At 39.0% G+C, this 140,385-nt stretch overlaps 1 protein-coding gene across 2 annotated transcripts; it reads left to right on the top strand.

Annotated features, from left to right (window-relative positions):
• The first annotated feature begins 24,365 nt into the window (after positions 1–24,365).
• On the top strand, positions 24,366–60,737 carry MFSD14B (major facilitator superfamily domain containing 14B). Of its 2 annotated transcripts, none has more exons than XM_084503465.1 (12): positions 24,366–24,604; positions 41,459–41,554; positions 44,954–45,016; positions 47,417–47,544; positions 48,414–48,528; positions 50,295–50,513; positions 51,966–52,079; positions 52,639–52,710; positions 54,753–54,865; positions 56,703–56,800; positions 58,681–58,838; positions 59,130–60,737. In XM_084503465.1, exons 1-12 carry the CDS (start codon positions 24,455–24,457, stop codon positions 59,331–59,333), a joined length of 1,530 nt encoding a protein of 509 aa, XP_084359591.1. In that variant the 5' UTR covers positions 24,366–24,454; the 3' UTR covers positions 59,334–60,737. The 2 variants fall into 2 exon arrangements, with proteins under 2 accessions (XP_084359591.1, XP_084359592.1); XM_084503466.1 differs by lacking the exon at positions 24,366–24,604 and adding an exon at positions 24,737–24,821.
• Positions 60,738–140,385: the final 79,648 nt, after the last annotated feature.

Raw genomic sequence — 140,385 nt, 5'->3', positions numbered from 1 at the left:
GAGTAGAGCAGGACAATCACCTCCCTCAACCGACTAGCAATGCTGTGCTTGATGCATCCCAGGATACAGTTGGCATTCCTGGCTGCCAGGGCACACTGCTGGCTCATATTCAACTTGCTGTCAACCAAAACCCCCAGATCCCCTCTCTGCAGGGCTGCTCTCCAGCATCTCATCGCCCAGTCTGTACTTATAGCCAGGGTTGCTGCATTCCAGGTGCAGGACCCAGCACTTGCTCTGGTTAAACTTCATGTGGTTGGTGATCATCCAGCTCTCCAATCTGTCCAGATCTTTCTGCAAGGCCTTTCCACCTTCAACAGAGTCAACAACTCCTCTCAGTTTACTATCATCAGCAAATTTGCTCAAAACAGCTTCTAGTCCTACATCCAAATCATTCCTAAAAACATTGAAAAGAACTGGCCCTAAAATGGAGCCCTGGGGGACTCCTCTAGTGACCGTCCACCAGCCTGATGCAGCTGCATTTACCATAACCCTTTGAGCCCTGCTGGTCAGCCAAATATTTACCCATCCTATGATGCTTTTGTCTATCTGTATGCAGGACATTTTGTACAGCAAAATCCTATGGCAAACTATATGAAAAGCTTTACTGAAATCCAAAAAGGTTACATCAAGGTTTCCCTTGATCAAATAGATGGGTGATGTTATAATATATAAGATGTTATAATATATATCAATATGTAGACATTTACTATAACATTTATTATAGCTTTATAGCTTTGATATTTTGGGAGGTGATAAGGATATAGGTGGTTCTATTAGGGCACAAGCTGAATGCATGGGAATTCTCATTGAAAACAAAACAAAACAAAGCAGTCATTTGCATTTGTCATTGCCTTAGAAAATTTATAAATGGCATTCACTTTGAACTATTGTATTTACTAAGAGCTAAGATGTAGCTTCCTGGAAGACAATCTTCAGCATCCTGCACTGAACACCCTGCAAATAAATACAACTTTCCTTCCACTACACTGAAATGTACACCAAACATTGATTGATTGGTTCATAAACCAGTTTCCCAAGTTAATGAATAGAACATATATAAAATCCAGCATGTTTTCACATTTATCCTTCATAAAAAAACACGTATGTAAAATGTTTCTTGGATTCTGGCAAAATAAATGTCACCTAATGAAAATTTCTACCCTAACATTGGTTGCATCTAAAACTTCCATTTTGTTCTTCAGCATATTAGAAAACCCTTAAATAATTTTATATACTTCGGAAGTGTTAGACAAAAATCAATCCTTTGAGTTTTAGAATTAAAATACATACTTGCAGCTCATTGCTGAATAAATGAAAAAAAAAAAAAAAGTATTGTTTGTTCCTTACGATATATCTTTAAACAGTGTGAACACCCTAAGCAGCTTGTTCATGGCATTTTTTTAATGGGGAAACATATGAAGTGCATTTTATTGTTAAGTTAAAAAGAAAAAAAAAATAATAGAAAGGAATAGGAATTTTGAATTAAGGGAAGTAGTACTTCTTAATGCCCCCCCCCCCCCCAAAAAAAAAAAACAAACAAAAAAACAAAAAAGGAAATCTGACAATGTAATTGAAGAAAACTATTCTATAGATTTAAAACCTGGAAACCAAAAAGCACATTGATGACTTCATTACTGCTGTTGAAGTGGAACCATGTGATTCTTACTTCACTTCACCTAATACAGTGATTTGGATTCTAGTTGTATTTCCATAGATTTTTTTTTCTGTTTTGTTTCAATTTTTATAGCAATTGTTGACAGTTTTCATTTTTCTACAAATACCATTCTGGATACTTTACATCATCTTCCTGACACTAAGATTTCATATTCAGTGCTTTGGTGTGATGGATATATTTAAGTACATTTTATTTACAGAGATTTTTTCCTAACCTTTTCTTGTTGAGGAACACCATGCTGCTTTTCTGTGTACGTACTGCACATACTTAACTGCTGCATACTTTTTCCTGATTCAACATAGCTGATTTTTCTATAGGTATATTGTTTAAAATGTGCATATGCCATGTTAGCATTTCAAAAGCATACACTGCTTTTGAAAGCTATATATAATATCTGATATACTTTTCTGTCTAAAGCATATGCCTATATAATGATGCAAAATTAGACATACATAGGTAAAGTAACCATCCAGATGGTTACTTTACTTTATAAGATTATTAATATGTGACTATTAATATATTCAATTATATTAAGACTATAATATCCAATTATATTAAGACTATAAATATGTGTTTCAGAAACAGATGATTTCAAAATACAATGATGTCAGTGGTTTTCCTGTCAGTTCTTCCACATGTCTCTCATGGTTAAGGACTCCCTGGCATGTAACCATTTGGCTGTTTTTTTTTGCTTTTTTTTTTTTTTTTTTTTTTTTTTTTTTTTTTTTTTGGTTGCACCATATATAATCAATTCCAAGCAACAAAATAGGAAATTTTTGAAAGTAGAAAACAGTCCTAAGTTCTACGAACTTACTACAATTCTATTTATGAGGATACATATTACAATGACATATGCACAATTCGAGGGGGCATGCTGAGAATAAAGGCTTCAAGCTTCTGGGCCTTATCTAACTGTAAACTTGGAAATAAATAAATAAATAAATAAAAATAAACACACAAAAACACCAAAACAGTCCTGTTTCTTACTCTCTTTATCTCTAAAATGAATGATCTTTTCTGCAGGAGGAACACTTCAAAGATCTTTAGGGCTCTTCAAAATGCCAAAATGTTCTGATTCCTGAAAGTTTCTTTTTAAAGAGAAAAACTAATTTTTTCTTTAAGAATGTATTTCTCTACAGTGCCCTAATTGTCTCCGTATGGTAAAAGCCTGTGCAAGAATCAGTGTAGACAATGGCATAAATCAAGGGTAATGTTAAGGAACCTTACAAATGATTTCAAAATTGTTAACAAATGTGATCTTCTGCTGTGGGATGTTTTCTGTGGTGTGTTTCCACTTAGCAGTCAGAATGTTTACTGCACTCAACCATATGGAGTTCTGTAGATGTGTGTTTCCTGAGAAGCCTGACACTGAGAGGAGAACTTTCTCTAGATTAGAGAAACTTGTACTAGCAAATACTCTGCTTCACTTCATTGCACCATGCTGCACTACAGAAGTGCATAGGAATATATCGACATTATTATACAAGAGCAACTGTCCCTAACTGTGGTGTTTTAACACCAGTAGATAGCCAAGCATGATCATTCTACTGTCTCGCACTCCTTCAAAATGATGGGGAGAAAATGTGGAAAGAGCTTGTGGGTTGAGGTAAGGACAGGGAGATCATTTACCAGTTATGGTTGCAGGCAAAACAAATTCAGCACAGGAAAGATTAATGTTATTTCTTGCCAGTTAATAACAGCCCACAACAGCGAGAAATTAAAAGTAAACTAAAAACACCTTTTCCCCATCTACAGTATACTACCTCCACCACCCAAGCAGTGCAGAGGAATGGGGAATGGGGGCTGTGGTCAGTCTATAGCACTTCACCTCTGACACTCCCTCACGGTCCCTCCCTGCCCCTGCTCCCCGTGGGGTCCCTCCCATGGATGCCATCCTTCCCCAACTGAGCCCGCGGGGGCTGCCCACAGGCAGCAGCTCTCCAAGCACTGCTCCCACACGGCTCCGTCCCACGGGGTCCATCCATCCATCCCCCAGGAGCAAACTGCTCCAGCACAGGTCCCCCACGGGTGGGCGGCAGCTCCCCCCAGACCCCCTGCTCCTGTGTGGGCTCCTCTCCGCGGGCTGCAGCTCCAGCCCGGGGCCTGCTCCTGCGGGGGCTCTCCATGGGCCGCAGCCTCCTCCAGGCCACATCCACCTGCTCCACCGGGGGCTCCTCCACCCATGGGGGGGCTGCAGGGTATGAGAAACACTCTGTAGCCAGCAACTTAGGCTCAGGCAATGATCTTGGTGAAGTAGCAATTTTATTCATGATTGCAATGGCAGGCATCCCACAAGCAGGAGCACACGTACTAGTCACAGAGTACAATTTATATACTTTATTCCTTGACAACCTGGACCCTCTCTTGTTTCCCCATTGACTGGGTAATCCAGGTTCACAACTTATCCGATGCTTCACAGACAATACATGGCCTTCAGTTGCCAGTCTGTTAATTTTCAAATTTCTTTTGACTTTTTTATTGTTTGAAGTGGTAATGTTTCTTCACTTATCTGACTTGACTTGACATCACAATTTTTGCCTAATTGCTCTAAGGAGTCTGGTTGTCTGCATTTTACAAGTTTGTCTGGTAAGCTTTCTTTTCTCTGCAAGCATATTTCAATACCACATTCCTTACATTTAAACAATGTAACTCTGTGCAAAAACAACTTTTTTATTCCTACAAGGGGAACTGCTGCTGAGTGCTTGGAGCACCTCCAGCCCTTCTTCTGCACTGACCTGGGTGTCCAGGGGCTGTCCATCTTCCGTTTTCTCCCTCCTCTCTCCCAGCTGCTGTTGCACAGCAGTTTTTTCCCCTGTCTTAAATTCACTCAGAGGCCTAATGTGCATCACTCCCTAGCTTGTCTCTGCAGAGTGGTGGGTCTCTTTTGAAGCTCCCTGGAACTTACTCTTACTTAATGGTGCAGCTTCTGGGTGCTGCTCACAGAGGCCAACACATGCAGCTTCCTGCAAAACCTTGCCAATTAAGCCCAATGCGTTAACTTATTCAAAGCTGGGAACCTTGCACCACACTGTTTAAATTTTATTCCATTAACCAGCGTTCTTCAAGGTTTCTAGTCTATAGATCATTTAGACTTTTAAAAATGCACTCACGCAACTGCACACCTCTACTTTTAAAGCAGCTGGCAAAAGAGCTATGTAAGTAAAAAGTTACTAATATATATATAAAATCTCTATATTAGAAAACAACAACAAAGCCAACAACTACTTGTAGAGTAGCAAGAAAAAAAAAAAAGTGACATGTTATGCCAGAGGATACTCAAGGCAGTCACAAATTGACTCAGTTGACTCAGTTGTCACAAATTCCCTCAGGCACTTGATATTTCTCTGAATGCAATATCTTTATGGATTATCTTCTGCTGCCTTGTGAATAACTTGTGACTTAACGGTTGTTGGGCTAAATAACACTGCAGATGTTCTAATGAGTTCCCCAAAAGAGAATGAAAAGACAGTTAGCATCTGGTTTTAGGCTGGAGTAGGAATACATCTTTAAACCTTTAAACCTTTTAGGTCGAGGTCAAGGAAGGTAACTAACTACAAACTCCACACAGATGTTTAGAGAGGTCCATACTAGCCTTCTAATGTGATCTACGAAGTGTCCAGTTGATTGCAATTAAAGCTATGCCTCTGTAAATTTCCGGAGATGTTGGTTTATACTTCTATTGAGGACTAGTGACTTCAGGCAAAGTCTTAAGGGTGCAGGCTACAAATTATCTTGGTTTGTAGGAAACAAAGAGTTCATTTGTTTTGGATCCTCAGAGCCTTTAGAGGCAAGCCAGGTCTACTGTGACATGAAATGCACATCTATCATGCTAACAGAGATAACACAAGCCTGAAATCTCTAAAGAAAAAGGGAATCCTTCACAAACATTTTGTGTGTCAAATGAGTATGTGAATTCCTACTGTGAATATAAAAGCTGCCTTTTAACTAGAAAACAGAAATAAAAGTCATTTTTAATTGTTCCTTTATTGCTGAAGAAGGAAAGGATCCAAAGGTGTTGTCACTTTGAGAACAGAGTACTTCATTTATTTTAATTTCAATGGTTTGTTTGTTTATTTATTTATTTATTTATTTATTTATTTATTTTAATGGTAACACACACAATTGGCTGATCTTTTTAGCCCTTCTCCATCTTTTGTCATGGAGGACTGTGAAGAATACTTCTAAATGAAATAGATCCTTGAAACAAGAGTTGTAGTACTTGGAAAAACAATTATCAATACTCACATGTTTTTTGAGGAGGAAGCAACACAGAAGTGCATAGTGATCTAAAATAATTATTGCATGACTGTCTATATTTGAACTGAAAATAGAGGAGGTAAAAAAGTTTTGCAAAACTACTGCTCTTCCTTTCTGTCACCTTATATCTCTGGAAAATTACAGAGAACTCCAGGTCTCTGTAAAAGGCGAAAAGTTTCTAAATTTACTGCAAAATACACTTGCCCTAGCAGTTCAAGGACTGCTTTATATTTAAGCTTTTCTGAAACTCTGAAAGTAATGTCCAAGGCTTTAAAGATATATCAAAAATAAAAATAAAGGTACAAAGGAATTATAAAGGAGAGCCAAGTAATCACCCTAGGGGAATTCTGAATATATATATGCATAGGTGTAAATACAGCTGCAAAGGAATTAACTGATTCTGCTAAAGCTTAACATGCTCTGTCCTGGAGGCAGATGTTCTTAATGTTTAACTTTCTGAAAATAAAAAGAGACATCAATAGGTGTTACCACCAGAATTCACAATTTCTCTTTACCTGTAACTCATATAGATATACCTATACTACATACTGTGAGCATACACATTAATTTTCATTAAGTTGGTTCTTTATTAATCACTAGCTATTATTGAGAGCTTTTTTTCTGGTGTATATTTTTTAGGACCTTTTTCTTCAAACTGAAAGGGGAATTGAAAGTAACAAGCAGTTTATAGAATGGTATCAATCGTAATGTTCCATTAAAAACTTGAAGATATACCTTTGCAAGACGTTTGTATTATGCATTACAAACTGAAAACTGGAGATAGTTACTTTCACAATGGAACACCTTCTTGGGAAATCTCCATTAAGGGGCAAGCTGTGACCATCCCAGTTGCAGTAAGCCATTGAACACTGCTCTACAATGTTTGACAGTATATGAATCCAGCCTTCAAAGAAAAGTGCTGTGAGTGCTTCAGCCTCTAGGCTTCTATAAACAGCTTAAATGACTGCTAAAGTTCATATTCTTTTATTTAAGTAAGACTATATATATATAACAAAACAAAAACAAACAAACAAACAAAAACAATAACTGAATTTTTCCTTACTTGGAGACATATGTGTGTAGTGGGTTTACATGGTAAGGTTTTGGCAGCAGGGGGCCATAAGGGTGGCTTCTGTGAGAAGGATATAGAAGCTGCCCCATGTTTGGTAAGGGCCCCACTGCTGACCAGAGCCGAGCCAATAAGCGATGTTGTTTTGCACCTGTGTGAGAGCATATTTAAGACAGGGAAAAAAATGCTGTGCCACACAGCAGCTGGGAGAGTGAGAGGAATGAGGAACAGCCTTGCAGGTGCCAAGGTCAGTGTAGAAGGAGGGGGAGAAGTGCTCCAGGCACCGAAGCAGAAGTCCCCTGCAGCCTGTGGTGAGGACCATGGTGAAGCAGGATGTCCCCCTGCAGCCCATGGAGTACCACGGTGGAGCAGGGTTCCACGCTGCAGCCCGTGGAGGAGACCACGGTGGAGCAGGTGGCCCTGCACTGATGGAGGCTGCCGCCTGTGGATGACCCCTGCCGGAGCAGATTCCAGGCCGGACCTGTAGCCCGTGGAGAGGATCCCACGCAGGAGCAGGTGGCCTGGCAGGAGCTGCTGCCCGTAGGGGAGCCAGGTTGGAGCAGTTTTCTCCTGAGGGATGGACCCCGTGGTACGGACCCATATCTGGAGCAGTTCTGAAAGAGCTGCTGCCTGTGGGAAGCCCAAGCTGGATCAGTTCATCAAGGACTGCATCCCGTGGGTGGGACCCCACAGCACAGGGGACGAGAGTGACTGAGAAGGAGCGGCAGAGAAGAAGTGCTGTAGACTGACCATAACTCCCATTCCCCTGTTCTCCTGTGCTGCTTGTGGGGAGGAGGTGGAAGAGGGTGGTTGGGGGGGGGGGAAGGTGCTTTTGGTTTCTTTCCTTTGTTTCTCACTTCTCTAGCTTGTTAGTAATAAGCAATAAATCTTACTATCTCCTTATGCTGAGTCTGTTTTGCCCATTACAATAATTACTGTGTGATTTTCTCATCCTTATCTCAACCTTTGAGCCCTTTTCACATATTTTCTCCCCATTCCTCTTTGAGGAGGGGAAGTGAGAGAATGGCTGTGGTGGAGCTCGGATGCCCACTCGAGCGGAACCATGACAATGTGATACATAAGGTCAGGGAAATACACAAAAAAGATGTTGGTTTTTCTGCCTTGGAATGAATTTAGAATACATTTTAATTAATACATTTAATTAATACATTTAATACAATTTAATTCTTTATAATCAGATTTTCTGTCTGTTGAGCATTATTAGGTTTAAGTAAAAAATCTTCTTGGACTTTGTGAATATTTCTAACAGACTGTATTTTTTATGTAATCTGTTAAATTACACAAGCATCAGCAAGCTGTTGAACTGCCTTTTTCTCTGGTGATATCAAAGGAAGCTGTGGTCACCCAGCAAAGCTGAAAAATATGGCTATTCCCTTTAAGGTGATCACTTTTGGATAATCAGCCTTTAAAATTTTGGATAGCCTGCTAGTTAATACATGTTTTATTACACAATGTGTAAACAATTATTACATAAGACCATTGTCTTTCTAGGCATATCAGTATCTTGATCTCTGATGTTGTTAAATCTCCTTAATTTTCAAGTAAGAGTGTAGTGTTTGTTGTGCAATGTGTTCTTTTAATGAATCAATTAACCAGAATAACTGATACAGTACTCCCTTAAGGAAAAAAAAAAAAAAAAAGGCTTTTGATACTGTCTCCCGTGACATCCTACTAGCAAATCTGAGAAAGTGTGGGATAGATGAGTGGACAGTAAGGTGTGTTGAGAACTGGCTGATTGGCTGACGGGCTTGTCGTGGTTCCGCTCGAGTGGGCAGCCGAGCTCCACCACAGCCGCTCTCTCACTCCCCCTCCTCAAAGAGGAATGGGGAGAAAATATGTGAAAAGTGCTCAAGGGTTGAGATAAGGATGAGAAAATCACGCAATAATTATTGTAACGGGCAAAACAGACTCGGCATAAGGAGATAGTAAGATTTATTGCCTACAACTAACAAGCGAGAGAAGTGAGAAAACAAAGGAAAAAAACCAAAAGCACCTTCCCCCCCCCATCCACCCTCTTCCACCTCCTCCCCCCGAGCGGCGCAGGGGAACGGGGAATGGGGGTTATGGTCAGTCTACAGCACTTCTTCTCTGCCGCTCCTTCTCGGTCACTCTCATGCCCTGTGCTGTGGGGTCCCACCCACGGGATACAGTCCTTGATGAACTGATCCGGCGTGGGCTTCCCACAGGCAGCAGCTCTTCCAGAACTGCTCCAGATATGGGTCCGTACCACGGGGTCCATCCCTCGGGAGAAAACTGCTCCAACCTGGCTCCCCTACGGGCAGCAGCTCCTGCCAGGTCACCTGCTCCTGCGTGGGCTCCTCTCCACGGGCTACAGGTCCGGCCCAGAATCTGCTCCGGCAGGGGTCTTCCACAGGCGGCAGCCTCCGTCGGTGCAGGGCCACCTGCTCCACCGTGGTCTCCTCCACGGGCTGCAGCGTGGAACCCTGCTCCACCGTGGTACTCCATGGGCTGCAGGGGGACATCCTGCTTCACCATGGTCCTCACCACAGGCCGCAGGGGACTTCTGCTCCGGCGCCTGGAGCACCTCTCCCCCTCCTTCTACACTGACCTTGGTGCAAGGCTGTTCTCCCACTCCCTTGACTCTTCCGGCTGCTGTGTGGCGCAGCGTTTTTTCCCTGTCTTAAATATGCTCTCACAGAGGCGCAAAACAACATCGCTTATTGGCTCGGATCTGGAAAACAATGGGGCCCTTCCCAAACATGGGGCAGCTTCTAGATCTTTCTCACAGAAACCACCCCTATGGCTCCCTGCTACCAAAACCTTGCCACGTAAACCCACTACATGGCTGAGCTCAGAGGGTGGTGATTGGCAGCGCAGAGTCTGACTGGAGACCTGTGACTAGCGGTGTTCCCCAGGGGTCGGTGCTGGGTCTGGTCTTGTTCAACATCTTCATCGACGACCTTGATAAGGGTCCATCCTCAGCAAGTATGCTAATGATACAGACCTGGGAGGAGTGGTGAACATGCCAGAAGGCTGTGCTGCCATTCAGCGAGACCTGGAGATGCTGGAGAGCTGGGCAGGAAGAAACCAAATGAAGTTTAACAAGAGTAAGCACCAAATTAAATTTAACAAGAGTCCTGCACCCAGGAAGGAACAACTGCATGTATCAGTACAGGCTGGGGGATGACCTGCTGTTGAGGAGCTATGTGGAGAAGGACCTGGGGATCCTGGTTGACAACAGGTTGTGCCTGTCATGTATGCCCTGGTGGCCAAGAAGGCCAATGGGATCCTGGCATGCATTAAAATGAGAATGGCCAGCAGGTCAAGGGAGGTGATTCTCCTACTCTATTTTGCCCTGGTCAGGCCTCACCTGGAGTACTGTGTCCAGTTCTGGGCTCCCCGATACAAAAAAGGCAGGGATCTCCTGGAAAGAGTCCAGCAGAGGGCCACAAAGATGATACGGGGCCCTATGAAGAAAGGCTGAGAGACCTGGGTCTGTTCAGCCTTGAGAAGAGAAGACTGAGAGGGAATCATATCAATGTTTACAATATCTTAAGTGTGGGATACAGTGGGATTTGGCCAAGCTCTTTTCAGTGTTATGTGGGGACAGGACAAGAGGCAATGGCCACAAAATGGAGCACAAGAAGTTCCACACCCACATGAGAAAGAACTTCTTCATGGTGAAGGTGACAGAGCAATGGAACAGGCTGCCCAGGGAGGTTGTGGAATCTCCTTTTCTGGAGATCTTCAAGACCTGTCTGGATGCCTACCTGGGCAGCCTGCTCTAAGGAACCTGCTTTGGCATGGGGGTTGGACCCGATGATCTCTGGAGGTCCCTTCCAACCCCTACAATTCTGTGGCTCTGCAATTCAGTGATTCTGTGACACCTTCCCTGACCCCCCCAAACAAAACCAACAAAACCAGAATTATTTTGAAAAGGACATAAATATGGAACTATTAGTTTTAAGTGACAGATATAAAGCTTTTGAAACTCTTACAGTGTGTAGAAAAAATAATTGTCTTTATTATTCTGTCAAATTGCTGCCTAATACGAGTATTTTACAAACCTTCTAAAGTAAGTGGTGCAAGAGCCTGTCAGGTTCTGGACATGGATATGCTTAAAATAATTAAATAAATTTAAATAAATAAAAAATTAGATTATTATTGTTGTTCTTCTTATCATTATTATTAATCTTATTTGGGCACAGTTTTAATACGTCTCATTTGTCTTTTATTGTTGATTTCTCATGACCTTAGTATTCCAAATTGGAGTGCAATGTATGATTACACTAAAATGTAAGCACTTTTCATTGCCATATATAGATTTTAAGGTAAAATAAACCTAGGATAGGTAGGAAGCAGTATTTTCTATTTAAAAATGTGTCATAAATGGAGCAACTTGATCTGGCGTATAAATTTTGAACACCAATTGTGGTATTGCCAATGTATATATGTATACAAATAGATGTCTTAGATTATATATACATGTATTTATATGATATAAAATATTTATTTATGTAATAGATTATATATATGTATGTATAATATATGTGTGTAAAAATATATGTCATGGTCCTACTGTCTGTGTGTTTTGTGAAGTGTACTCATGTCTGCTTTTATTTCCTCTTTACTAAGCATTTGTGGGGGCACGTCTATATGGAAAGGATAAAATGATAAAGCATGGAATGATCACTTTTCCCACAGTTCCTGCATTTTGAGTAAATTACAGAGACTACTTTAGTAACTCTATTGAGCTGATGACCAGACAGACATGTCTCTCCAATCAACATTAACTGGAGCTATAGTACATCCTACATTTTACAATATAGTGTTATACTGAGCAACTCTTTTCTAATTGCCATAGAAATTGAAATATCAATACAGTAATGGAAAGTGATAACATTCAGTTGTTTTTTCCACAGTCCCTTCCCCTGGTATGAGGTAATTTTACATCAAGCTGCAGAGAAAAACATTCAGTCCAACTAGTTTTTATAATTACTCTGGAATCTAACTTTTGAAATGCCTGCTTGCTAATATTCCAGGTCTTCTTCTCTGATTACACTAATAATTCATGAGTAAGACCTGTTATTCATTAGCAATGACATGTTTTACAGTTTTTAAAAAGACAGTTACCTAAGCTTGTTTTAATTGGTTATCATATTTTCATATACTTAGTAGCAAAATACCTAGCAAAGAAGTACCCTCAAACAGTTTTGAGTAGAAAACCTAACTGAATGTCTACCCCTGAATGTATTCCTATAAAATACAAAGATAATATGCATAACACCTTCTTCAGTTCACAGGCAACAGTGTTGTTGATTATTAACTATATTTGCATACAATCCACTTCATGGCTATTAATAGAAATGTCTGAAACAAAGTCTTTATCATTGTACAGATAGCTCTGAAGCTAATCCATGAAAAAAACATTTTTGAGTATTCATGCATATCACTCTTATGGCTGTACACAGCTTAAAGTCAAATCAAACTGCAATTGGCTTCCACAGTGGCTGGTCAAAAGTGGGAAGTTATCCATATCCTGCAGCTGCAGATCACAGAATTACACAAACTTTCCTTTAAGCATCATGGCCTGAACAGTTGCAATTTACCTCTCATAGGCATTGATACAACACAGGCAGCTGTAGGTCTTATGAACAAATGTTTTGATTCTTATAACTATTTTTTTACATTGTTTTTATATGTTATGCAGTCCATCCATAATAATAGCCTGTGCTGCTTAATGCAATAACTGATTCTGACCTTTGCAACTTTCGTCTAAAGAATTAAGCAAATGGTCTAAACAAAGTGCATATCCTTCTCTGGTACAAGCCCTCACCTGCGGTATACTCTGCAAAGGCATAGCAGTGGGAGTGACTGTGGAATAAGAATGTTATATAAATAATTTACACGGTAAATTTCCATTAAGATACATGGAAAATCAGGAGGTGACTGGAGACAACCAACAAGGCTTCAGTAAGGGTAGATCATGCGTGACAAATTTGGTGGCCTTCTATGATGAGTTTACAGCATCAGAGGATCAAGGAAGAGCAACAAACATTATCTACCTGGATTTGTGCAAAGCATTTGACATTGTCCCACACAACATCTTTGTCTCTAAATTGGAAAGACAAGAATTTAATGGATGAGTCACTTGGTGTGTGAGGAACTGGCTGGATGATTGCACTCAAAGAGATGCATTCAATAGCTTGATATCCAATAGAGACCATTGATGAGTGGCATTCCTCAGGGGTTAGTATTGGAACTGGTGCTGTTTAACATCATCAGTGACACTGATAGTGGGATTGAGTGCACACTCCACAAGTTTGGTGATGACACTGAGCTGTGTGGTGCAGTAGGCATGCTGGAGGGAAGGGATGCCATCCAGAGGCATCTGGACAGGCTTGAGAGATGGGCCTGTGCAAACCTCATGAAGTTTAACAAGGCCTAGAGCAAGGTCCTGTGTCTGGGCTTGGTCAGTCCCAAAGCACATGTACTGTCTGGGTGGAGAATAGGTTGAGAGCTGCCCTGAGGAGAAGGACTTGTGTGTGTTGCTTGATGAAAAACTGAAGAGGAGCTGGCAATGTGCATTCACAGCCCAGAAAGCCAATCCTGGGCTGCATCAAAATAAGCATATTTAGCAGGTCAAGGAAGGTGATTCTCACCTTCTACTCTGCTCTTGTGAGAACCCACTGTAATGGCTTTACCCTTTTGGGCAGCTAAACTCCACCATAATCCCCACACTCTCCCTACTCAAAAGAAAATATACTGGAAAGAAAAAAAAGGCACGTGGGTGGATAAAGGTAATTTAATTAACAGAAAAAGAAAGAGGGGAAAAAAACAAAACAAAACAAAACCCCAACTACAAGCAAAGGTCATATGGAAGCACAGAGGGAAGCAAAAAAAATCTCTACTTCCAATGAGCAATATTGAGCTGCACCCTGGGAAGCAGGGCTTCAATACATGTATTGGTCATTTGGGAAGACAGACATCTTCATAACAAGACCTCCCCCTCTCCTTCCCCTTTCCCACCTTTTGTTGCTGGGTGTGACATCATATGGCATGGAATATCCCGTTGGTTGGTTTAGGTCAGCTGCCCTGGTGATGTCCCCTCCCCACCTCTTTTCCACCCCCAGCCTACTAGCTTTGGGGGTGCTTGGAGGGAGTCTTGCTGCTGTGCCAGCACTGCTCAGCAACAGACACAACACTGGTGTGATACCAGTGCTTTTATAGCTAAAAGTGCAGAGCACAGCACTGTATTGGCCGCTGCAGGGGAAGTTAACTCCCAGCTAGACCAGAACACCCACCTGGAGTACTGCATTCAGCTCTGGGGTCCCAAACATAAGAAGGACACAGACCCACTGGAGCAAGTCCAGAGGAGGGCCATCAGGATGATCATTGGGCTGGAGCACCTCACTTATGAAGACAGGATGAGGGATTTGGGGTTGTTCAGCCTGGTGAAGAGAAGGTTCCAAGGAGACCTTATAGTGGCCTTTCTGTACATAAAAGGGCTCTACAGGAAAGCTAGGGAGGGACTCTATAGAAGGGAATGTAGTAATAGGACAAGGAGTAATGGGTTTAAACTAAAAGAGGGTAGATTTAGTTTAGATATAGGGAAGAAGTTCTTTACTCTGAAAGTGGTGAGGCACTGGAACAGGTTGCCCAGAGAAGTAGTGGATGCCCAATCCCTGGAAGTGTTCATGGACAAGTTGCATGGAGCTTTGAGCAACCTGGTCTAGTGGGAAGTGTCCTTGCTTATGGGAGGAGGAGTGGAACAAGGTGACCTCTAAGGCCCATTTCAACCCAAACCATTCTATAATTCTATGATTCTATATTTTTCCATATAGTTTCACCTTGGTATTATTGCAATAATTTATCTTGTGTTTAGGAAATAACACATGCTATGTCTGGTGACATGGATGCTTCTAGAATAAATGGATTATCTGTTGACTGGGAAGAAATTTTCTTTGAGCTACTAACTCACCATCCTTCCTTCCTGTCCTCTCCAAAACATGTCAAGATTCTCTGCAGCATTGTTGTAGAAAAATCCAAAACTCAATTATATATTTTAAAAGGGATTATAAGAAAAAGCATTCTATATGCTAGGTATCTGGCAGGAAAAGCAGACTGTTCTAACAGTATGGAATTTGCCTCAGTCTTTATTAGCAAAACCAATTGTCCTTAGAATACCCAGTCTGTGTTGCAGGAAGACAGAGACAGGTAGCAGAATGAAGCCATTGTGATCCAAGGGGAAATGGTTAGCCATCTACAACACCATTTGAACACATACAGATCTGTAGGGCCAGATGGGACCCACCCAAGGGTGCTGAAGGAGCTGGTGGAAGTGCTCACCAAGACACTTTCAATAATTTACCAGCAGTCTTGGCTAACTGTAGATATCCCTGTTGGCTGGAGGTTGACGAATGTGACACCCATCTACAAGTAGGCCAGGAAGATGGATCCAAAGAATTACAGGCCTGTCTGTCTGACTTCAGTTACAGGGAAGGTCATGGAGCAGGTTGTCCTGAGTGCCATCACATGGCACATACAGGACAACCAGGTGATCAGACCCAGTCAGCATGAGTTCATAAAAGACGGGTCCTGCTTGGCTAGCCTGATCTCCTTCTGTGATAAAATAACCCACTGAGAGCAAGGCTGTGGATGTTGCTTACTCAGACTGTAGCAGAGTTTTGATAATCTTTTCCACAGTGTTCTCCTAGAGAAACTGGCTGCTCATGGCTTGGATAGATGTCCTGTTCTCTGGGTAAAATCTGGTAGGATGGTTGGGCACAAAGAGTCATTGTGAATAGGGTTAAATCCATTTGGTGACTGTTCACAGATAGTGTTCGCCAAGGCTCAGTATTGGGGTTAGTTTCATTTAATATTTTTGTCAATGATACTGATGAGGGGATTGAGTGTACCCTGTGTAAGTTTGCAGATGACACTATGTTGGGCAGTGTTGACCTGCTTGCATGTAGGAAGACTTTGCAGAGGGATCTGGATAGGCTGGATTGATGGGCTTTGTCCAACTGTATTCAGCAAGGGTAAGTGCTCAATCCTGCCCTTTGGTGATAAGAACCCCATGCAGTAATAATAGGGAGGGGGATGGTCAACTGGATAGTTGACCAGCAGAGAAATACTTGGGAACACTGTCTGACAGACAGATGAATATGGGGCAGCAGTGTGCCCCGGTGGCCAAGAAAACCAAGACTATCCTGGCCTGCATCAGAAACAGTTTGGCCAGCATGATTAGGGGAGTAATTGTCCTTCTATACTCAGCACTGGTGAGACCATACCTTGGGTACAGTGTTTGGTTTTGGGCCCCTCACTACAAGAGAAGTATTGAGCTGCTGGAACATGCTCAGAGAGCAACAAAGCTGGTGAAGGGCCTAGAAAACAAGACACATCCCTTAGAGAGGCTGAGGGAACTGGGGCTATTTAATCTAGAGAAAAGGAGGCTGAGGGGAGACTTTATCACTCTCCACAACTACCTGAATGGAAGCTGCAATGAGAAGGGTGTTGGTTTATTTTCTCAGGTGACAAGTGATAGTATGTGAAGAAATAGCCTAAAGTTGTGCCAGGGGAGGTTTAGATTGTATATGAGGAAGAAATTCTTCATGGAAAGGGTGATCTAACATTGGACTGGGCTGCCTAGTGAAGTGGTGGATTTGCCATCCCTGCAGGTGTTGAAGAGACAGATTGGACATGATATTCAGGATATCTACATATATACTACTATTTTAGTAGTAGACTTGATAGTGATAGATGAATTTGTTTCTTCCACTTGAATAGTGGAAGATAATAACCATGTCACAGTGGTGCAGCACTAACTGGGCATCAGCCCTGGTGTTCACAGACAGCAGAATGTTGGCATTGGCTGTGTTGTAGGGAGCCGGTGACACCGCTTGCCTAGATAAGCAAGGGCAGGGAGCGAAGAGCATGGAGAGAGACAGTGGAGTGTGGTGGGTTGTGCTGTCTTTTTTGGGAAACCTTTCAAGACTTTTCTTTCTTATAGTTATTTCCTTATATTTAATTTATGTACATTTGTATATGAGTGTATATACATATGTGTGAGATACACATATATTTAAATATGCATACATAGGATATCAGTGTATAACTCAGGGAGCTGCACAGAGACACAGGTGGGCAGAAGGCACCAGGGCTGAATGCTACAGATGCACAGACCAGCAGAGAAGCCATCTATTTTATGTTGACCCAACTGTTATTTTCCCTGTTAGCAGGATTTCTACTTTGCAGTGATGGTGAAATAGCAGAATATAAAAATAATGTGATTTAAAAATGCTTTTTAAATGGCCTGAATCTTGGTCTCAGCAACATTTCACCATTTCTGTGGTGATAACAGTCTATCTACATCCTGAACATCTGTCAAATTATTGTGAAATATGTGTAAATCCAAAGCAAGAAACAAATCTATGAATACTTTGCCAGCTAAAAAAGATTAATAATATCTCCCTTGTTGACATGTAGAAATCATTGAAATATGCTGGCTGAACATCCCAGTAGAGAAAGACAGAAATTGAATTTAATATCTTTATTTACAAGAATTTAAAAATGCCACTTTTTTTTTTTTTTTTTTTTTTTTTAGTTAAAGAGGTATGTAAGATATCACAAGTGACTACAAGTGCCTAGGATAAGAAACAACACATAAATTGCTCCTGAAGAAGCAGTCCATGAAGAATAGAAATATACAGCAGCATGCAATGCATGAAATGATTCTACGGTGACTACATGTAAGTAAATATTTCTGTATTCAGATAAGGGAAATAATATCCATTAGTACTGAAAAAAAAAGAGTAGTAGTGAAAAAAAAAAGCTCTAAACAACATCACTGAACACAGCATTATAGCAAATTTAATTCAAATAATAATAATAAAGCAAATCTAGTCCAGCTATATCTACAAAGATGTTATAAATGAAACAGATCCAAACATTAATGTTACTTTATTTGCTACTGCAAAGTCACATCAATCACTTTCCATGAAATGGAAAGATAAATAATCATATGGATTGCTGAAAATATTGATATTTTTTTGCCCTTAATTTGGTTGCACAACTTAACATGCCTACATAGCAGAAGAAATGTATTTGAATCTGCATAGGCTGAGTACAGAAATGATCTCAAACTGGTCACTTGCTAAGGTCTCTGGCAGGTGTTGGATAAAATAGGGATGTCTTACAACCACCACTACATTAAAGAAGGGGAGTCCCGGGAAGTTAAGACACCTACCCCTAGAAAAGATTTGCTTCTCAGTGAATGCCTGAATTGCATTTACACACCTTTGTTCAGAACTTGAGAAAATTTGAATTATCATTTGGCTGTGTAACTTCCCCTCCTGATAGTACATAAAACCTCCATGCACAAATCACTTGGAATCGCTTCTATGGGAATAGATTCCTAATATTTAGTTTCTCACGCTAAATTCTTTTGGATTTCTAGTACATATATTTTTGAAATATCACAGCCTGATCCAGTGAATATATATGAACATACATTTCATTTCTCCTCTGAGATGTCCCCTCAGAGCAGAAGTTTCAGTTTGGCTGTAAGCATCCTCTGTTGGAATATGGACCTCTGTGTACCCATAAAACAAAGGATTTAGGCATAAGCCTAGTTAGAGGGAATACAGTTGGACTATCCAGAGACCTCATCTAAGCATGTGCATAAATTCTTAATTCAAGGAATAAAACTTCAGATAACAATTTTTTGATCAGTCTTTTGATCAGCTTTTTATTTGCACTATAGTAAATAGAATAATTTTAAACCAATAAAACCTATATATATAAAATAGCTGGGCTAAAAAGAATGGTGAAAATTCCTACTGAGGAAGGTATTCCTGGATATTTTTATTACTAAAATGTACTGATCTTCACTTATCCTAAGCATCTCCCAGGTATTCTATTTATTTTAAGAAAAATAGATATAAAACAGATAAAAAACTCTAGAATTTTCCTGGAAGCTACTAAAACTATTCTGTAGCAACCAATAAAGTAAAATAATATGCGCTTATTGGATTCTTAAACCATAAGGGCCCCAAATCACTCTGCAAGCTGTTTATATATTCAAGAGGTGCATACATATTATTTCACTATGTATGTACTGATGAGTACTGTTAAAAGTATGAACATTTTTGGAAACAAAACCAAAATCATAGTTAGATAAGACTGTGAAGTTATACACCTTAGTTGTGTAATAACAAAAAACAATTATAAATGTTCAAAATCTCAATGTATTAAAATATTTGAGGGCTAGAGGATTTTTAACTAATGTTTAAGCAGAGAAGAAATAAAACCATTAAGCAAAAGCTGAATTTATTATTTGCAGGTCAAACAAGAGTAGCAACACAAACAAAAATCTCATCAAAGCTGGATTATATATACATTGCATACATTATACACATATATACATATAATATAATATATAATATATATGCACATATAATATATGTATATGTAAATATGTGTATATAATATACACACATATATAATCATATACATATACAAAATTATATACGTGTAGTTATACATTATATATACATTGTATATTTTATATACAATCAGAAATGCAATTGGAAGACAATTGACAAGTAATAGCTGAATTAATATAACATATATGGTGCTTGGATGGTCTCCAACAACCTCTTTTTAGTCCCATGTCCACTTGCTAATGTTTCAACTACATGGAAAAAAAAATATTGTAAAAAGTTTAGTAAGAATATTTGGAAATGCATTAACTGATTTATTTATTATTATACATCAAAAGAATTTAGGAGAAAACAAACACCCACTGATTGTTATGAGTATTATTGTTTCATGTACTAAAGGATAGGATTTCTGACAGCTTCCAAGCTACAAAACTCTTCTGTTGAGGGAAAAACAAATAACAAACAACTTAGATGTCAGAAATCAGTGAGTTGGAAGTGAGGTCAAAAATATCCCCTACGTTATTACTCTCTTTTCCTTCATCCCAAATTTTGCTCACTTGTTGTATCTATTGTTTTCACTCATAGTGTAATGAATATCTACAGGTTCTATTGCCACAGATTCCATTCTTAGAATCTGAATTATTCTCCTGCTACAGGTGGGGAAGGGAGATATTAAAAGATGTTTCAAAAACTAGGTTTTGACACATTTCAGGTAATTTTAAAAAAGTTACTTAATTTTCTAGTACCTCTTACTGGAACTCACTACATTTGGTATTACCACTAGATTGCTTTTAATTTCCCTGTGTTCCCTTTCTTGTCCACACATTCTTTTTTTTTTTTTTTTTTTTTTTTTTTTTTTTTTTTTTCCCAGTGATTTTAAAAGCTGAATTTCATGTGGTATCATTTGTATTAAAAAATCAAATACAAATGGTTTAGCAGTACATTCAATTAACTTCATTAGACTGCAGAAGACCCTTGAGATTTCTATCACCATTCTTAATGGATAGTCATTACTATATAGGAATTCAGTTATAGGCATCATTATAATAATTAAATTGATGTAGGAATGAAACTATGCAAGTATAAAAACATCAAATACAGTACCATAACATTAGTATGGAATTTAAAATAATCACAAACTAGGCGATGTTAAAAATAAAGTTTGCTTAATGACCTCAGTTTGTCTTCTGATCTGAGAACCATCTTTTAAAACTATAAAAAAACAAGGACCTAAGGATGCGGTTATTATTTACATTCAATATTATTTTCCTATATTTGCCTTCTGAGGCCTTTGCAAAAAGCGATAGGGCACCCCTGTCTACACAGTCTTCCCTTATAAGAATGAATAAATAAATAAACCTCTCTTCCAAACTGTTTCTAGATCATGACACCACCTATGCTACTAATTACAAAGGAAGATGATTTGTTCCAGATATTATTTTCTGAAAATTCTATGCTACATGTGGAAAAGAAAAATCATGCTAAGCAAAAATGTAACTGACATTTGGCCACTGAAATCTATGAATGGGGACAACAGTGTCCCCCATACACCAATAATTTACTCAAATAAGCCTATCATAGCTTGTGCAGAAAGGGTATGAAATAAGTAAGAATGCTCAAAAAATTCTAAAGAGAACTTATTCTAACTGCACAGAATTACGTAAGTTAAAATAACATGAAAAAAAAAAAAGTCCTCAAGACAAAATGCTTTTCATTTGAAACTATATCCCCATCTAGTGGGATTCCTTTTTAACAGCTGATAGGGTTTGATCTCTTTCTTAGTCTGATTTTGAGAACAGTGTAAAGACCAACAAATAAAAGCTGTTGCCAGGTTTTGCCTATAGCACATTTCTCCTTAAAGTATTCTATCTTTGCTACCATTATGATTACTTTATCAGTAAGAAAGGGCTGATGCTTGCAGGAATACAATCTACTGCTTTATCTGAATGAGGTTTCATAAAGCTTAGAGTAACAGTGGAAAAAAATATAAGCATCCAATTCATGAGAAGTGGCTTTGAGTAGGAAAGTACAATGCAGAGGTAGTGCTGGTCAATGGTTCCTAGAGTACACAGACTTCATGGATTTCCCTCAAAGCTGTCTGTAGACATAAGACATTAATAAATTATAAGGAGATCCAAGAGTGCAAAATAAAGTAATCTTACTGTCGTGAATGTTGGGGATTAGATTATAATGAATTTGAGCAGTTCAATAATGAATTTTGGCTCTGTATACAGCTGAACTGCACTTTAAGCACATTCCAGTGGTTTAGTTCCTCTTTCCTTTAATAACATGATGAAACTGAAAACGAAAGTTGGCTTTTCAATTCAAGACGCTTCTCACTAGGAGCTGCGATGTATGGAGCAAGCAGAGGCTGGAGGGTGCTACAGGTCTATAATATACAGTAACATGGCTCACAGCTATGCAGAAACTATGGTAAGAGCCTACTCTGCAGAAAAACCTGGCCCAATTCTTGCACACACCATTGTTTCACTGATGAGCTTTCATGTTGTTTTTGTTGACGACTCACTGAGCATTGTCATCAGCATCATGCCAAGACAGCTGTGCAGAGCACTCTCTTAGTTTACAGAGAATATTTTCCTGAGCCTAGTCTCACTGGGCCCAACCAAGAATGTCAGTTTCTGAATAATGCTCAAATGATTGTGTAATCTCTTATATTTATTTGATCAGTGACAATGGTTATAGGCATTGACATACAAATTATCATCAGTTATCTCCAGTATACACCCAGTGACAAAAATAGGGCAATCATACCTCTGCTAGACCTGCTACTGGATACTTGTAAATCTATTTAGATGGTGCTTCTGTGGCTTCTTTTTCAAAGACTGAGTGTGTAACAGTGCAAAGATTCATACCTTAAAATACAAGAAAAATTTGCAAAGCTACACCAATTTCCACCTATCCTGGTTCTGAGACATTAGTTTATGTTTACAGAGCAAAAGAGTAGAAAAAGTGAGCAAAAGAAGTCTGATATTTTCTCTAATAGACTTGCCCACCTTCTTGCAGTCAGCAGTTTAGGAACTTTCTAATGCTAAAAAGCCCTTAATTGGTACCAATTCTGAGCTTTCAGAAAACTATCTACAAGGTTTCTAGTGTCTTTCCTAAGAAGAAATAGCTAATTCAGAGATCTATAAACCCTATAACTAATTAGAATTCTTTTCCCCTAGATAACTGAACTCCATTCATCAGGTTACTTTCAGCTGACATTTTTACCATTTACTCAAGCTTATGATATTCCTTTACAACTCTTTACAGTTTTGATCATGCTGAATTGGATTCTGTAATAAACTTTATATCTTTGTTATTAATTGCTTCTTCCACATAATTTAAAAATATTGCTTAAGAATATTCTAAACATAGAGCACAGAGTCAATGGGGGCTATACCAATTACTCTCTTTATACACTAACTATTCCTTCTTTATGTATCCAATTACTTGTTTAACTAATTCTTAATAAATATATCTAGCCTAAGACATGAAAAACAAAAAACAAACAAACAAACAAAACAAAAACAAAAAATCAAAAACCAACAAACAAAAAACAAACAAACAAACAAAAAAAACAACTTTCAACATAAAATTCTGTATTGGACCAGAATGAAATTGGAAAGTCATGGCAAAATTACAAATAGATGTCTTTATTGGGCCATAACAGTTGATGGAAGATATTCTTTTGATTTGTATCTAAATTGGATTAAGCCACCTAAATGACATGTATTTTAAAAATTTTCAGAATACAAAGGTAATGTTCCCACAAAACTGGAAAGAAAGCATGAAACCCTACACAGGGAAAAGTCATTTTGAAGAATACGTGTTGACTTACTAATTCTTATACAATAAAAAGAAATAATTTTGCATAGGTACTTTGCTCAGGGTATCCAGTGTTATTAAAATGCTGATACTTAAACAAAACAAAGCTTCAAGAAAGGTCACATAAAAACTGAGGAATGTTTTCAAGTCAACACATGCCACTATGTTGAAAGAGAATGCTTGTTGAATTGTTGTGCAATACACTGAAAGGAAATTTTGAAATGTGCTGTATTTTATTTATTGAAATGCACAAGTACATTGCGTTCTAAAAACTGAGAAAAGAGATATATAACAAACACAAATGCCCTTTTAAATTAACATTTACTAATTCAGCAAACAGAACAGTTGTGGTCTTGGAAAAAAAAAATAATCCTCTGTATCAGCTGTGAACATCTGAAGTACTTCTGAAAATAATGACTTGACTCCAATAGTATATGGAGATGCAAGGAATGCAGGATGAAAGTCTTTTTGAACTCCCAGGTCAACACTTCATCCTGGACTGACAATTCACTTCCTGCGCTGATTTTTGATGGCTTACTTCTAGTAACAAACTTTACTTCCAGTACTACATTATCTCAAAATCTCCATTTGTGCACACACAGTGAGCTACGAGGTAAGACGCGTCAGAATAATTCTTGACCAGCTGGCCACGTGATACCTAATGAAAGGAAACTCAATTCCTCATGAAAAAGTGGTGTGCCGATGACACTGCTTGGAGTCCAACACAGCTCAAGAATCACAGAACCATTAAGGTTGGAAAAGACCTTCAAGATCATCAGGTCCAACCATCACCCTGCCACCAGTGTCACCCACTATACCATATCCCCAGTCACCACGTCCAACCTTTCCTTGAACACCCCCAGGGGCGGTGACTCCACCACTTCCCTGGGCAACCCGTCCCAGTGCCTGACTGCTCTTTCTCAGCAGAAATGTCTCCTCATTGCCAGCCTGAACCTCCCCTGGCACAACCTGAGGCCATTCCCTCTGCTCCTATCACTGGCAATCCCTGGCAGGCCCGGCCAGCCGCGGGTCCCGCCGTCACGGCAGCCCGGCGGCAGCGCCCCGCCCAGGCGGCGCGGCGGAGGCGGCCGGGGAGGAGGGCGCCCTCCACTCCCCCCTCCTCCATCCCCTGTCCCGTCTTGCCCTGTCCCGGCCCGGCCCGGCCCGGCCCGGCCCCTCGCGGAGGATGGTGCGAGCGAGATGAGCCCCGAGCCGCCGCCAGCCCCGGACGGGGAGGACGGGGAGCCGGAGGAGGAGGAGGAGGCGGCGGCGGCGGTGGCGGTGAGGGAAGGCGGTGTCTGCGCCATGCTGCTGACGCGGGCCGGCCTGAAGGCGGGCGGCTGCGGCGCGGTGAGTGCGGGGCCGCGGCGGGCGGGGGCGGGCGGGGGCGGCGGGCGGACCCCTCCCCGCATGCCCCCATGGGGGGCTCGGCCCCGGCCGCTCCGCGGGGCCGCGGCGGGGTCGGGCGTCAGGACGGGCCTCCCGGGGGTCCCTGCCCGTGCTCCGGCAGCCAGCGGGTCGGGAGCTGCACATGCCAGCCTGAGCGTGCCTGGAAAGCCGGCTGCAGGTTGGTGACACCTCCGGAGCAGTCCCCAGCAAGTGGGGACGGGTGGGTGGCTCGTCTGCGGGCAGGGTGCTCCCAGGCCAGCAGGTCCAGCCCCTTCCCTGCTGTGGACTGTGCCTGGAGGGAGTGGGGAAGCCCGCGGGGATGCAGGCGGTCAGGGAGCAGATGGACGGGGTGTTGTTTCTGAAGGGGTGCGAATACAAAACCGGGCAAAGTCCTGTGATAGATCTGTTTCTATAAGTTGGAATCGCTGAAATTGTATTTGCGGCCCGGCCTGCTAGTTGTTAGTGTTTTGAGACTAAATTCATGCTCGTTTGTTCCTGAGTGGTGTATTTCATATTTGTTTACTCATAAAATATTTTCTGAAAGCATTGTTGGTGCCAAGAGTTTATAAACAATATTAAGTTGATATCAGGGAGCCAGTGTCTGCTACATGTGTCACCCATCCTGCCCTCATCTCCCCCACAAATCAGAATCTCTAGCAATGGAGATAGGATAGCTTTCTGTTTTACATTTATGTTATGTTTATGCATGCATTTCATAAAATCACAGAAACACAGAATGGCTCAGGTTGGAAGGGAGCTTAAAGATCATCAAAGTCCAAACCCCTGCCATGGACAGGGATGCCACCCACTAGAAAGAAGTTGCTCAAAGCCCCATCCAGCCAGGCCTTGAACAATTCAAGAGATGGGGCATCCACAGCTTCTCTGGTCAGCCTGTGCCAGTGCCTCACCACCCTCTGAGTGAAGAATTTCCTACTAGCATCTAATCTAAATTTATCCTCTTTTAGTTTAAGACCATTCCCCCTTGACCTGTTATTATCTACCTGAGTAAAGAGTCCTCCATCTGTTTTTATAAGACCCCTCTAAGTACTGAAAGGTTGCAGTGAGGCATCCCCAGAACCTTCTCTTCTCCAGGCTGAACATCCCCAGCTCTCTCAGCATAGGAGAGGTGCTCCAGCCCTCTCATCATCTCTGTAGGGCAGAGCAGAGGGGAGCAATCACCTCCGTTGACCTGCTGGTCACACCTTTTTTTCATGCAGTAATATTTGTAATAGCTCTAGCTGACCATTAATGTTACAGTGTTAATGTGGTACCTTGGCTGGAGATTTTTTTTAATTCCTGAAGCCATCTGTTTTATATCAATATATTCTTTGTCTCTTACTCACCAAGGTTATCTGATGAAGATATGGAAGTACTTTTAATGTTTAATTAAACCCAGTGAGGATGTTAAACAAAATATTCCTATTAAATGGAATTCACTAGTCACATGAATAAGTTGTTTTATGTAAGTTAATTCCAAAGTGACTGTTTCACATTTCTTGTAACAGACCACTTCTGTATTTGAGTTTTGGTGTCACTTTTAGAAACAGTTACATTTTCCGAAGGACAGTATGGTGTCATTCAAGAAGTGCAACTGGTGTCTTGCATGATTTGCTGTTCTAGGTTTCTGTTCAGGAGTCTGGATGTGTATATGATTCAATAACCCAGCCTGAAGCTGCAATGGGAACAAAAAGCTTGCAGAGGGCTATTAGATTCTTAGTTAAAAAAAATGTAGTCTTTCAGTACTGCTTTCAGTTTGGGTTTTATCAGCATGGATGATGTAGTGAAAGAAAACAAAGGATTATGTCAGTAAATAGAAGAGGGGAAAAAAAAAAAAAAAAGGTGAATTTACTTAACTTTGAACAGAAGATAAGGTATGGAAGGTAGAGATAGAAAAATGAAAACAAAACAAAACAAAAACAAACAAACAAAAGCTTTGTTTTCTTACTCCACATGTGAAGAGGATTAAAACAAATGGAAGTAAATCTATAGCTGACAAAGGTGCTACCCTGTATTCCATATTAAGGGATTGAATGTTTGTTGCTAGAGGATTAAAATACCTTTGAGTACCAAAATATGCTGTGCTTTTTTTCTCTTTTATTTTCAATTTGCAAATTTAGCTTTTTAATTCTTAACTTATAAAATGATCATAGGTTTTGATTGCTTGACTTTCCCCTTGCCCCGTAGTAACGGAAAAGGGAATTTGTGTTCCTGCAGTGCATCTCCTACCAGAGAGGAAGATGTGGGGCTCTAGCCTTCTGTACTTCTGAATAGCAGTAACACAATTATATTTGTATCAGCGTAGAGTCTGCTTTACAATTTCTGACAAGTAGTCTATTTCCTTTTGTTACTGCGCTTCCTGTACCTCCCAGTTGTTCTCATGTGGCTGTCATATTGCTAGAACATGAATTCTGCAGACACATTATTGAAAGAGCTTATTCAGACTTATGTATGAGGGTCCAAGTCATGGTTTTAGATGTAACTGCAGAGATATCTTTGATACCAACTGGAGAGCAGCTCTGGCATTTGAAAGAGAAAGCTTGCATTTCGGCTTGCTGATGAGAAGTAATTACAGAAATGAAACTTTGAGTTGCTGCTTTGGTCTGTGAAGGATGTTTTTGTTTTCATTTCCCTTCTGATTCTTTTGTCCTACCAGTTTGATGCAATAGACATGAAAAATATGAGCAAGTCCATTGGGCTGCGCAACGCCCAAGCTCTACCCCTCCAGGCAGAATAACAAGATTCTGCTTTTTTCTGTCATCTGTAGCCAACTTCTCACTGTTGAAAACACTGGCTTTCTTCAAATGAAGAACTGAAATTGAAATACTGAGCAAATGACTTGTTTTGAATTGAGTTACTGGCTCTAAGTAATAAGAACAATAGTATGTTTAAGTAAATTCCATTGGAATTAAATCAGTTTCTGCTGGCTGCACTACCTCGATTTTAGTGGGATTCTGAAGTTGAAGTAAATGATGCTGAGAACATTTTGTTACTGGTTAAGCAATCTTGTTCTATCCGCATTGTGGACACTGATATTCTCCATCTCATACATTTCTGTACAAATAGTGTAAGAATTACCACTTCATTTTTATATAACCTGTTGTCAGTAAAATAATGTCCCACTAAGGAAGCGTTTTAGCAAAAACGTATGATGTTGTCTAAATAAAGTGATATTATGAAAGGAATTTCAGGTTTGGATGTCTCAAATATATGGGCTGGTATATACCCAAAGAGTTGCAGATATACCCAAAGAGTTTTTAGCCTTAGTGATAGCATTTTTCTTTCTACTACTTTGTAAAAAATGCAGTGTAATGAAACTGATGCAGCATGAAATGTTATGAGACTTCACCAAAACTGCTCCCAGTCCAGTAAGCTGGTTTCTTAAATTTCTTGCTTGTAGTAGACCTAATTGGCAGTTTGGATATCTAGTCCTTTATGCAACACTACTTTTCCCACAGAAGAAACTGTTTAAAAATGAATAATTAAAGATACATGGCACTGCTTTCTCAAGCAAGGTTATTAATGCTAAATTTTCACATCAAATTAAATGAAAGAAATGGTGTTTCTGAACCATTATCAGGCACGACTAGCTGCTGTCTTAACAAAAACAAATCATTCTTGCTTATATTCCTGCTCAGAGGTCAGTTTGCCATTGCTAATGCTTTAGGTTCTGGCAATTTGGAAGGTTTTGTGTCTAGAGAAAAGTTTGCTAGCCTGTAAGAGTAAGTACGCTTACCAAACTCTGGTTTAGTGTTTCTATTACTTTTGAACAGAAACAGAATGACAGTAATTGTATAAATGAGACTTGGTATTTTAATAATGAGGATCCAGGCTTAACCAATGGGTAGTGACCTTGGGTAATTGTCTATTCCATAGGGAAGCATATGAATTAACCAATTGACAATCTGTGCTTTTAAGAGAAATTTCTGTGTCTTGCATCTTTCTTCACTTTAGGAAGAAAATTTCTCAACAATAGAAAAATCAGCTTGCGGTTTGGTATTTTGTAAAATCCTGTCTATGTATTAATTCTATGAGAAATATTAAATTATAACAATGCATTGCTGCCTAAAGCCTAGCTTTTAAAATGTGGCAGGGCATATGGCAGTCCTTCTCTTGGATGTTCTTCCTGCTTTCAGTGGCGTAAGGCTCAAATGCTGAACCAGAAATGGTGTTTTCTTGCTTTATGCTCCTCAGAAGACTCCTGTTTCATTAGCTTGTCCAGACTAAACTTAAACAGAAATTCATTTCCAGGAGGGAAAATAATATGGTAAAGGATTTTACGCTCTGACAGTAAGTTATGTGAAGTTCCACACAATTTAAACCTGATGTCTTGGGTCCTGCTTTACGTAATTTCTCGTATTTTTTAAGGTATCAGTTGTCACTGAAGGCAGTGACTATTGTTTTCTCTTCACACCCTTCATGTCACACCCAGTTTAATAAATTCCAGCTGTACCTTTCATCAGATGTTTCAGCTGCTGTTAGGCAAAACATACTTCAGCATTTTCTTCTCCTACTGTGGGCTTCGTCCACCTGTGCACTGTTCAACAATATGCATTGCATAAAGCTTCTGAACAAAACAAGCAGTCATGGGATAAGGAGAATGATCTTCACATAGATGCAATAAAAATGGTTAAAACACCAGAAGCAGAGGGTTAGTAAGAACAATCAGGCATGCACATCACATGGTTGTGTAGTAGTATGGTGATAATCTTTTTCCTAACAGCGTGTCTTTGAATACATTTTTTTTTTTTTTAAGCCATGGATGAACACTAATTCGGTGTCTTTCATGGAACTGTCCTATCCACGATCACATTCCTAAGTAGTCGTTCTGGATGTGGAGTTACTTTTTTTTTTTTTTTTTTTTTTTTTTTCATGTTTGTGGTGGATAAATTAATCTGCCATTTAATTTGTTTTCCTGACTACATCAATTTCTCCTCTTCACGATTGACATCTAGCTTTTCTAACCTGAATTGCATTGTATTCTCAATGAACTTTGTCACTTTGCTTTCACCCTTTTTACAGCTCACTTAGAATATGTTGAACTACATAGATCATGGGACAGTGCAGGGACTCTGCTGGTAACTTATTTTTACTGCAGAAATTGTTTTTCTTTTTTCATTTAATTTTAAATTTTTTACCTTTTTAACATTTCTGGTAAGAGTTTGCTTCACATTCTTTTTATTTTAAGACCTTTTGGTGAGGGCCTTTCAGTGCTTACTTAAACTTTCAGAAGGCTTGTTAATACAAACGTCCTAATAGCCAACCTCTTCTGAGTGGTTTGTGGGGATAGGACAAGGAGCAATGGCTGCAAGTTAGAGCACAGGAAGATCCGCGCTGACATGCGAAAGAACTTCTTCACAGTGAGGGTGAAGGAGCATTGGAACAGGCTGCCTAGGGAGGTTGTGGAGTCTCCTTCTCTGGAGATATTCAAGGCCTGTCTGGACGACATAATCACCCGGTGATTGCTTCAGTGACAGGGGCAGCCAAGGTCTTCAGGGTGCTTTTTTTGAACTGAAGTGAATTTTTGCAAGTTCGAACAAAAGGGGCTTTTGTAGCAAACAGGTTGCAACTAAGATTGTTCCTAAATAATTCTTTCTGATCACTAGACAATAAACACTAGGAAGATGAGGAGAGCAAGGTAAACATCTAACATGCTTAGAGAGCTACCTAGGCCAAATGTACAGAGTAAAAAGCATCCATGTTTTAGTGGGATGGAGTGGTGACATAGTATTTCCCACAGTCTTCTACTAGACAAGCTGGCAAGGTATGGGCTGGATGTGGTGGCCTGCAATATGGTTATGAAATTGTCTTGACAGGTTGCATTCAGAGTGTGGTGATCAATAGTTTCTACTCATGCTGGCAGCCTGTTACTGTTCCTTAGGGATCGGTGGGATCAATGTTCCTTAGGAATCGGGCATTGCTATTCAATGTCTTCATAAATCCTCTGGATGATGGGATCAAAAGCACCCTCACAAACAGTGTGGTGAGTTGCATGCCTCATAAGGGAGAGCCATTTATGGGCTCTGGACAGGCTGGAAGTGTGGGTGAGCAAGAACTGTGTGATGTTTAACAGAGACAAGTGCAAGGCCCTGCACCTGGGACACCACCACCAAAGTGCCCAGTATAGATCTGTGAGATCTGTGTGGCTGGGGAGAAGCCTTGCCAAAAGGGACCTGGGGTCCTGGGGACAACCAGCTGAACAAGAGTTGGTGGTGGGATGCCGCAGCAATGAAGGCAAATTCAATCCTGCGCTGCAGCTGTAGGGGATGCTACAAATGGAGATCATCCCAGTCTGCTCAGCACTTCTCAGGCTGCACTTGGAGCACTGTGTCCAGTTCTGGTTCCCATACTTCAAAAAGGCCAACTGGAGAGGGTTCAAAGGATGGCCATGAAAATGATCAAAGGGCTGGAGAGCCTGCCCCATGAGGAGAGACTGAAGGAGGTAGGTCTTGTCACCCTGGGGAAGAGAGTCATAGAATGGTTTGGATTGGAAAGGACCTTGAAGACCATTTAATTCCAAACCCCTGCCGTGGTCAGGGACACCTTCCATTAGAGCAGGCTGCTCAAAGTGGTAAGTGTCCCTGCCAATGAAGAAGAGAAAGCTTGGGGGAACAATATCCCAGTACTTAAAGGGTGGCTACAAATAGTACGGAGGCTCTCTCTTCACAAGAAGCCACGTGGAGTGTACAAGGGGCAGTGGTACAAGCTGCACCAGGAGAGGATTTGTCTTGATAAAATAAATTCTACACACTGAGAACAATCAGTCACTAGAACAACCTCCCCAGGGCTGTGGTAGAAACCCCATCACTGGAGGTTTACTAGCGCAACAACACATCATCAGTAGGGTAAAACTAACCTGTCTCACGACGGTCTAATCCCAGCTCACGTTCCCTATTAGTGAGTGAACAATCCAGGTCTTAAAGACCTCAGGTCTTAAAGACCTGAGATGACATAGTGCTAGCTAATCTCATGTAAACTGTCTTTTCCCACCAAAGGTGTGACTGGTTGGTATGTTGAAGTCCCCTTTCAACCTGTGTTATTTTGTGATTCTATGTTTGTTCTGGAAAAAGCTAAAATGGTTAAATAATGATGCAGGAAAGCATACTAGTAAATGTTTGCATTTTATCGCGGACCTTGAAACTGTTGAAATTCTTGGGGAAATAGAATAAATCGCAGTGAAGGTAAATGTAGAAAGGGAGTGTGCTTTATAGTTTAGCGTGAATGTCAAAGTTCGAATGATTCAAACAGGAAAGCATGTGGAACGACAGAGAATACTGCTTGCCAACTCTTGCCCTTCCTGGATGTAGAACAACCTACTAACGTCTCCTGAGATACCTTACTTTCTGGTGGTGAAGAGTTATTGGGAGAAGGGGGAGAGGAGAGTGGAGGAAAGTTCCTGTAATTGTCAGTTCAGAAGTTCAACCTGAATTTGGTTGTTATCTTCCTGAGAGGTAACAAGAAAATTCAGTTTGGAAAAGGACTTCAGGTCCACAGGCCAACTTCTTTCTTGTGGCAGTTGCTGTGAGGCCAGAGTGTAGGTTGCCTAGGGCTCTTCCAGGTGTGTATTGAAACCATCTGATGACAGAGAATGCAGAAGTCAAGTATGGCTCAGTGGGCAATGGGTTCTGATGCTTAACTGCCCCGAGAGGGGAAAAAGTATGCTGTATTCATTGAACCAACTCTTTTTCTTAATCCAGCTAGCAGGGTATTGTGTCCATCATCCTTGTACAAATTTGAAAAGCTTGAAAAAGAGCTCTGGAAGATTTGAGCACTTGAGGAGTTAGAAGTGGTTTTATTCTGGAATAAATTATATACAAGAAGTAAAATCGTGAACAGTGTTTGAAAATCCATGCTGAAGTGCCTTTGCAGCCATTCAAGCAATGTTCGTTGTTTAATTACTGTTTAGAATTAATAGAGAAATATTTACGTTAAAATAGTGTGAATAAATAAATGCTACAAACCCTACCTGTGCTCCTGAAGATCTGGAGCTGGCTATAAGAATTCATATTGTGGACTATTTTATGGTGAGCTGTACTAGCTATCCTTCAAAACGACTAAGATGAAGTATTCTTACTGGTGCTGTACTGGTGCTGTATTGCTTTTTTTCCCTACTTCCCATGACCAGATCCTCACCATCTGGATTTATGATCTTGGTATCTTCTTGTGGCTTTATTTGTGTTCAACAGCTGTAGTTTGCTTTTTTTTTAAAAAAAAAAAAAAAAAAGAAAAAAAAAAAAGGAAAAAAAAAGATTGTTTCCTAATAGTTCTCCCTCTTGGCTTCAAATTAATGTTCTGGATTCTTCTGCCACTAATAGAGGCAGGAGAAATAAAATGTTTTTCAAAATTTGTTATAAGCTAAAGAATTATAGGAAAAAGCAAAGTGTAAAATCAGAAATAGTAGATATTTTGTCAGAAATTCTGGCACTCCTGATTTTTGTAATAATTTTTAATATAACTTTAACAAATTTTTATAGTTAAAAGCATTTGAGATTATGTAATATTTTGCTCATTATTGATTATGAAGTGCAATAGCTTGACCGGCAGCTGCATTTCAAAACAATGATAGTGTTCATACATAGCTTCTCAGCCCACACACTGGGCTGTCATATGAAAATTTGTGTGGGGAGAAAATAGTCTCTTAACAGATTTTAAGACTTGCTTGGGGGCACTTAATTTGTATCATTAGAACTCTAACATTTGGCAGAAAGGGGGTGAGAGGAGTTGTTGGTGGTAGTAACAAAAACAATTTGTAGATAGACCATGCACTATTTCTGAAACTATTTACATCTTTTTATATGCAAAGAATTCAGTATGTTATCTCTGCATCTCCTAGTTCAAGAATCCTAAAGGTCTTTGTACTTCCAAGTTTACAACCACTTTTTGTGTGTCTATGTCTCAAGTTCTTTCTTTATGTAAAATGCATGCAGTTGCATCCTGTTACAAAATATTTGCCGGTATAGAAATCAACCACACCTATTGCTTTAGCAGTAGTTTCATCCTGAAATGAAGAGTGAAGTGTTTTTAGGGAGCTTTTTGTTTCTGAAACCAATAAAGAGTTTGTGGGTTTTTTTCTTTATTTTTTTTTCTTTTTTTCTCTCCAGTGGTCCAGGTTTATCAATCAAACTCTTCTGTTGTAAATAACTTGATGCGTGCTTATTAACCAAAAGCTTTTTAATGAGAATTTTTAGGACCTTCAGAAAAGAAGGGCATCAGAATTGGTATCTACGTTGGTCCATTTGACACTGTCGGTGAATTTTCCTGTTTGCATGATCAATTGCAGTTAGCTGCAGTCATTTGGACTAGTGTTTTTGAATTAGTCTAGACATTCAGGGTTTTGTAAAGAAAACTTAAAATCATAAATTATAGTCTGTGTGGGATTATTCTGGGTTGTGCCTGCGTGCACGAAAGGAGGGGTCTGGGATGCCTGCGAGCACAGCGGGAGGGGTCCTGGTTTCCTGGGTGGGACGCTTTGACACTATATAAGATAATGTCACGCAGTAATAAATTGGCTTACGGCACAGAACACTGGTCGTTGTGTCCGTTTGTCCCGGGGCTTTCGGTCGGGTTATCCTACATATGGTGACCCCGACGTGATACGAACCCCGACTTGCAACTGGTTGGCGCGAGTTAGGCACGGCGCGAGTTAGGCACGGTGCGTACGTGCTAGGTACGCGGGTGGCCATGGGACCTGGAGTCGATGAGGTGGTGAGTACTGTTAAATCCTTGGCCAAGGAAGTAGGGATAACACTACGAAAGAAGGACGTACAGTCCCTCTTGTTCTGGATGACACGCTGGAATCTGGCAAAGTCTCCTGTCCATTGCCTGAGACAGACCGTTTTAGAAACAGTGGGACGGGATTTATTTGATAGCGCCTGCATCAGGAACAAAGAGGCGCTGACTTTATTACCGACCTATGGGCTGGTGCGAGCGGTTTTGGAAAAGGTAGCCAACAAGGCATGCCTGTGGGCTACTGTGCACCGTATGCTTTTGTCCGATGGGGACAGTGAGAATAAGCAGGCTCCTATGGAGCTGCCGATAAGAAACAATCTAAAGGAAGGGTCAGAGCAGGCGAAGGAGGAGGCTTGATCGGGGGATGAAAATAATGTGGAGCAGGAGAAAGAAGAGGGTGGTAAACCTTTTGTGGCCCCCCTGCGAGTTCGGTTGGATCGTGAAGGAATAGCAACACCCAGTGCCCCTCCGGCGGAAGGGAGCACAGTACATACTTCATCGGACGGGTCCTTTTGGGGGGTAAATAAGAAGGGCTCCCTTATTCTGTTCCCTGCTGGGAGTCCAGAAGGGGCAGGGGTGGCATCTGGGCAAGCGCCGGCATTTTTGGGCTCCCTCCGGCCGCCGCTGTATGCAGCCCCCCCCGTGTTTGACCCTGGAGAGCGGGAGGGGGGGGGAAGCGCGGGTGGAGTCTTTTTTGGAGAAGCCCCTACCATGGTCCGTGTGTTGCGTTCCTGTTCCGTCGGCTGCTACGCCCCGAGAGAGAGAACGAGTGGATAGTGAGAGTTCAACAGATGAGGAGTCTCGGGATCCTCGACAGGTTACCCCGCGGCAGCCGATGCAGATCCGCGAGGAGGTGCAAAAGGCAAGAGAAAAATGGACTATTAGTGCGAGAGAATGTCTTCTCTCGGGTTGTGAAATAACGCCAAGTCCTGTGCGGATAGGGTGCTATCCTGTTTTTGCAGGGTCTCAGGGACATCAGTGGCAGCCGGTAGACTATAAGATGCTGCTACAGTTAAAAAAGGCTGTACAGGAAGGTGGATTCTCTAGCCCACAGACACAGGTTTTGTTGGATGCGGTGGCCTTGCAAGGGCCCCTGATGTTTGATTGGCAGCAGGTTGCCCGAGCCTGCCTGACAGCAGCACAGGTACCCATGTTTGAGTCTTTGCTAGAAGAGGAAGGTGAAGTGTTAATGGCGCGTGCATGGGCGAACCCCCAGGATCCTTTACATGGTATGCCTGGGGAAGCGTTGTTGGGACGGGGGAGGTGGAATACTCCACAGGAACAGCTGTTGCTGCCGCAGCCCGTGCTGATTGCCGCTGCTGATTTGGGCCGTAGAGCATTAGAGCGGATGAATGCTGTAGTCAGCCCGACTCCCAGTTATCTCCATATTCGGCAAAAACATGAGGAACACTTTGCGCGCTTTGCAGATAGAGTGCAGACAGCTGTGGCGAGCAGTAATTTACCACCGGAAGCGCAAGATGTTGTTTTGAGAGAATGCTTAAGAACGGGAGCTCTACCTGAGTTCAAGGCCGCTCTTGCAGCGCTTCCAGCTTCTGCAAGCGCGGGCGAGCTGATTGCTCACGGATGTGCGTTTGGCAAGGCTCAGGAGATGCAGCCTGTTGCTGCTGCCCTCAGTGAGCAGATGGTTGGGGTCACATCTGCCCTCCAGGTGTTTGCTCTCCAGATTCACCCTGGAGGTTTTTTTCGCTGCGGACAGCGTGGTCACGTAGCTCGTGATTGTTCCAAGAAAAGGGAACCTGTGATCGAAAAGAGCCATGTCCGTTGTTGGGTGTGTGGGCGGCCTGGCCACCGTGCTCACGAGTGTTCACAACGAAAAGGGGAGGTAAAAGAGGAGAAGAGGGGGGGGCTGTCGGGAAACGCCAGCGCCGGGACGAAAAGGGACCCACTGTCTCGGCCGCAAGCGTGGGTCCCAACCCCCATCGAGCAGGGGTGGACAAGTCCGCCGTCCAGTCTCGGGCCGGAAAACGATTGGTAAATACAGAAGCCTGGCTTGCAGGTGCACAGGCAGTGGAGCAAGGAGTGGAGATTCCCGTGCAGCTGCGGACTGCCACAGCTGAGCCCACTGTGTTCCCTCTGGTAACCAAAAGTGATGATGGACTCTCTAGCGCGAATTATCCCCTGATACAAGTTAGCTTTGACATGGGTTCTCGGCCAACTTTGCCTGCCCGAGTAGCTATTCAAGGTGTGAAGGATCCATTTCCACCGGTAGCCACTATAACCTTTTTAGTGGACTCCGGTGCAGATGTCACCTCCATTTCCGCCGCACACTGGCCTCAACAGTGGCCACTAGATCTGCTGCCTCAAGCGGTCAGTGGGGTGGGTGGTTTGGTGGAAGGTCATCGCAGCCGTCATCCAGTATTGATTCGCTGGGATGACGCTGGTGTCCGGCGGGAGGTGGGGCCTCTCAGACCCTACGTTCTAGCCATTCCTATATCTCTGTTAGGTCGTGATGCATTAGTGTTAGCAGGAGTATGCTGTGGGCTACCGGACCGCTCTGCTGTTTCCAACGCCATACGCTTACAACCTACGGTCTGCTGAGCCAGTACTCAATGGGACACTTCGTGGGTTGTTCCCGCCTGTTACTTGCCAGGGAAGGAAGCTGACTACCATCCGTATCAATGCCACCATGCAGGCAGGTAACAATCTGACACATGAAACACACTTGTCATCGGACGGCACCACACATGCGACGGAGGACGGAAAAGAAACCGATCTGCCGGTGGCGCAATTGTGCGGCTCCATTGATGTTTGGGACAAGGGGACAATAGTGGATTTGACCGTTCCGCCGTGGACAGTTAAGACCACGGTGCACAATCAGTCGGTGGCCTGGCTGTGGGTGGGGCCACCGGGCCAAGCTCCTGCACCAGTGGACTTTTTCCCTGGGGATGCTTGGACTGTAAATAGCCGTGTGACAGCCCTTTATCAATCGGTCCGCATCGTGCATGTTTCGAACTCTGTTCATTGGCGTTTACCTAACCCCTATTGGTTGCTCTGTTCTCAGGAACGTGCTTGGAAGGTGATTCCAGCTAACACGACACTTGGTCTGTGCTCTATGGGTCTGCTATTGCGGCCGCATCGCACTGCTCGCAGCCCTCGAGCAACCCGAGGAGTCTGTAAAATTCCAGTGTTGTTAAAAATGAGAGATAAAAGGTCAGTTCAGTACACACAGCAAGCAAGGAGCAATCAAGAGGAAAATTTAATGATAGGGTTAATTAGAGATTTTGCAAAAATGCAGAATGTGAGTCAAGTGACCGCTTGTTTACCTATACCTAAATCCACAGGTGATTCTATACCCTGGGGTATAATCACATCACCGATACCCCAGATTGAGAAAAACAAAACAATCCAATGTGAATCAGAAACAGTCATAGAGACAGAAAGGCTGGAAGTTTTTTATAGAAAGTGTCAGATTCGCCTTTATTCTGGGTGTCAAAAGGAAAGAAATTACATATTTACGGACCTAGACAACGAGGATGGACGACTAGGGATGTGTGAGTATGATGCACCATGCACACGACAAAAGGAAAAGGTCATATGGAAGTGTAAAGAAGGTAACGAGATAGGAAGATTAGAGGGTTGGGAGTCAGCATGGACATTAAGTATGCTGCAGAAATACCAATATGGAGGGAATACTCCTTGGTGTTTGCAGTGGGTAGGAAGGACGATTAATGACCAGAGTTTACTATATGAGACGGCTCAGAGGGAAACTAGTAGTCGGGAGAGGGTAAAGGCAGTCCCGTGGTGGAATTGTACACAAATATTCAATTGTGACACTGCTTTAGAAACAATATCTCTGCTCCCGGTAAAGATAGCCTTAGCCACCGGATGTGCATGCAGAGGTCTACAAGTCAACATGAGTATAACCAACCGGAATATAGCCAGCCAGACTGGTAGGGAAAAGACCTTAGTGAATTGTACATCTTCAACTATACGAAGCATGGGACATTTTGTGTGGGCTGCCAGTGATGGAACTTGGACAACTCATTTAAGTTTGGATGGCCCAGTAAAAGAAATTACTTTAGGATTGCCCACCCTTTGCCCGCTTTGGAAAAAATCTCCTCTCATAGAGAGAAGGACAAAAAGAGAAGTAAGTGAAGAAGATGATGAGTGGCAGGAACCGTCCACTGGGATAAAGATAGGATGGGTGGTAGAATCGTTGTTTGCCCCAATAGCCTCCTACCACAACAGGGAGCTGATATACAATTTGATGGGGCAAGTACATAGACTGGCCAACATAACCAAAAGGGGGTTTAAGGAATTAAATATACAGTTACAAGCCACAACAAGAATGACCCTGCAGAATAGATTGGCCCTGGATATGCTTCTGTTAAAGGAGCATGGCGTCTGTGGATACCTTAAAGATAAGGTTGGCCATGGTTGTATACACATTCCGAATGTAACTGCCGATGTAGAACGTGACATATCCCAAATAGCCCAGGTAGAAGGCAAAATAAAAGAAGAGCAGCGTGACGCAGAACAGAATTGGCTGGGGGCAACTCTCGAGGGGCTAGGCTTTCATCTAGAAGGATGGCTTAAATCGCTCTTACAAACAATATTGCTACTGGTAATAGTATTATTCATTGTGATAGGGCTAGTATATGCATGTATTAAAGCAAAAATAGATAGAAGCAGTATAATGAATCGCAGCATGCTGACCATTCTCACCAAAAATCATGAAGGGTTCCCATTGCCACCACTTGCTCCTGGGACGGATATTCGTCCCTAAGTAATTATGATTAAATCACGCTTAGTGTAACGGGTTAAAGGGGGTACATTACTGCATAGAGAGGGGGGAGGTGTGGGATTATTCTGGGTTGTGCCTGCGTGCACGAAAGGAGGGGTCTGGGGTGCCTGCGAGCACAGTGGGAGGGGTCCTGGGTTCCTGGGTGGGACGCTTTGACACTATATAAGATAATGTCACGCAGTAATAAATTGGCTTACGGCACAGAACACTGGTCGTTGTGTCCATTTGTCCTGGGGCTTCCGGTCGGGTTATCCTACAGTCTATGTGGCTCACAGATTGCTAACAGTATATCTGATTTGGAATGCTTGACTTCATTTTGGCAGGGCATGTTCCTTTCAGGATTTAAATTCTACTTTTCCAGGCTATGTCTTGAATCCAAAAGGCTATGGATTTATTTATTTTTTTTAATAGTTCAGTGCAACAAACTGTAAGCTGCATGGTGCTGCCAAAAGTGATTTGCCTATTATTTTAATATCCAAGAAATAATCCTTTAGTATCACTAGAGTAAAAATACATTTTCACAAAAGTTTTTAAAAGATTTCTGAGGGGAAAAAAAGGCATCTTTTTTGGATATGTATGTAAATCATCTTTTGGTCAACCATGTAAATCTCAGATCAAAATTGTGTGTAATAAAAGCATTCTCATTAGTAAAACAAATAAAAAAAACCTGTATTGAAAGTATTGGAACAGTTGTATTGGACCAGTTTGCTGAATGCAAACCACAGCTTTTTGGTGCAATGTCACATTTAGTGTTGTAGCAGGGAGATGGAGTAAAATAAAGTCAAGGGAATGGCTGGGGAGTCTCTTACCTAATCTAGAAGAAAAGTGCTTGTCTTTTCCAGAGGAAAGTGCTGTTGAAAGGGTTCTTCAGACTTCAGTGTGATCTGTTTTAAACAAGCCCTATTCTTACTGATATTCTTACTGATTCTTGGCCAAACAAAACAAAACAAAACAAACAAAAAACCACACAAATTAAGCATATTCTTAAAATTATTATCCTATTAGTTTATATAGAAGTACTTGCAGGCTTCTTACATGAGATTTTTTTGTCTTAATCCCTTGAAATCTTTGCAATTTGGAAATTGAAAACTGTGTGGAAATCTACAGAGAAATGTTAATAATGCTTGAAAATTATAAGCTTCCTGCGTATAATCTTTCTAATAGGAAATAATATGATCATATCATAGACAAAAGACAATGCTTTTCTTCAAAACTTCAAGCTATGAAACATGCTGTAGTGTAGAAATATGCTTTGAATCTTACCAGGTAGAAAGAATACTATCTGTTTTACTTTTTGACAACAGAGCTTGATAAAATCTGATAGATTTAAAAATTATTAGAGATACAAACAATTAGACTGTCCTGGCAATAGGGGTTTCTTCAGTAATTTTAGTATTAGATAAGAGCACTGTACTGCTCTGTTCTAAGAAATACCAGTCCCAAGGGAGTTTTGTGGCTTTGGATTGGCTGGAAGCACTGAAAAACAATCTATTACAGGACACGTGTTAGGGTAAAAAGAAAAAGTAATTTTAGAACCCAGAAACTTAGTGAACAGTTATTATGGCAAGGGACATAGAAATGAAAGACAGGAACAATTCTTGATAATTCTGCTTCACCCAAGGGTTCTGTCCAGTTTGTCCAAAGAAAAAGCTTCTGGATTCTTGCGTGGGGATCCAGTCCTGGGGTCTTCACAGTTTCCTGTTAAAACAGCCATGGCAGGTGCTCGTGATGGTTAAGCCCAGGGCTATGTATTAACCAGCTCCTGGATGTCTAGTCTGCAGGCACTCCAAAGAATGAAATTAATCAATCATTTGTCATCAGAAAGTAGTTTTATAGACTACAAGAGCTATCTGTTCTTTGACAGTTTCAAGTGCAAAAACAGGTGCTCTTCTGGTTATGCATGTTGTCATACTTTAGGTCTAACAGCGATGCAATCTTTGTAAACCTTCTTTGCTTGCTGCTTGTGTAGATAAAGGGGGAGTTAGTTTGTTGCACTATTGTAGAAGGGTTGGGAATATTGGTGTAGAGGAACGAGTCCTAAAGGCACAGTGGAAGTGAAAGCGGCTCAAGACAATGTCAGAATGGGAAAATAATTTTATTTTGTCGCAACAGTTTGAGGGAGCAAACTTTTTGAACTTCCTTGGACATCGTTAGTCATTTCATAATAATTTTTCTCCACCCTTCTTCAGCTTACTGTTGTTCCCAAGGGTTTGGTAGTAGGTCATCCTGAATGCTAGTTATACTCAAAATACATTTGCAAGATATCTTTGAACATGTAATGAGCTGGATGCGTACAAACTCTGTATTTTTTTTTATTTTTCTAGCAACAAGGTATTGGTCGGCCAAGTGTATACCATGCTGTGGTGGTCATCTTTCTAGAATTCTTTGCCTGGGGCCTCTTGACAACTCCAATGTTAACAGTAAGTATCACTGATCAGCTTCTTGGAAGTAATAACAAAAGTTAATTTGTTAATTCCTAGGGGTCATGGTTTTAATTTGTTTTACACTTCCAGCTTACCTTGTTAACTGAATTTCAGGAGTCTGAACATTCTTCACCATAGAACAGTGTTATACTACAGTTGAGATGCAGCAAGATTAAAAGATAGTCAAAATATATTACTACAATACAGTACTACACTCTTTGTGTAAATCTGTGTAATTCTAGGTACTACTAAGTAGCTTTTGTTTTCCTTTTGGAGTAACTCAGTGGACTGACGAAAGGCTCTCTGTGGAGATTTTGGCTTTTTTAATGACTTCATAGTTCAATTGATCTGCCAGTCACAACAATTGTATAAACTATACATCTCATAGTTATCTTTGTTTTCTACTGAGGTTGGTTGTTTTACCAGTAAGTAACTTGGAGTAAAATGTAAAGGCTTTTATATAATAAGTAGATTTAAAAACATACTCAATCTGTTCTGAAATGCAGCTGAATAGGTAAATTTTCTAGATTGAATGGATAATTTGAGTGTTTTACCAAAGCAGTAACAGGATATGAAGCCTTTTATCTGAAGATGTGGATCTTATTTATTCATTGAAAACGGGCCTGCCTAAGAGAAACAGAAGTCTCTTAGTCAATTTTTTTTTTTATCAGATAATAACAGAGAACAATTTGAATACATGACCATGAGGGTTTTGTTGGATTTGAAGACCTTGTTATTAACTGTTTTCTACTTCCCCAATCTCCAAATTGACTGTATCACTTTTAAAAGGAAATAATGCACTGATTTTTAAAAAATATAGTTTATTAATAAAAATGTTCATATAAACAGATTTTCATAAAGCAGGTGTCCCACTAAATCAGGTGTCCCACTAAATTGCTGTCCTGTCTTGCCAGCATGAAAATATGGAGAAATTTAGTAGGTGGTCCTTTTTTTTTTTCTTTTTTTTTTTCCCCATTGCTTTTTAACCAAAAGTGCTCAACTTCAAGTTGCTTTAGTGCGGCACTTCTTGTTTAAAGGGGTAATGTACAAATAGTAACTTTTTCTCTGTGTTCAAAAACACAGTTCTGTATTCTTACTGATCTTTTTATTTTTAATCAGCATATCACTCACTGATAGGCTGCCATTTGATTTAAACCATTTTGAATCTCACTTGATACTCTATGCACGTATGATACAGAGGAGTGTAACTTACCTCAGCTTGCTGATCAGTAGTACTGTTGAATAGTACTGGAGGCCGTGTAGAACCTTCTTGATCCAACTTTTGAATGGGCAGCTTGCTGGTTTTGCTCAGGCAGGTTTGTCTGGAATGAAGAAAAGGGCAGAAATGGAAATATCTGGCCTGGTGGTCAAATCTAGTGATCACTCTTATTTTTTTTATTTTTTATTTTTTTTTGACTTGGAGAATCAGGATGCAACCTCATTCTCACTGTGTAGTCAGATTAAAATGACGTCTTATACTTTATTATATTAAATTGCTGCACTTTAGCTGAGATTACTTAAATTTAGTAAAAGTGCTTTAGATTGCATTTCACTTTGATATCTGTTTTTTCAGTGAAGCTGTACTGTTTGTTACATGATACTATACTTAATCAGTTCAGATCTTTTGTTGTTTATAAAACACGTGAAGAATATTCTGCTCACAGAATGCCCAAAGCTTATGTGCAGTACTCCTGTATTTGGACTTGTAGTCTTACGTTAGTAAATCACCATAATCACATTAATCTCTTAATGCCATACACTATCCTTAGTATAATCTTTTATTTTGTATATTGGTATTAGTAGCAGTAGAACTTGAGTTAGGAACTCCTCCCTTCAAGTTTGTAGGTTTATATTTTTCTTTTCTATAAAATAACATAACTTAATTTCAAAAGCTAGAAGCAATAACACCAGTGGTTACACCCTAGCAAAAATACTGGGAAGTACTTTACAGAAAAGTAGATTTGATTCAGTGAGTTTCCTGGCTTTTTCTCTTTCCCTCTTCCACTCTATCCTTTTCTTCTTTCTTTTTTTTTTTTTTTTTTTCTCTCTTGTGGCCTTCCCTTCCTCCTCCCCTCAGTTTTTTTTTTTGTTTGTTTGTTTTAAAGAAGACATCTGCTTTCTAGAGTGGCTTTCTAGATCTCTACCTTGAACCATGACTGTTTTTTCTCCATTCACATCAACAGGAAAACAGGTTAAAAAATCTGTTTTGAATACCTAAACAGAAGATGATACCAGAAAGAAAAAGGGGTATTAAAATAGAATTATCTGACCACTGTTTAATGTGGGAACAGCTGCCTTTGTTAAATTTGTGAAACCAATGGTTGAGAAAGTCGGTTATCCTTGAAAAATTGTGTTGGTGTTTTTCAGTGACACTAAAGTACTGTGGTTTTTTTCAGGCTAGTGATTTTCTTGATATACACGTAAATAAATGTAGTTATTGATGCTTTGGCCTATAAATTAAAAAAAAATCATTTATAGATAAAAACAGCAAATGAATTTGAAATGTACATGTGTGTATGCACTATGGTTTTTGCAGTAACTTTTCAAATTCACACAGTAGCACATGTGAGGGTTTTTAACTCTTCCATAGTTATGGCAAATCTGTTTAGTATAGATTAATGTGCTTGCCCTTGAATTGAAGCTGCCGTTAATGCACCTCAAATTAATTCACAACCATAGTTAAAGAATGCATAAGGCACTCAGATCTATTGCTAGTATATGCATCTATTTGTTCATTGTGTTTCTAGCTGTATGACTATTCAGTATCTGCATTTTGTGCTCATGACAATAAGTTGGGATCTGCGCTTTCTTCCTTTCTTTTTTTTTTTCTGTCACGAAATCACTCTCAGGGCTGTGGTAATTACTTTACATGGACTGGGTAATATGCGTAATTGCAGGGGGACAGGGAGAGGTGGAGTCAAAGGGTACATGCAATTTGGAAACAATATTCACAATTGCCCAAGAAGGCACTATATAAATAGCTCTGTTTTACTTGAAAGAATGTGTCAGAGTTCATTTTTACTTCTAATTAGTAACGATGATAGAAATAAATTTTTGAAGAAGTTATCTGTCAGAATTCTATGGGTGCCACATGGAGATGTTTTTTCTCATGTCAACCCCTTTTCTGAGCAGAGTTCCCCAAATCAAAACATTTATGCTGTCCTATACAGTCTACTTCAAGAGAAAAAATTATGCCAGTGTATTCTTGGAAAACCTTGTCAATATTTTCCTATGAAGATAGGTAGGAGTATAGCTCTGGGGTAAGATACATTTTTAACAAGTCTCACTGTAGCTGTTCTGTTTTACAAATCCAGATTAAACCTTGAAGCAATTTTCTCCTTTCTCTCATAATTCAAATACTTTTGTTTGTTTGTTTGTTTGATTTTTCTCCTTTAGGTTTTACACGAAACATTTACCCATCATACGTTTTTAATGAATGGTCTTGTTCAAGGTGTTAAGGTAGGATTGTTTAAAAACTCATTTAAATATTTATGTTCCTCTATTGTAATGAGTCTTCCCTGCGTTCTACATAAGAACATCTTGCACAGTGAGGATATAATTATTTCTTAAACAGATTTTCCATTGTTGTAGTTGTTTTCTTATCTTGATTCAAGATTTACAGCTAAATGTTAATATCTTGAAACAAGTAGAATACATCTCGAAGTTTAGATGCCTTATTTGAATGTACCAGTTGTAGTATTGTAATCTTGTTAAGGATCCTTCTAAGAATGCAGTTAGGATTTTAATGTCTGCTTCTTAATGTTAGGTGACATATAGCATAAGGTCAATGTAGCTCCAATGATGACATTGAGATTTAAAAATAATGAAGTACTTAAACCACTGAGATTTTGTTTAAGATGTGGTATAAAAGCTATTTTTTTGTTTTGTTTCTCTTAACCTCCTCCTCCCGACCCCCCTCCCAAGCTTGTCTTTCTTGAGTTAAATTTTGAGTGCTCTGTGATGGTCAAAAGATACAGGATAGCTCATAGCTTATGTCTGAGACCATTGCATTCCAGTGGTGGTTGTGCTAGATTGTTATCACAAAAAAAAAGTTTGTAAAAATTTCTCTGGCATAACTAAAACTTGAAAGACTCTTTGCTAATCATCTTAAAAAGAGACTTCAAAGCACTTATCATTAAGATGATTTATGATAGATAAAAACTATTTAGCTTTGTGTTCTGTAACAAATTGTAACAGCATGATATCTTTAGGAATAACTTGCTATCTCACGTGGTGAATGGCTGAAAACCATGCATTATGAATGTAGGGATGTTTCAAACTGAAAAAAATAACTTTGTTTTAACTTTATTAAAGTTACTTCTTAGCAAAGCAAAGTTCTTGTTAGTCCTAATGTTTTCTTTCAACTCTTACATTGTACAAAGTGCAATGTAATGAGGAACATCATTTAAAAGCAGCAAGCTGAAGATTCCTATTACAGAGCATATCAGCAGAAAAGTGCATAAATCTCATGGTGTAAATGTATGTATTGCTGTAACAGGTATAATAAATTGGAAGATAGACTAGAGTGAACTTGGACTGCAGTGTCTGATAATTTTCTTCAAAATGTTTGTGAAACATTAAAAGTGTTCTGGATGTTAGTTGGCAAAACATATTTGCATTTTACCAAAATCTGCAGGGAGCAAAAACATTAATTTTAACTGAACAAGACATCTAAATTTCCTGGGTTTTGATGGTCTGGCTTTGTAACTTTTGTAGCAATTTACTTACTGAAATTATTGGAATCTGAGAAGTTTATGAGGACTGGGCATAATGCTTTCTTAAAACAGTAGCCTGCGTGCACATGTTGAAATGGAACATCATTAGTTAAACTCTGGAATTTAAATATAAAGTTAATTGGAATAGTCTTTCAGAGTAACGAGGTGTTTACAAAACCATGTATTTAATAATGTTTGTGTTTATGGCAGAGTTGGATCGATCAATTAGGAGGAAGGTGTCACTTCTGGGGGTTTTGCAGAGTCAAATACATAAATAGCTTTGCTTACTATAATTCTTCTATGTTATACAAAACAGATCTGAGGCCTTGATTCTAAGATTTTATGAAATGTTTTGTTGTCCAAATGTGGTAACTCTTGATTAATGCAATAGAGAAAATGGGGTTACATACAAGTATTTTCTATATTCATTTTGCTTATTGTCTGATCTCCAGTTGCATGTAGTAGATATTCAAGATTTTAAAACTCCCAGTATTTGATCCTTAGTTTTTTCCATGACAACTCGTATTTGTAATCTGTCGTATATCACTGAACCATCATTATGGTGTTCCATTGTCTCAGGTTGTCAGCCTTGCTTAAATGAGCCTCATAGTTGTTTCAAAGTACCAATATCCCATGCACAATAAATTGTATGAAGCATAAGCATCCCTCCATTTTCACAGCTCAGTTTGGTTTGTTTCAGAGAACAGTTAAATTACCTGGAGGTCTCCCTTAGGATGTTCATGTCCAAGTTAGAGGGAATTTTGTGTTCTAGCACTAAAAAGTCTTGTGATAGAAGCTAAGAAGGTCCCCTTTGTGAAACTTGACTGTAGGTTTTGGATATTTTAAGAAGCTTTTACAATCTGTGTTACCACTATATTGAATATATATATATCTATATATATATATCAAATTGAACATGAGAAATGTTATGCCTCTTTTTTTCCCCAGTCCATTTAAGTTCAGTGAATTTGAAACATAAAACATCTAAATCACAGAAAAGTAGACCGCAGAAGAAATTGTATACAATTTCAATTGCCTTTTTGTATTTAATTTCAAATCATATTGCCAATTAGGCTGATTTTTTTTATATTTTGGTTAAAGTGAAATGCAAATGTAATCATCAATTATTTTTCTTCTATTACAGGGTTTTTTGTCCTTTCTCAGTGCTCCACTAATAGGTGCTCTATCAGATGCATGGGGAAGAAAGTCTTTTCTTCTTCTTACTGTTTTCTTCACCTGTGCCCCAATTCCATTAATGCGAATAAGTCCGTGGTAAGTGATACGTACAGTAAGAGGGATATTTTAGTATAGTAGAAATTCAATCACAGGAGTAGTTTGGGAAAGTGGGATGAGGACAGTAAGGCAAGAGTGAAGCCAGTTTTCTTTGAAGACACAATTACATTGTTGTGGAGCTGTTTTTGTTTAAAGGGTGCTAAAACTGTGGATCTTAAACGTAGAACTTATGGAAAGTGTTTTAGGTTACTGTATTTGCATAAGTAAAATATTTGAAACAGTTTGATAACCTTAATTCATTTTTAAATTTAACTGTATTTAATCCCCTGAAGGATGCACAAGATGCTGTAATAAACATTTCTAAAGCTAAGGGAAACTTACACTTTTCTGTGGTCAGTAAATTCTAATTGCCACAAACCAGATCCCTTAACTTTGGTTAGGAAACTTGGAAGTTGTAACCAAGGGGAAAAGACTTGGTTTCAGTTTAATTTATACTTCTTGTGAAATTTAGTTCAGTGAAAGGACTTTGAAAGCAAAACTGAACAAAGCTATGTACAAAGCTTTACATATGGTAGTGTGTTCTTTAACTGATTGAAAAACTGAGTTCTAAAATAATTCATTTTTCGTAATTTAAGCATTCTTCAATTTTGAGAATGTGGAAATGTGTAGGTATCATGACTGGAAAAGGCTGTTTCTTTTATTTGCTGTAAAGTAAATATTAGGATATCAAAAATTAAAATACTGTTTTCCAATATTTAAGTCAAACTTCACAGTCCTATTTTTATTCATCTCCTGTAAAGCTCTAAGTAGTTAGTTTTGGATGATTGCTTTTCATAAACAAGATACAATCTCACTTGAAGAGAAAAGCTAAAGCTTAAACTTTCTAATCGTTGTTTTTAAATCATTAGGTGGTACTTCGCTATGATTTCGGTATCTGGAATCTTTTCTGTTACCTTTTCTGTAATATTTGCCTATGTAGCTGATGTAACACAAGAACATGAAAGAATTACAGCCTATGGACGGGTAAGATACACTAAAATTGGGGAAAAAAAAAGGTCATATTATAACCTTTGTATTGAGTTTGTGTTTTGGTGCAGTGTCTTTAAGTAATAAAGTTAATAGAGAAAGGAATGAACCGTGTACCAAGACATATTGTTAGAATGTGGGAAATCTAATTTAGACTTTTTTTACTGCTTCACAGGATGCTTTGTGCTCAGAATTTAACACATTTATTTGCATGTAGGGTTTGTGGAACAAAATATCTTTTAGGTTTTGCAGACAGGATAAGAAATACTGATGCCAGTGCAAGTCATTTAATGCTGGTTTTAAAATATCTCTCCCCCACTTGTACTTGTATGTGATTTCTTTGTAATATAGAAGGGCGTTTTTTACAGTCAAAATAGTGTGGGAGGGTGAAAATTCATAATGCAGACTATTTAGTAACTTACTGATAGACTTTTTTAATTCGCAAGGTAAGAGGAATATAGTTATCTTTGTACACACTAGCCTTTCCAGAAATAATATAATTCCTGGTTAGTTTGCTCTTCTGAATATATGTATTTAGGCTTTGTTCAGCTGGTGGTCCAGTATGTGGATATCCTTAGCCTTTTAACTTCATTTATCCCTTCATCCTATGTGCATCTGTTTTCACCATACAGATACTAATACATTGATTCTTGGCAGTACTGTACATTGGCAGTATTGTACATTGTACAATAAGGTTTCCCTTTATTTTTGTCCTTAAAAAGGTTCAATTTTGAGAAGATAAATGATTTAGTTCTTTTGAACTGGTGTATATTTTTTGTAGAAGAACACAAAACAAGATTAAAAGTTCTGGAATTCATTATCACCTGTTTTTTTTCCTATCTGTAAGGGGACATAAGTGTATTTGAAGCATCCATTTGCCTGCCTGTAAAGAGAAAGAAAATCTGAAATTTTATAACGTATTAGACTGAAGTGCAATTGTTTCCATGAGGAAACACCTCCTTGTAGTCATTTTGTTACAGCTTTTTCTTAGGACTTTTTTTTAGCTAGGCATAAAGCTAAAGTAGCTTCTGGTGTTAACTATTCTACAGAATAGACATGCAGTGTGTTTTTGGTTTGGAGGCTGGAAAACAGTGGTAAATAAAAAATCTAGCTTTTTAATACACTTTTCTGGTGATCTTAGTAGTGAAATTTGACTACAGTGCTTGTGTTTTTTTTTTATTGTGTTCCACTGTATATGAATGTAGAAAGATTTGTTAATAGCTGCATGTCTTTACAATGTAATTTGAAGCAATACAGCTGTTGAATTTATTGTTAGAACTAATGATAGTTTGCTGTGCTGTCCAGTGGTACAGTTGTACCTACATACTTTTAACAAAAGCACTACATGCTTTTTTTTACAATCTCTTTCACCAAGATTGGTGAGGCTCAAGTTGAGTTAGACAGGCATTAAACATGCTGACAACTTTTAAGTGAAAGCTCATCAAATTCCTCATATTAGAAAATAAAATCCATTTATTCAAACTCAAAGTAAGAGCTCCCTTCCTTTACTTCAGTCAGAGTTGGACTTTGAATGCATATGTTTTGTATGGTGGGCTGTGGAGGAGGATGGAGAAGTTTTATTAGGGCCTATATTCACTGTCATAGTAATCTTTGACTTAAAATTTGATTTTTTTTTTTTTTTTTTTTTTTTTTTTTTCTTAGAACTGTACTCTGGGGTGAGGGATATTGGTTCAAACTTGGGTATTATTCTGCAGTGGCAGAATAACTACTTAAACAAGTTTGTAAACTGTTCTTGTGCGTAGGTATCTGCCACCTTTGCAGCAAGTTTGGTAACTAGTCCTGCCATCGGAGCATACCTCTCTGCCAGCTATGGAGATAACCTTGTTGTAATAGTGGCCACACTGGTGGCTGTTATAGACATCTGTTTCATCCTGCTAGTTGTACCAGAATCCCTGCCAGAAAAAATGAGACCTGCTTCATGGGGAGCTGCAATATCATGGGAACAAGCAGACCCTTTTGCAGTAAGATGCACTTCAATAAGTAATTTAATGAATTATGTTTTGTAAGCTTTAGGAATCTTTAATCTTACTGTTAACTTGACTGTTAGTCATGTATAGTCTCAACATGGTAGTCTCTGTTCTCTGCTTGTGCACAAAAAGATCTAGCTACATTAAAAAAACAACATCAACCAAATAAACTAAACTTTGTGGATTAAATGCTTCTTGAATTGAAAATGTTTGACATGAACTTCAAAGGGAAATGTGTTACCTCTCTTACCAGCTCACTCTTTTCTATGGCAAGAGAAATGCTAAACTCTTATGCAGCTACATATCACAAAATCTGATACTGTAAGATTTTTTCATATTCATTTTATGCTTTGTGCTTTATTTAGGTTTGGTTTTTTGTTTGTTTAGTGCTTGTTTTTGCAATATCTCCTCACCATTGATTTGCAGTGTTGGTTATATTATAATTTTTTAGTGTAGAATAAACTTATAAAGATTTTTTTTTTCATATAGCCATATACCGAAGGGTTAAAACATATAATACAGTCTTTCTACTGACTTGTTCATCTATTCACACTTACTGAGCTGATATTGTGTGTCACCTTGATATCTAAGTGAGGAGAGAACAATCTTAATGAAATTATCTTGCTGGGAACTTGTGAATGTTGAAAATGAGTGATGTGCTTGAAATAATGCAGTTAAAGAATAGTTTTTCTACAATGTATTTGTTACTTAATATAAATCATATGCATAACAGGTGTAAGAAATGTAGAAGGAAAAATATTCTCATAATTTGGCAAGAGAAACAGTTGTAATGAGGTTGTAATATTTGCTAGCATCTTTCAGAACAGATTATTATGGAGATGAATCATTGAATCATATAGGTTGGAAAAGACCTCTCAGATCATTTAGCCCAACCTTTAACCTAGCACTGCCAAGCCCACCATTAAACTGTCATGAAGCACTACAAGTTCTTTGAAGACCTCCAGGGATGGTGATTCAACTACTTCCTTGGGCAGCCTGTTGCAATACTTCAGAACCCTTTGAGTGAAGAAATTTTTCCTAATATCCAGCCCTGGATATCCTATAAAGCTCCCCTGGCACTACTTAAGGTCGCTTCCTCTTGTTTTTGTCACTTAGTGCTTGGGAGAAGAGAACAATAGATGCATAGATGCAATGCATTTCCGTAAGTGTTATATCATGTTTTCAGTGAGTACTTGCAATTTGACATGGAACTGTAGCTTTGAAAATCAGATAGGAAATTTTGGAATAAAACTCTGGTGCAAAACACCTTATATAAGAGGGGGCAATTTCAAGCTCAAACTTCAGCTTAATTATTTCCTTGTATGATTTTTGGACTAGTATATGTGAACAAAAATAGATTGCAAAATGTGAATGTGACATCTGCTTTCGTTAGTCTTTCATTACACTTCATGTTCTAATACTTGTTTTATTTGCTTTTTCTTCCAGTCTCTGAAGAAGGTTAGAAAAGATTCTGCTGTTCTCCCGATCTGCATTACAGTGTTTCTCTCCTATCTGCCTGAGGCTGGCCAGTATTCTAGTTTTTTTCTGTATTTGCGACAGGTAAATGTTAGTCACTTCACATCTTACTAAGTATGTTTAAATAGGAATTGCATAAGACCTATATCTTGTTGAAGGCTTTCCTTAGGAAACTGATTTTTGTCAAAATACATCTTAAAGGAGTAAAGGTGGAATACTTTGCTAAATCAAGAATTGAATGATACTGGAAGCTTGACTTCTGATGCGTAGTCCCAGCCATAGTTTAAGCATGTGTTAATAAAGTAAAGCAGACCTTTGTTCCCACTGAATGTAGCATTTTGCATGTCTCGAGGTGGGGTCCTGCCTGTTGAAGAACTATTGTGTCTGTGGGAGGTCATAGAGAACTTCTTTCTATAGATGTATGACTTTCTGACTTTCTCTGACTCCTTTTTCTAAGGCCCCTTTTTTTTTTTTTTTTTTGTTTGCATTTCTTTGCAAGCAGTTATTCTTTAAAATGAACGCTTCCTGTATGAATTCACGTTACAAGCAGGGATCAATATTTTCTTCTGAGAAGTTACTTTTTTACTACTGATATTTCTGGATTGTTTGGCATTTCTTTTATGCATTTTCTGCTTCTCTTTAGATTATTGGTTTTGGATCTGCTAGCATTGCAGCATTTATAGCAGTGGTAGGCATCCTGTCAATAATAGCTCAGGTAAGCTTTATTGTTTTTAGTGTTTTGTTGAGTAGTACAAAACGTGATGCTGGGGAACACTCTTCTGACTATTAAGTTTGTCTATATACTTAAATACTCTAGAACATCAATATATTTTACAGTCAGTAAAGGTTACATTCATGTAGATTGTGTAAATATCTCTGTAAATACCCTTTCTTCAGAAATACTGGAAATGAAACTAAAAGTGAATCAGCAAATTTACTGAAATGCTGGCTTGAAATGATCAAAATGATGCAAGAAATTGCATTAACAATAGTTAATGCAAGACCTTCTGAAAGGAAAATAAGGTATTTGTTTTAAGCAAGTCATCCTACTTGTACCTGTTCAGTTGGCTCATGCTATGCAACTCATACAAGAACATGCGTGTATTGACATGTGTGCATGGTTATTTAGGCTCAATGTGGAGGTTGAGGAATTTTGAGACTTTGGTATATTTCTTTCTATCTCTTAACTGGCAACAGTGAGCTGTTTTTTGGACGTCTTTTATACCTTATAGTAAGCAAAGTGTTTCAGTGAGATATTTTGTCTCTTTCCTTTATCCATGTAAATCTTGTTGCCAATGGTGTATTTCCTCATTTGTGTGTCTTTATGGCTATAGTTTGCCTTCCTGTTGTGACAACAGAGGGGAATGGCACATGTAATATGGTGTAACCTTGTTACCATCCTTTGCAGAGTGGAACTCTTATTTTGCTGTAAACAACACATTCCTTGGTGTTTACTGGTTCCACTGATGTCAGTTGTCCTTGATTATCAGTACAAGTCATTATTTTAACCCTTGCTGTGTTTTGATGCTTTTATGTGCACTCACATTTGCTAATCATACTTTATTCAGACCAGCATTTTTACTAAAACTTTACTAATACTTTAGTATACTTTAGTATTTTGCTAAAAATGGCTGCCATTTGGCTTCATAATTTTCAATATTAGAAGGAGGAAATTCCACTGTTCTTTATTTTTTTTTTTTTTTTAACTCTTTCAAGAATGCAGGTTATTGAAATAAGCTTTGCTTCATAAATACTGATTTGAAATGGAATGCTGGTTGTCCTAAGAAAGAACTAATAACATAGCCATGGAACTATCATATTCTTGTTATTTAACTTTCAAAGTATTTGCATCTAAGAATGGGGACACATAAGAAAACTAGTGTCAGTAAGATGTGTATGAAAGAGGAAGCATGCTGTGCTCTGCAATCCTTCTGGTTCCTGTTTTGTGGCTTTTTACTGATGCATTGCTGAATTTCTCATGTTAAAGAAAAGTGCACTTTTAACTGAGTGAGGCTGTCCATATGGATTTTGCCATTCTGAGAACTGTCATCCTCTTGCCATGGGTCTATTGCCGTTGTATATGAACTTGGCTCTCCTTCACCCTTAGCAGTAATGCCTCTTCAAACATGAAAAACAGTGGTCCACTTTTAGAATTAGTTTCTATGTGCAAATAGAAAAGAAGTGGTGTAAAGAGTAAGCAGAATATGAAATTAAATGTAGTAAAAGGGCTTGGCCAAATTTAGTGCATGTAGTGAACTCAGAAGATCAACAGGATTTACATATTAGTTTTGACTGTAAAGCCAGGTAGTAATTCACCTAAAGTTCACTTAAAGACTTTTTTTTTTTTTTTTTTTTTTTTTTTTTTCCCTCAGCCAACAGTCTTTTATTCTTGAGAATTTGTTGATCTTGGTAAATTCATCCTGTATCTTAACTTGGCACCAGTATTTTTCTGTGGAACTCTCTAGCCTGTAAGGAAACAGTATTTTAGGAGTAGAAACAGAAGCCTGTTTATAGTAACATTTCAGTGTCTGTTTCTATGTATGTAGACAAGGCAAAACATACACTTCCGGATGTTCTGAAGTAGAAACACAGTAATAGTTAAGAAGAGTAGTATCAACTTTTGATATTAAGGTAGTCTGCATTTTAGACTTGCATAAATGGAAAGTACGTGCACGAATAGTATGAACTCAGCAGCTGGAAGGTCATTTTAGCGATCAGACGTTTTTTAAACTTCTGGATGAATAATTTCTCTTGCAGACCGTGTTTCTCAGTATCTTGATGAGGTCAATAGGGAACAAAAATACGGTTCTCCTGGGTCTTGCCTTTCAAATTCTTCAGTTGGCTTGGTATGGTTTTGGATCTCAGTCTTGGTAAGTGTGTGTTTTCATATGTGCATCTCTGATACAGAACTAAGAGTATCTCTCCAAGAAATCCTTGCAGTTAATTCTGTTGTAACGGATATTTAAATGTTTTCTGAATTAAACATGATTATTTGCGTTGCACTGCCAAAGTTCAGTTTGTATTTTGCATGTATAGTAATGATAGAGTTTTCCATGTGTGTACTGTACATTGGAGAGTAACAGCCCTTTTGAGAAATTAATCTTTGTAATCTTTTACCATGAGTTTTATGTCCACAAATGGGTGAAACTTCTTAAACTCACAAACTAATAAGTAGTATGTTCTTTCCACTAATTTCTATAGATTCATTTTGTCAAACAGTTTCTGGGCCTCTACCTTTTTCTACTCTTTTGTTCTTCTGCTGTAACTGTTTATGGTCACAGAAACTATCTAGAGCTGCTTTTATTAGAGAAACTGTTTGTAAGTAATGCGAATTGAAATGATGAGCTGCAACAGCTCTTTCCTTAGGAAGTTTGTCCTGCTAACAGAGCCATGAAATGTATCAGAGCACTTCCTAGAGAGTTATTATGCGAGTGGTGTATACTGTGTAATAACAGTAGGTAGCTAAACACCACCATGGTGCTATTTCATTTCTCCTCTCCTGTAGAATAAGGGAAAAATGCAGTGAAGAAGCTCCTGGGTGAGATAAAGAGAGGGAGATCACTTACCAGTTAGTATCATGGGCAAAATGTACTCAGCACAGGGAAGATTAATGTAATTTATTGTCAGTAACAGATTAGAACATTGCAAACTAAAAACACATTTTCCCCATCTTTTCCTCCCACCCCTCCCCACCCCCGAAACCATGCACCTTCTTCTATTTCCTCCCCACTAAGCAGCACAGGGGAATGGGCACTGCAGTCAGTCTATAATACTTTGTCTCTGACACTCATGCTCTTCCCCAGCTCCAGCATGGGGTCCCTCCCATGAGATGCAGTCCTGGCTAGGAATCAGTTCTTGCATGGGCTGTCTATGGGCTTCAGCTTCTGACAGGTCAGATTTACTCTGTTGTGGCCTTCTCTGTGGAGATTGGCTCCACTGTGGCACCCATATATTGCAGGGGTACAGCCTGCTCTACCATGGGCCTTGCCACAGAGGAACTTCTGCTCTGGAGCCTGGAGAACATCCTGCCATCCTGCAAGGAGACCTGGGGGGGGTCTGCAGGGCAGTTTCTCTCCCATTTTCTCACTCCTTTTTCACAGCTGCTGCAACATAACTGGTTTTTTTTTCTTTTTCTTTTTTTTTTTTTTCCCTTTCTTAAATATGCTGTCATAGAGACACAACCAGGTTTGGTTATGGGCTCAGCTTTGGGCAGCAGCAGGAGCCTTTTGGAGCTGGCTGGCTCTTACCTAATGTGGCTCAGCTCTTAGTCTCTTCTCACAAGGCCACACGTGCAGCCCCTCTGCTACCAAAACCTTGCTGTTTAAACCCAATGCCACAAGTTACACTGTTTCACTGGAAAACTCAATGAAAATCTTTGTACAGCCTTTGGAGACAAGAAGGCAGTAGAGCGTTTCATTTGTACTCCCTTTATCTCCATTGTAATAGCTAGCATAGATTTAAATGCACTTTTATTTCTACAAGCTCAGAGTAATTTATGGGAGGGGAACAAGCAGAAGGCCCTGACCGGATAATTACTACTCTTTAGGTATTATAATAAGAGCATTTTTGAAAATGCATTAAGCCTTAAACGTGCATGCACTTGTGGCCCTTCTTGCAGCGTGGATGTAGCAGGGAGGGAAGAAAAGTGACAGGGAAGTAATTACATGGGTATTCTCACTTTTAATTCAGATTGTGTACTTAACACAGGATGATGTGGGCAGCCGGAGCTGTAGCAGCCATGTCAAGCATTACATTCCCAGCAATTAGTGCTCTGGTTTCACGAAATGCAGAGTCAGATCAACAAGGTGAGCACTGAATGAATTTGTTTGAGTATTTTGAATGATGTTCCTGTTCAGAAAGCAGAATATTCACCTAGGTGTACTTTTTAAATATGTTGGTGAGTAATGAGTTTTGCTGGTAGCAGCTGTAGAAGACTACAGACCCATGTAGAGAGGAAGCAGGTGCATGCATTTATCAAATTTGCAGAGCAAAATACATAGTTTGTGTCTAACCAGTTAGTTCTCTTCTAGCTTCCTCTAAAATTACCGCAAAAGCAACAACAAAAAATAACTTCCATGTTTTTCCCTTCTTTTTTTTTCTAAAGTAACCTTCAGATAGTGATAGTACTAATGAATACTCAGATAGTGATACTAGTCAGTACTTCAGATAGTGAATACTAATTTAATAGTACTATGTTTTTAACAGAAACTAAAAACATATATTAAAACCAAATTAGAATAAACCTATGCAAGAAAATGCTCTATTCTGCGTGGAAGAGTTTGCCTTTTATTCTATAACACTCAGATTTTCACAGAATAGAAAAGGGCACTTAATTAAATAATCTGAGAAAACAGAAGCATGAGGAAGGTATGATACGTGACTGTGATTGACGGGAATAAAAATCAGAAAGAATCCTCTTAAGTGAATTGAATAATGCTGCCACATAGTAATTGAATTTAGTGTTCTCTTTTAAATAATTCCGTACATATAAATCATAAGTATAAGTCTTGCTTTAACACTGTACAACTTAAAATTAGATAAGGGCAGTTAATACAGGAAGCACTAAGGAGGTACTGTGCTACGAGGTAGATTTCTACGATTTGAAGGGCGTGTAAGGCAGTATTTTATGTGTCTTTTTGATCATTCTGCCCCCTCCTCTGCTCTAATTTTTGTTTCTAACAAAGACATTTAAAAGGTTTAGAAGACCAGTTTTCTACTGAAGTTGTGAAATGAATAGTTTAATTAAAAGATGTTGATCTTTCATTTTACATTGAAGAAACTACTGCTAATAGCTTGATCATATAATTCTGTCCAGAGTGAAGTTTTGCCACCTAGTGGCAACAAAGATTTTTCAACTTGTCAACCTATGATGAAAGAACTTAACTTTCTTTTTGGCCTATTTGCTTTCCACACTTTCTTTTTGGCCTATTTGCTTTCCTGTGGTTCTGCAAGTTACTGCCGCAAGGAGAGCATTATGCAGACAGCTAACATCATAAAAATACTGCCATGTAGCATATTAGTCTTTAGTACTGTCAAAATACTGCACCTTTTACGCTGTCATCTCTATCACTTTTTGAACTTGGAACAAAAATATAACCATAGAAGTTTGATTAATGAAGCTTTCTAATCAGCATTTCAAAATACTTCAGGCTAAAATTGCAAGCAATATAGCATCATGAATTTATTGTAGTACTGTTGAATTTACCACCACAAGTAATTTCAGTACCACACCTGGTACTGAAATCCTGGTTTTCGACTGAAGAAGGGAAGCTATTTATTACAGTTTGTGCATATTTTGATAATAACATTCCTTAATATGTAGATAAATTACTTTAAATTTCACTTGAAAATAAACTGGGCAAGTGCCATACTTAACCTTTGCCAACTTCATTGGATGAGGGTAGAATAACTGCAGTGCAGAAAATTAGACTTACACATAAATTGAGAACTCAAATGGATTCCAGTGGAATTCAGGTATAATAACATACATGTAGCTATGGTCGTACAGATTATACTTTAATCCAGAAAATTATTTTCAAAGTATTTAAGAAGTTAGCATGTAGAAATAATTGTAGGATGTGCTATTTTGAAACAGTCATAAGAATACACTTCGAGCTGTTTGCTTTAAGTATTACATTCTTGATTGTACAAACAACAACAAAAATATATTTTTTTTCTTCATTAGGTGTTGTCCAAGGAATAATAACTGGAATAAGAGGTCTGTGCAATGGCCTGGGACCAGCACTGTATGGCTTTATTTTCTTTCTCTTTCATGTGGAGCTCAATGAATTATCACCGGATCAGACTTCTGAAAAAAACACAATGGTAGATCCCAGGGAAGAAGTAAGTTTAAAATTATGTGAAGTTTGCAGTATAAAATTTTGTGAGGTAAAAGTCTGCCACGTGTCAATTGTTTTGTGCATGTTTCTGGTTTTCTGATCAGTGTGCAGATCAGGTGAGGAGTTGTAGATGCACAAAAGTCATATTGCAGAGCACATATGAACTGGTTTGCATACAGTTTATAGTCAGTGTAAATGTCTCTTAGTATCTCTAGTCTTAATGGTATCGTTCTTAAGACAGAAGTCAGTGTACTTTAAACTTCATTAATTCTTTGTTGTGCTTATTTCCCTGCAGAGAGCAGTCATTCCTGGTCCACCATTCCTGGTAGGAGCATGTATTGTTCTTCTAGCTTTTCTAGTCGCCATATTTATTCCTGAACACAGCAAAGCCAGCAGCAACAGAAAACACAGCAACAGCATCAGCAGTGCTCTGAGCAACAACCTAGACCGAAGTAGTGAAGAGGACATTGAACCATTGCTGCAAGATAGCAGTGTATGAAGGCTGACTTCTGAGGAGACTATGGAACAAATTAATGCACTGAATTGTAGATTGGCAAGCTTGGTAGGATGTGTGTGGACCTCCAAAAGGAATGTAGCCATGTGGAAGGGAAGACCACATTATTACGGTACTTCGGGTTGATACCACACTTGCCAGAGGGCTTGTTTAGTTTATGAGGTCACAGCTATGTGTGATTGTATTCAATGTGACTGCAAGTGCTATGTCAAATCCTTATATTGGGCAAAAATGTGAATATTTTTCAAAGATTGAATGTTTAGTTCCCAAAGTCATATGCAAAATGATCAGACTTGAGGCAGAACAGTTTCTGCCATCACTGCCGAGGTTGTTTTGCATTTTTTTTCCTTTTGTCTGCACGTATGGCCCATCTAGTCCTCATTGTATGAGAGGGACTGATCTATATATTTCTGATTTCTGAAATACTGTCTATCAGAAAAGGTCTTTATTTCTCAAAGACATTCTCAAACATTTTTTAGTAACAAGAAATCCAGTAGTTACCAGAATGCACTGATAAAACTGAGATGACTTCTGAGGGTGCATGATCACATGTGGCAGTCGCTACCCATAAATTAAGGTCATATTGAAGTCTTAAACCCACTCTCCAGAGAAATCAGTTCTGCACAGTTGAAGCAAATCCAGGTGGCATCTGAAAGCACTGGTTGCATTAATGTTTTGCCGATTTTAAAATAAATAAATAGAATATTGCTTATAAAATGAGCAGCATCAGAAGTGTGTACACTCCTGACTTCAGAAGCAGGAAAAGCAGTGGGTGTGAGAGTAGTTTACAACAATAAGTATGTATATTTATTGCATTTTGTCACTTTATCTGCCATATGAAATAATCTTTCCTATTAATTCTTTTCACCCCTGCCTTAACTGCTATTTAGTGTTTAGTTATTAATCATATTTAGCCTTTATATCACTGTCTTACCTGCTGAATCTTATGGATATATTCATATCAAATTTTCCTTTTTAAAAGAAGCTTTAAAGGAGTTATGGCTACAAATATACTAATTTTTAGAGAATTTTATGAAAAATATACAGATTTATATATGTATTTTGCTGCAGTGTAAATGGACCATTAAACCCAACTTTATTGAAATACTCCTATGAATGTTTTATATGTATGCAATATATGTAGATATTTGTAAGGAGTTCTAATTTTTCCAGATGGGTGCTGTGTAAATCATGTATTATAAATGTAATGATGATACTGACAGATATACAGTTTTTTAAAAGGATTGTGTATTGACTGAACAAATTTTAAAAATATATATTTTGAAACTTGTTCCATGTTAAGCAATGATATCAAACCTTTTGTACTATATGGTTTGGTTTTTAAGTTAATAAGCTTCCTAATGCATAATAAATCTTGGGCTTTCTAGATTTTGTCTGTGTATGTACTTCTGGTTTCACTATTGTGTCTTCCTTGCTTCAGAATGGACATGGTTTGATCCCAGTGTTGTGGCACTGAATCTGTCATCAAGCGTGGTGCAATGCATAATTTGCTCAAAAGTCCACATGGTGTCCACTGGGGTAGAGAAGTGGGAAGAGTGGAAAGGAAGTAAGCTTAGAAATAAAAAGTAAAAAAGGCACTTCTGATCTGAATAGTACTACAGACTTCAGATGTTTTTTCTGATGAGGCTTAGGTATTTTTTGTTTTGAATTATTTGGAATTCTAGCCTAAGCTTTTATGCTGGGTATTTCAGTTTTGCTGCATACCAGACTGCAGTCTAGTAAGTTTTGCTGTGCTCCAGTGTAGAATGTCTTAAACCTGACAAGTGACTGAACAGATAATATGGTATGTTAATATTAAAAGTGGTTGTCAAATTTATTACTAATATTATTCCAGGAATGGATCACCTTTGAATTTTTAAAGAACAACTTATTGTTAATATAGAACAGCTTTAGATAGATTGACTGGCTAATGCAAATGCATTTTCCACATGCTGTGGTTTTTTAGAACAGTCGTCTTGACTTTTGATTATGTATCTATATCAGTCAACATTTTTTTTTTTTTTTCTGAGTATGCACACTTACAGCATATATTTGTTTAACATTACATTACAAATGTTTTATAAACCTAGTGAAAAGAATTTTCAGGACATTAAAAAAAAAATAAATCTTTTTTTTTAAAAACAAGAAAATTCTTGTTACTTCTTAATTTCTTTCATAATAACAAACTATTATACCTGGTACTGCTGTGCTAATATACATCCTAAAACCTAAAAATGGAAATGAAAGAAGGATGAGATACAGATGAAACAAACAATTTAAAAGTGTTTTAATAGTTCAAAAACCTCTTTGGTCTCACTAGAGACCATTACTCACTGGTGAGTAATGTGACAGAATATGGTTCATAAATTTTGAAAATCTTGTTTTAATGTTGATTTTCAGTACTTGGTTTTAATGGCTGTCATTGCTGAAAAAGATACCTCAAAAAAGTATGTAGAAACAAATGGAAAAATTGCATTTCTGGGTGCTCTTACTACATCAATACTGTTTTTTAAATCCCATCTACCAATTATGTCGATTTTTTTAGTTAAAATTCTGCTAGTAAGTTTGTCTTTCCAGGTGTCAGTCATTTGTTCTTGCAAGCTAACGAAGGTGTTGGATTTGTGTTTTTAACAAACGGGTTCAAAGCCCAATTCAGTTTCTTCATATGGAAGATTTTTAACCAGGTTAGAAAAATTCTTTCAAAGTTCAATTGTACAGATATGAGAGTTTTTATAGTTGGTACTTGCACAGGTTTTGGCAGCAAAGTCAAGTGATGCTCTAAGCATTTCCAAATGTTTTCTAAAAGCTCTTGCAATAAAACTTTTATTTTATTAAAAAAAAAAAAAAGTATTTATTGCTAAAACTTAATCTTGAAGGAACAGGGTTTTTTTGTTTGTATGGTCTGTTTATATTTTAAAGTATCTGCTAGGTACCATAGTCCTGACAAGCATTTGCCATCACTGAAAAGGTCAGCAAATTTGGAATGCTTGCTTGTCGTCTTGTGAAGATGCGTACTCATCCTTCAGTTTGGCAGCTGTTTCAAGTACTGTGCCTCTCTTGCTCTGAAGTATTATAACTATTCTAGTATTTAAAGGCTTTGTTTTTATAAAATTAACAACATTGACGACATCCGGTAGCAATTTGTGCGGTTCCAGTTCAGACTTATTTGCTGCAGTTTCTTGCCTGTGAATGATGTAGAGAAGGGATTTCACTGTAAACTTTTTTTTTTTTTTTTTTTTTTTTTTTTTTTTTTTTTCCCTCTATAAAATGAAGCTGTTTAGAATGCATCTTCTCCAGTACATCTTCCCTTTACTGGCTCACTAGCAAGCAGTAGTTCATGCATTGCATCATTTAAGCAATCCAGCAAATACCATAAGCTGAGACCTGTTCTTTCATAGCAAACCTTTCATACTGCATGATTTGTTCTAATACGTATTTCTTTAAATTCTCAGCAGTATTTTCTGTGTATTTTCCAACAGTATTTTCTGAAAAGGGATGTGTTTTATTTTGTCCCATATTGTTTTATGGGCAATATTTCAGCCATTTTAACCCAAGCATGAAGAACAAATGATGTTCCTAGTGGTATGTGGCTTTTTGTATTCTACATTGGAAGCCTCTTCTGAAGTATCATAAATTAATCATTATGTTTAATGAACTTTTTAAAGTACTGAACTGAATATTGCATGACTTCCAACATCATTGGGTGGCTTGGGGAGAGGGGGAAGTAGGTTGTCTTCATGCTCTGGATTTTTTGTTTTAATTGTATTGCTAATCCTGATGGTTTCATACTTCCATTAGCTAATATCTCAAGGCACAACATAAACTTAGGATCATCGTTAACATGAGTGGATGTAAATCTGTATTTCAAGTAGTCTGGATGATTTGAGTTCTATTTTGTCTAGCAGTTGTTGAATCTGATTAGGTTGTCATTGTCAGCCACATTACAAGGTAATAACAAAGAGGTTTTGCTAGGAGTAAAAGAATCAGCTCTGCAATTTTGTTTACTCCTGCTTGTATTAGTACAATCTAGATTCTTCAATCTATAGTTCCTGTGAAGGAATCATTTTAAGCTATTTGTAAGAGTTACTTTAAAATGAGAAAATACAGTCCATAGAGCCACTTAATTAGGCATATGCGAACTGCAGTATGTCTCAATATCCTGAAAATGAGTGAATGAGGATGCCCCTGTCAGCTGCTCCATACTGTGAAGCACCCACTCTTCCCATGGGATACCGTATAATATGTGACTGGTATAAAGACCAAGCAATGGTGCCATTGTCAATATATGTATTAAATGTTAATAAAGCTTCATTTCCTGCCTTTTTTTTTTTTTTTTTTTTTTTTTTTTTTTTTTTTTTTTTTCTTCCTGCATGACAGTGGGTTCTCTTGAACACCCTGTGGGACTGTGTGCTCCCCACTTTGGAGACCACTGTTTTAGAGCATGCATTTTTGTAGTGTAGCAGTGTGCAATAACAGCAAATACCTCACTTTGTCAGGGAAGGAATAGGTGTGCTTTAGGACAGCTGCTCTTTTCTGCTTGTACACCCCGCTCTCCGCCCCCCATCACCCCTATTATCTTCAGTAGAATGTATTGTGTCTTGGGAGGTCTGTGGTGAGAAGATTGCTGAGTATAAACAAAGGCTTGAATCTCATGTATTTAAAGAAATATATGATACCAAGCTTCTGTGTTCTGGACAACTTCTCTTGAAGAAGTGTAGCAGAAGAAAAGACAGTAAGTCTTCTCTCATGGTGCAAAGGCGTAGTCTTGCTCTGCTCTACAAAATAATACACTTTGCAGTAAGGGGAAGGAAGATGGGCTGGGTTCAAACTACAATTTTAGGTCTGAGATTCTTACTCCCTGGCCCTTACAGATTGTCATATATGTTGTGTTGGTATAAAGGTAACTTTACCTTATGTATTGCATATGCAGCATTAGTTCCTAAAAGCAGGAACATTAAAATACCTCCTTGAATTGAAAGAAGGTGCTGGATCACTTGCTGAATCCTTGAGGATTATAGAACCAGGTAATGTAAATTCAATCAACTAAATTAAGTCCTAACTATTTTCATTCCAGGATATTTTTTATAATACTTGGTTCTGTTGGCAGCAAACAATGGACACTTATGATTGCATATACAAATGAGAATTAAGGCTTATAAATTTCAGGAAGTTGTTTGTACCTCAAGTGTCCCTTGCTGTAATAAATTGTAATTACAGTAAGTTGTAATGCTTAAGTATCAATATAATCATGTAAGAAACAAACTTCAATGGAAAGTGTGCTTTTAGCTCTACTCTGAAAGCAAAAATTTGCTCAGAAGGACATTTTTTAGATATGATGCAACAAAAACTGACAGAGCAATGGGCAAGAAACATGATCATCAATGATGATTCTCCTGCATGTATGGAAAATGTTGATACTCTTGAGACCTAGCTGTAATAGCATTGTTTTCTCCAGAATATCTTTTTAAGAGTAACTATTTTTCTTTCTCTTCTCTATCCAGTTTTGATCTTAAGTTATGCTTAAAATATATAAGCACATTTTTAAGCTCTGAAGAAACATATTGCATTTTTTGGAAGCGATGAATTCTTTGTTGCTAAAGAACCTTAATCATATGTGGAAGTGTCTGCTCTAGGGCATGCAGCTGCAACTTTTTTCAACCCTATGCCTTTTCTCAGAGCAATGACTCAAACACCTCTGTGGAAAAATAGGGAAGGAAAATAAACATGACTGAATCTTCTAGTAACAGATTGGAGTGTTAAATACTGAGATGAAACATACAAATGAAACATACAATTATAAGCATCCTTGCATGTTGCTTAAAACTCCAATTTTTTGAGACCATCTTTTTTATGCTTACATAAGCACTGAAGTGTATTTTGTAATCATGGGCTGCATCTGTAACTAGTTTATACATAATTGCAACATTAAGCTTCTGTAGGCTTGCCCAGCTGGGCTTCCAACCTTTGCTGTTTGCTCATGCTTAAATGCACTGGGAGGTTTTAATTCAGCGCAAACAGTGATCCTAGCACGTTTTAAACTTTTGAGTTCTAACAGAACACTTTGTACACCCATTTACATATTGTTTTTTCTAACACAGAAAAATAAAACCAAAAAAGAGCATGACGAATATAAATATTCACTAGACAATGTTGTATAAAGTGTTCTACAGATCCTTGTCAGGAACACATTTTGACCTCTGAAATAGGTTGCAAGCCTTAAGGACCTGGGTGGTCCTTAAGAGGCAAAAGCTGTTTTCAGGACTGCTAATTTAAGATCTGAGCTTGAGTGGTTAAGGATTTAATGTGTTTAGAAAATGTGTTTCCCTTTTTCAACAATAAGAAAGTTTTCCCTACCAATGAGTTAGCTTTCATTTTTCAGATGTGAAGGTATATTGTAGAAAATATTTTGCAAAATATGGAATGCTGAAAGCTTCTAATAATTATGGAACTAGATAATCACAATCAAACCATTTTATTTAATTATTTTAATACAAATCATATAAAAACAGAAGATGTGGCAAGATAAATAGAAGACTGATTTTTAGGGTTTCAGAATAATTCTGAAAATTATTTATCCATACATGAAATTCAGTAGCAGCAACACACCTACCTTTCCTGGAGGTGAAAAAAATGAAAGAAAAGAAAAATGTGATAAAGGGCAGACTGTCAGGCAGCATATTATGAGCAAAATATTTTCCTAGGGTACTGTCTCAACAAGAGTGGGCTGGTGCCACTTTGTCATCACAGCGTCTGTCAAAAGGAAAAACAACTCTAGGCAATAAGTGAAGGCAGTAAAAACAACTCATTTGCCCTATTTCTTCCATCTAGACTGGGTAAAAAACATCAAGCTACAATGTAGCAATAATATTAAAAAGTATGGCACAGGCAGCTCAAGAAGGTGGTTAAGGCCTTGGTCTTCTATTTCATTAGGAAATACACAAAGGTAAAAGCTTACCTCTACCTTGGTGGAAGAAGCCCAGGGCAAAGATCTCAGATTTTCTTTGCTTTTATTTAGTGCTGAAAAAGGATATATTTGTAAAATAGACTACAAAATCAGTATTTTTATTTTTTAAATAAGATGTTTCTTTTTCCTTTATTACAAAGACTGCAAACTCAACTTAAGATTTTCCACTTGTTTTATTATATTTCTTGCACCATTACCAGAAATTCTGACCCACCTAAAGTGTAGGGTGAGTGTAGTAGAAGTGCATTTGAAATAGTATGGGGGCTACTGAAGAGAGAAAAGGAAAGAAAACAGCTTGACTTTCAACTAGTTGTCTTTTGTAAGCATCTGAATTTTCGTATCTGATAAAGATCTCATGAAGTGAGCAAGCTTTGTCTGGAAGTTGAGACAATGAAGATTAGTACAGGTTGCATGAAAGCTTTCTTAAAAATTCTTAAAATTGTTTAATTAAAACATGTTTTCCTCCTAGTAAGAGCTAACTATGAAATGGAGTATTTTGACAACCTGTCAATAAGCTACTTCAGCCAAGGTTATATCTGAAATCTCTCTCTCTCAATCTCTCTCCCTCTTTTTTTTTTTTTTTTTTTTTTTTTTTTTTTTTTTAATAGAAACGTATAAATTAAAAGCTTATAGGAAAACCTGTACACCAAGCTTGGTCTCTGAAAACATACAAATGAAAAAACTTGCTTACAAAGAAAAACACTCAACCTAATCTCACAGATTAATTTTCCTTTGGTAGTCCACATGCTGCAATTTTTCTAATATTCATTCATCCTCATGGAGGAATATGCATGGCTTCAGGTACTTTTTACTTTAAAGCTGTGAGTCCATCTGCTGCAGTCAAGTCATTCTGTGGTTGAAGCCAGTAGCACACATTTCTGCTTAACACAAACCTGTTTTTTTCATTTTTTTTTTCATTTATTTTTTCATATTCCAGTATGTTTTTTTTCAATTGACATGGCAATTCTTGCCTTATTTCTCTCCATGTGACTTTTGAGAATACATGTATTTCTAGTAGTTATGTGCATATAACAGCAAATAATCATACCTGAATCAGAGAGTTCAGATGCTTGTTATAAGGGAAATGTTTAATGTTTTCTTATGTCTTTTTTTTTCTTCTTTTTTTTTCTTCTTTTTTTTCCTGAACTAAAAAGAAATAAAAAAATAATTTAAGGAAAGGTCATGCAGCAGTGCTATTTAGAGTACTGTATGCGCTGGTCACTTAAGCCTTGACTGCATTATTTTCTTCCTAGCCATGATTTAGATTATTAGTCCCCTTGACAGCAGGGACTTGAAGTGTCTGACACTGCTCGTTGTAGCTGTCTAGAAAATCTAGTGTTAGTAGTAAAAATATCAGAAAATCTTGACTTGTTTTTTAGCATGGGGTTAGCCTTTATGTCATGGTCTCAGGAAGTCTTTAAGGTGTAGGTGTCTGTAAGGAGATTACAGCTTTATTACTGAGTGGAATTAGTCATAGAAGAAAATCTTAGCTGGAGGAGTGATGTTTTCATGTTGTTTGATTTAAAGTGAGGCATTGACCTTCGTACGTCAAAGTAAAAAACATCACACATACTTTTTGGATGTTAGTCACATACCTTCTTGTTACTTCTTTCAGAACAGAAGATATCTGCAAAAAAAACTACTGAACTGTCTAAAAAATTATACTGGGTATCACCCTTCAAACCAAAGGACCATGAAGAGCTTTACCAACTAACTCGCTGCAAGCATATTTTCTAATCTTATGTAAGATAGTTCCCAATAACATACAGAGTGAGGGGGTGAAAAATTCTCATCTTGATCTCTTTGAAAGTTTTGGTTGTGAAAATTGAGATCAGTTTCACTAACACATTCTGAGGTTGGAATAAAAGTCCTCATTGATACGCAGTGCAGGATAGTCACTGTTGTTCATACCTCTTATCAGACAGGAGTGTATTTAATTTTAATTTGCTGTAAAATATTAACCTTAAGTAAACTACAAAGGAATTCATTGATGGACATGTTCCCATCTTCTGATATACACTGCAGATACACTCACATTTGTAAGTAAAAGGTACATCACACTGAGAACCAAAATGCATGAAACAAAAGAGCCTTTGTAATATTTGCTTTGCTATCAAACCATGCAAATTTTGGTATGAAGTTTTAGTAAGTTGGAGTCATTTATCTGCTGCCTCTTTGCATATATACTAGTTCAGATTTCACCTAACTGGAGGAAAAAACCACCACCACCAACAACAAAAAAACTCTTTTAAATTATCAGTCTCTGTGGTAAGAATGTATTTGCCAGAGCAGATGATGGAATATAGAAAGCATAGGAAAAAATACATAGAATAGGAAAACAAAAACACCTTTGACAAGAGCCAGTTGTTGTGTTCAATGAATGTCTGATTGAAAGCAATCAGACGCAGGAGGAGCTGCACCTCTGTGGCTAAATATGGTTACTGAGAAAAAAATGTTACTGAGCAACAATTGGAACCAAATAAGAATTCATCTGAAAGAATATTCAGATATTTGTACGCAAACCATCAAGTTTTATATTTTTGAAATGCCATTAGAACAGTGTGCTAAAGGCTTAGAAACAGTTAGACAAGGGTATGGTATGTGCTAACTGCTGCAGAACATTGCAGATAGTTTCATTCTGATGACATGATAGCAAAAATTAAAAATAACAACAAAAATTGAAATCTTAGTGATAAGATGTGATAAGCCTGAAGCCATAAAATATCCACATAGGAAAACTGAAGAATCATGACTCGGGCATTTTGCATAAGATTTACAAGGGGTTAGAGAAGTTACAGAGGTAAAGGATCTCAAGCCCTGCCCACACTGAAGGATTATAAAAAGAACATCCAGTGTTACAATTACCAAAACCAAATCAGGGTGGGTGAGAGCTGGGTAGACAGTGTTTGTCCTTCATGTTCTGCCATGCTGGCCAGACTGCTCAGTTGCAGTGATGTACTCGTTAGCATGCAGCTGCATACACATTGTGTCTAGGATAATTTTGATAAATAAAATCATCTTCATCTTCTGTAATATCTTGCATTGAATTTTGCTACTTTAGCTTCCCACAAATTGAGGAGTGAGTTCAAAGCTCTCCTGTGTCTGACAACATTTTAGTAGAGTGGGTGGTGACTGGAGAGTGCTTTGCTGCATGCCCATAAATGCAAGTGGTGCCACCAAGTAGGTAGACTGTCAGAAGATAATTTCTGTGGTGGTTTCTATGGTTTTTATTTGGTTTTAGTGCCTTTCCATTATCTCAGATAAATAAGTTAACTGTGCAATCGATCTATAGAAAATTTAGGAATCCTACTCTCTGAGCTGAAGCAAAGCCTGCATCAAGGAAAGCTCTAATTGCACAAAGAGAAGGTAAACAAACATTTGTATATTGATTAAACGCACTGATGGAAGGAGGGAAGCAAGTCTCTGACCAGGTTTTAAAGCACTTGGGACAGAGAAAACTGGAAGTTGAAATCAATGTGCATCTGTCACACAAGTTTTTATGCTGTAGAGAGTGAGGACTGGAGGGGATTACACAAAACATTAACAAATTCACAAGTGCTGGCACAGCACAATGTGATTCAAAATGTGACAGATGTGCTGCTGTTTGCAAAGTCGTGGACTGCATTGCATCTGGCAAGGTGTGATTGTCAGTTTGCAAGCACTCTTCCTAAAGCTGCTTGTAGCTTCTTAAATTAGACACTTGAGACCTACAGTGCCTCTCAGTGGATATATTAGGCATGGGAGTAAAAGACATATATCAGTCATGCCAGGGTAAAAAGTACCAAAAGTATTCTAAACTTTTGTACCAATTCTGAAGCTGAAAAAGCAAAGGACTAAAGCAGTATAGGAAATTCTTCATACAAGACAAAATAAATTTTGAAGAGATCAGTTTTTACATCATAAACTTGTCTTCAGATTTTTGGGTTATGGAAAAACAAACAAAATAGTAGCATCTTTTAACAAGCAAAGAAAAGCATCAAGTTTTTATAAGTGGGGAAAGAATTTAATATGAGGCAAACAGATAGGTCACAGCAAGATTGAGACCACCAAGTCTGACCCGAGAGGGAGGTAGAGCTACATAGTGTCCTTGGGCTGGAAGAGAATATAAGCAGGCTGCTGATGTAACTGCCTGAAAACATAACTTCAAAACGTGCAAGTGCCAGCAGTTGGATGCCTCTGTGAATATTTAAGGAAAATCTGAGAAAATTTAAATGAGACAAGCTCCATGGAGTACTGTGACAGTTAGCAAAAACCTAAGTCATCCCTGGGCACTTCCTGGAATAGCAATGGCCTATCTAGAATTAACTTCACTGCTTGACAGCAAGTTGTCTTGAGCCTTGGGATGCTTACAGACATGCTTCACAGTACCTGGCACTGCTGAGGCTAATTAAATGGTCTGCTAATGAACAATGTTTCTTTGTGTGTTTGAAAATCTACTTTCTGTTAGCGATGACTAACAATGTAACAGCACAAATAGTTAATACTGAATAAAGAAAATCAAAGTCAGAGACCTTGGCTTTTAGTTGTTTGCTCAACAGCTTTTGCTATATCTACATTAGGAGATAACTTGGCACAATAGAAAGGGATCAGTAGTTGGAGGCTTCCCCTGGACATCTGTTTCTGTTTGCAGTAGTGGTTCAGGGGATTTATTTTGAGTCAGTCTTAGCCTGGTCTCTGGGGCTGAAAGTCTCCATCACATATGTGGTTTGGAGATATCTAAAGGTAAAAGGTTTAAGGGATAACTGGGCAGTCTTGTCATGGACCTGCTACAAGACCCAATGAGTCTGTTTGATTCACAGGAAAAACACTTTGAGAAAAGAGCTTGTGTATTAGAAATACTTAAGGGAACTGCTTTAAATCCCACCATTGCTCTAAACCAATTTGCTAGTGCAGATGCCAGCTGAAGGGGAATTTTTGTTGTTGTTTTTGTTTTTCCTTTTAAAATCTCTATTGTAGGGTAAAAGGTGAAATTTCTATTCTCTCCCCTTTTGAAAGAAATTTAAATTAAGACTTCCATCACAGGTAGTGGATAATAATTTAAAAGGATTCTGAATTTAGACCACATATGCTGTCCTTGTTGGTAAATCTGTACCTTTACTGACAGATCTTTTATTCCAGGGATATTTTTTCACATGAATTTTAATGGCAGTACAGCAATGTACAGCAATTCACGTGAATTTTAATGGCAGTACAGCAATTCATGTTGAGTAGTCCCACTGAAGTCAGTATAAAATTAAGTAGGCATGTAAATCTGTGTAGGACTAGGTCCTGAGGCTGTGAGGTCCTTAAAGCAGAGTGATTTTAAGGACATGTCTGCCCAGACATTTACAGACAAAGCCAGTTTGACCCTGCTGGTGCTCCCTACCAAGATGAGCTCGATTTGTTCCCAGTCTAAGCTGGCCAGGCCCCATAGCCACAGCTAGATAAGAAATGAGTGCTGTGCAGTAAATCTTGGCAGCAAGACATGATGCATTAACACAGACTTATTGGAATCTGGTGGAATCTCAATCCTAGTTGATTCAAATGTGAACAGAGAAACTTTAAAACTGCTTGCAAATGGTGGTGTAGATATTGGAGATTGTAGATAATAGAGATTGTATTAATCCTAGTGGAGTTTTAATGTGAACTGTTTGCTGATAACTATAGCACCATGAGCTTTCCCTTATAATTTTTATTAGTTGTAATTTCTTATATAAATTCTTAGAAGTTCCATTTGTATTATGTTAATCTTGAGGAAATATCTACTTTTAAAATGCATGTTTTGGCTCCACAGCCTGTACATCTTGACATGCAAATAAATGCTGACTGACCAAATTTTTACAAAGGTAAAGCACTGAAGCTATCTACAGAAGCAGAGTTAAGTGCATGTGTTTCTGCAGGACATGACATTTGCCTTAGGAACCATTCTTTCCATTCCTTTAGTCTTTTCTTACCATATATTTTGCTTTCCTTGATGTTCATGTTCTCCTATACGTTCCTTCACAAAGCAACCTGTTTAGGATAAGCTTGAGATTATGGAGAGAATTCAGTAAGCTGTTTCATTAATATTGTAGGTGTACATAATAAAAATGCATACCTTATTATAAATGTGCTCATATGCATATTCCTTGCCCCTTTAGTGTCTGTTTTATGTTTTTTTTTTTTTTTTTTTTTTTTTTTGCTGATGTCTGTGCCTTTGTAAGAGTCCACTTACAATTGATACATAGTATTTTTCAACAGCAATCTTAATAAAAATGTTGTATTATTGTCCATGTACCAGAATGTTTAGTTCAGAGATGTCACAGACAATAAAATTAAACAATGTTAATTAAGCTATAATATTGCTTCCTGCACTGTGAGAATCAGTGCTATTATGATCTTAAAACAACTATGTGTTCTTGAATTGGAGAACTATACATAAATGCAGGACTAACAAACTCATGAAGTAAAATGTTACCTTCATGCAGATTTTTGGTTTCTGATAGCTAAGATACTGAAATATGTTTGCAATTTATTTGTCATCTTCTTAAACTACAACTATAAAAGGTTTTATTACATTTTGAAAATATTAAAACTGTGCTAGAACTGAGTTATTGTGCTCTGAAGTCAAGTTACCACTAGCTGGCAATGTTATACAGCTCTTTCTTTTGCAGATTCATTGCATTATATATCATGGTTTGACTCTAGACCTTTAATTTTAAAAATAGAAAAAGAAATTGGATTTCAGCAGGACTGGACACTTCTGAATATTTCACCACTAAGGCTCCAGTGTAGATTAGCAAGAAAATAGGAAGGACAATGAACAGAAATAGTTTCTGAAGTAATAACCTCTGCTTATAGGATTTCTTTTGTTTATTCAGTTCAATGTGTTTAGCATTAACCCTGTTTTTAAATACCCTTTACTTAACTCAAACTATCAGGTGTGTTGAAAATGAAGGTTGTATAATAATTTGACTTGCCAACAGTCTCAACTATACTAGCAACACTTTAAAATCCTAGTATAGGGGTCCTTCTTTGCCTTAATTTCAAGTATCTTTTCTTCACCTTCAAATGTCTTAAAACTTTACCCATTTCTGCCTATCCCCTATTGTTTATTGCTTTCTGTTACATCATTTCATGTTGTCTTTGACATCTAATCAAAGGAGACAAACAATGAGAGCTACTCTGAAGTTCAGGGTAATGAAGATGGGTACCACTGGCAGCACTATGTGGCTGTATTTCTATCCTCATGTACCAGATACTCCAAATCCCATTATTCACTATACTCTTTTATTACTATCAGGTCTCTTATGTGCAAGTAGGTGGAAATTCATGCGTGTCTGAAGCTCAGTGGTCAGAGTCTATTGTTTCTTGGTATGAAGATGAATGTAAGAAAAAGAAACTGAGACAAATGAGTTCAAAAAATTGCTTGCAGTATTTTGTAATATGAAGTCATATGTTTTATCCTGGAAAAGGTCCATTTGGGGAACAGAATAGTGGGATAAAACTCTACTTTTAATTCTAAAGTAATTCTAAAAAAAAATAAAAAAAATTGTTAATGACCCAGATATTTTATCTACAGTAATTACATGAAATATTTTGGAGATTCTTATATCTGGAAGATTTTTGGAAACTTGCTGGTTTCCATTTGTTCACTTAACAATATCTTTGTACACTTTTTATTCTTACTGCTCACTTTTCTTTCTCTAGTTAGTGCTCTTCTGTGGTCCCTGCAGAAACAAGTAGGAGAAAAACGTAGACCTGGTGGAGAGGAAACACTTATAAGAAAAAATAAGAAAATATAGCTCTAAATGATTTTAATAGGGACATTTAGGAGACAGATGTAGTGGTGGGGGATATTCTGAAGTCATCAGGAGCATAAAGTACACTCATCAGAGTGAGTTGATCATATTATTTTCTGGTCCAAGTTACTTTGCTGGCATTTAATCCCTGTAAATGCCAATGTGAAATCTAGGTTGCAGTGGCTGAAGTCAGCTATTAAAGTGCTCCTCTACACATGAAGAATCCACTGCTTTGAAAAAATTGTTATCTTTGGAGTGAGTGGATATGTGAACAGCACAACTGTAGCTTAGATGTAGCATGCTTTTATCTAAAAATAAAAACATAGCTTCCAGCCAGCTGTTTGCCTACTGGAGTTTGGCTCTGATTGGAATGCTAGCAAAAAGGTGGAGTTTTTGGTATGTAATTACCTACTTCTATATCTCTTAGGTTTTCATGCTATTGATATCTGTCTTCTAGTCTTTAATATGAAAGCTCTTTTGATCATGTACCCTGCTTTGCTGTTCTTTTATCTTTTATCTGAAACATACTTTCTCTCTTGGGAGAAACTGTTCTCTTTAGAAAGGTTAATGAAATGTTTACTTCAGAAAACTGTTTAGACTAGATGTCTTTCTATGCTGGATAAAGTTGCAGATTTTGGAAACCATTTTTTTGAGCGTGGTTTAGAACTAAATCAAATTTAAGGTCCATTATGACTCAGACCATTCTATGATTCAGGTGGTACTCACTGTGGATAAGGTGGGGCTCAAATTATATAAAAACTGACCAATTTTCCTTAATAAGTATTAATTATTAATGACATTTGGAAGTTTTTAGTGTGGTGATAGAAAAACTTCTCACTAATAGAAAATAATTCTAATATAAAAATATAGTAATTGATATTAATTACAAGGATTATTCTGACACCAGGATACCTGAGGGAAAGAAAAATCCTCTCCATTTCTCAGTTGCTGGGATTTGTCTTAAAATGTTTCAGGGTGTATCTAAGAACATTGATACTAATTATCTCAAACTGCAATAACAGATCACAAAACAGAAACACCGCTTAAAGTTGAATGACATCTTCCAGCTTTTTTTAAACTAGGAAAAATCTATCCTCATAGAAAAAAGCCACATGCAGATCAGCTTGCTACCTTAGATCCTTGAAGTGACAAACTAGGTAAAAATTAATATTACAAGCTGGAGCAGATACATATCATCAGAAAATTGTAAATCTATTAATCCATTGATACCTACAGTCTAACTCATGCCTTCTAATTGGATTCTCTTCAGACCATTGTAGCTGCAAATAAAGGAACTGGCTGTAGGTTAGTATGCTAGGCTTCTGCCTAAGTCAGTACCATCAATTGTGACACTGGAACTAATCGAGAGGTTATTGGGAGGTTATTAAAAATCCTTTTGTTTTATTGGGTTGCTGAAAGAATGAATTGTTTGCCATATATATCTTAGCAGACATGATATTCTCAGTTTTGGCAAAAAGTTGGGCTCATAGACACAACTGACTGAATGAAATTATGGTGTTAAAATTTTGATTACTATTATATGTTTTAGTAATAAATGTCTATTACTGTTTTGACACCAAATGTACTGTTCCACATTTCTGTGGATGTCCATCATCATTTCTTTAAAAAAAAAAAAAAAAAAAAAAGACAGAACTCTAACAATTCTCAATTTTCAATGAGAATTTTTAATCTGAACATAATCAAAATCACAGAGAGAGGTCTTCTATGGCTGCCATTTTCAAAGGAAAACACAGTATCAGCCTGGTTCTATGTCCACAATATTTTTGTATTCAGTCAGTCCTCTTTATTAATTATATTGTTGTCACTATCATTGTTATTAATTATTATTAATGCTATTATTTGTTGCCATCATCATCACTATTAAATTCATGGCAGAGATTGATTTAGAAAACCAGCAAATGGTAGAATAAAAATGGAAAACAAAAGTTCATGTTGGTGCTTACCCCTAGCCCCTGTCGTCTTGCTTGCTGAAACAATAATTAAAAAAAGATGCAAAAATCACTTTAATGTTAGCTTGTTGGATTTTAATGTGTTGTGCAGCTCTATAATTAGCTGGAAGACTGCTTTCTAACAGGAATCATGCCATTTGCACATTTGCTTTATTGAGATACAGACTTAACCAATAGTCAGAGTTTATGTAAGCAAACTGGTTCAAATGTAGAAAATTATGTGGTTGTTGTCATTTCTGTGAAATATAATTTGTTCATATGGTCTTGTCATTTCCATACTTTGCTTGACTGCACCCGATCACTTTCTCAGTAGTAAAGATTTTAGTAATATAAAATCTTATTTTAAAATTTTCCATGCAGTTAAAGTTTCTATGCAGTTAAACTCTTTGCTGTACCTGGGAAGGAGAAAAGATTATTTTTCTGGTTTGTTTGAGAAAAAAATGTAAGAACTGGAAAGTGTAATTTCTTGGCTTGAGGTAGACAACTTATCAGCTAATAAGCTACTGGATTTTTAAATGGTATCTTCAGATAAAATTACCTAATTTATATTTTACTTAGTTTTGATCATTCAGCATCTGCAATTAAAATGTATTTATTTCATGCCTGTGTATTCCCATCCTTGTGTTTTGCTTCTCACTTGCAGCTAAGCACTCTGTGCAGTATATGATTTTTTTCCTTACTCAATACAATGAGTCAGATTGTTTTGTAAAGGTCAAGAGTTGTATTATGATAATGACAGTGTTGTTTTGAGAATAGCTGATTCATTCTTTTCTTAGCAAGCCTAATTCCACAAAAAACAAGTCTGCAAAGTACTGGGTCTATCTCTAACTTTTTTTTTTTTTTTCCTGTTATCTTTCCCCTATGATATTTCCCCTATGAAATTTAAAAAATGAACAAGTTATTAAACAATTAGAATGTAAATCATCATTTTAATATTACCTGTGAAGTACATCATGACACTGCATCAGATTAGTACTGATACCTTTGATTGTGTCCCCCTAGTTATTTAAACTAAAGTGTAGAATAATTAGGGATTTATATGTAGAAAAGCAGAAGATAGGCTACTTTTTTATTGGGCTCAGATAATCTTTTTTTCCTTGGAATATTGGATCATTTTTAACTGTCAAAAATTCAAGTAAGAAGTTGATATGTCTAAGAAGGTTCAGACAGGAGCCATGAGAGTGAAGAGTGTTCTCTTTTCACTGGAAGGTAAGAGACTACAGGAAACACTCAGCTCATCAAACAGAAAAGGAAGGAATTATAATTTACAAGCATCTGCAGAGGGACAGAAATATGCTAATAAATATGTAAGAATTATAGACTGAATTATACAAGATGAACCAAAATTTGGAAATTGAATCTAGACAAATTCAGATTTGAAATTAAGACTTTTACTGTAGGCTGGGAACTAATGGAACAGCATAGTAGGTGTTACGGTGGATTTTCAGTTCAATTTATCTGAGATGGTTTTTTCATGGTCTTTAATTTAAGCAAGTATTTAGGCTCTAGGTTTGCTGTATGATGTAGGTCAGAACACTGTAGTACGTTTATGGTTCTTCCCTCTGCCCTTCTAGTCCATAAAATTTCAGATGAATAAAACCACTGTTCTCCTCAGAGAGAAGATTTAATATGCCATTACCTTCTGATTTTTTTTTTTTTTGCTACAATACCACTTACTTGGTGTTAAATTTAAAAGAGCTGATATTTTTGCACTTTCACAAAGACATTTCCACATTGTGTGATACACAGAATAAAGAAAAGAGCCTACAGTCTGTGTTGTGTGGGAATAGGATGTATTTTACTGGGTCATGTTATCTTTTTTTTTTTTTTTTTTGCAGCTTAATTAGAAAGTCTGTGTCAGCAGATTGAGAGCATAGAGTGAAAACCATATGAACCCAGGAGAACTTTTTTCATTATTAAATGTAACTGTCTGTTTTCCTCAGCACCTTTGCTATTGTCAACTCTGAATTACGATGAAAGAATGAGCAAAGACCTGCCCCTCTGAGGCTTTGCAGCACACAGGAAAAAGCTCTCTTGAAACTGTTTGCATCTGGTGCAGTGGTAGCACAGAGCAACATATTTTCTCTTATGCAATGTTTTGGATAAACTGATGTGTCCTGCATGAAGGGCTGTGGCAGCTTCTACATGGAATTTTCCTTCCATGAAATCCCCAAAGGCTACAAAATTGCTGAGTACATAAACTTCTTCAAAATGATCTAAATCTGGTCACTGGGCTGGATTCTGTGGTAAAGCCATCCTATTTTAGGAAATGATTTCCTTGTATAACATAAAGAAATTGTTAATAAAACATCAGTTTAATTGTAGCTTTTCTGTTGTATCAAGCAAAATTGGAGGATCTGTGCTTCTTGAGATCCCTGAGGGAAAATTCTGAAAACACAAGGTGGGAGAGTTCTCAAGGTTTTTTTCATGTAGATAGGGTAAAGATTTATTTCTACATTGTAATGATGAGGAGGGCAAAAATCCTGATTTCCTTCAGTGCATGTTGACTTTGTTGACAACCTTTTTTTTGAAGGTATGGAAGGATTAGAGACCTTTCCCACAATTATTTCAGGGTTATTACTTGTGGAAATTGAATTTTCAAACAACCATTCTGTGGAAGTCAATGATGGAGACAAGATTAGTTTATCTGGGAGCAACTGGGGAGGTATTCTGTAGTTTTGATAATGTCAGTTAACTTTGTAATTAGGAAGAAATAATGGAAGAAATGAAGCTGATGCTTACAAAATACCTGGTACTCTTCATGGCCTGTTTCCAAAAGCAGATTCTGTACTGCGCTTGGAAAAAATGCAGGCATATATTCACAACTGACGTTATATGCAAGAGGTCACATCTACCTAATTATTTGCTTAAGTCTAAATTTTGTGCAAATAATAATTCTATTGAACTCTTGCTCTCAGAGTCATTAACTTAGGTGAAAGTATTAATATTTTAGGACTCTTGTCTGTCAGTGTATATCTTTAACTGTTCCAAATGAAAGCTTTATATTGTTCCTTCCAGTGTAAGAGATGTACTAAAAGAAAAGCAAGGTGAAATTCATCTTGAAATGAATGAGTAAACCACGTAAGAACTTTGTGCATATTGATGTTTTTTTTTTTTTTTTTTTTTTTTTCTTAAAAAAATATATAAAAATTTGGTAGTTAATTTCATATCTATAACACACTATATTTTGACATTTTATATGGGGGTTATGTGGCCAGGTTTTCGAGGGAGGGCACTACAGGGGTGGCTTCAGTGAGAAGAACCCAGAAGCTTCCCCATGTTAGATGAAGGCAGGTTTCAGACGACTTCAAAGGGATCCTGCCACTGGGCAGACGTGCCAATAAGTGATGTTTGTACTTCAGTGAGAGCAGATTTAAGACAGGGTAATAAAACTGCTGTGCAAAAGCAGCTGGGAGAGAGGAATAAGAACCAGCCCTGCTGACCTGCAGGTCAGAGCAGAACAAGGGCAGGAGGTGCTCCAGACATAGCACAGAAGTTCCCCTGCGGCCTCTGCAGGGAGAGGCCCCTGGTGGAGCAGGCTGTCCCCCTGCAGCCCATGGGTCCCACATGGAGCAGATCTCCACGCTGCAGCCCCCCCATGGGTGGAGGAGCCCCCGGTGGAGCAGGTGGATGTGGCCTGGAGGAGGCTGCGGCCCATGGAGAGCCCCCGCAGGAGCAGGCCCCGGGCCGGAGCTGCACCCCGTGGAGAGGAGCCCACGCAGGAGCAGGGGGTCTGGGGGGAGCTGCCCCCACCCATGGGGGACCTGTGCTGGAGCAGTTTGCTCCTGGGGGATGGATGGATGGACCCCGTGGGACGGAGCCGTGTGGGAGCAGTGCTTGGAGAGCTGCTGCCTGTGGGCAGCCCCCGCGGGCTCAGTTGGGGAAGGATGGCATCCATGGGAGGGACCCCACGGGGAGCAGGGGCAGGGAGTGACCGTGAAGGAGGGGCAGAGGTGAAGTGCTATAGACTGACCGCAGCCGCCATTCCCCGTTCCCCTATGCAGCTTAGAGGGAGGAGCACCCTCCCCCTATCAATTAAGTGGATGGGGGGAAGGTGCTTTTAGCTTTGTTTGTTTATTTTGTTTGTTTGTTTCTTTCTGTTCTAGCTTGTTAGTAATAGGTAATAAATTTCTCTACTCTCTCTATGCCGAGTCTGTTTTGCCCATGACGATAGCAGCTGAGTCATCTCCTTGTCCTTATGTCAGCTCTTGAGCCCTTTTCATCATATTTTCTTCCCCTTTCCATCTGAAGAGGGGGAGTGAGAGAATGGTTTTTGTGGAGGTCAGCTTCCAAGCTAGGTAAAACCACCATATATTTCTATGGGAAAACAGCTTTAGAAAATGCCAGTAAATGCATTCGTTTTGTAGTCCCAAAGCGGACAATAGTCCCTTATGTGATTTCACTGAAAACATCAATAATTTGGTCATTGCAAACAATTATTTTAAAGGCATTTTACATGGAATTATATTATTCCTTGGTTCCTAATTATTTTCACTTTTAGACAGAGGAAAATATCTTTTTCTTCCTTCAAGGTGTGTTCAGACAAGAAAGAATTTCTGTCAAATTTAAAATTGCACTTCGAGAAAATTGTGAGCAATAATCTATAAGGTAGGTTTCCTCATAGTATATCCCACTATTTGTGAGAGATTGTTGCCAGCACTTAGGAACAGCTGCAAAGTAACTCTTTTTGCCTACATTAAAGCCTGCTTCATTCAACCTGAGCATTATTGAGTATCAGGAAAAAAATAATTATTCCTTGAGCTTTTCTGCTGAACTTGGAATCTCTGAAAGAACATGAGGCAAGGTGCCTGAAAACACAATAAAATGCAAGGAAATTTTCTTTGCTCTCTAAGAATAAATACTCAATCTATTGTGCTTATTATTATGGGGAGAATGTTTTCATAAGACCATAAAATTGCTAGCCACTGAAATGGATATGGAATATTTTCTAAATCTGGTTTCCAAATTAGAATTTCCTGTAAGGCATTCTTTGTATAATCTTTACATGACTGCATGAAGATACACAGAAAAGAAAAAATCATATTTGTTTCCTATGTGTATTGGAAAAAATGGTAACTGAAGTGACAGTAAGAATGAGTTGGAGATTTCTGAGATTTTTCCATGTCTAAATACACTGTCTTCCAAAGTGACCGATGAACCATACATAGTCATTTGCAACAGTATAAGCTATACTACTTTATTGCCTGTTTTATTCTTCAAGAAGAGAGAATATACCTGTGAATAAATCTCACACCAAACCATCAATCTGCAGTGTTTCCCAGACTGCAGTATTTTTTTTTTTTGATTATTTTGTGTCTGATTTCTAGAGGAATAAGGTGTTACAGTACCTGTGAGAAAAATGAAATCTAGTGTGTTTTCCTATCCTGCTTTGAGTGAATTTGATGGCATGTGTGTGTGCATATATAAATAAATATATATTCTGAGAACTCATAAAAATCTAGAGGAATATTTTCTTATTTTTTTCTAGAGGACAATCATCCAGGCTTCTCAACAACTTAAGACAAAAGTAAATTTTGATTAGCCTGCTCTTTCTATGGCCATGGCTTTGGAGAGGAGCTGGATCTGCTTTTGGAATAAGAGAAACCTTGCATTTTAGGCTTATTGTTACTATTGTTTTGGAGCTATTGGAGAGTGAGTGTCCAAATGGTTTCTCCACTGACTGTAGGTGTCCAGCCTCCACAGCTGCATCCCAACTTTGCCCTCCGGCACCCCAGTGGCATCCAGGCTGGCTTCCCAAAACAGTGTGATATATGGAGAAATAACTCGTGTCAAGAAGATGGTTGATGTTAATAAAGGGAGAAATGTGGGAGTGTGGCCATGGGGGTCAACAAGCCCCATGGTTGGTCATAACATCAGACTCTTAATGATGAGGCCATCAGGAATGTAAAGAGTTTAGAGGGAAAAAAGAAGGGTGATTCAGGAGATGCCCTGCTGTCTCGGGTTGCTTGTTCTCCAGCCATTGAGGCATGGAAGTTGCTGGGTGTTTGCTGGTTGCTGGGCAAAGTTGTTTGACCAATGAAAAGTTGTTTGAAAAGGACTGCTGTGGGGTAAAGGGTAGAAGAAGGGAGCCTGTCCTCAAGATGAAAAAGGCAACACGATATAATGAAGTTATGTCATCAATAAAGAAGTAGAAAAAGGGAACGAATAGGGACAGGCTAGCAGAACAGAGACCAGGACAGGAACAGGCATATTGTTTGCCTCATGAAGATAGGTTCGGCCAGACTCAGCAAACTGCTCAAAGAAGCTCATACAGAAAGTCGCTGGAAATGGGCGCACTGGAGCTGCAGAGAAGCTCAAGCTGAGAGAAGCGGACCCGCACACACAACTGCCCCTCGCTGGTAAGCAGTTGCGCATTATGGGGAATCATACGTCCTTAGAAACAAAGACTGTCCTGGTAACCTTACAGCTTATTCTCTTTATTAACAATCAGACAATTTATGATCCTGAAACATGGGACCAAATTGAGGTCAAGGTGTGGGACTTTGCAACTAAAAACAACAAAGTTGCAGTGGGATTGCTCGGTGCCTGGTGTGCAGTCTCTGAGGCCTTAAAGAGCTGTGTGCAATGACAATCAGAAATATGTGGTTTGCCAGACACTGAGGGAGCTGCGGGCTTGTCCACTGATCCTTCAGCTACACCATTGCTGCCCCGGCGCTACTGCCATCACAGGCCTTTGCTGTTACGCCCCCTGGTGACCTGAACGTGCCTTTTGACCCAGGCCCTATTGGCCTTGAAAAGGAGATGGATATGTTTCCCTTCGATCCAGGCCCAAAGGCAGAGTTGTTTAACAACTTTAAGCGAGACATACTGTTCTGGTGTTTGTAATCAAGAGAAGGAATGGTAAATGGAGAGTGTTATATGATCTGAGAAAAAATTAATGAAGTCATGGAAGATATGGGAGCACTTCAACCAGGATTACCAACTCCAGCTATGCTCTCCCAGTTATGGACATTAATAGTAATGGACTTTAACTGTTTGTTAAACACTTGACAGAATTTGGAAAACTTTGCCATGTTTATATTTCAATTGATACCTTTTCTGATTGTACATATGTATAGGTGTACTTGGGTTTAATATGTAAAAGCAATGTTCTGTATGTTTAGAAAGTCCGATGTTCGTGTGTGCGTGTTGGTAGAGCATAGACTCCCCGTGCACCCAGTGCTGTTTACTTGCCTTTTATAAATATTACTAAATTATAACAAATTGGTGACCCCAACGTGATCTTCTTGGACTTTGGATCTGTGAGCGGTAAAGGGAGGCACCCCACATAGTGGCCCTTGCCAATAGCAGCACTAGAGTCCAAAAAGATTTTAAACATAAGAGGCAAGTAAAGAACCAAGAGCTCTCCCTCTTTGACCTATAATTCTGCGCGCAAAGACCCGAATGAAGAGGATTTGTGAGTATACCGTTCATTTGGGGTGGGATTTGGTTGTGTGTCTGTGTGTAAGGGTGTGACTGAGACGGACCTTAGTTCCAAAGCTAGGAATTCATGGGTGGGTTAACCACTTGCAAGACACCTCTAGACACAGACATAGTCAGGGATTTGGAACCTCTTCAAGGGTTCCAGGGATTCAGAAGCTCTTTGAGGGTTCCAGGAAATCGGAACTACTTTGAAGGTTCCAGGATGGGTCAGGAGAAAAGGCACCCATAACAGGAACTTGGAAGGTTGAGTCTCCTCCTGGAGACCTGAAAGTAAAGCTTAAAAGAACTTGAAGTATATTGGGGCATAGCTACCCTTTGGATGCTAATTGTATGTGTATTAAAACTTGTATATGGGAACCCCAAAACCCCATAGGGGGAGTGGTACCTTAGGTAGAGATAAGATAGTATATGTTGTACCTGAAACATCTTGAATTACCCTGGTCCCAAAAATTTAAAACAATAGGTGGGAAATGTACCTAGAGGATTGGTTATCTACTTTGAATCAAGCCCCCACTAACTTGTGTAAAAGTTGAATGCAGGTAGGAGAGCCATCGGGTGTGTAAGCCTGGACCACTTCCTAAGAAGCATCAGGGAGAGGGCAAGACCGGAGAAGGGACCAGTACTGAGGCTCAAGAAGGTTTACCAAAGGCTGCAACCCCATAGGGTAATAACTGCTGGGTAACATGGCCTTTACTGGACATCTCCTAATTAAATGCATAATTCTATTGATCCAGGAACATTATCAGAATTGTAGTGGATGTATTGTTAACACCCAGAGAGGAAGAATTCAGGATATCAAACTTTCTATGCCTTTAAAGGGGAAGAATTAAACCCATGCCATGTAAACCAAACAGAGTATGCTCGATGTAATGAAAGCATTAAGATAACCTGTTATGATCCCAAAGAGGTCACCTATCAATGGTGGATAGAGGTAAAAACTAACAACAAAGGAGGAAGGTTAATTGGGAAAAGTTGCATCACCACAAATCTTACTAAGCCTTTATCAATCAAATTTGATGTATGTGATGCTGCTAGTGATGATTATTACACACCCTGTGGAACAATGAGTTGGGTGAAATATTACAGTGAACAAGAAAAATATATATGTCCAAAAAATAGATCAAGGTTGACATGGTGTTTTCCAGGTATCAGTAGTAGGTGGAGAAGTTGACAAAAGTCATAATTTCTGTGGATGTACGCCCAGGTACTGGAGCTGTGTATGTTGGGGCACATGGCAGAAGGAACCTACTTTGTTGTATCTTCATTTATAAGAATAGGGAGGCCGTAACTGTTTAGCTGTTTGGAGAGACCTGCTGCTAGCAGCTCTTACCTTGGTTTGTGGGCAGAGCCTTCTCTGTTATCTGTAATGTGTGGGTGGATCCTTCCTGTAAATTCCAATTCTGGTAGGTATGGAAGAGCTTAAGGAAAGCAGTCAGCATTTTTCCATCCTCAGAAAGAAAAGTATGAGATAAGGCTTAATTATTAACACCCTTATTTATTACTAGTTAGAAAATCTAAGTGATTTCTAATTATCATTTTAATTTTAATCATATGGAAATATGCATTTTTATTTTTTTAAATTTTTATTTATTTTTTTTTCTCTCTCTTGGGAACATTTTTGTAACATATTTCTCTTTACTTGGAAATTTAATTGTTTCTCATGGGTCTCTCATAAAGAAGGCAGTAATTAAAAAAGCTAAAACTTCACAATAAATAGAGCTACGTTTCCACAAGAAGTAAGACTGAAAATCTGAAAACAAAATAGAAAATTCCAAAGGGAAAAGGGGAGAGAATATGAAGAAAAGGACTCAAGGGCTGAGATAAGGACAGGAAGATCACTCAGCTATTATCATCACGGGTAAAAGAGACAGCATAGGGAGATTAACATAATTTACTGGCTATCCCTAGTAGACTAGAACAGTGAGAAACTAAAAGCAAACTAAAAACACCTTCCACCAACGCACCCTCTACAATTTCCCCCCCCTCCCTCTACCCGAGTAGTGCAGGTGAATCCACCTACTTCTACCTCCTCCCTCTGAGCTGCACAGAGGAATTGGAAATGGCGGCTGTGGTCAGTCTATAGCACTTCACCTCTGCTATTCCTTCACGGTCACTCCCTGCCCCTGCTCCCCATGGTGTCCCTCCCATGGATGCCGTTCTGCCCTAACAGAACCTGCGGGGGCTGCCCACAGGCAGCAGCTCTCCAAGCACAGCTCCCACACGGCTCCGTCCCACGGGGTCCATCCATCCATCCCCCAGGAGCAAACTGCTCCAGCACAGGTCCCCCATGGGTGGGGGCAGCTCCCCCCAGACCCCCTGCTCCTGCGTGGGCTCCTCTCCACGGGCTCTAGCTCCGGCCCGGGGCCTGCTCCTGCGGGGGCTCTCCATGGGCCACAGCCTCCTCCAGGCCACATCCACCTGCTCCACCGGGGGCTCCTCCACCCATGGGGGGGCTGCAGCGTGGAGATCTGCTCCATGTGGGACCCGTGGGCTGCAGGGGGACAGCCTGCTCCACCAGGGGCCTCTCCCTGCAGAGGCCTGTGGTGTAAATGCCTGAAGTAACTAGGAAAATAAAACTAACATTCACATTTTTAAGGAAAAGGTACAGCATTGAAGAGGCTTTCAGGGTAGGGCATAACTGCTTTATCTGAGCGTTCCCTAGGCTCCCAGCCTTAGATGCTATCGCGCTGGGGAAACTTGGTGTGCTAGCTCTAAGGAACAGCACGGAGCATAGAGTGGAGTGGAGACACCACAGCTAGGCTCTGTAATCAGATGGGACCTCGATTGTTCTTGTGCACAAAGCTGCACTTTTTGCCACCCTAAGCCAAAGACCTGTCATGTTTTGACAAATGCTGTACCCTAGTGTACTTTTTGCTCATTATAATATCATTATAATACCAAAACACACCTCCATCCCAAAAGCTACCCGCCTCCAAGGTGCGACCACCCCTCACTGAGCATGCGCTCTGAATTTCTCGGAGCCTATTACTTTAAACGGAGACGGGAAAACTTTACACCAATCATAAGTAAGATATGCTTGACTAGAGCCACTCAAGCTCCACCTAAAAGATAGAAAATAATATAAATTGGCCCAAGAGAAAGGGGATGTTAGGGAAGATACCACCGTCAGGGGAGATACCATCCCGAGGACAACATCCTTAGGACCTCCTGACTCCTGGGATCAGTCAACGGGCTGAGCCTCTCTTCCCCCCCCATTGGGACGCCTTTGGGTGAGATCTGAATACTTGCTTATAAATCTCTATAGAGTCTTTGATCCTTTTAACGCGTTTATTTCTAGGCTGCACACCTGTGACACCTGTAACACCTGTAACATCTGTAACACCTGCAACACCTATAACATCTATAACATCTGTAACATCTATAACACCTGTAAACACCTATAACATCTATAACATCTGTAACACTTATAACACCTATAACACCTGTGTATTTTATGCATACTAGCTTGCTTTGCAGACAGTCACTATCGCCGGCAATCCAAAAGAACCTGATTATCTGTTGCTGTAATAAACCATACTTGATTGCATTGTGATAACTCTCATTGAGTGCAACGAGGGTGAGGGTGGTTATCCGTGATAGTTCAGTGTTCTGAATCTAACCAGACCCCCAGGCGGTTAATGCATTTTTGGTGAATGTCCGAACGGACCCCCAGATGGTTAATGCGTTTTTGGTGAATGTCTGAACGGACCCCCAGGCCGTTAATGCGTTTTTGGTGAATGTCTGACTGGACCCCCAGACGGTTAATGTGTTTTTGGTGAATGTCCGACTGGTTCAGTAACCTGAATCTGACCGGGCCCGTAACGGTTAATCAGCTACACCCCTTAACGCGACAAGGCCGCAGGGGAACTTCTGTGCTATGGCTGAAGCACCTCCTGCCCTCCTGCTGCACTGACCTGGGGAGCTGCAGGGCTGTTTCTCTCACATTTTCTCAGTCTTCTTTCCAAACTGCTGTTGCACAGCAGTTTTTACCCCCTTCTTCAATCTGCTCTCCCTGAGGCCCTACCAGTGTTTGTCACTGACTTGGTTCTGCCCAGTGGTGGGTCCCTTTGGAGCCAGCTGGAGCTGGCTCTGATCTTACATGGGGCAGCTGCAACTCCCTGCTACCAAACCCTTGTATAAAAACCTAATACACCATTCAACTTAATATCTTGGAACTGCACATTGAAGAGACCATTGAATAAGCCATTCAATCAAAAGTAAAATGTTACTGTCTTGCTCCAGTTTATTTTCTTTTTGTTGTCAGAATCTCCCATAAGATTTGGAAACTGATGCCTTTCATCTGGTATAAACTTTCCAGAAGCTGTCGTAAAATAGCCTTCTTAAAAGATACTGAAACCTGAAAAGTTAAATCATAGATTAATAGAATAATGGTTTGTACTGGAAGAGATCCTTAAAGATCATCTAATTCAACCCCCCTGCCACAGCTCAAGGTACTCAAAATCTCATCCAGTCCAGATTTGAATGCTTTCAATGATGGAGCAATTACATTTTCTCTGGGCTAATACTTGTATTGATAGTGTCAATTCCAGCATAATAGTATGTTTCCTCCTCATGTCTGTTTTGAGTTGTTTGACACCTGCTAAATCTCTCTCTCTTGGCTTTCAAATTTCCTTTTATTTATTTATTTATTTTTTTAAACTTTATTCAGATGTGGTTTTATACTTGGAAAAGGTACTAAATAAAGAGCGTGAAGAACACTTGAGGGAATGAGCATGGACCATTTGTAAGGAAGTAATTTGCACTTCACCAATGTGTCTAAGAATTTTAGATAATTAGCTTGTTTCTATGGTTTTGCCCCTAATCAGGAAAAGAATTGCAAGAATACCTTTTTGGTTCTGCTCTTTGGTTGTGGGGCTCTAACATCACAGGGACTGTTATTTCTTAGCATGACTTTCCAAAATCAGTATGAAATACCAAATATAAGTTTCTTTCTAAATTGAAAGCTTCACACGGTTATATTTAGTAAGGGGATAGAGAGACAGAGGTCTCTCTAGAGAGACCCAGAGGTCTCTTCCATATTTCTTTAGCTCTCTAAGAAGAAGCAATCAGCAGCACCAAAGTATGTCAGCAAGGCATTTAAGAGAGAAGAATCTCTACATTTTTGACCCCACCTTTAAGTGGAAAATAGACAAGATAGAATTGATTTAAAGGAGTCAGAGACTATGCTGGATCTCTGTCTGTCTGTCTGTCTTTGTCTCTTCTTCTTTCTTTCTATTTTCACTTCAAGTCAACTCCTTTTCTCATCCTTTCTCATCAGTTAGGGGTATTTTTTTGATGAAGTGCATTTTGACAAGACTATACCAGGTGTGACTAAACTTTCAGAAAGTTAGTTCAATTTTCAGGGTGTAATTTTTTTTTTTTTTTTTTTTTTTTAACAAAATCATTAAAAAAGCAATAGTCAGGGAAGCTTACTTCAAATACAGGGTTCAAATTCAAATCCCAGCTGAACTGAATACCTATATATAGAAACTGAAATGACTCTACCGAGAAGATATTAAAAGAAACTCACTCCAGGATAGGACAGAGTGAAAATACTAGACATCAGTGCAGGTGTCCTAAAAGCCACATGATCACTCTGACCGATGGCATGTGTGATATTATTTATTTTTTAAGAACGTATTTGAAAAGTGTGTTTATTTCACTGCTGGACAAAGCAGTGTCTAGCTTTTGAAATCACACCATTTGGGGTGGGTGGGTGGGTGGATGGCTGCTTGAGAAATCATTTCCCAGAAATCTTCTTGATATTTTTGAAATTTGGAAAGAAGGATCGTTTCCCCAGTGTAAGAAATGATCAACTCTCTATCACACTCTACAACACAAACAGCTCTGTACTTGGAAGGACTGAAATATTTAAACAGTTCTTTTTCTCTCTCTCTCTAAATTGAGAAGGACTTCTGCAGAACAATTTCAGGCCTTCCATTCCTTGGTGATCTGTAAATTAAGCTGTGATCTTTAGTCTTTGGGCAAACTGAGTTTCAAACCATTTCTCTGTTTCCATTGTGGGAGATGGAAAGGATGGGGCCTTGGCCAACCCGATCTAGTGGATAGCATTGCAGCCTATGCCAGGGGGGTTGGACTTGGATGATCTTCCAACCATACCATTCTATGATCATTCTATGATCACTTTATACATGAACATTAATGATCTTATGTCTCTTTTGGGGGTTTGGTCCTTCTGGCCATTAGACTACTAATAGATAAAAAAATAGATAAAGATAACTGAACACCCAGCCAAGTCTTTGGTATGTACTACATTCACCTATTTTGCTGGAATATGGTTTTCTCCCTCTTCATATTGTGCATGGAACAACTTGATTAATCAGCTGACAGCTGGATCTCTTCACTCTCTTCTCCCTGTGTCCAGCTATCACCCATGATTTTAACTATCATTTTTTTTTTTGTGTGTGTGTGTGCGCGTGCATTTGTGTGTGTGTGTGTATTTTGCTGAAGCTTAGCAGAAATGCAAAAATGCATACTGCAGAATATGTTGCTACAGCCCAGTAGAAAAACAATTTTGTTGTACCCACTATCCACAGATTGAGAAAACCAGCTTACCAATGTTTCAGCAGTAGTGGCTGCAGCTCACAATACTTATTACTGATAGGTGGGATCAGAAATGCTTCTGGCATTGTTCCCACACTTATTCTTAATCTGGAACAGCGATAGTGCACAGAAAATGAATACAGATCTAATACAACCTCAAAAGCTTACAAATTCAAGTATTTATTATATCCTGAATATTTGGAGTTACATACTATCAGTGGGGTTTATACTGTCAGCCAAAGTTATGCACATACAAATAATGTATTTACCTTCTGCACATGAAAACATGCATAAGCACAAGTTTGGAAATCTGAAGTGGTTCAAATTGAGCAGGATTTTCTTGAATAATTCAGATTATTTTATTTCCAGTGAATTCACAACTGTCTCTCTCCTTGGGAGATTTGCCAGCTTCAAAGGAAATAAGAAATACTCTATAAAACTCCAGTTTGGGGATGGAGCATCGAGAGGGCTAACTCATCAGTATGTAAACAATTCAATCCAATAAATGCTGCAGGCTCTCTAGGCAATATGAAACAATAAAGACAAATGCTATAAACTGACCCTAGAAACCATACCAAACCTTTTTTTTTTTTTTTTTTGTTTTTTTTTGTTTTAAGACTGAAACACTTTCCTGTTGTCCCATATAATGTTTATCATCTTTTATAGAACCTAGAAAGTGAATGTTTTTTCTCTCCTAGTCCATAAAAGTCTTGAAATCTGTGATGTTAGCCATTTTACACTGAGATAAAACCCCAAAACCTTTTTTCCTTTTTTTTTTTTTTTAATTTTATTATTATTTATCTATTATTTATCTATTTATTTATTCATTTTTTTTTCTGCAGAAAAACACAAGGAAATATATCTGCAAGAGAGTGCTTACATAACATATGAGAAGCCTACCTTTTATACTGCTCTGCCTGAGTCAGGCCAGGAATTCATACTTTGTACTGCCAACTCCAGGTAAATGCTCAGACCACCAGCCTGTTCTGGATTCACATGGTCCAGCTATGACTATTTAATCCGTCTTAGATCTGGGACATACTTCCCAGTCACTTCTGATCTACAGCCTGAAAAATTTGAGTTTTCTTTTGAAAAGGCAGTTAAAAAAATCCCCACCAGCTCCATCTTTGACTGTGATGATATTCAACAAAGAACTTACATGTATGCAAAATTTAAACCTGAGCAGCCCTGAAGTTTTACAATCCATTGGGAATATTCTACTGTCATGTATAATTCAAGTACTGCAGAATGTATTATACATACTTCACAAACAATATAGGTTATTATATATACTTGTGTCTGTGTGCAAAAAATGAGAAGCTGGGTTCACCTGTGCTGGTGGAGTTCTGTCAGAAACTCTGCCAGGGAAATATACAGAGGAAAGAAGGGGTGAGCACTACAATCAGCTGTCAGGGGACTGCTCATTAGAGGTGGCTCTAAGGTGAACTTTCCTCCTGTTATCAGAACAAATGTTACAATCAAAACCAATGCTGAACATTAAATTACTTTTCTGTAAAATACAATTTTTGCTTATCCATGAAAAATGTGGTAATTATTCTTTGGGTTTGGAGACTTTGGATTTGGAGCTACCGAAGTTTAATTTTGTAATTTGTTAGCTGGCATGTTAAGGGAGTAATGACCAGTTTGTAATTACGATATCAGCTGGGTTTAGTACAGTCATGGGAGAACTGGTTGCCAGGGGGTGGGCAGAGGAGTGCAAAGCTGCCCAGTTAGTGGTCTGCAATTACCATCTGAGGACTGGGCAGGTGCTGGATTGCTTGCTTGATCCTGGCCATGTTGCTGTGGCTGGAGGTATGTATGTATACACACGTATATATACATATATACATATGTACGTATGTACGTATGTACGTATATATGTATATGATGTATTATTTTTAAAGGCTTGGTGTTTGAATCAGGATAAAAGGTCAGATTAACTCACTTGTTGGTTTGTTCTCTTCCTGATTCCTCTAATGAAATGTTCTGAGAAGGGAAAGCAAAACGTTTGGTGATCTATAAGACTATTCTGTAATAACCTCACAGAAGGACAATGTATTGGGCCAGGTTTCTCACATCAACAGCAGATGACATAGAATATATCCGTGGAGGAGTACTAGCTGTTTAGCTTTTCTTAATATTATGGAAAACAAGAGTTGGTTTATTAGTTACTGCAACAAGCTGTCCTGACAAGCTGGCAATTCTGCCTTTTCTTGGCATGGTTTGTCAAAACAGGTCTTGGAGACAAGAATTTGCCTACTCAAATTAAGTGTTGGTGTCAATACTGACAATTGTGCTGATGCAGTGGCTGTTTATGCCAGGGATGACTTTGGCCTTTCAACTCTGTCATACCTGCCTGTTGACTTGACGAAAAAATTTGGACAGGGCTGGAAAATGTGCTGTGGGAGGAGTATATATTCTGAATTATCATGGAAGTAGAAGAAAACTATGCAGAATCTGTTAGGTAAAATAAGACAAAAAGCTGAAAACCAGTCCTGAGAAATACTCCAAACCTTTCAATTTTGGATGCTAAATAAATGTGGAAAAGTAAATGCTTTACTGTTCTCAACTTTTTCCTTGCCAAAACAATGTTCTTCTAAGGGTGATTTGAACATTGCAGACACAAGAAAAAATAATCAGGTGCAAACTGTCTGATGCTGAGATCCTTTTTATGCAGATATTTTTTGTGAATTTAAAGCAGGCCAGATATGTAGAAGATATCGAAGTAAATAAAAGCAAAGAACAATTCTATTCTGAAAAGTGACAGTACCCAGTATTTCTTGTTACTCCCTAATTTCCATATCTAACACTTTCAATTTACAAGTAAAAAGACGTGGATTTATTTTCCTCCAGGACAGCAGTACATGTTTATCCTGTATACTGAGTTAGTTTCTTTGTAACCTACCTATCACTGCCACTTACATCCTGCCAGCAATATAAGTAACAGCAATGGCATTAGAACTCAATTATTCCACTGTAGCTGGGATCTTCATTATACTCTTCATGGACACGTGTTCAGCCCTTTACTGAGCATGCAAGTGTCATTCACTGGATTTAGTTATGCTGTGAGAGAAATATTTGCCAATCCACATATCTAGGATGGCTATGTGGGGCCTGATGGAATGAAATGTTGGTTGCCAAAGTCAGTACATGCAATCAGCTACAATAATATGTAATGTAGCTGTTTTTTCCAACCTATTCCCCAATACCTGAAATGTAAATTAGATCTGTTCTGGAAGATTGAAACACCTCCCCCCCTCCCATTTAGTTTAGTTTTCCTGGCAAGCTGCTGAAGTATCACATCCGGAATTATCAGTTTTTAAAGGTTTAACTGTCTTTGTGCAGCGATGCTGCGAGGTAGTGGTAGAGGCCTGGTGGATGTGATCACACATTTACTTCCTGCCTTTTATGCCCAGCTGGCGCTGGCAGTGTGTGTTGCACGGCTGTCTGAACTCTTTCCGTTATGTAAAGGAGAGGCATTTAACAGCTGAACTTCTGTTGCACTATCTCATGTTTGAGTGCCTTGCATTCATTGCAGGGGGAAATTGGACAGAGACATTTAAACTGTTTGCATGTTTCTTCGTGTTCTCATTTTCTGCCTCAAATATTCTTTCTTGCCAAATGCCCTTCTCAGTAATTGCTTCCAAACCCTGGAGTGCAGCTCTTTAGACCTGGTTTACTATCCCCATAGCTATCTGACAAATTGTCTTGCTGTACAGTTCCTGTTCTTTCTCCCACAGTCAATCTGCATTTACACCCAAGAAAAATGTCTCTGGTCAGAAAATTCACAATACCTCACATTTTCATAATGGGATGTGGGTCCTTTTTCCTGGGAGATTTTATTTATTTATTTATTTATTTTTAACATGGTGTATGGAATAAGGTCACTGCTATGTAATCTTTGATTCTCATATAGAATGAAATTTGTCATTGAACATTTTGCATATACATGTACTTCTTCACTGTTTTTCTAGGCATGTTAAATCTAAACTATTGTTCTCTGGACAAAAATGTGAAAGCCATTGAGTGTTTACTGTTGTGAAATTCCTACTCTGATGTGTGAGCAGGTGTATGCCTGAATCCCCAATCTGCAATTTTAACTAAGTAATTTGGACAATAACCTCACATAGAATTTGTTCATTTCTACCTTGAACTCATTATGATATAAACTGAAATGTACTTCTCCACAGGATGTTCCTAAAAAGCCTGATTCTAAGTGTGTACCTCATCATAGAGGAATTGTAATTACCAGTGTTGCTCAATATTTTGCATATGAACAACTATATAAATCAAGTTATCACCTTTATTAAATTTGGATTAAAGGTTAATTATAGCTATTTTAGAAAAGCTGAAAGTAGCTGTTTGAATTGGGCAGAACTACACAAAATTACTGTCTGCTACTTGCTTGAATTTGAGATCAAATTCTTAAATATTGTGTTGAAATGTATTTGATATACTAATATTTTCTAATGAAAAATGTTCAGAAATTAAATGAATTATTGAAGTATTATGACACTGATGTGAAGATCATTCAATCTTTACATGCTATTTAGGCACAGTTCCCAATTGCTGGGCATGTCTTCTTCAGTACGGTAGACTGTTCCAGCAGCTTGTGTATGTATTTGGGACTGTCAGGATTAGTTTGAATAGTAACAGGATTCTCTAGCAAAACCTGGAGAGTTTGATGCCAAAGCAGAGAATTTATTGCATCCAGCAATCTGAGCAAAAAGCTGTCTTATATAAGCAGTAGAGAATGACAAAGAAAAGAAGAATAAAACTGTGACTCCTATTCTCTACAGATAATTAGATGGTTAAACCTACATTAGAAGGAAACATCTAAAATTATACAGTTTTAAACCCTCTCCTAATGCTGGGGTTGATCCTAAAAATGAGAAAAAATAAATAGGAAGACCCTCTCAATTAATTAGTGATTCCTCTCAATGAAAGTGACCCTCTCAATGGGGTCATATGCTAAAATTTCTGTATTGTCTTATTTGGAGTAGAGAACTAATCAAATGCACTGCTGCTAGGTACTCTGGGTTGTGTTTTTCTCCTGAGAAATTACTCCATTTCTTATCAATATATTAAGCAGCTGGATTCTTATGGCTAACTCGGTGAGTGCACTAAAATGGATTCTCTCTTCTATTTCTGCCTATGACTTATCCAGGAAGGGGTTATCTCATTATCTATGAAAAGTGCAATGGTCTCAGTTGGAGAAATAGAAAAACACTAATTCCATGAAACTGCAATTCAGGCACTGTCCAAGGAAGATTTGTACAAGATCCTGACTCAAATCAGGCTGACTGAAGCATCAGATTCATGATCTGATCTATTGGATATAGATGGAGAGTATTTCTTTCCAAAAGTCTTGCCAATTACTGCCTTTTGCACAAGACAATTTTAATAAGTTATTAAAAATGTCTAGCATGAGATTCTTCTTGATTTACAGACATATGATATTCTTTTTCCTCTTTCCTCTTTTTCCTCTTTTCCATTTCCCCTTTTTTCCTTCCCCCTTTTTTCCCTCCCCTCCCCTCCCCTCCCCTCCCCTCCCCTCCCCTCCCCTCCCCTCCCCTCCCCTCCCCTCCCCTCCCCTCCCCTCCCCTCCCCTCCCCTCCCCTCCCCTCCCCTCCCCTCCCCTCCCCTCCCCTCCCCTCCCCTCCCCTCCCCTCCCCTCCCCTCCCCTCCCCTCCCCTCCCCTCCCCTCCCCTCCCCTCCCCTCCCCTCCCCTCCCCTCCCCTCCCCCTCCACCTCCCCTCCCCTCCCTTCCCCTCCCCTCCCCTCCCTTCTCCTCCCCTCTCCTCCCCTCCCCTTTCACAGGCTCTGGGTGGATCATAATGGGCTGTGATTTTCTGTTACAGAGTGATGGCTGCTACATAGTCTTTCCTTTTGATTGCCATTACAGATAGCTCAAGCTACCCAGAAGTAATTTGGATAGCTGACTAACTCATCCTTTCTTCTGAAGCTGAAGTATAGAGAGCGCTGAGTTTGTTTGTGTCCCAGCCTCTGGAGATAGAACACAAAATGCTCTCTGTCAGCATCTTCTTCTCTTGCTTTTAGCACCTCTGTGCTCAGTCCTTTATTTCACACTGTGGAGCTCTGATTCAGAGATGTGTCTCTGTGCCTTGATGTAGCACAATGGGACACCATGGTCCACAGTCTAAAGGACACCACTCTTATTTAGTGTCTTGAAGCTGTGATTGAGCTGGAGAATGCATGCACTCGATTGCTTGAGGCTGGCTGGTTGCCTGGCTATGGGAATCAAGTGTTTTTACAGTTCAAGCAGTGATTTTAGGAGCTCTGCTGTCTGCACATTTTTATTTATTGTATCAGTAGTCCAACCCTTAGGAGTTTGAGAATGGTTTCCATACACAGAAAGCAAGAGAAACTGATGGGTTAAGTACAAAGATCATAGAACTTACCTACTTTTTAAAAGACTTGATAGCAGGCAGAATGAAAAAACTTGGCTAGTCCTTGCTGCACGCTGTCAGAGAGGATTCAGTTCCACCAGATGGATTGGTATGACTTTTGGACAGACACAAGCTTAGTTTTCTTCTTAGTTATTTACACAGCAGATTACAAATCTGAGCCTTTTTCTTTTTTCTTCCAAATTATAATAATAATATAATATTTGTCTTTCTTAATCATCAACAGATCGTATTAAAAATCTGGTTTATACAGAAGTCACTGCGCCAAGGAGGGACATGTGTATTGTTTGCTCTCTTAAGTTCAACCAGCAGAGGGTATTAATGACTTTCACTGGTGACTCCTGCCTGTGTAAATGTTAATATATCCAATGATGAAATGTACATCTGAAAACAGTGGTATTCTATTCAATGGAATTTCACTGTCTGCATTTGAAGTCCTTCTCTTCAGTGGGTGTTTCAGTACTCATGTGGAGTAGTCATGAGGGCTGTACACAGCACGATTACACTCTGTAGAAACATATAATAAAAGGTGAAAGCCACGCAAGTGCAGGGCCCAGCTCTCCAATGAGGGCAACAGGGGAGAGTCTGGGCTAGGTCCCCCTGGCACTGTAGGCCATGTCAAGCTGTATTGTGAAGCCTGGCCCCAGCTGAGGGAAGACCAGGCCAAGGGTGTCTTGGGCGGCCTGCTCCAGCCATTAGGGCCTGCTGGAGCCCATCAGGCTGCAGCTCTAGGCCCTTCTTGGTACTGAAGAGTGAGGTCCAGTCATGCCCATCCTGGGGTGATGAACAGGTACATACCTCTGAGGTATTTCTGGGGTGGATATTTATTTGTTGTATGCTCCAGCCAGGTTTTTAGAGCTCTTTCTGGCTTGGCATCCACTCAGCATAAAAAGTATTTTTTTGTTGTTGTTTTATTTTTACTCTATCTTTGCTGTTTAGATGCTGTAGGAAGTGCTATGTACGTCTTTCTCTACATGTAATGAGGGCTAAGCAGCAGGAGGCTATTAAGAGAAAGCAAACCTTAGTAAGTAAATGTAATACCATTAGTAAACAATGAATGGCAAGGTGCCACTTAGTGAGCTTTCTCATCATCACAGTGAGTGAATCCCATCAGTCCATGTGTTGTCGGCCAGCAGCCCTGGAGGTCAGCACAGTCAGAGGCCATGCTCAGCTTCTCACTGCCAGCAATAAGAAAAGCTGCTGTCAGTGGATTAGGATTTTCTTTTTCGTTTAGTAGTTACTTACTTACTTACTTACTTACTTATTTATTTATTTATTTATTTATTTATTTATTTATTTATTTTTAGATTGGATTAATATAAAGAGATATATATTTTAAAATCCAGAGTCTAGGCAGATGGCACACACAATATCATGGCCACAAATTTTAACGGAGCTCCTTTCTGCCTACCTCTCTAAGACAGCATACCGATGCTGCTAGGTGATTTTCCATTTGATGCCTTCCAGTAGGGTCCAAGTGCAGTTTGTCTCTCTCGGTTTTTATTGGAAAAGGGTGGAACATGACATGTTTGTGTAGAGGCACAGACTCTGCTTGCTCCAGTCTTTTCAGAAGCAGTGTCAGTTATTGTCATTAATACTGGAGATGGTAGGAAACACTTCCAAATCTGTGCTAGGTCCTCCAAACTAGTAAGAAAATTTAGAAAAAAAAGAGAGGTACCCTAAATATTATGCAGATAGTCTCCAGAATTATCTTTTAATATGAACCTTTATTTAAGCATCTAAAAACATTTTGGGATACCACCTTAGAAATTATGTTAAAAACCTTGGTATACATTTTGTAATAATAGTTATTATAGTAGTATAACATTGCACACAAAGTTTCTTTCCATAGTAAATGTTTTTAGAGGCACAGATTTCACAGATTTTTGATTTTTTTTTTTTCTCTCTTCCATTGCAGAAAAAATTTATTTGGTTACAAGATGCATTAGTGTCACTTCTGATAGTCAGAAATATAAAAGCTTCAGAACAAAACATAACCAGAGAACACAGCACTTTTGAAAAGTACCCAGGCTTAGAAACCTTATTTTCTTTACAGCATACATTTTGTCAGTCAGATGTGCCAGGAAGTTCAAGATATATTTATTCAATATATTTAATCCAGTAATGGTATGGTTATAGAGGGATAAAGAAATCCTCAAGAATACTTATAAATACTCATGCGTATTTGCAATTCAGACCTGAGATGTTTCACAGTGCCTGCAAATGAGCAAATCATTTTTTTTTTTTAGTCCAAACTAGCAACTCCTGCTGCAGCACTATTGCATTTTTTATATGTTCATAAGGAAAGGTCATGATTTTGTAATGAAAAAGATTTTACAACAAAAAGAACCTGTTTTCTACCTTGTAAAACTGCTACACAGATATGCAAAATTAGGCAAGGAAGGAAATATGCTGTACTTTATTGTCAACTCATAAAAATATGATTTATTTCTACCACTCATCTTGGTGAAGAGAGGTTGCAGGACCTTCTCAATGAGACCTTCAGATTTAGTGTTCAATTTTCCCTCCAGATGCATAAGTCTGCTCTCCACACATTAAAACTCCCTTGGGGCAATGATTCTATCTTAAATTAAATATATATATATATATATATATGTCTTGATATATAAGATATATAAGGTGTATATATAAGATATATATATAATATATATATATCTTGCAGTGTAAAGAAATATTTACTAGTCTGTGTGGACTAACTCACAAAAAGCTAGACTCACTGATGCTCTTGCAAAGTGTAGACTGTACCTTTATATGTCAGTGGGAGTACATAATGTTCCACGGGATTTATTATCTAGAAAGGAAAGACAAAGTGAATGGCAACTTTAAACTGTATCAAGTTCTCCACAGCTTTCTCAGATGACACACTGAATAATTTCTTCTCCTGTTTCTGAGCTAATGCCTCTTTTAAGATGGTTCTCACAGGAATGTATTGCTCCACTTCTAAAAACAGTCTCTTTTGTGTCTGACTTCCTTTTGGGAGAGCAGACCAGCAAGCTGTGGAGCTTCAGCTTGGTTATTGCATTAACTTTGAAGGAGTATACAAAAATGAGCATATGTAAGACTGCCTCAAACAATTTGTTTGCATCCCCATTGAAAAGAGAGATCAGATCGGCTTTTTCTGTCTACACTACACAACAATCATGAGTTTTCCAGAACAATAGAAATGTTTGTTGACCTAGCGTCCCATGAGAGCAGCTGATATCTCTAGGGGAATCGGTGGCTGGAAATCGCAAAAGCATGGGGTCTGTGGTGAGCATGCATATTGAGGGCACAATGCAAAAGACCACTCCCTCTTTTCCTAGCCTTGATTATGCTTGCAGGCAATTAGAAACGCAGAAAGAATCCTGGGAAGTCATGGATTTTGTCTCACAAAGGTGACATTTTAGTGCAGACCATAATTTAATGAAAGAAAAATAAATCTTGTGATGACTCTGGACTATGCAAATAGGACCATCTTATCCTCCTTGGTGGCTCTGATGTGGCTGATGTATTGAATACTTATTTTGGTAGGCATATTCATTCTGGCTTGAAAAGAACTAGCGTTTTTAGGGTTGCCTAGAACAGGATACTAGAAACTCAGAAAAGTTATTGAATTTCTAGAGAATGCTGGGGTCATCCTTGATCTTTTTTTAACTCGTTTTTAAATACTCTCTGCTTGTGTCAAGTCTCAAGTAGACTTTCAGACTTTCAGAAGCCAACATAAAAATATTGAACTCATCTTGTTTCCAAATAGGCTACTCAACCTTAAAAAAAAATTTCTTAAGAAAACCTTATAAAATCTATTGTTGTCTATGGCAGTGATTCCATAATTTTATTTTAAATGACTCAAATTTCAATGATTTTTCAGTTCTTTCAAGTTACCCTAGAATTTATTTGTAAAAAGTTTTAAAATTAAATTAACAATAAACAGACAGTTTTACTGTAATTCATGAACATTTATTGTTTACCTGATACTTCAGATATTGTCTTATAGATAGTCAAATATGAAAAAAGTTCATCTGGAGTAATGATTTCTTTTTGGTATCAGGAAAGACATTACATCTAACAAGGATAACTCAACACATGAAATGTAGAGGACAACAGATTTGTGGCCCCAGCATATGTTCAAGTAAACTCATGATAAAATGAAAAATAAAAGTGTGAATGTTTTTCACATGTGTGAGCTATGGAAGTGCTAGCTATGAATATTTAGAAATGCTAGAATGGAGAAAAAACACAAGAAAAAGTGAGCTTCACTGCACTGGTATGTATCTATTCTACTTCTCTACCTGCAGAAATGCATTATAAAAAAGTTGAAATGTTGTGTGTTATGCCCCTGGTCATATTTGTGTGGCTTTGTCAAGCCTATCTCTCTCTCTTTCTCTCTCTCTCTCTCTCTCTCTCTAATTTATATCTATATAGATATATAGATATATATAGATAACATTCTAGATTAAGCATTTATTTTACTGGGATTTCCATTGCTCACAAGTGGCATTTTGTATCTCATCCAAAATTACAACACATACCCTGACAGTTTAGAGAAAATAATTTCATAGACTGGTTTGTCTTGCATTATATCCCTCAATTTAGAATAAATACATTAGGAAAATAAGGTGAGAAGTTTTTAGCTGATTTATTTATTTATTAATTACTGTGATTGAGAAATTCTTATTTGTGGAGACTGAAATTTTGGCTATTTCACCTGCAAGTTGTCTTTTATTATTTATTTATTTATTCTCTTGTTTGTGAGAGACTCAAGCTTTCTCTGTGCTCTGCATAAATCATATCAGAGAATTTAAACAAGAATGGCTGCTACCAGATGACTGGATACTTCGGAAAATGAACGCAATTTATTTTTAAAATAAAATTGTCCAGTCTGCATTTCTGGATGATGTCATGGGATATTGTGTCTTTTCTTTGCTTCCAGTTGCCAAATCTTGTTAAAGAAATGAAAATTTATTTTCCCCCAATGCTGTGTTTCTTTGTAAACTTGTCATAGTTACTCTAGAGAAAATCAACTAAATAACAGGTGATGTGATCCTTGTCTTGGTGTATCTGGAAGTGTTTTCTATTTGTCATGATAAACTTTAAAAGATATCATTCATATTTACTGGAAAGACATGCTTTTAGTGGGTTATGACTTCTGAAGACAATTTTTTTTTATATCATCTAGACCTCTCTCTTTTTTATATCATCCAGAACCTCTCTGGAGGTTCCAGCTCCAACAGCTTAGGAGATAAAATGGATCATATACCTGTTTACTTAGTTACTGAGGAAGTTAATATGACCCCAAACCAATTTAATATATATTTCTCCTTCCCCTGAATGCTGGCATCGCTCTGCCTTCTTAAGAACTTCTAAATACAATGGCTGACAACAGGTAATAGAAGTGCATGGCACTGTGGAAATGAAAATTGGCTACAAAAATATATCTGTCAATTCATATGGATTGTAGGGGAATCCATGAACTAAGCTGCAGGATAGGGAAAAACAGATTATTACAGTTTAGTGTAAATGCAGTTCTAAATTCTTGGGTAATCCTTTGCTTCCTAAGGCAAATTTTTTATCCTCTATATTGGCAAATTCCTTCATCAAGTTTTCAGGCAAGGATTGTTTGAGCTAACAGACGGTTGTTATTAGTATCTGGGGAAACATTTTAAAGTATTTTTCTTGCACAGCTACGTAATGAGAGCTGAAAGTGCTACTTTATTTCCAGCTTTGGGACTAAATCAGTTAATTGTAAAAGGGGCACATTGCATGATAACAAATTATGATTGCAAGCAAAAGCCTGAAACTAACAGAGTGAGTGTTTCAGATTTTACATTTTATTATCTATTGGGGTTATTAAAATAAAACCATTTATTTAAGTCATAAGGAGGCTAACAGGAAGGTACTTATTTTCCCCAAATAAAGTCAATTACTGCAAGCATTTATCTTGCACTGCACTTGTTAAATAAATCTAAAGGAGTAGGAAACATGTGTGGGAGACTGTCCTGGTTACAGCTGGGATATAGTTAATTTTCTTCCTAGTAGCTGGTATGGTGTTGTGTTTTGGATTGAGGACTAGAATGATGCTGATGAAACAGTGATGTTTTAGTTGTTGCAGAGCAGTGCTTACACTAAGTCAAGGACTCTTCAGCTTCTCATACTGCCCTGCCAGTGAGGAAGCTGGGGGAGCACAAGAAGCTAGGAGGGGACAGAACCAGGATAGCTGACCCAAACTGTAAAAAGGGATATCCCATACCATATGGCGTCATGCAGATCAATAAAACTGTGGAATTGCTGCTTGGAAGGGGGCCGGGCATTGATGAGTGGTGGGGAGCACTTGCATTGTGCATCACTTGCTTTGCATATTCTGTAATTATTATTATTACTATTCCTTTCCTTTTCTGTAGTATTAAACCATCTTTATCTCAACCCATGGGTTTTTACATTTTATTTATTTATTTATGTATTTATTCATTGCTTGATTCTTTGCTTTATCCCATTGTGGAGAGGTGTGGAGTGAGCAAACATCTAAAGGGTGGAGCAAGCAAACAGCTGTGTGGTACTTGGCTGCCTGCTGGGCTAAACCACAACAGAAGTTAATGACGTAAATTAAAACAACAAAACAGATAACATGTTAGGATGAAAATAGTAGCAAGTCTGATATCTGCAGAAATAACAGACATTTCATTGTCTTTTACTCACTTGTTTAAATATTCAGTATAAATATTTATATTGCCTTCTCACAATTACGCAAAATAAAGAAAATCTCACAAATACAGAAAACCTTCTGTGTAAAATAATGTTACAAGTGAAAATATTATAGAAGTGATTCCTAATTACATTTTTACCCTGTGCTATAAAATTCAAAAACACCAGTAGGTTTATGTTTGAACCTTTAGCAAGAATCCTGTGTTACAATAGTGCCAATATATCAAACTAGGAAAAGTGTCAGGGGACTAATTCTTTTCAAGACAAAAAAAATTTCCTCCCTTGCTTCTGAAGGATACCACTTTTCAAAATACCTCTTCCTCCCTGCACTGCAAGGGGAAATAGGATGGGTCTAAGGATACAAAGCAAGGTTGCCTTTTCAACCACCTCTTACTCTGCCCTTACAAAAGAATTTGTCATCCCTGCATTTGAGGTTTTAAGTTTTTGGAGTAAGCTAAAAACCAAGATACAGCATACAGGGATTCATATATATATATATATATATATTAATTCCACATATGCTGGAAAAGGAATGTGAACAGTTCTAGATTTTTTGCTTTATTCTATCAAATAATTGTTTCTCTCTCTTTTTTTTTTTTTATTAATAGACATAGTCTTAATTTCTATGAAGATCTCCTTTCTTAAGGAGATACTTTAAATCAGCATCAGGTTATTTTATTTACCTTTTCAACTATCTAAACTTTAGAGATTTGTGCAGAAACTTCCTGTAAAAATATAGAACTCGTTCACTTCTGTACATGTTACTGTATTTTATTTTATTTTATTTTATTTTATTTTATTTTATTTTATTTTATTTTATTTTATTTTTTGTTTTATTTTTGGCCCATGATGGTTAGCCATGAAACTCATTAGCTAAAGTGAAATAAAATATTAGTTGAGAACTAGTTTACAAGTCCAGTCACAATTTCAGATTCCAAATATGGCTAGAGGGTGTGGGGGATAAAACAATGCTTTCATCTGTTGGTGAAAACCACAATGATAGCTGCATTTAGCTTGCAGTTGAAATAAATAAATCCCATGCTTATTAAAACAGTTCCCCAGCCAGATTTCATTTCCCTCTATTTCCACTGTAGGTTGTGTAAATCTGGATGTGCAAAAAAACGTTGGAAACTACAGAAGAGACAAATATCACAACTTCAAAGGACAGCAGAGATATTTAGGATCTAGAATCATAAACCCTGATAATAATGCCAATGCTGAGGGAACATCCATGAAAAATGACGTGCTTTGACATTCTTGAAATGATCATTTTTGAACTCTTTTCTTGCGCAAGCAATCTTACATTTATAAAATTTTTAAACTATAAACTGCCTTTTGCACTCAGAGTTTGGATAATGTAGAAACCCTGAAGAACATACTGCAAGATGCATTTGTAAGTGGTTGTAAATAGAAATTAACATAAACACTAGGTAAAACTATGGCTAGGTTGTGGTGGACATCATGTGTGTTATTAGAGCAATATAGCTGGCAGTGCTGGAATAATCAGTGCTGAACGAACAGTGGAAAATGCTACAGTAGAGATGTTATTTAAATTTACAAGTGGAACACCTAGGAAGATATCTTTACTAAGGGAAAACTCACTTAAGGTGGCTGGCTGCTAAGAAAAATATAATACAATACTGTGTCCAGGTTTAAAGTTATATGAAAAATTGAGCCAGGGTGAGGAGTTCAGTGCAAGGAAGGGACAGGAATTTGACCAGAATTAAAACTTCAGAGAGTACAGAAGTTGGAGAAATTATAAATCAGGTTTCACCCCATCACAGTGGCTGTTACTGAACTGTATCTGTATACATTCTTCAGTGACAATGTGTGGGTCCCATCTTTATGTGTTTCAGTCTGACCCTGATTCTTTGGTCTTGTGAAGGGAAAGAATGTTTGAAAACATAGTGTACATCAAAGAGAGAGTGAAAAAATAGTTGTAAGGAAAACCATAATCTTTGAAGAACAGGCAACATTTTGGAACATTTTGTCACAATTTGAAAGACAGTTCATACTGTGGATAGTGAGGAAGAGACAGACACTGAAATATTTTCAGAAAATGTAAGATGTATGTGTTTATAAGCTATATGATATACAGTGAATATACTGTGTAGTCTGAGAATGTTAAGACTGCATGAAGGATTTTGTACTGAACGTATTATGTATGATGACTTGATCAGGTGAGTCCCACTTCTGAGAATTTAACTACATTCCTTTTGTATAATCATTATTTGCACCATTGTTAGTGCCTTAATGTCCTTCAGCATATTTCAGTAGGATTTATTTTCAGCTATGAAACTGTAAAGGCAAAGTAAAATATTCCACTGGTAGCACTGTTTACTTTCATAGAATAATAGAATCAAGGAATACTCGGAGTTAAAAGGGACTCACAAGGATCACTGAGTCCAGTTCCTGAGCCTGCACAAAGGATCACCCAAAAATCAGATGATATGTCTGAGAACATTGTTCAAAAGCTTGAACTCTGGCAGGTTCGGTGTCATGCTCTGTTGAGCCTGTTCCAGTGCCTGACCAGCCTCTCAGTGAAGAGTCTTTTCCTAACATCCAATACGAACCTTCCCTGTCACAGCTCCCTGCCATTCCCATGGGTCCTGTTGCTGTTCCCAGAGAGTTGCTGGTCCCAGCTCAGTGCCTGTCCCTCTGCTCCTCTCCTGAAGGGGCTGCAGGCCACTATGAGGGGCCACCCTATCTCCTGGAAGCTGCAGGCTGCCATGAGGCCTCCACTGTCTCCTCTGCTCTAGGCTGAACAAACTAAGTGACCTCAGCCACTCCTCATACTTCTTGCCCTCTCAACCCTTCCCCATCTTTTCAGTCCTCCTTTGGACATTCTGTAATAGTTTTATGCCCTTCTTATGCTGTGGCACCCAAAACCACACACACAACTCAAGGTGAGACTGCACCAGTGCAGAGCAGATCATAGAATCATAAAACCACAGAATCATAGAATATCCTGAGTTGGAAGGGACCCACAAGGATTATCAAGTCCAGCTCCTGGCTCCACATGGGTCTACCCAAAAATTCAGACCATATGACTAAGAGCATAGTCCAAAAGCTTCTTAAACTCTGACATGCTCGGTGCCATGACGACATCTCTGGGGAGCCTATTCCAGTGCACGACCGCCGTCTTGGTGAAGAACCTTTTCCTGATATTCAACCTGAACCTCTCCTGTCACAGTTTGACTCCATTGCCTCAGGTACTATCACTGGTCACTAAGGAGAATAGATCGGCACCTGCCCCTCTGTTCCCACTTGTGAGGGAGCTACAAACCATGATGAGGGCCTCGGTCCCCACTTTTCCAGGCTGAATAGGTCAAGTGACCTCAGCCGCTCCTTGTATGTCTTCCCCTCTAGGCCCTTCCCCATTTTGTAGCCCTTCTCTGGACACTCTCCAATAGTTTCATTTCCTTTTTGTACTGTGGTGCCCAGAACTGCACACAGTACTTGAGTTGAGGCCACACCAGCACAGAGTAGAGCAAGACAATGCCTCCCCTCAACCGACTATCAGTGTTGTGCCTGATGCACCCCAGGGTATGTTTGGCCCTTTTTGTTTCCAGGACACACTGTTGACTCATATTCAACTTGCCTTCAACCATAACCCCCAGATCTGTGGGGCTGCTCTCCACGATCTTGTCTCCCAGTCTGTACATACAGCCAGGGGTGACACTTCCCAGGTGCAGAATCCAGCACTTTCTCTTGTTAAACTTTGTATTGTTGGTGATTGCCCAGCACTCTAATTTGTAAAGATCTGTCTGCAATTTTTTTGCAGATATATATATATATATATATTATTATTATTTTATTTTATTTTTTTTTCACTGACTAGAATCTAGATGATGAATGTGTATTAGATACTGAAGTTTTAGATAATTTGCAGTGTGACAAATCTAACCCTGGGTAACCACAGACTTATTTAACATTAAAAGCTGGTATAAACTGAAGCTTAAGAATAGGGATGGTCATTGGTTGCCTCTCCCTTTTCCTTTGGTAGATGAATCTCAGTAGATTTTATTCATGTTTATGATAAATTAGCTATTCTATGCAATCTACTGATTTACTGGGTCATTTGAGTAAACAATTTCTTGTCACCAGGTAGCACATCTTAAATTTGATAGATGGGATAAGGCAGTAAACCAACCTGCAGTTGAAAAAAGCCTGATAAACATGCATATAACAAAACACTTATTCTGCTCTGTCCTTTATAGTGCACCTTTTGTCTAAATTATTCTAGTGGTCCCACGTCCAGAACATGTACATTCACTACTACATGATAGGTGCATTAAAACTCGAGAGGAAAATGCAGGCTATTTAAGATCATAATGGAATGTACTGTATTTTACTCTATTTGAGAAATAATGTGTTGTCTTGCAATTATATTGTGTATCCTATTATACCCGCAAAGGGCAGAAACCATTTCATACTATAGAACCTAAACATTACATACCTTTGCTTTGGAATTCAACCGAGAAACATTTATTTTTTAAATAATTTTTATTTAATTATTTTGTTTTTGCCAACAAAAATTATTTTAAAGTAAGCAAGCCAATTATCATTTTTGTTCTCCAACTATATGATATGACAATTTCAGGTGTAAAGTGCAAGAGTCTGTGCACATTTCCAAGATAGTGCTTTTGCCTTTTTGCAGTCATTTTCCTTCTCCTGCTTCCCTTTTACATCTTACTTAGCTAATTTTGCATCCCACCTTCAAGAAGGAATTGATTCATTGTCCTGCCTGGACCATGGGCAATGGGAGGGAGAGAAGTAAGGATATATTTGTTCAGGGAATTTTGATGGGGCTGGGGTAAGGCTTAGAAGAAGAGCAAGGGGGCATGCTTTTTCTGTATAAAGAAAATTAAAGCTTGAAGCTTGAACTAATCATCTTTTTAACCCTCCCCTCTCTCCCCTGTACAATTCTACTGAGAATGAAATAGTGATTTGAATTTTACAACCTCAGGTGCTTCTTAACATTCTTCTGCTTATTTGATCACATTCTTAAATGACAAGAATGCTTTAAAAAAAGACTCTTGAAAACACAGTTGTAGATTTGACTTTAAGGACTGATGTAAAGTTTCATTGTCTTAAACACTTCAAATAATTCAACTTACTTACTTAGACAATGCTGCTGCAGAATTGTCCATTAAAGATCACGGAGAATCTCCATTTACTTTCTCTCAGGAAAAGTGTACTTTGGAAGATACATTCTTTCTCATTTCTAAGAGAACAAGGAAGAGATAGAGGCAGAGGAAGAGAGGCTCATTGTTCATCTTGGACTTAGGGAGGTACTCATTCAGATTTTTTCCAGTACCATAAATAAAACATGATAGGTAAAGTGGAGTTTTGTAAGGAAGAACTGTATGACCAGCTAATGTGAAATGTAAAACACTTTGGTTCCATATTTCTACCAAATATGGGGGATATGCAAAAGACAACCTTTTTTCATCTGGGATAAAGAACATACTTAGAAGTATAACAAGTTATATGATTAAAACTCCTCATTTGAAAGATGATCAATATGTAGTATTTTTTTTTGTTAACTGAATTCACTTCTATACTTTTTTAATATCATGCAAATTAAGTACTATAAAGTGACTGATCTCACACTTTTCTGTATCATCCATTTTTACCTCTGCCCTTGCAATTTTTTTTTTTTTTCTTTTTAAGCATAAGAGAACTGTAGGCTTCTAATGCTATACATTATTACAGTAATAACCAATACCTGGAGCAGCAATTATTCCCATAGTAAAAAGCTACTCTTCGTAAGAAAAAAAAAAAAAAGCCTCTTAATTATCAGCACCTGTCATGGATGAAAAGTCATGGATTAACATGTATAATTTTATCTCCATAAAATCCTCCTGTATGAAAAATTTTAGTCTGTTCCCAAGGTGTGAGGACATTTGGATTATTTTGGGTAATGCTTGAACAGAACCAAGTATGAGTAACACAAGTGGCAGGTTTTGAATGAGCATCCAAACAGACACTTCTATTCACTTTCAGTTTGCTAATTTCTGAAACTGCATTTTCAATTTAAAAGTAAAAAAATAAAAAAAAAAAAATCAGCATGTTTCAGGATATTATGGGAAAGATAAAAACAAAATAATTTTCCTTAGCAGTCTCTCCAATGATATTGGATTTTGGGGCTCTTCTGTTCTAGACTGCAAATTTGACATTCATCTTGACTTCCAGAAATTCATATATATAACAATTTTATATATATATATAATTATATATGTATGAGTTATATATAATATATTATTGTATAATATATAAATATATTTTTTTCTCCCTTTACTTTTATTTTGTAAAATCACCCTTCTTGCTTGTTGTAGTATGAAATGTACTGATTTTCTGGGTCAATCCTTGAAGCCACCTAGCACAAACCTATGTTTCATTTTTGATTTTTGAGGAAGAGGAAATTGGGCTTTTCCATTTGTGTGATACCACAGACAGCTTTAAACACCTCTAAGGCCAAGGGGCTATGCACAAAAGAGGTGAAATAAAACATTTTAGACTTAACATAAGGCTTATAAAGGCTTACTTAAATAAGAGTTTTTCTTTCAAAAAATTGGTAAACCTAAACTGTTCTTGCAGTGTTGAGAAGGGCAATTATGTTCTATTGTTAGAAAACTTTTGTCCTTGGCAAGGCAAACCCTGTCCTGTACTATGTCCTGTACTATGTAGCACCAGTACATGTTAGAAAGAAGGACTGTACAGGATGGTATATTGTAATCATAAGGCAAAATTCTGCTGCATTTATTTCTTCTGCTTTCTAAAACACCTTATGTGAAGTGTCAGAAAAATAGTATATTGTATAAGAATGCACGTATTAATGATAATAATCAGTCTGTCTGATTTTAAAGTGTGTAAGTGCAGACAGAACAACTCATCTTATTTGTCAAATTCTGTCAATAGGTTTCTGGGCGATAGAGGATACATGCTTATCTTTCTTGTGACTCTCTAGCAGAAAAATAATGAAGGGGTTTAATTGTGTTTTAGATCTAAATTCAGAAGGACCTTTCATCTGTAACATTAGGGTTCATAAATTCTGATTAATGTTAATTCTGAGACCCCAGATGCCCAGACTAAAGATAATAAAGGAGCCAGTTTTTAATAATTCTCTTAAGAAAAGCAAGGAACATCAACCTTCAAGAAACCATTGAGAAAAAAGTTCACATCACAGAAGGCTCTAAACTTGATTGCAACTAATTTAATCAAAAGAAAAGCTCTTAGAATCTGTAGGTAATCTCTTCAGAACTTGTACGATAATAAAAAGTTGTAAGAGCTAAAAGTCAAGAGAAAACAGTGGGTGATCAGAAAGTTGTGATTACATCGTTAGTCATGAAAGTCAGGCACCTGTGGTTCATAGCAATCATGCTCGTTTCTTTCCTTAAAGCCACATAAAGTACTTTTGTGCAAGGGTCTTTAGGGACTGTGAACTGTTTTCACAAGTCCTAGCTACCAGCTGTTAAGAATAATTTATGGAATGGAGATGGGAGATATGAGGACAGTCTTGTCATTAAAATGCATGTTACTTGTAGAAGTGGCAGAACATTGCTGTACAGGAAAATGTGTCACACTGAGATTAAAACATTCCCCTGGAACACGTGTGTTAGACAACTCCAAACAGGGAAAAAGAACAAGTCATTTCAATAATGCTCACTGTGAATTTCCTGGGATGGTTTTCAGTTGACTAATTGTTAGCATTTCTTCATGTTAAAGCAATCAAATGCTAACACCAATTTGCTACGTCATTTTTATAATTAAAATTATGACTAAACTTCTAAAATATTGTAGAATTAAGAACATTTACAATAGAATGAAATCAGACAGTACAATGTATTTTATAGAGAATACTCATTCTCCATTCCCATAAGGAATTATTATTAACGTACATAAATAGTCATGAGGTTTGAAATAAATCTATTTTATTAAACTAATAGCAAAAAGCATGTCAGACATTTCATAAAAATAGGAAGATTTAAATTTTACTATTTAAATACTTGGAAATAATACTTAGAATATTATTTTAAGTAAAAGATCTTACCTAAAGTGGTTAGTAACAATTTTTAAAAAGTCTTGCATTTTTTCAGTCTGTCAATCTACCAGTGGAGGTGCAACCATTCCTACTGTAATTTACAGCTGGTGAATTAACCATGACATAGTGCTGTCATAGATACAGAAAATTCCCAGTGAAATAAAAATCGATGTAAGCAGAGCATTACAGAGATTGTGATGGCATTATGCCAATAATTTCTGAGGTGAGTGCTGGTCTTTGATGTTTGGATCATTAGGGAGAGATTTGATGGAATCTGAATCTCAAGAGACAGTCTGCAGTGACAAGATGTGGTGGTTTTACCGTGCTGGGCAGCTAAACCCCACAACCGCTCTCTCACTCCCCCTCCTTTAGATGAGGAGGGGGAGAAGTAAAGCAAAGAACAACTCACGAGTTGAGATAAGGATAATTTAATTAAAGGGAAATAATTATAATAATTAAATAAAGACTACCATGAACTAAACAATTTAACTAAGGGGAAGTAAAAGGGAAAAGGGGAAAAAGGGAGGAAAACAAACAAACAAAATAAATGAAAGCTATATGGAAGTGCAGAGGAAAGAAATTACTCTCTACTTCCCACAAATGAGCGATGATTGACCACGTCCTTGAAGCAAGGCCTCAACGCACGCAGCCGGTGTTCGAGAGGAGGACCGACGTCTTCTCAACGAGAGCCCACCCCTCCCCTCTTCTTCCTGTTTCCACCTTTTATTGCTGAGTGTGACACCACATGGTATGGAATATCCCTTTGATTGGTTTAGGTCAGCTGCCCTAGTGATGTTTCTCTCCTCACTTTTTGCCCACCCCCTAGGAGGGTTAGAGAAAGGCCCAATGCTGTGCCACTGCTGCTCAGCAGTAGACACAACACTGGTGTGATAACACTGCTGTTCCAGCTACAAGTACAGAGTACGGCACTGAATGGGACTGAATGGGCTGCTGCCGGGAAAGTTAACATTCCAGCCAGACCCAGTACACAAGAATGTTGCTCAACAGAATGATTGTACCTGCTTTTTCCTTCAAAAAACTCTGTTAGATGCACACTTTACTTGAGAAATGGCTTAGACCTAACAAAGACACAGCAATAACTGAGGAAAAGGAAAGAATGAAGGGATACATGAGAGCAGATGGTGCAGAAGCTAGGAGACAGAATAGAAAACATGAATATGCTAGGAAGAGCAAAATATTCAAGGCCTGGTGGCTTAATACTTAAGTTGGTATTCAAACCTTGTTATATGAGAATAAACTGATTTTATCTCATAGAAGAATGTATTCTACAGCATTTATAAACAGACTTCTAAATAATAGGAGACCTGTATGCCAATAGAAGAATTTAGAACTAAATGATCAATATTTTGGAAACAGACAGTTTGTCACTAGGGTGCCAAAATTTTGTAATTGTCAAGCAATTTTAATCCCACAACTTGTTATCCCAAAAATGTCTTATGGCTTGAAAGTAACATTCTGCACAAAAGAAGAAGTAATAAGGACTCTAACTCTATTGAATAAGCTTGTGATCCATTCTATAGAAATATTTAATACTCATTTTGTGTAAGAGGTCTTTCATTATAATTACATCAACCTACATACAGATATTTCCTGATCACATCTTCTTGATCACAGAAGAAAAGCTGCTGAGAGAAGTGGTTAGTCTTGATGGATGGAGAAATATTTTATTTATATATACATAACACATATACAATATATATACATAATATATATATAAAGTATTCATTTTGCTGATTCTTTTTATAACTTAACCTAAACACTTGCATGAATTTAAGTTCCTTCTTAAAACTCTCTTTTCTATAAATTATCAGATAGAAACACAGATATTGAAGAGTCTACTAAAAACACTTACAAAAGTAAAAACATACAGAAGTATTTTAATTATTAAGGTTTGTTTAATTATTTAATTATTATACATATAAATGTATGGTTCATCATTTGTTAAAATTGTATTCATTGGCAGGTCCCACTCTGCGCAGCTTCTGTAGACTTATCTCACTGTGTACATCAAATGCTCTTTACAAATTCTTCATGTATCTTTCTTTCAAATACATTCATTTCAAGAATGCTTTGTAATACCAATATCTGTGCTCTTCTAAGATTCTTCTCCCATATCCTGCTCAAGAAGTTGCTGAGGTGATTGGCTCTTGGGCAGACGCGTTCTGCAGCGGAGTGGGGGATCGGGACAGGCTGGGCTTTTTTCTGGCATCGAGGCCACTTGAGGGAGCCGCCAGGGCCCAGCAGCCCTTGTGAAGAAGGTGTAGGCGGAGCCAGCAGCGCCCCCTCTACCCTGACGTTCAAAAGCAGCCCCCAGGGAGCGCGACCCACTAGGGCGGGCAAATAGGGCGGGGCGCGTCAGAAGGGAGTGGCACGGCAGTTCGTGCAGGCAGGGCGAGCAGGGAGGGCAGAGCGTTTCCACCCGCCCATACGAACAACTCATCTAACGGCAGTCTACTGCTAGCTAAGCTGCAATGGTCTCCACCAGGCACAGTGTGCTCTCTAGGAAGTCTGTAACACACCCAGACTGACTGCTTGCTCAAAAATGCAGCAGTACAGGTCTCAGGATGCAGGGGGTGTCTGAACCTTTTGCTGCCATCTGCGGGAGGGAGAGAGACTGTGCACATGAGGTGCAAGCAGGTGGATGACCTGGTCTGCCTCGTGGCAGAGTTCAAGGAGGAAGTGAAGAGGTTGAGGGATATCAGGGAGTGTGAGCGGGAGATAGACTGGTGGAGCAACTCCTTGCAGGGCCTGAAGGACAGGTACTGGGGTGAGACACCCCATATGGGTGTGGATCCCCTCCTCTGTCTCTGTTGGGCAGAGGGAGGCGACCTAGGATTTGAGGAGGATTGGAGACAGGTCCCTGCTTGACCTTGCAGGCAATGCCCTCCCTCCCCCCCACCGGCCCCACTTTCCCAGGTGCCCTTATGCAACAGATTTGAGGCCCTGGAGCTTGAGAGACCAGTAGGTGAGGATGAGGTAGAAAGTCTACCCAGGAGGATGCCTAGGGCAAGGAAGTCAACTCCACGCCTCAGGACTGCCTCCACCAAGAAAGGAAGAAGGGTGATTGTTGTAGGTGACTCCCTTCTCAGGGGAACAGAGGGCCCTATTTGTCAGCCTGGCCCTACCCATAGGGAAGTGTGCTGCCTCCCTGGGGCCAGGGTCAGGGACATTGCCAGAAAGCTTCCCAGCCTGGTTCGCCCCTCTGACTATTATCCTCTTTTAATAGTCCAGGCTAGCAGTGATGACATTGAAGAGAGAAGCCTGAAGGCTACCAAGTGGGACTTTAGGGGATGGGGACGGTTAGCAGATGGAGTGGGAGTACAGGTGGTGTTTTCATCCATCCCTATGGTGGCAGGGAGGGGTACAGAGAGGGCATGGAAAGCCCACCTGATAAACACATGGCTCAGAGGCTGGTGCCAACACGGCAAAGAAAAAAGAGGGTTTATAATCTTTGGAAAAGAGGGTGGGCCACTCAGGAGGACTATAAGGATGCTGTGAGGCTGTGCAGGGACAAAATTAGAAAGCCTCATCTGGAGCTCAATCTGGCTACTGCCATTAAAGACAACAAAAAATATTTTTACAAATACATCAACGCAAAATGGAGGACTAAGGAGAATCTCCATCCTTTACTGGATGCGGGGGGAAACCTTGTTACAAAAGATGAGGAAAAGGCGGAGGTGCTTAATGCCTTCTTTGCCTCAGTCTTTAGCGGCAAAACCAGTTGCTCTCTGGATACCCAGTACCCTGAACTGGTGGAAGGGGATGGGGAGCAGAATGTGGCCCTCACTATCCATGAGGAAATGGTTGGCGACCTGCTACAGCCCTTGGATGTACACAAGTCAATGGGGCCAGATGGGATCCACCTGAGGATACTGAGAGAACTGGCAGAAGAACTGACCAAAATGCTTTCCATCATTTATTGGCAGTCCTGGCTATCGGGGGAGGTCCCAGTTGACTGGCGGCAAGCAAACATGATGCCCATCTACAAGAAGGGCCGGAGGGCAGACCTGGGGAACTATAGGCCTGTCAGTTTGACCTCAGTGCCAGGGAAGCTCATGGAGAAGATTATCTTGAGTGTCATCACACAGCACTTGCAGGGCAACCAGGAGATCAGGCCCAGTCAGCATGGGTTTATGAAAGGCAGGTCATGCCTGACGAACCTGATCTCCTTCTATGACAAAGTGACGCACTGGGTGGATGAGGGAAAGGCTGTGGATGTGGTCTACCTTGACTTCAGCAAGGCTTTTGACACTGTTTCCCACAACATTCTCCTCAAGAACCTGGCTGCTTGTGGCTTGGACTGGCATACGCTTTGTTGGGTTAGAAACTGGCTGGATAGCTGGGTCCAAAGAGTCATAGTGAATGGAGTCAAATCCAGTTGGACGCCGGTCACTAGTGGCGTTCCCCGTGGCTCGGTGCTGGGGCTGGTCCTCTTTAATATCTTCATTGATGATCTGGATGAGGGCATTGAGTGTACCCTCAGTAAGTTCGCAGATGACACCAAGTTAGGTGCGTGTGTCGATCTGCTTGAAGGTAGGAAGGCTCTGCAGGAGGATCTGGATAGGCTGCAGCGATGGGCTGAGGCCAACTGTATGAAGTTCAACAATGCCCAAGCAGAGCTACAGACTGGGAGAGGAGTGGTTGGAAAGCTGCCTGGCAGAGAAGGACCTGGGAGTGATGGTTGATAGTTGGCTGCATATGAGCCAGCAGTGTGCTCAGGTGGCCAAGAAGGCCAACAGCATCCTGGCTTGTATCAGAAGCAGTGTGGCCAGCAGGGCTAGGGAAGTGATTGTCATCCTGTACTCGGCTCTGGTGAGGCTGCACCTCGAGTACTGTGTTCCATTTTGGGCCCCTTGCTACAAGAAGGACATGCAGGTGCTCGAGCGAGTCCAGAGACGGGTGATGAAGCTGGTGAGGGGCCTGGAGAACAAGTCTTACGAGGAGTGGCTGAAGGAGCTGGGCTTGTTCAGCCTGGAGAAGAGGAGGCTCAGGGGTGACCTTATTGCTCTCTACAGGTACCTTAAAGGAGGCTGTAGTGAGGTGGGGGTTGGTCTGTTCTTCCACGTTCCTGGTGACAGGACGAGGGGGAATGGGCTAAAGTTGTACCAGGGGAGTTTTAGGTTAGATGTTGGGAAGAACTTCTTTACTGAAAGGGTTGTTAGGCATTGGAATGTGCTGCCCAGGGAAGTGGTGGAGTCACCATCCCTGGAGGTCTTTAAAAGATGTTTAGATGTAGAGCTTAGTGATACGGTTTAGTGGAGGATTTGTTAGTGTTAGGTCAGAGGTTGGACCTGATGATCTTGAGGTCTTTTCCAATGTAGACAAGTCTGTCATTCTGTGATTCTGTGAACTATCTCTTGGATCAAATTCAGAATTTATACCATTGCTTCCATGAACAAAATGTTGCTTGAGTTGTCTTAATGCTTCATCTCTCTCCCCCCAAGTTAAATAAAAGAAAATAACTATGTTGTGGGTAGGTTATTTATTGGAACAAGTGGAAAAGACTTCCTTAGGGACAAAAAGCAATTGTTTCTGATAAAACTGTATCTTGTATAGCAACTGCTATATTTGGGAATGAATTCACTATATACTTACTAATTATGGTAAGTGGGTGAATACTAGTCATTGGCTTTTCTCTTATTTTGTCTGTCTTGCTTTGTTCAGAAACAAGGCATCTCATTGGAATATTTGTATTCACCTGATCACCTCTTATAAATGGTGATAAGTTTCCTTACAAATGAAAGTTTGCCTAGAGTTTCTTGACTCATTAGTGATTTTGCAGAATTTGGTGTATCCAACATCCTCTCAGACAGTCTGCATTAGGATTCTGATCCAAATGTACCCAGAAAGAGAGCCAGTGATAAAAGAAGAAAGTCTTTACTGAAGGCTTAGAGGATCAATGAGTTGAAGTGAGCTTCAGAACTACAACTATTTTACAGCCTCTCAGCAAATGTTACTAACTGGTGCCTTTGCCATAATCCTCTCCAAGTGCAGATCAAGAATCAGGTACCAGTATAATTTGAATAATATTTTCTTGCGCACAAGGGCTTAATCCCATCACAGATTGAGACTGTGTTGCTGCTATGACCTGGCTTGCTAAAGAATTTTGCTGTGGTGTCCTTTGAAGCTGTGATATATTCAGTAGTGTCAATCTGATTCAGAAACTTCATTTTTTCTGACTATTGAAACGAGAGTTCACTTTTCATGACATTTATGTTTCCTGACTCTTTAGTTTAATAAAAGCTGTGAGAAAAACTTGATACCTTGTGTACATCCCCTTAGCCCTCTTATTTAAAATAAAAATACCACAGATTTTTTTTTTTTTTTTTTTTTTTTTTTTTTTTTGAGAAGACGTTAGAAACATGAGAACATTAGAAACATAATTTATTTTAATGGGTGTATTTACAGCTTAGAGTGTTACTTTTTTTTTTTGTAGGTTTGAAATTGCTAATTTCATGTCTATGTTATACATTTGTACATATATTTATAAGGGGAATTTAGTCTAGATATATATAAACAATGCACTTGAACTGTTAACTTTTAAATTAGAGAGAATTATTTTAAATTATGCATTGTATGTTCAAGTTTGTCATTTTTGATTCTACCACAAGAAGAAAGTTTTGAGACTGTATTTTGAGTTCAGAGGTTGAATCAAGATTGTCCAATTTATCTTAAAATAAGTAAGAGGCTACTCTAAAGAGCAATATTCATAAGATTTTTTCTAAAGAATTTAGACTGAATGTAATTCTTCATTTTATCTTACAAATTACTGTTCAACATTTATTAAATTAAAATACATAAATATCCTTACGTTGTATAAGGAGAACATCCCATGTACTGAAAATACTAGGTTAAACAAACTGTCATACAGGACTTAAATATGCATTGTTAATCATCTCTGATTACATTTTGCTATTTGTTCTAATTCCAGCCTGGACATGGCAATTAGTACACTTGAGAAACAGAAACTGTAGAATTGCTTTATGCTTTGTTCATTCCTGCTGTTTTCCTGTGTTAGTAATGCTCCAAGGGATGAGAATGAATCTGTTCTTTTTGTCTTTGCCAGTTACTGCTATTTCCGTACGCTTTATGGGGTAGAGATCAAATACACCATTCTCCATGCTAAGGTTTGTAATTATTTTTTTAATGAGTATCCTCATTTCTGCACAAAAGTTTATTTCTGACAGCTTTGTGTTGAATTTAGGATATGGACCTGAATAACTGTTCTACAAACATTCAGCCTGTCCTTCTGATAGTTACAGAAGCTGGTGATTTTCTATTTAAACATGCTTTTTCTGCTCTGGTGTTCTACTGCTTTTTTTCTAAACATTGTAGAGGCCTAGATATTTTGAGGCCTTTCTAGTATTTGCTATGTTGCTGGCTTTAAAGAAGTGAATTTAAAGAAGTTGGCTCAGAAAAGTGAATTAGTGTAACTTCGTGATGATTTTTGTAATATAACATTGGTTGTCTCTTGATTTCAAAGGCATCTATTTTGCTGGCATTTATTTTGCTCAGACCCATGACTGGGTCTGAGGTGTGGCATGATATTTTTTCAGATTATTTGGGGTTTTATTAAAGTGTGACTTCATATTGCAGAATTTAGCTTTTATATCAATTATGTAGAATATCTATATATCACTCACCTAGAACAGACTTTAAGTATTTTGTTTGCATGTTCATTTGAACAGTAAGTCCAAAGATAAGCAGAAAATGAGTATCTGCTTATCACATCCTGCACACATATCAATCCCATTCAGTTTTGTGCTTAGCCTTACAAAACTCTTTGTCTGGCTTTAAGTGGCATTAGTAATTTTGACAACTAGAAATGGATTCCATGACTAAACTGTGTGGTAGGTTATTAAGTAGCTTTTGAAAGTCAATTAAATTCATGATAAGAGAGTTCATTTCATGTGCTTTTCTATAATGGTCTTTAGTGAACATTTCTGGACTATCTGGACAGAATCATTGGGCCTGAATGCATTTAACTTTATTTGCTAGTCATTAATTCATCTCACACAATATTGCACTTCAGAAGAATTTTCCTATGACAGACATTAATACAATTCTTCTTGCTGAAGTCACCAGTTTGACATATTTGGACAACAATTTCACATTTCTACTGCTCAAGAAAGATGTAGGTTTACAAAAAACATTTAATTTAACTGTCTTTTCCATTAGGACATACGTATCAAGTGTTCTTAGTATGTTTCTGTGACCAGAAAAGCTTTTGCCAAAATCATAGATTGTAGCCATTGATTTTGCTATTTTGATGGGAATGGTATAAAAGTTCAGTTCTTTTGTTCATGAGCTAGTCCTCAATGGGACACAACTGAGTAGCCCTTTCCCTCCCTCTCACTATTCCGCTATTTTGATAGCTCTTTCTCAGCTTTGATGAACTTCAGGTTGTTCTTTCTCTGTTGTGCTCTCCATTCATTAATCATCAGGTTGTTCTTGCCTTTTTTGCCTTTAAAATCAGATGGATATCTGAGCTTCGTCAATATAAATTGTACTGGTTTGAAACACTGTGTGACTGTGGCACATTGCTAACACTTTGTTTTGGAAATGGAATATATGCTACATGCTACATCTTTTGAAACAGATTTCCACTTGCCAGAATGAATTTTTATTGTGCATGCCATGGCGAGGGCTCTTCAGCTGGTAAGTTTTTTAACACCAGTAGTATAGATGTTTTTAACATCATTACCAGAGAGTAGACTTTTTTTTTTTTTTCTTTCTGTTTAAAATATTTCTAATTAACATATTTCAGGATCTCAAGTGGGTAACTGTCTCCTTCCATCAAGAGTGAGATTTCTGAGAATTTATATATTACTAGTACCTAAAATTAGACTGGATTATTTCCATCTGTTCTAGATTTTTCAGAACTCAGTTTACATCAAACTTTAATACAGAGTGAAGTTTTATGAATGCTGTCAACAGAACAACCATTTTTGCTGGAATCTTAGCTTAATCTCGCTTCACCAGCTTCTGTTTTGATGAGGTTTAGTTCTGCTGTTACATTACTGGGCTTGAAATAGGCAATTGTAGTGAAACAAATACATTTCTAAGCAGCTGCAAGTTTGTCAACACAGGAATTGGTCCTTCTGTATCAGAGTGAATGAATGCTTGATGGATGAAGGGACTGAGAGAAAGATAAAGACTGAGATAAGAGACTAAACTGTTCCCTCTTTGAATATATTTTTAGTACAGTGTTATCTAAGATATGGATCATGGTTTAAAGTGAATCTACAAAAGTCAGCAGCTGAAGTTAAACTTGCTGCAGCATGAGCATGACAGCACTGGAAGGTTTTTTTCTAATCTAAAATGTTCAAAATCACCTTTTTTTTCCTTTATATAGAAGACGTAGTGTTGTTTTATTTCTGTTATATGGGAAAATATGCTAAAAAATGAGAAAAATCTCTTGCTTTTACTATGCAATATGCTCTCTTTAAGTAAGTTTCCCAAAGACAACTATTTCTTCTGCTGAAAATAATGACATACTTTCCAGTTTCCAGCTTAGTAGGTGCAAGGTCGTGTTCCTTTCTATTCTGCAAAAGTTATTTTCCAAACTCATTTTAATCTGAATTGAAAATAGATTGATATTTAGGTGAAGTTCAATCAGTGTTAAGAGTGTAGTGTTAATAACTTTGATGTGTGTTATTGGATTACAGAGTGTAATAACATTTTCTTTAGTTATTCAAATGATTCTTTCCAATAGTTCAGAATATTTCCAATCAGACTTTTACAGATAGTGAGGTCCTGGGTCAGCTACTTACAGTACTTAGCTGAAAGAGAAGAATTTCTGATGACCTCTCATGATTAAATACCTGAAAAAAAACAGCTTGTTCAAAAACTCTTTAATTTTTTCCTTTAATTACAGAGATTCTTTAAAAATTATTATTATTATTGTTATTATAAGATATTTTTTGGGGGGGTGATGGTTATCAGTCCTAATACTAGTGACTCAATGTATTTCACTCTTGAATGTTTCTGGGAGCTCCAATGAGTGATTTGTGTATCTTCACAAGAATAGCTTGAAATACTATAAAAAGAGCAATACTGAGTTTATAAGAAAATCCTTTCTACATTTGCAGCATTAGCAATCTTTGAATTTACTTGAACGGAGTAAAGCAGGTAGAGAATTTTGTTGTTGTTGGGTTTTAAAGAAATTCTCATTTATGTTAATAAAGAATACTGTAAATCTGTTCACTAAGGTGAAATAAAAATAACTGATTTTTGTGTGTCAGGGCAAAAACTGATCAGTTTCTGTTGCATGGAATTTTCTCCCTTTTATCTTGGTGTGAGTATAAAAAATAGTTGAATTGCTGTTTTGTTGTTGTTGTTTGTTTGTTTTGTTTTTACTGATACATATGTTTATTAAAAGCTCTTCATTGCAAGCAAAAATCTAGAGCAAATGAAATTATTAACATTATTAGGAAAAGATTTTAAATAGTTAAGCAGTATTGCCAATTAAAATGCATATGTTTATGATAAAAATAGTATCTATCTGAAAGCTCCCATCTTCCAGTATCAGGTACACTATTTTGAAAAACAAAACAGAAACAATTTCAAAATATATTCTTAATTGGACAGGAATGGAATGAGGGACTGAAGATGAGTGAAAGAGCTTAAGTACATGTTAAAAAAAATAATTATATAGATATCTGGAAAATAATGTAATCATTCCCATTGTAAAAAATGTGGGAAAAGTAACAGCAGAATAGAAAGAAATAATCTTCCAAAGATGGTACATAAATAGACAATTAGATAATAACTTTTTTTATTTTTATTATTATTATTATTTGTTTGGTATTTCTTTTTGTTGGGAATTCTGGGGATTGAAGAGATTACGTATCACTTTAAAATAAGAATAAGCAAAAGACCCTTCTGGGTCTTAATGAATAATAAATGTATCTTTGTTGATGGTAAAATTCATAGAACCATAGAATCCTAGAATGATTTGGCTTAGAAGTGACCTTAAAGATCACCTAGTTCCAAACCCCCTACCATGGTGTTGTGGTTTAACCCGGCCGGCAGCTAAACACCACGCAGCCATTCGCCCACCCTCCCCCCTCCCTCTCTGGGACGGGGGAGAGAAATGGAAAGTGAAGCCTGTGAGTTGAGATAAAGACAGTTTAATAAGACAGGAAAATAATAATAACAATAACAATAACAATAATAATACAATGATGATAATAGTACTACTACTAATAATATGTACAAACAAGTGATGCACAATGCAATTGCTCACCACCCGCTGACCGATGCCCAGCCTAACCCCGAGCAGTCCGGCCCCCTCCCCCGGCTAGCCACCCCTATATATTGTTTAGCATGATGTCAGAAGGTATGGAATACCCCTTTGGCTAGTTTGGGTCACCTGTCCTGGGTCTGTCCCCTCCAAGCTCTTACTGCACCCCCATCCTGCCCGTTGGCAGGACAGAGCAAGAAGCTGAGACGTCATTTGCCGAGGCGATCGGCTCCGGGGCAGACGCGTTCTGCAGCGGAGTGGGGGATCGGGCCAGGCAGGGCTAATTTTGTCCGGCATCGAGCCTACTTGAGGGAGCCGCCAGGACCCGGCAGCCCTCGTGAGGGAGGCTGACGAGGCGAAGGCGGAGCCAGTAGCGCCCCCTCCCCAGCCCTTCAAAAGCAGCCCCTAGGGAGCGCGAGCGACCAGGAGCGCGGCGAACGGGCAAACAGGGCATGGCGCGTCAGAGGGAGTGGCGCGGCAGTTAGCGCGGTAGTTCGCGCAGGAAGGGCAGAGCGCTCCCCCTACACACAAACAACACCTCGTTAACAACAGCCGTAACTAGGCGATAATGGTCGCCACCAGGCACGGCGCGCTCTCCAGAAAGTCGGTACACACGCAGACCGACTACCCGTTAAAAAATGCCGCAGTTCAGGTCACCGGATGCAAGGAGTGTCTGAGCCTGTTGCTGCCATCGGCGGGAGGCAGAGAAACTGCGTGCGTGAGGTGCGAGCAGGTGGATGACCTGGTCCGCATGGTGGCGGAGCTCAAGGAGGAGGTGGAGAGGTTGAGGGCCATCAGGGAGTGTGAGCGGGAGATAGACTTCTGGAGTAACTCCCTGCAGGGCCTCAAGGGGAGGTGCCGAGGTGAGACTCCTCAAATGGGGGCGGACCCCCTGCCCTGTCCCCGTCGGGCAGAGGGAGGGGATCTGGGAGCTGAGGAGGAATGGAAACAGGTCCCTGCTCGACATCGCAGGCGATGCTCTCCCCTTCCGGCCCCACCTTCCCAGGTGCCCTTACACAACAGGTTTGAGGCCCTAGAGATTGAGAGGCCGGTGTGTGAGGAAGAGGTAGCAAATGTTCCCAGGAGGATGCCTGGAGCGAGGAGGTCGACTCCGCGCCTCAGGACTGCCTCCACCAAAAAAGACAGGAGGGTTATTGTTGTTGGTGACTCGATTCTTAGGGGAACAGAGGGCCCTATTTGTCGGCCGGACCCTACCCGTAGGGAAGTCTGCTGTCTCCCTGGGGCCAGGGTCAGGGACGTTGCCAGGAAGCTTCCTAACCTGGTACACCCCTCTGACTATTACCCCCTTTTGATAGTCCAGGCGGGCAGTGATAACATCGAAGAGAGAAGCCTCAAGGCTATCAAAAGGGACTTTAGGGGGCTGGGTCGGTTAGTGGATGGAGCGGGAGTGCAGGTGGTGTTTTCGTCCATCCCTATGGTGGCAGGAAGGAGTTCAGAGAGGACACGGAAAGCCCACCTGTTAAACACGTGGCTCCGGGGCTGGTGCCAATGCAGAAATCTTGGGTTTTTTGATCATGGGGCACTTTACTCAGCACCTGGCCTGATGGCCGCAGACGGGTCCCTATCTTTTAGGGGAAAAAGGATCCTGGGCCAGGAACTGGCAGGGCTCATTGAGAGGGCTTTAAACTAGGTAGGAAGGGGGATGGGGCTGAGGCTAGGATTGTTGGGGCTGTGCCAGGGGGAACAATGGCAAGGCCGGAGGATAAGGCAATGGCCCAGCTGAAGTGCATCTACACCAATGCACGCAGCATGGGTAACAAACAGGAGGAGCTGGAAGCCATCGTGCGGCAGGCAGGCTACGACTTGGTTGCCATCACGGAGACGTGGTGGGACCAGTCTCATGACTGGAGTGCTGCAATGCCTGGCTATAAGCTCTATAGAAGGGACAGGCAGCATAGAAGGGGTGGTGGTGTGGCTCTCTATATTAGAGAGTCTTTCGAGGTTGTAGAACTCGAGGTTGGGAATGACAAGGTCGAGTCCCTTTGGGTTAGGATCGGCAGGGACAACAAGGCTAGTGTCCTGGTCGGGGTCTGCTATAGACCGCCGAACCAGGACGAGGAGACGGATGAGGAATTCTACAGGCAGCTGACAGAGGTTGCAAAATCATCAGCTCTTGTACTCGTGGGGGACTTCAACTTCCCTGACATATCCTGGAAGCACAACACAGCCCTGAGAAAGCAGTCTAGGAGGTTTCTGGAGAGCGTGGAAGATAGCTTCCTGACGCAGCTGGTTAGTGAGCCTACCAGGGGAGGTGCCCCGCTAGACCTTCTCTTCACAAACAGAGAAGGACTGGTGGAGGACGTGATCGTCGGGAGCTGTCTCGGGCAGAGTGACCACGCAATGGTGGAGTTCACTATTCTTGGTGAGGCCAGGAAGGGGACCAGTAAAACCGCTGTATTGGACTTTCGGAGGGCTGACTTTGAGCTGCTCAGGACACTGGTTGGTGGAGTCCCTTGGGAGGCGGTTCTGAAGGGCAGAGGGGTCCAGGAAGGCTGGGCGCTCTTCAAGAGGGAAGTCTTAATGGCGCAGGAACGGTCTGTTCCCACGTGCCCAAAGACGAGCTGGCGGGGAAGAAGACCGGCCTGGCTCAACAGAGAATTGTGGCTTGATCTTAGGAGGAAAAAGAGGGTTTATAAGCTTTGGAAAAGTGGGCAGGCCACTAAGGAGGACTTTAAAGAAGTAGCGAGGCTGTGCAGGGACAAAATTAGGAAGGCCAAAGCTCATCTGGAGCTCAATCTGGCTACTGCCGTTAAAGATAACAAAAAACGTTTCTATAAATACATCAACACAAAAAGGAGGACTAAGGAGAATCTCCATCCTTTACTGGATGCGGGGGGAAACTTAGTTACAAGAGATGAGGAAAAGGCGGAGGTGCTCAATGCCTTCTTTGCCTCAGTCTTTAGCGGCAATACCGGATGTTCTCTGGATACCCAGTACCCTGAGCTGGTGGAAGGGGATGGGGAGCAGGATGTGGCCCTCATTATCCATGAAGAACTGGTTGGTGACCTACTACGGCACTTAGATGTGCACAAGTCGATGGGGCCAGATGGGATCCACCCAAGGGTACTGAGGGAACTGGCAGAGGAGCTGGCCAAGCCACTGTCCATCATTTATCAACAGTCCTGGCTATCGGGGGAGGTCCCAATCGACTGGCGGCTAGCAAACGTGACGCCCATCTACAAGAAGGGCCGGAGGGCAGACCCAGGAAACTACAGGCCTGTCAGTTTGACCTCAGTGCCAGGAAAGCTCATGGAGCAGATCCTCCTGAGAGTCATCATGCAGCACTTGAAGGGGAAGCAGGCGATCAGGCCCAGTCAGCATGGCTTTATGAAAGGCAGGTCATGCCTGACGAACCTGATCTCCTTCTATGACAGAGTGATGCGCTGGGTGGATGAGGGAAAGGCTGTGGATGTGGTCTACCTTGACTTCAGCAAGGCTTTTGACACCGTCTCCCACAGCATTCTCCTCAAGAAACTGGCTGCTCTTGGCTTGGACTGGCGCACGCTTCGTTGGGTTAGAAACTGGCTGGATAGCCGGGCCCAAAGAGTCGTGGTGAATGGAGCCAAGTCCAGTTGGAGGCCAGTCACTAGTGGCATCCCCCAGGGCTCGGTGCTGGGGCCGGTCCTCTTTAATATCTTCATCGATGATCTGGACGAGGGCATCGAGTGCACCCTCAGTAAGTTCGCAGATGACACCAAGTTAGGTGCGTGTGTCGATCTGCTTGAGGGTAGGAAAGCTCTGCAGGAGGATCTGGATAGGCTGCACCGATGGGCTGAGGTCAACTGCATGAAGTTTAACAAGGCCAAGTGCCGGGTCCTGCACCTGGGGCGCAATAACCCCAAGCAGAGCTACAGGCTGGGAGAGGAATGGTTGGAGAGCTGCCAGGCAGAGAAGGACCCGGGAGTGATGGTGGACAGTCGGCTGAATATGAGCCAGCAGTGTGCTCAGGTGGCCAAGAAGGCCAACGGCATCCTGGCTTGTATTAGGAACAGCGTGACCAGCAGGGCTAGGGAGGTGATCGTCCCCCTGTACTCAGCTCTGGTGAGGCCGCACCTCGAGTACTGTGTTCAGTTTTGGGCCCCTCGCTACAAGAAGGACATCGAGGTGCTTGAGCGGGTGCAGAGAAGGGCGACGAAGCTGGTGAGGGGCCTGGAGAACAAGTCCTACGAGGAGCGGCTGAGGGAGCTGGGCTTGTTCAGCCTGGAGAAGAGGAGGCTCAGGGGCGACCTTATCGCTCTTTTTAGGTACCTCAAGGGAGGCTGTAGCGAGGTGGGGGTTGGCCTGTTCTCCCACGTGCCTGGTGACAGGACGAGGGGGAATGGGTTTAAGTTGAGCCAGGGGAGTTTTAGGCTAGATGTTAGGAAGAACTTCTTCACTGAAAGGGTTGTGAGGCACTGGAACAGGCTGCCCAGGGAAGTGGTGGAGTCACCATCCTTGGAAGTCTTCAAAAGACGTTTAGATGTAGAGCTTAGGGATATGGTTTAGTGGAGGGCTGTTAGCGTTAGGTTGGAGGTTGGACTCGATGACCTTGAGGTCTCTTCCAACCTAGAAAATTCTGTGATTCTGTGATTCTGTCCTTGGCTTGGTGTAAGCACTGCTCTGCAACAATGAAAACATCGGGGTGTTATCAGCACTCTTCTCATCCTAAGCCAAAACATAGCATTCTACCAGCTACTAGGAAGAAAATTAACTCTGTTCTAACTGAAACCAGGACACATGGGCAGGGACACCTCCCACTAGACCAGGTTGCTCAAAGAGCCAGCCAACCTGACCTTGAACACTTCCAGGGATGAGGCATCAAGAACTTCTGTGGGCAACCTGTTTCAGTGCTTTATCACCCTCCGAGTAAAGAATTTTCTCCTTGTAACAAAACCTAAACCTACCCTCTTTTAATGTAAAGCCATTACTCCTTGTCCTATCACTACATTCCCTGACAAAGAATCCCTCCACTGCTTTCCTGTGGGTCCCCTTTAAGTACTGGAAGGACTGGATAAGGTCTCCTTGGAGCATTCTCTCCTCCAGGCTAAACAACTCCAACTATCTCAGCCTGTCTTAATAAGAGGGGTGCGCCAGGCCTTTGATCATCTTCATGGCCCTGTTCTGGACTCATTCAAATATGTCCATGTCCTTTTTGTGCTGGGGCCCCCCAGAGCTGAATGCAATAACTCCAGGTGGGCTTTCATAAGAGGAGAGTAGAGAGGGAGATTCACTTCCCTCACCCTGCTGGCCATGCTTCTTTTGATGCAGCCCAGCGTACAGTTGGCTTTCAGGCACATGGAAACAATGAGACAATATGTACCTACAGGGCAACTAATTTGTTAACTTTAATAAACATTGATCTTTAAAGACTAGATTAAGTAAGATAAACTTGACTTCTTTGAATTTTAAATTAGAGATAAAAATCTAAATAGAGGTTTGTTCAATTATTAGTAAAATAATATGTTCAATATATTTCAGTTTTTATTTCAGTCATTAGTCCAAATGGTCTTAAAAAGGACTATTTATATGTGTGCTTACATTCTTTTTCAGTCCTTTAGAAAAGAGAATCATAGAATGAGAGAATGGTTTGAGTTGGCAGGGACCTGACCTTAAAGTTCATCTTGTTCCAACCCACCTGGCCATAGGCAGAGACATCTTCCACTAGATCAGGTTGCTCAAAGCCCCATCCAACCTGGCCTTGAACACTAATGTTGAATTGTGTAATTATGTCTACATAATGTCTAAATGCCTAATACACATGTCCATATTTCCGTGCTGCATGGACCAATAGGGTTATATTCAAAGTAAACTGACTTTGGGGTATACCACTTATTGAAGTCTAACTAGAAAATTAAATTGACGTTTGTTACTATTAATTGTATATGTTACTCAAATGCATAAATCAAATCACCATAAAACTGCAATCACTATGCATATAAGCAATTCTCCTAGCTCTCACTGCATTCTTATGAAGTTTATATTTTCTTAATCACTTTCTTATTTCTGAACACCTATGCTGTAAAGAGTATTTTTTTAACAATAATTTCACATATCACTGTATAGTATTTTTTTTTTCCCTTGGAAGAAGACAGAAACAGAATTGGAAGACACTTAATCTCTTTTCACTGTTTTACAGAAAAACAAACAAATAGACAAAAACAACCTGCATGAGAATAGGTTCACAGGTCTAGCACTCCTTGAAACAAATGTATGATGAGTCGGACCTCTCAGTGAAATCTAATCTTCAAATATTTTACAGGTAGTTCTGCTACAAGTAGAGTTCTTTTCCAGTTGGTAAAAAAAAAAAAAAAAAAAAAAAAAAAAAAAAAAAAAAGACAAGAAAACATTTGAAGGGATACATGCTGTCAGAATGTTTGTAGTGACATCCACATTTCAAGAGAAATTTGAATCAAATGACTTGAAGCTTTTATTCAGATGACACTGAATCTGTTAAAGCATTTCCCCTCTTCCAATCAGGAACCAGACTGCCACAACTTCTCAGATATGATGGACAGTGGGTTAGCAACTACATCTGTCAGTTCCTTCAGGATCCATGGATGTATCTCACCAGATCCCATGGACCTGTGCAATTTCAGGTTCCTTAGATAGTCTCAAACCTGATCTACAGTGGGCAGTCCTTCATTCTTCTAGTCCCTGCCTATGCTTTCTGGGTCCCAGGCTATGTGGCTGGAGACTTTATTGGTGAAGACTGAGGCAAAATAGTCATTGAGTACTTCAGCCTTGAAAGAGGGCATGAAAGAGGATCCAGGGGACTACAGGCCAGTCAGCATCACTTCAGTTCCTTGGAAGTTAGAAGTGGAAATCCTCCAGCAATGCATTTCAAAACACATGAAGGATAATATTTGATCAGGAGTAGTCAGAATGGATTTATGAAGGGGAAGAGAATGGAATTATGAAGCTAAACTGATAAGCTTCTATGCTGTGAAGGCTGTTTTGGTGGATAAGGGGGGAGCAGTGCATGTTGGTTATCCTGACCTGAGCAGGGCTTTCCATACTGTCTCCTGTAATATCCTCATAAATAAAGGGAGACGTACAGGCCACATGAGTGGATTGTGAGGTGGATTAAAAACTGGCTGAATTGCTGGATTGCAACCATTGTCATCAATGGTAAGAACTCCAGGTAAAGACAATACACTAGTTCTATGTTCCATGGGAAAATAGTGAACTCAATTTAACATCTTTGTAAGTGACCTGTATTCTGAGACAGACCCATGGAATCATAAAATATCCTGAGATGGAAGAGACCCACAAGGATCATCAAGTCCAACTGCTGGCACCACAGAGGTCCACCCAAAAATTCAGACCATATGACTAAGAGCACAGTCCAAATCCTTCTTAAACACCAACAGGCTTGGTGCCATGACTATGACTCTGGGGAGCCTGTTCCAGTGCATGACAACCCTCTTGGTGAAGAACCTTTTCCTGATATCCAACCTGAACCTCCCCTGTCTCAGCTTGACTCCATTCCTTTGGTCCTATCATGGGTCACTAAAGAGAATAGATTGGTGCCTGCCTCTCCACTCCCCCTTATGAGAAAGCTATAGACTGTGATAAGGTCTCCCCTCAGCCCCCTTTTCCAGGCTGAACAGGCCAAGTGACCTCAGCCACTCCTCGTATGTCTTCCCCTCTAGACCCTCCACCATCTTTGTAGCCCTTCTCTGGACACTCTCCAATAGCTTCATGTTCTTTTTGTACTGTGGTACCCAGAATTCACATGCAGTACTCAAGGACCTCAGTCAAGTAGCAGAGGTCACTCTCAGCAAGGTTACAGATGATAGAAAACTGGCAGAAGCATTTCATGTGACGGATGGCCATGCTGCTATTCAGAGAGACCTTGACAGGTTGGAGATGTCTTCAAATAACAACCTAATGAAGTTAATCAAAGGAAAATACAAAGTTCTGGGGAGTAATAAACCCATACACCAGTTCATGCTTGGGGCCAGTAAGCTGGAAAAGCAAGCTAGGAGAAAAAGACACATGGGTCTTGCTGAACAAGTTTTCCATGAACCAGCAAAGTGCCCTTGTCAGGAAATAAGTCAAAACAATCATGGCCTAAATTAGGAAAAGCTTCACCAGCAATTGGAGTGAGATAACCCTTCCTCTGTCCTCAGCACTACTGGAATGACATTTGTGTGCTGTTTCTGGGCTCAACAGTGAAAAAGATATGTGGAGTTACTGGTGCAAGTTCAGTGAAGGTCTAAAAAGATGATTAAGGGATTGAAGCTTTTGTTGTACAAGGAGATACAGAGAGTGCTGGAACTGTTTAGCCCAGAGAGCAGAAGTATCTTGGGTATCTTATTAGTGTGTATAAATGCCTATTAGCAGACCGTACAGAAGACAGAGACAGACTCTTTTCAATGGTAGCTTGTGACATGAAAAGAGTAAAAATTCAACAATAAGAGTGCCTAAGAGGTAGAACAGGTGTCCAAGAGATATTGGCGAGTTTATTCTCAAAGACACTCAAAATTAAATTGGACAAAGCCATGATTAGCCTGAACTACCAGTAAAGTTAGTTCTCCTTAGAGCATAGTGATGACAATCCAGAAACCTCCCTTGGGCTCAATATTTCTATAATTCTATGGATATCCAAATTTATAGGAAGTGCCTCAGTGGTTTTTTTTTTTTTTATAATTAATTTATTTTTATTTTTATTAATTATAAATTTGTAGTAATTTCTGCATATGAAGGGTTAAGAAGTTGGGAATAATGAGAGAGAAATACAGGTACTAGAGTAATTTGTAATTTTGAGATCCTTCTAGTTTTTCATAATAAGGATTTTACCTGGCCTTTTTTATTACCTGTTTCATTTCTTTGCAATATGACTGTGTACAGAAGAAATATAAAGGATGTATGGAGGTACCTAAGTTAATTAAGCTATCATGATGTAATCTAAACCTCATATACAAATACAGAAAATAATTAAAAAAATAACAATTCAAAGAGTATTACAAAGTGAGATAGCAAATTAGACATTTTTGTTTGCATTGAGATATGTGGGCAAGCATCCTCCCTCTTTGTAAATACATCTAACCACTCACAAACATGACTTACTGTGTGTAAACAGATGGGGCAGGTTGCTGCCCAACATACATGTATATTGTACTGCAGTGTGCTGCTTCTCTGTGGGACACAAGAGATCAGAGACATAATACTGCTTTCCTCTTGGGATGCTTCAGAAATGTGCTGATTAGTTAGGCTGCTTCTCTTTTGGTGCAAAGTTTGCATGTGCAAAGATAAGTGGATGTGTAAAGAAAAAAAAATGTGAAATTAATAAGCTGTGATTCCATCATAATTTCTTCTATGTATTTTATTCCATGCACTCTTCTTTGTTGTGTTTGCAGTCTTTAGACAGTAAACTCCTTTAACTGTTTATAAAGCACATAGGCCTGTATCCTTTTCAATACAGCTGCAATATTTCTCTTAATAAAAAGTGAGACTTTTGCAAGTGCCTTTAGCAGCACTGTTCTTGTAGCAACAAACCTGCAGAGTTAAATCTCTGGGGTACTCTAGTAGACAATGTCAAAGTACATGCTATCCCTCAAGTTTAAGTGAAAGTTATAGTAGGCTTTGACAAGTTACCACCTTCTAATTCTTCCTTAAATCATGGGAACTCCAGAGTATCTGAAAATAACTAGACTGTTGCCATTCCAAGACTGCAAAACTTTCTGGTGTTGCTTTTTTATTGTATTAGTACAGCATTTTACATTTTATTTTACAACAGTACAGCCAGGTTTTAGGTACTGGAACAGTGAATCCCAAATAAGAAGGTACATATCAAGAGAAATCACCTACATGCAGTTCAGTAGTAATATAGGGGTGAATGGGATTACAACTTTCTGCATCCAAGTTATTATCTTTTATTTTCATCTTTTTTTTTTTTTTTTTTTTTTTTTTTTTTTTTAATTATTATGTATCTATTGAAAAACCTGGCATTTGACATAAAGGTACCTCTGCCTGTGACAACTTGGAGTTTACTCGGTATCTTTGGCAGACTTTGAGAAACTTTTGTCATGATTGACTTGTAGACTTCCCTGCAAGAGGAAGAAGCTGCTTTCTGTAAGTTTTTCCTTTTTGTTGGGCCTGCAAGGCAGTGGATCCAGATGAGGATCCAGAGGATCCAGACCTTTGTGTTGAGTCTCTTCTAAATTCTGAGCTGGCTTAGTCACATGGTCTGAACTTTTGGGTAGACCTGTGCGGTGTCAAGAGTTGGACTTGATGATCCTTAAGGGTCCCTTCCAACTCAGGATATTCTATGATTCTATGATTCTATGAAGTTGCCAGTCACAAACAAAGCCAAGATGGAGAAGCCAGCAATGAAAGCCAACATACAAGAAGTCTCAAAGCTGCACAGAAAAGAAGCTGCTTAGGGAAATGAGCCCTGCATTGAAGGGCAGAAAGAAATATAAATGACAGGTGAAACACAGGGGATAAAGAAAAGTGATCTTTAAAGGGAATTGAGGATGAAGGAAGATCAGGGAAAATAAGAGAAAACTAGACAGGTGCTGAAGAAAAAAGAAAAAATAACAACACATTTAAGTAGGTTTAAAATTTGGAATATAAGATACATCATATAAATATCAGGAAAGATATTTTAGAAGGTACAATAAAAATATTTTAAAAATAATATGTCTTCTTAACAGTTATTAAATTGAAAGGCTATGATTAAGAAGAAATTCAGGTTCCCACTGTTGGTATATTTACCAACAGAGGCAGAACTCTTTCAATTTTAAAATCTATTTTAGCTGTTCAGTAACTGTTGTACAACCAGTGCATGACCATATTTCACATGAAGGGGAGGATCTTTTTCAAGCAACAGGGAACAACAGAATTATACCTAAATACTGCAGAGAAGTCTTACAAGAAACAGGAAAGTACCTTTTAAAACTCAATAGCTTAGGCATAATGCTTAATAGGAATTTCTTCTCTTGAACAGTTCCAGGTCGAATGCAAGCATTTCAGTCTGGCAAAATTCTAAATTGGTTAGTCCTTTCACAAGTAGTTCAGACTTCTTACTTTAATTGGGCTTGCAGATCTATACTGATGTATTCTAAAAATTTCCCTCTGCTATTCATATCTTGTTTGAGATAGGGAATCAAAACATACTGCTAATGACATCTCATTCATTACATTATTTGACTTTCCCACAATTCTGCTTGTTGTTATTTGTTTTCTGCTCGCTGTTTGTTTTCCTAATCCTCGCCTCGATTTTCCAAAAAAAAAATTCCAAAAGATATGTATATCTTTTGTATTGCTTCTGAAAACTTTGTAGCCCGGTTAACTTGATGATATTCATCTAGGAAAGATAACATTCACCCTGAGAAAACTACCTAGTCTGCTAATTAGTCATGAGATAAAAAGTGATTTATTAAGCTCAGAGGCCTTTTACAATGCCTTTTTTTTTTTTTTTTTTTTTTTCTTCTTTTTCTTTCAGAGACACTGGGTGCTATGACAAAGACAAAAGCAGCAAGGTTGAACATTGTCTATTAAAGATGAAGAACAAGGTGAACGTGAAGTGTGTTGAGATCTCACAAGTTTAAGAGACTTGAGAGGGTGCTGTATAGTAGCTGATGCTGTCTTACGTAAGTGGCCGTGCTGAGGAGGTGTCATTTAAATTGGCACCATTTTTCTGCTGTGTAAGGATGATTGGACTATATTATATAGTCTAATCATTTAATTAAGATTACCTGGGTAATCTTAATTTATATGTATAAAATATATGTATATATAATATATTTTCCTGAGACATACTTCTAGTGCAAAGCTAAAAACAAACATTAAATTTAAAGATCAATGATGCAGGAAAACTCAGATGAATGACTCATAATATTCAGTTCAATTGACAACATTTACATTTTTCTTCCAAATGTTCTCTTTTACTCTTTTTTTTTTTTTTTTTAAAATTATTATTCTTTCTTTCTTTATTTTTTTTTCATCAGCTATGGACACCTGCACTTAAAACAGGAAGAATGGTTATGTTGCTGTTTACAATACTGAACAATAGTCTATTTAACTCCTGCAATCTTTAAAATACAAAACATTCAGAACAAAGAAGAAAAAAAACTACTCCTCTCTCCCCCCAGAAAACCAACTAACCAACCAAGCAACCAAATAAACAACCAACCATTCAAACAACAACAAACAAGCAAAGAAACAAACAAACAAAAACAACATACAGCAACTTCCCATGATGTTCATAGTCAAAACAATTGCTGGTTCTCTGAAAGTCAGTAAATTTGAACTGTGGAAACCTACTCAATAGGTAAGGAAAGACATTACTTCTGCTGTTCAGTAGAACCAATACCGATGAAATGCCTGTGCAATACTTTTGACACATATACCTATGGCAGCCCCAGAAAAATTTAGCATAATTTCACCACACACCCAAAGGAAGCTACTGTAAGAATAGCTATAGAGTGAGGTAGGTGGCTCAGGGCAAGTATAAAAAGCCCTACATTCAAGCATTCTTTGCCACCATTCCACCAACTGAGCAAAACCCAGCTCTATCCAGCTTCATTCTTTCTTTCTTTCTTCTTTCCATCCTCCTGCTAGATGAATTTTAGACTGCTGGCTGCAAACATAATGCACACAACTGGAGTGTTTGTATAAAGAAAGGTCTTGGATAAACAATGTTGAAACATTTTAGGTTTCTCAGGTTGTAGCACAGGAATTCAGAAATTCATAATCTAGTTCATAACAGCTTTGAGGAAACTACTGTAGCTGAGTGATCAGGAGCACTTATATATATTTTTTTAAAGTTACTTTTATTTATTTTCTCTCTCTCTCTCTTTTTTTTTTTTTTTTTTTTTTTTGTTTCTTTTTTTCTGATTCTTAATTGATTGTTCTACAATTGAGTACCCAAAGTTTATCCTGAATGTTAGGCTAGTTGCTGATAATTTTTTTTTTTTTCTGGTAAACTTTTACTTTGTTGCTAACTTAGAGATGCTTTAAAAAACTCTTATTGAAAGAGTGAAGTCTGTAATCCACTGCTACATGTACTCTTGGTAACTGCAAGTAACCTTTATATAGACTAGAGAACTGTCACACTGTTAGGTATAATAAATCAGCAGCTACTGAAAAAAGCTGCCAAGGTTGTGGCAGGAAGTGTAAATTATTCAAGTCATTCCAATAGCAGCTTAAAATGAGAATATCCAGATAACCCAGGGATAAATCATCATGTTGAAAAACTGCCTTGGTCTGCCAAAAGAAAGTAGGTTGAGAGAAAGTCTCATAGCTCTGTCAAAATGACTTTGTCTTGGCAATACTAGAAGAGAGAGAGTATTTATGAAACAAACAAAACAAACAAACAAACAGCAACAACAAAAACCACAAAACCCCACACACTTCCCCCTACAATACAGGACTGTCTTTTATGGAACCCATTCTTTATCACCTTATCTTTCTATACCCAATATAGAAAATTACATCAAAACATCACTTAGGGTTTGATTATTAACTGCAATAATCAGCAGCTCAATATCAAATGAACATCTAAAAGGGTTATTATTCTGATGTGTGTTATCTGGGTTATCTGGGTGTCAGTTCGTAGCTTAAAAACATCCTGTATCAGTTCCAGTTCTTACTGTGTTCACTGCATGGAAAATATGTTGTTTTCAACAACAGGGTGAAACAGTGTGAAACAGTCTGTTTTTTTTTTTTTTTTTTTTTTTTTTTTTTTTTTTTCTTTTACAAAGAAAACAGGACAGACAAGACAGGAAAATCAGGAATAACCTATTCACTTTTTTTTTTTTTTTTTTTTTTTTTTTCTTTTCCTTATATTTTCCTAAGGAATTCATTGCACAAGATTTATACCCAGAAATTTTTCTAATTGATTAATCAACAGATGCAAATATGCAAATAAGCCACATTTTTATGAAGTAGTCTATTTTGTCTCATTCCTTGAAATACATCACAAGGGATGGGACTAGTAGGGTTATTTTTAGAGTATGTAGACTGTCACTGAGCCTGAAATTTCCCATGGAGAATTCAGAGGTCACTCAGAAATTAGCTTGGGTCAACAACTGGCAAATATTTTGACCACATATGAATTCCAGTGTGGATCTAAGTGGCACAAAATTGTTCAAGCTGGTGTCTGTTCTGTCTTGTAGAAGAATGTTTGACTGACTATGCAGAATGCACATCATTCCAGCCAGCAGGCTGTATAAAATATAATTTGTACAGTAATTGTTAATGACATCATAGTACATTCTGATTTTTTTTAGTGAGTAGCTTTAATGTAACAAATTTGTTTGGACAAGGCAGTTTGATTAAAAGAAAATCCTGGTGTCAGAAATACTGTTTCTGACAGTAGAACAACATCAGAAAGGCCATAGTGACTAACCAATTTTTAAAATCATTATGATTATGAGTTTCCTTCTTGGCTAAGTGAATGTATGAAGTTATGGAGAAGTGCTGCAGGTTAACCCTGGCAGACAGCTGAGTGCCACATAGCCACTCACTCATGCTGCCCACAGTACGATGGGGGACAGAATTGAAAATGTGGAAGTAGGAAAACTTGAGGGTTGAAATAAATATGGTTTAATAGGTAAAGCTAATCCAAACAAGGAATTTATTCACTGCTTCCCATCAGCAGGCCATTTCAAGGAAAATTCCCATTCGGCCATTTCAAGGAAAGCATGGCATAACAATCTCTTTCAAAGACAAACGCCATCACTCTGAATGTCCATCTGTCTTCTTTCCCCTCCGTCCCCCAGATTTTATCACTAAGCATGTTGTCATATGATATAGAATATCCTTGTGGTTGATTTGGATCAGTTGTTGTGCATCCAAAACCTTGCTAGTAGGGCAGCATGAGAAACAGAACAGTCCTTGACTGTGTGTACGCACTGCTCAGCAACAACTAAAATATCAGTGTGTTATCAACAATATTTTAATCCTAAAAATAAAATGCAGCAGCATACCAGCTGCAAATTAGCTTTGTCTCAGCCAAAACCAGGATGAAAAGTTGAGCAATGGCTTTATAACTTGGAGTTACACAGGTGTGTAGGTCAGCCAGCCTACCTTAAGACAAAAATTATATATATATGTATAGATATTTGTATTTAATGTGCAAAATTTTCCTCATTCTGAAATGTTTGTGCTTCTAAAATGTGAATGTCTGAAGGTTCTGTGATATATTCATGAAAAAAAATCCATGCAAATTACATGTAGTTTTGTGGAATATATTTTAACACATAAAGATTTCACCACATGGGACAGAGATCACTTACTCTATGTGCATCAGAGATCTCTGTATACTGACATATATAAAAGAATTATTACTGAATACATACAGTATAAACAAAACCAATTATACTGAGAGAACTGGAAAGCAATTACAGGACATGTTACAAACTCTGGAAGACAGCATCAACATGAACAGGTGACACAGCAAGAGGCAAGTGCTGGGTTCTTGTGAATGATAGTTCTGAAGTCTGCAAAAATACCAGATGTCTTTTCTGAAACTGGATCTTCCAGATCTTTGTGTCAACGTGCATAACTGATAAGTCATAGACATAACAGAAGACAAATGGCCACTGAGTGTTTATACAACTGTGCCCTATGCTCAGTAAAAACAGTATATTTCCTTAATGATGACCATTTGATCAAAAAGCACTTTGAATATGTGAAGCTCATTAATTAAGACTTGATGATTTTACAAAGCATGGAGGAAAAAAATAATGGAAAAGCTGAAGCAATGTTAAGGCACCTACAGAGAGGCAACTAAATTCTTGTATCTCACATTACTCATCCTATCTAAATCCAGTTTCTTATTTGAGGTGCTTGAATACGGGAGCTATGTTTCCAAATATGGAAAATCAAACTTCAGAACTCATCCAGCACCATAAACTGGATTCTTTTATGTAGTATCATAGAATCATAGAATATCATAGAGTATGAGTTGGAAGGGACCCACAAGGATCATCAAGTCCAACTGCTGGCACCACAGAGGTCCACCCAAAAATTCAGACCATATGACTAAGAGCACAGTCCAAATCCTTCTTAAACACCAACAGGCTTGGTGCCATGACTATGACTCTGGGGAGCCTGTTCCAGTGCATGACAACCCTCTTGGTGAAGAACCTTTTCCTGATATCCAACCTGAACCTCCCCTGTCTCGGCTTGACTCCATTCCTTTGGTCCTATCATGGGTCACTAAAGAGAATAGATTGGTGCCTGCCTCTCCACTCCCCCTTATGAGAAAGCTATAGACTGTGATAAGGTCTCCCCTCAGCCCCCTTTTCCAGGCTGAACAGGCCAAGTGACCTCAGCCACTCCTCGTATGTCTTCCCCTCTAGACCCTCCACCATCTTTGTAGCCCTTCTCTGGACACTCTCCAATAGCTTCATGTTCTTTTTGTACTGTGGTACCCAGAATTCACATGCAGTACTCGAGGTGAGGCCAGAGCAGCACAGAGTAGAGTGGGATAATCAGTTCCCTTGACCAGTGAGTTCATTGTATTTATATATCTTGAATTTATAAAGTTCCACAAAATTATCTACTATTTCTTTTCATTAAGAACAGACATTTAACATTAATTTATATTTAGTTTAAAGAAAAGTATACCACACTCTTTTCATTAGCGAAGTGTTGTAGTTATTATACCTGATTGCAGTTGATAAACGGAAGGAAGGGAAACTATCTAAAGAGACCGGGACAATCTTGACAAGCCCATGTGAACCTAATGAAGTTCAACAAGTTCAAATGCAAGGTGCTGCACCTAGGGCAGGACATTCCCAGACACAAAGACAGACTGGGAAAAGAACTAATTGAGAACAACCCTGCAGAGAAGGACCTGGGGGTTCTGATGGAGAAAAAAGTTGACACGAGCTAGCAATGGTCACATGTAGCCCAGAAGGCCAGCTGCATCCTGGGCTGCATCAACAGAGGAGTGGCCAGCATTTCAAGGGAAGTGATTGTCCCTCTCTGCTGTGCCCTTGTGAGGACCCCGTGGGAACAGTGCACCCAGGTCTGGGGCCCCTAGCAAAAGAAAGCTGTGGACCTGTTAGCGTGGGTCCAGAGAGGGGCCACAAGGATGATCAGAGGGCTGGAGCACCTTTCCTGTGAAGAAAGACAGAGAGAGCTGGGGCTGTTCAGGCTGGAGAAGAGCAGGCTCCAGGGAGACCTCACTGTGGCCTTTCAGTACTTAAAGGGGGCTTATAAAAAAGTTGGAGAGTACTGTTTTTTTTTTTTTTTTTTTTTTTTTTTTTTTTTTTTTTATGGAAAGCTAATGACAGAATAAAGGGGAATGTCTTTAAAGTAATGGAGGGGAGGTTTAGGGGGAAATTCTTCACACAGAGGGTGGTGAAGCACTGGCAAAGGTTGCCTGGAGATGCTGTGGATGCCCCTTCTCTAGAAGTGTTCATGGTGGCTAGCACTAGGTGGTCTTTATGGTCCCTTCCAACCCAAGCCATCCTATGATTCTGTGATAATTCTATGATTCTATTATAATTCTGTGATGATTAGACTTCTATGATGATTAGATGTTCAAATGGCCAATCTGTGTCTTTAACCTTTTTGATGGCTTTAATTTTGTGGTGAAGATTCAGACTTTCAAATCACATCCACGTTAATACATCAGTATTTATCTTCTAGTTGCTTATGTTGTCCCCTCTCTGACAAGGAAGGTAGACTCCCAAAATCAAAGTTTGGTGACAAAGTTATAAGTAAGGACAGTGAAAGTCATTCAAAAAGAAACTATACATAATACCAAATAATATTAAACATATAATTAAAACATATTTTCATTCTAAAAAAGCCACTGACTTACAAAATTGGATAGAGATCTTAAAGGAAAATAACAATACTGAAATGGGAGAATTGAATGTGAATAGTAACTTAGCAAAGAATTTAAAGTGTTTTGAATGACTCCTTGAAA

The sequence above is a fragment of the Aythya ferina genome (assembly GCF_964211825.1).
Source record: "Aythya ferina genome assembly, chromosome: Z".
Classification (NCBI taxonomy): domain Eukaryota; kingdom Metazoa; phylum Chordata; class Aves; order Anseriformes; family Anatidae; genus Aythya; species Aythya ferina.
Note: the sequence above shows the minus strand (reverse complement) of the source record. Positions and strands in the feature narration are given on the sequence as shown.

What these genes read in the sequence shown, in the direction of transcription:
- MFSD14B (XM_084503465.1), top strand. Translation starts at nt 24,455, where the DNA reads ATGAGCCCCGAGCCGCCGCCAGCCCCGGACGGGGAGGACGGGGAGCCG. An exon ending in TGACAACTCCAATGTTAACA is followed by an intron (nt 41,555 to 44,953) that starts GTAAGTATCACT and finishes TTTCTCCTTTAG; the next exon opens with GTTTTACACGAAACATTTAC. An exon ending in TTTTTCTGTATTTGCGACAG is followed by an intron (nt 52,080 to 52,638) that starts GTAAATGTTAGT and finishes GCTTCTCTTTAG; the next exon opens with ATTATTGGTTTTGGATCTGC.